The sequence below is a fragment of the Quercus lobata genome, chromosome 9 (genome assembly GCF_001633185.2).
Source record: "Quercus lobata isolate SW786 chromosome 9, ValleyOak3.0 Primary Assembly, whole genome shotgun sequence".
Classification (NCBI taxonomy): Eukaryota; Viridiplantae; Streptophyta; class Magnoliopsida; order Fagales; family Fagaceae; genus Quercus; species Quercus lobata.
Genome location: NC_044912.1, coordinates 2,101,376 through 2,209,057, shown reverse-complemented (window position 1 = coordinate 2,209,057; position 107,682 = coordinate 2,101,376). Strand labels below are relative to the sequence as shown.

Sequence of the window (107,682 nt, the reverse complement as noted above, 5' to 3'; positions counted from 1 at the left end):
CCCCCCCCCCCCCCCCCCCCCCACCCCCCCCCCCCCCCCCCCCCCCCCCCCCCCCCCCCCCCCCCCCCGCCCCCCCCCCCCCCCCCCCCCCCCCCCCCCCCCCCCCCCCCCCCCCCCCCCCCCCCCCCCCCCCCCCCCCCCCCCCCCCCCCCCCCCCCCCCCCCCCCCCCCCCCCCCCCCCCCCCCCCCCCCCCCCCCCCCCCCCCCCCCCCCCCCCCCCCCGCCCCCCCCCCCCCCCCCCCCCCCCCCCCCCCGCCCCCCCCACCCCCCCCCCCCCCCCCCCCCCCCCCCCCCCCCCCCCCCCCCCCCCCCCCCCCCCCCCCCCCCCCCCCCCCCCCCCCCCCCCCCCCCCCCCCCCCCCCCCCCCCCCCCCCCCCCCCCCCCCCCCCCCCCCCCCCCCCCCCCCCCCCCCCCCCCCCCCCCCCCCCCCCCCCTCCCCCCCCCCCCCTCCCCCCCCCCCCCCCTCCCCCCCCCCCCCCCCCCCCCCCACCGCCCCACCACCACCCCCCCCACTCCCCACCAACCATCCCCCACCCCCCCCCCCTTCCCCCCCGCCCCCCCCCTCCCACCCCCCCCCAACCCTCCCCCCCCCCCCCCCCGGCCCCCCCTCCCCCCCTTCCCCCCCTAGTTCGTTAATTATTTTTCCTGTTAGCTAGTGACATACTACTTTAAATAAGTCCACAATGCTTTTTACTTTTTAAATTCCTTCCCCTTTTACTTTGAAGTCTTCTGGCATGGCACAGCAACACTGCAACTAGTCACTGATTCCTAAAAAATAGGACATGCTAGTAAATTTGTGTGAAGATAAGATCACACCAAGAGGGTGGTCGCAATAAGCAGCAAAAGGCAGAGGAGACAAACTCGATGAGAGAGAAATTCTCTAAGCAATGTATTCAAAAAGACAAATCAAAATCATGGAAATAAAACTATAAAATTAGATGATAATGTAATCTTTTGAGATTAAATGCAACATTAAAATACAGGACCACAAGTTGAATTTTTTTAGCATATAATAGGATTATATGAAAATTTTAAACAAAAAGAAAAGAAAATTTATATATATATATATAATATATATTTTTTTGGTGAAACCTAAATTTTCATTAGTTTGACAAAGAAAGCAATATACATCATTTAATTTAGTAAAAAATTGGTGCCCTTGGTAGTTTTGTAAACTATTAAACTAAGATTTATACACCTAAAATTAAATCATTTTTATGAAAAAAATACATTGACTAATTTTAATAAATAATCTTAAAAATATTTTAGAAAATAAATATATGTATTATTAACATTATAAAATAACTACATATCTTGTGCTAGTGGTGGTCCCAACTAGTTAACGTGGAATGCTCATTTGAATCTGGAAGCCTCTCAATGGTATAACAAGATTCAGCTACAATTAAAAACTGCTTTTGCATATCCAAATTACCAATTGTTTCGGCTCAGATCCGACCCATAGAATCAAAGGCCCTCCCTCCACATCGATCTATGCATCATCTACTACACATCAATGCTATAGCTTTTTCAATATCTCTCCATAATCAAGAGGCTTTCACTTCAACCACTTGTAGCCACTCTTTGTTATAACAATAACAAGTGATTGGATTTGTAATAACCGAGAATCTCTGCTGCCAAATTAGTGGTTGTACATTTTTGTTCGCAATCCAAATCATTGATTCAATAATTAACTTCTTTTTTTTTTTTTTTTTTTTTTTCTTTTTTTTTTTTTTCTTTTTTTTTTCTGATAGGTAATCAAAGATTTATTTCATAAAGAGGACATCATGTTCATGATGGTGAACACTTAGACCTAAAAACAAATACAAGTACCTTAGGAAGAGATACGAATAGAACATAGGCGCATTGATAACTGCTTAATTGATATGGCTATAGTTTGTAAGGTACTTAAACCGCTACGGTTCACAATCATTTTGGACATCTAGTGAATAGTGTACAAGTAACACCACCTATATATGTGCTTCATTACAAGTAACTGGGAAAGGTACCAATGCTTGCAAGATCTTTTATTAATCATCATTTACATTGCACCATAATTATATTATTTACATTGTCACATAATGTTGATGAAAAGAAAGGCCAAGAAATTATTATTATTATTTATTTAGTTATAATTTATTTTTTCAAAACAAACATAAATTTCTCTCTATATTATGTTATCTGCTACAAGAATCTCTCTCAGATATCCTTTCCTTAGCTTTTGACACCTGAAACATCTATAAAAATCCAATTAATAAGCGTTCAAAACCAGTTTAGTCTACAAGTCTAGCACGTTTCAATTGCCACCAATTCTAATGAAATATAGATTTGACACCAATTATTCTAATCTGAAACAGTTAAACAGTTAAAAGCTTTGGAATATTCATGTTTATGATTAATTTAAATATAAATAAATTGTTGTAAAGAGAAAGAGGGGGGGGGGGGGACAACTACGTAGAAAGGAAGTTTTTTTGGTACTAATAATCCTCTTTCGCCAATTTGTGAAACTGGTTCCACAAGCAACTAGAAATGCTTTTACAATAGACCCTCTCTCTAAATCCAATCCAAAGGACTTTGAGCATACAATAAAGACCAAAACGGCACGTACAGGACTCTCAACCAGATAATATGCTCCGAGATTGACATATTCTCCCTGTATGTTTCCAGCTGATTCCTCTAGCAATACAAAAGAAGAATCATGACTTCTACAATGGCCTGATTTGCTGATTTATTTTGAAGATGACCATAACATAACTATCAACTAGACAAGTCCAAGAAAGAGATTACTTCAAGAGAGAACTTGTTTGACGCTTTCAACAGTGTTTGTTGACCTTTTAATTGCAAGGAAATATTCTAGAATGGAGACTGAATTAATGCTTAATTAGCTGATTATATGGCATGATTGATAAAACGAAATAGCTTCTAAACTTGTCCAAAATTCAAAACTAATGCTCTCATACACATCAACATAAATACGCTACACACTCTTCGTTCCTTAACTCTCTTTTTCTTTGTAATTAGTTTTTCCTTTATGTTTCTGCTTTTCTTTCCTTTTTTGTAATCTTTGATTTGCTTTGTGCTTTTTTACATAAAACAGTTTTTTTGAATATACACCTTTCTTACTTATCAAAAAAAAAAAAAACTTAAATATGCTACAGTGTATGGGGAAAAAAATGTATAGTTTGTGGGAAAGTAACCTAAAAGTATAGCTTGTGCCTTGTAGGCTATCCAATAACAGTTATGAACATCATCGGTTCATCCTATGAAAATCATCATAACTGAAACCATCTAAAAATAAAAAATAAAAAGAAGAAGATGAAAGAAAAGATCCTGGCTCTACTGTCTTTATGAAACAAGATACAAGGATATGTCACTTGAATACATTTCCAAATCATTATAACCAAAACCATATATAAATTCGATACAACATACCAGCCAGACTGACAGAAATGCTTATGCACATCCAGTAGCCACAGTCTCAACTGAAATCCTCCTGTGAAAATCCTCCCCATTTAGCAGCTAGACAAAGTATAAATGGAACACGAGTGTCATCTTCTGCTGACATGTTAATCGTTATCATCTGCATATATCTGAAAACTTGAGTTAGTATGGTACTATAATCAAAACAAAAAATAACAGCAATTTACTCATTAATAATCAGTATAATTGGAGTCCCTCCTTGCATTTTCTAGAAGGCATGCCACCAATGATTATGAAGTATAGACATAGTAGAGACTACACAATCTCTAGTTTTCACGTTAAATAAATTTATGAGGATAATTTCTCTTGCTTCTGCTAGCACTACACAAGGTGAATATGAAAATTAGCATAATACTTGGACACTTACAAATGGGATGCCATAATAGGTTTGAGCCACCTACTTTACCTAAGCAATTTTGCAGCTTTACTATGGATACATATATTTCATTAGCAATTGGTAAATCTAAAGGTGTGCCTTCTAATCTACACTGATAAAAGCAGGGCATTAGCACAAATGCAGAAGCGATTGGAATGTAAAGAAAATTGAAGCCTCCAATACGACAACACGTATGGTTGGTCTGAACAATCGAGTAAAATAAGTGGCAAGCCACAATCAAGAAGTGGTTGGTCTAATTGTAAAGAATCTAATGGTGGAGTAACTTTGGTGAGAGTCCTTTCTAGTCTCTTGTTTTGCAGTTTTTATTTATTTATTTATTTATATTTTTAATTTTTCTTCTTTTAAGAATAAGAAATTTCATTAACAATAAACTTAAGAAAGTAGAAACATAAATTGCTCTCTATTATTATCTTATCTACTAAAATAGTCTCACTGATATATCCTCACTCTAGCTTTGAAAACCTGAAACATCAATAAAAATCCAACTAAGCATTCAAAACTAGTTAAGTCTAAAGGCCTAGCACGTTTCAATTACCACCAATTTTAATAAAATATATATTTGACACCAATTACTCTAGTCTGAAATATTTAGAAGGCTTCGAAAATTCATGCTATATGATAAAGTTGACATAAATTGCAGTATAAAGAAGAAGACGAATTAGAAGAAGGGAAGGAGGGTGGGGGGACAATTTTGTAGAAAGGAAGAATTTTTGTACTAGTAACCTGCTTTTGCCAATTTGTGAAACTTGTTCCATGAGCAAACAAAAATGCTTGTACATTTTAGCGATATAAATAAATAAGCTTATATAATAGACCCTGTCTCTAAATCCAATCTGAAGGACTTTTAAGGATTTAACAAAGGCCACAACAGCACATACTGGTGTCCCAACCAGATAATATGCTCCAAGATAGACATAGGCTCCTCTATGTTGCTAGCCGATTCCTCCAGTGATATAAAGGAAAAATCACTACTTCTACATTATGTTGATATGCTAGTTTTTTTGAAGAAAGATATTAACAATATAATGGTTAGGCTGTAAGGCCGTAACTATCAAATAGGCAAGTCCCAAGAAGAAGATTACATCAAGGGTGAAATTGTTTGAAGCTTTCAAAAGTATTTGTAGACTTTTTAATTGTAAGTACATATTCTAGAATAAAGATTGAGTTAATGCTTATCTGATCATATTGTGTGATTGAGGAAAAAAAAAAAAGTAATAGCTTTTAAAACTTTGCCAAAATTCACAACTCATGCTCTCATGTAGATTAACTCAAATACACTACATGAGATAAATGTGAGAAAGGTACCTAAAAGTATAGCTTGTAGGCAATCCGATAGCAGTAGGCTCAATTTAACTTTACTTCATCCTATGAAAAACTAATAATTGAAACCATATATATCATATCTGATATTGACTAGAACCTGTCAAAAAAGGGGGAAAAAAGGAAAGGAAAAGAAAAGATCCTGACTATATTCTCACTATGAAAGAAGGATATGTCACACGAATACATTTCCAAATCATCATAATGTATAAATTCATTACAACGTATCAGGATTTTTATACTAACAAAAAAAAAAAAAAAAAAAAAACACAGTTAGATTGACAGAAATGCTTGTGCACATTCAATATCAGTAGCATCAATTGAAATTCATCCTATGAAAATCCTCCTACCTATTTTACAGTCAATCAAGGTATGAAAAGAACATTGGCATCATCATCTGCAGACATGTAAATTATAATCTGTATATATGTAAAAACCTTGAGTCAGTATGGTACCATAATTATTGACTCATTCGTAATGAGTGTAATTAAAGTTGCTTCTTGACTGTTTTTGAAGGCATGGCTCCAATGATTCTAAAGTATAATCACGTTAGACGTGCCAAAAGAAGTATGCAGTCTATAGTTTTCAAATGTCAAAAATTTATTTAGCAGAATTCTCTAGAATTTGCAGCACAAGGTGAAAATGAAAATTAGCATAATGCTTGGACAATTACTAATAGGATTCCGAAATAGGACTGAACAATCTACCTTAGCAAAATCCATAGAGCAGTATAAGAGTAAAGCTTGAGAATATATTTCCTAAAAAAAAAACTACTTGTAAGATACAATATCTATTAATTTGGACAGAATCGTAACAGACTCATTTTAGGGATTTAAATTTAATAATTGAAATTTTATGGATTAAAAATTGTAGAATGGTCAAATTGCAAAACTCAAATACTAATTTACTCAAAAATATACATAATGAAGATAAATGTTATGTTCTTTTTGTTAAATGCACCACCGACACTTTTAATAACAAAAGGGCAGGGGTCACAAACTATTTGTAACAGTATAAGCACTGATTGCAACAAAAATTGAACTAGTGTTTCAATCCATGCATATTATGCATAGCAATTTATATACTTCCATCGTATATGACAGAAAGACTTGTCATTTAAATATCGACAGAAATAAATTAGCAATGAAAATTGGCTATCTTTGTAAATACTAACCAGAGAGATTGGCCACTTCTCTCAAAGCAGCTCTCCACATGGGTTCATCAAAAGCTTTTTCTGAAACTTAGAAACACCTTGTATTTCCAGTGAGACTGAGGTGTTGAAGAAGAAGAAGAAGAAGAAGATGATGGTGATGACTTAGAGCCTCCTTGAGTTCTCATGGAAGCCATTGGAAATATAGAGATAAAATTTGAAGCACAATATGAATAGAACTGAAGAAAAAAGTGAATTGGGAAATGAAAAATAGGAGTAGTGATTGTGATTGGGAGAGAGCAAAAGGCAGAGGAAATCAACGCTGGGCTGAAACCGGCAACCGGTCAATAAAGTTAAGAATAAGCTGACTTCCGCTAACTGCCGCTGTGTGGGAGAATTTATAGAAGGGCCCGGTTAACGTGCCTTTAAGCTACCTATTATTCTATTAATAATTAATTTTAAATTACATAAAGATTAAAGTTTAATTACAAAATTAGTTGTAATCTAAGATAAAAACTTATATTTAAAAAAATTAACATTATTACGTATTTTGAAACTCTAATTATTGGATTGTATATTTTTTATGATTTTATTAATACACATGTCAAATTTTGTGTCAATCGGATATTATTTACTATATGATTTGTAAACTTATATTTTATGTATAATTTTTAAGTTCAAAAACTTATAATTTAAATAATTTATTGATGACATAACTATTGATCTTTAATTTTCTAAAAATTTGCAAGTATGGAAGATATGAGAAAAAAAAATGTAATCCAATGGTAAATTTGTAGCTGAACTTTGTCCTTAAGTAAAATGGTTTTATTAATAGATGCCCATAGGACTTTTTTTAATGAACCTGTAAGTACCAAATTTGGATCTGGACCCAAGATGTGGTTGGGTTCAAGCCCAATAAGCCTAAAACAATAAATTCGTAGGGAGTGGATTGAAGAATTGGGCTTTTAGACAAGAGAATGGTAGGATATGTAAGTATACAAGACAATTATGACCAGGAAAATGTGTTCTCAGCAATGCTTGAGAAGCTTTATATTAATGTTTGTTTGATAACTTGATTAAAAGGTGGATTCAGATGGGTCTATAGAATTATTTTCTTTCAATAAACTTTCGATCCCCTTATCTTATTGCCTCCTTCCTCTTTTATATTGTCTCTTCTCTTCATCTACACCTTCCACGTGCATCTTGGATGGTTCATCCTCCTGTCGATCCTGTCAATATCCTCTATAAATTTCCATGTATTAGTTGTAAGGCTGTAGCTTACTGTTCAGGCATCTTTTCCTTAGCTGTAGTGCCTTTAATGCGGTGACAGCAGCTTTCTCTTAAGATAGTTCAGGACTTCCCTTCTTCTAATGTCTCTACAATGTTTATCCATCCCAATAGATCTTTCTTGAATTATTGTCTTGGATGATAATTCACCTCCTCACCCTTCAAACTCGACTAGCCGTGATGGCACTCTTCTTGGCACATCCCAAGGAGCCATTATGACTAAAGCTATATTTTCTTTGTATTAATAGTCTCTCTTGACACAAATTAGTTCTCCTCGGATGCTCCTTCTGTCCTCAGCTTGGGCCACGGGCTCAATGTATAAGTAAGTAATGGACTTTTGAGCCCAACGTTCCCACAGAACTATTTTAAAAAGTTTTAATACCACTTTTATAAAAAAAATATAAAAAAATAGTAAAAAAGTTAGTGATTTTTTTCTTTTTCCATAATAAAATGGCTTCCTAAGATAATTTATTAATAGATGCCCTGACCTGAGGGCATCCATCAGTAAAATCCTTTCTCAAAAAAAAATTTCCTCTCACCTTTTTCTCAAAAAAAAAAAAAAAAAATCATCTCAATTTTTTTAGAAGAGTTTCATCTCTCCTTGTTCGGAAAATTGAGGGTTTTTTTTTTCAAGAGTATAGTACATTTAAAACGTTGTATTTTTCTAGAAAAAAAAACATTTTATTTTAAGTGTAATTTCAAATTAAATTATAGGATTTTTTTTTTTTCTTTTCCCTTTTAGAAGAAAACCATAGGAGGTATAGAATAAGACTACATTACAAATTAAACTTGATAATTATGCTAATTTCAAATTAAGCCCTAAACTTTTTAAATTGTGTCAATATAAACCCTAAACTTTTTTTTTAGTTGGATTGTGGATTTTAATTTCTTTTTTGTTTTCCTCACAAAATGAAGCTTTATGAAAAGTTAACAACACTCAGAGGAATCATGCATTCAAGTATACAACAGGGCTTAAATCGTATCTCCATGAAAGCTGCTAGGGAACAAAGGCCCTTCAAAATCATGCTCTGAAGTCGATTTACAACAACTATGCCCAACTGGGATTTTCATGGAATAGCTTGAACTACCTGTAGAGCATTTCTTTCTCTACAATAACATCATTGAAATTTTCATTTTTAACAAGGTCAATGAGGATAGCTTGTCTAAATGCTAAAGCATCTATCACTGTTTGATTGACTTTAGGAATCAATGATACCCAAACTTTTAAAACTCTTTCATCTGAGCGTCTTAGCACCACACTAGTGGTACTTTCCACAAAAATTCTGGAGCTGGTTTCCAGGTTTCCTTATCTGTAGGTATTTCTTGCCACATGATCTGATAGCATTCAATAGAGGACTCAACTTGGTCCTTAGCACACTGCTTCATTGTGTTCTTTCATCTATTTAGAATGAAGCATTGTTACATATCAAAAGAGGACTCAACTTGTTTTATTGCTTCTGTGCAAGGACCGTGCTCTTTTCTAAGCATTGATGAATTTCTAACTTAAGATATTGTAACAATCTAGAATTTGATTTGAAACTTACGAAATTATAGGGTTTGATTTGAAACTCCCCTAAGGTATTTGGTTTAAAAAATAATACTTACCCAATACTTTATTTACCCAACAGTAAAAAACAAACATCCGCCCACCAAATGGACAAGAAAAGCAAGAAAGATTTGAAACTATTCAATAATTCCCAAGATAAATTATTCTGGACTAAAATGTTTCCAATGTTTTTTTAGTGTCAATCATATTCATTGTAGATTTGCCTAGAATCAACTGAAATTTAAGCAAAATAAAGGGAAAGTAATTTACAAATAATTTGCAAAGGAAAGCTTGACAATTTTTTTTTTTTTTTTTTTAATTTTTGTTCGTGTAGGCGGGTATCATAGCCTAGATAACTCTTATTTGATGATAAGAAACTTAACCAACTCAGTTAACTAGAACCTACCAACAAATTGTATTATCATCTTACTAAAGAAGCTCCTGTCCTAATTCCCCAAAAGCTCAAAATCTTCACAAAAAGAACTTTTGAAGACAAAAAAAATAAAATAAAAATAAAAATGATTTCCGCCTTCAAACTGTGCCAGATGGTAGAATAATGATATTATTATTATTATTATTATTTTAATTCCTTCATAAAGCAAAAATGTGCTTTTCTATACAATTGGTTGAAAATAAGGATTAGCAATTTTTTTTTGAAAGCTGGATTAGCCAAATTATAGTCTCTGGAATCACAAATAATATATTGTGTCCATTAGACTTGATCCACTCTTGAGTCCAGACTAAAAATTACCATCAAATATCCTCTCTTGCTTTTGATGCTTGAAATATCAGCATAAATCCAACTACGATTTCAAAATTGGTTTAGTCTGATTAGCTTAAAATGTTTCACTAACCACCAAATTTAAAACATATAGATCAGACACGAGTTATTCCAAAAAAAAAAAAAAAAATTATAAGATTCCAAATTTTCATATTATATGATCAAGTTGAACATGAATTGTAGTTTTTGGTGTGAGAAAGACCAATTATAAAAGGGAGATTTTTTTTTTCTTGGCAATAATAAATTGCTTTTGCCAATTTGTGAAACTTGTTTTAAGAGCAAGTAGAAATAAAAATGCTTGTACAGTACACAATGTCAATGGTCCAATCTACAGGCCTTTCCCTCTTCAGTGTACAACAAAGGCCCAAACGACGACTAATGGAACCCCAACCAGATAACATGCCCCAAAATTGACATAGGCTCCTATATGCTACCTGCACTTCCTCTAGCAACCCCTGATGCAAAGCAGAAAATAGATTTGTAGGGATAATGGCATCGCATCAAGGAAGATTACAACTTCTACATTGTCTTGATAGCTGGTCTGTTTTGAAGAAAGATACTGAATGATTAGGCCACAACTATTATAACCCAAAAATAGAAAATTATTCAAGAGCAAACTTGTTCGATACCTTTATTTATTTATTTATTTTTGTATTTTATTTACTATTAGTTAACTTCTAAATTCTAAAGAAAATATTCTAAACTGAATAATGAATGAATGCTCAGTTGATGGTATACCTTGAAAGTACAAATAAGTTACCCTGAAAGTACCGCTAGTAAGCCATCCATGATTATTGAGAGACTAATCATGATCCAAAACTTACTTCTCTCTGCTGAAGGCATAGCCCAAAACATAGCGGCAAAAGAAGAGAATAATGCCTATGATAACCATCTTTGCAACTACAAGAACCATTCCAATCTTGAAAGTCATTTTAGCTGCTTGTGGATTCCCACCTCCCAACTCATTTGAAGCCCAAGTGCTACAAAGTGTTTGATGCATTCTTTTTCAAAACAATTGTATACCATGCTTAAATAAGTTCAGGCGTAAGGAAACACGTTTAGAGCAAACTTTGCTGTGGCTCCAAATGCATGTGGTATGTAGTAGGCTAGTAGCACAAATAAGTAATTTCCAAGCTGCATACAGTGAGAAATTAGAAGCCTAGTATAATGATTGGCATGAAACAAAATGTTAAGAGACTTAATATATGTAGCCAAAAAATGAAAACTACCATTTTCTTGACAGAAAAAACAAAAAAAAATTACCAAACCATTCCAGCAGAAGGAACGGCTAAGCGAAAGAACTCCCATACGCAGAAGGAATAGCTCCGCCCCATTGGCTTGTCTGTATAAAGCCCTTCATGCGCCAGCCATCCCACACACTGCTTAGCAGCCACAAAAATTCACTTATCATGATGACTGAATTATATCTCTTAGTCTGACATTTCAGATTCTCAAACCAGAAGACATCTATGGTAAAATTATAATTATGATGTGATGATGGTAATAACAGCAACAATGAATTAAACAAACATCAGTATCAAAGAACTATGCCTTTGGATTGCCAATTTGTATAGCGAGTTAATAAAGTTCACTTAGGCTTGTGAACTAGCATGAGCTCAAACCAACATAAAACATAGACTAAGCAGGCTAGCTGAGGTTCAGTCAAGGACAAATGCAGAAGCAATTGGAATGTAAAGAAAGCAGAAGGCACCCATTTGACAGCACATATGGTTGGTCTGAACAATCAACTCCAATAAGGAGCAAGCCACAATCAAGAAGTGGTTGGTCTAATTTTTAAGAAACTAAAAGTGGAGTAACTCTGGTGAGACTTGAGAGTCCCTTCCACTCTTGTTTTGCATTTTTTTTTTCTTGTTTTAATTCTTTTATGGATAAGAAATTTCATTAACAATAAACTTAAGAAAGTAGAAGCAGCAAAACTAGAAACAAGAAAATAAAAATAAAAATTAACTGGGGAAAATCATCTGATTCTCTCAAGCTATTACAAGACTTGCATTCTATTGTTGGCTAGTAATGGGAAATAGATTAGGCACTCCGGACAGAATACTGCATTGGGGTTACACAGGTGATCTAAATAATGTATTCAACAAGAAAAGTATGGAATGTAGAGCACACTTGCATTTTGAATGCCCATTAAGTAAATTGAACATAAATTGCATAATAAGAGGGAAATGATGGGTTAGGGAAGCAACTGTAAAGAAAGGAATAACTTCAAAGATTGCCCATTAATCTGTTTTTGCCTATTAATTAAATTTGTTCCAAAAGCAAACAGAAATGCTTGTTTGATAGACCCTGTCAAGAATCTGATCCGAAGGCCTTTCCCTCCCAAGTGTACAACAAATGCCAAAAAGGTACATACTAGACTGCAAACTAGGCTCATAAATGTTGCCAAACACACCCTCTAACAAACCTTGATGCATGGTAGAAAATAACACAGTTTAAAGGCAAGTATAACTACTAACAGGACATTTCCTCTTGAATATATAGGGCTCCATTATAATCTAAAAAGAATATTACTTTACAAGTGAGCTTGTTTGAAACTTGCGACTTTTGAACTGCAAGGAAAATATTCAAGACTGAATACTAAAATTAATGCTTATTTCATACCATAGCTAGATTGATAAAAAAATATAATCTTAAAGTTCTGCTTCAAAATTCACAAATCACTATCTCATAGACATTAACTCAAATCTGCATAGAAGAGAAAAATGTGACAAGGTTACCTGAAGTAATTCCAATAGTACTAAACTCACTTGAAATTCATCAAACAAGAAATATTATTAGTAAAACCGTATAACTCATTATCTGTCTATACCTAGATCCCCTGTAAAAGTAGATCTTCAACTCCATTTTCATTTTGAAACAAGATGCGCAGATATGTCACTTGAACAAGTTTCCAAATCATTGTAACTGAACCAAATACAAATTCATTAAAACATGGTTAGGCTGATTGAAATGCATGTGCACATCTAATTGCCTAAGCCTTGATTGAAATTCATCCAATGAAAAGAAGATAGTCAAAGTATAAACAGCACCTAGGTGTCATCTTTCGCAGTCATATTAATCATTATCATCACTAACTGTATATGCGTCATAATAATCATCTTCATCGTCATCAGCACTTACTGTATATGCATCAAAATAATTATCCTAATCATCATCATCATCATCATCACCAACTGTATATACAACATCATCATCACCAACTGTATTTACATCATCATCATCATCACCACCAACTGTATCATCATCATCATCACCACCTACTGTATCATCATCATCATCATCTTCTTCATCATAATTATCTTCATCATCATCATCATCATCAACAACTGTATATACAACATCATCATCACCAACTGTATTTACATCATCATCATCATCATCACCACTAACTGCATCATCATCATCATCATCATCATCTTCATCAACTGTATCATCATCATCATCATCATCTTCATCATCATCATCAACTGCATATATGTGAAAACCTGAGTTAGTATAATAATAATAATAATAATCATATTTCACTCATTACTAATAAGTGTAATTTGAGTTTGCCTCCTACTTTTTTTTGGAAAGCATGTCTTCATCATCATCATCAACTGCATATATGTGAAAACCTGAGTTAGTATAATAATAATAATAATCATATTTCACTCATTACTAATAAGTGTAATTTGAGTTTGCCTCCTACCTATTTTGGAAAGCATGACACCAATGATTATGAAGAATATACATGGTAAGGAAGGAAATACTATATAGTCTCTAGCTTTTACATTTCAAAAATTTATCAGGAAAGTTGCATTGCATTTACCATCACATAATGAATATGCAAAATAGCATAATATCTGATAGTTACAAATAGGATGTAAAATTAGGATTGAAAGATCTACATTAGCAAAATCCTTAGAGAAATGTAATGGGTGAAGCTTGAGAATGTATTTCCTATGTAGATCATATTCTCAACTACTTGACTTAAGTTTTACTAATCATTAAGCTTCTTGTAAGTGATGATAATATAGAGGCTGAGACAACTGGCAATAAACCCATGGCAAAATTTTAGTTTAATTTTAAGGAACTCAGAAAGTATAGGGTGATTGGGATTGCTTGCACATGGTGAGCCAAGAGAAGAAAAAGAAAAATGACTTGACTTACTTGCCAGTGACAAAACCAGATGTATAGTTAGAAAGAAAATAAGATAGAATAGGAATGGCCATTACCAGTTAATTTAAAGATGTATGCTTTTTCCCCAAAGCTCTCAATCAAACATTGTGCATTTGTTTGGTTGAACTCATCCACATCTTGCACATATGCCAAACTGGCCCCACATGTCCCCACAAATTTTGTGTCATAGGAACATCCCACCTGCTTCTCAAATATAAACTTAATCTGATTGCATTCACCATTCCCAACTTTAGCAAACCAATCATCACGGGACAAATACAATAGACAAAATTGTTGCCCAAATCGACAGTAGTGTTCACATTCTATCAAGGTAGTAAAAAGTTCAGAGGCACAGTGATTTTGAGGCATATCACCAAGGGCTATAACACGAGCTCTAATATCATCTTCCAATTCTCTATCTGATAGGGATACTGATGCCCAGAGCGCGAAGCCTCTCCATTTACTATCATACCAATTTGAAGGCAGTTTTATGCTTACTGAATTCTGCAATGTTTCTGTAGTAAATCCGTCCTCTTTCCCTTCAGAAGAAATTACATAAACTGTTTTACGACAATGGAGTCCTTCTTCCTGTACCCAAAACACCACTATTGTCAACCATTATTATTTAACAATTCGAGAGATAGAGAGAGAGAGAGAGAGAGAAGAGATTACCAGTAGGTAATGGAACAATATTCTAAATTTCAATTGACAGTTATTATTCAGACACCACTGGGAGAGAGGTTGCGACCAGATACTCAGTTTGACCCGTGCTGCTGACAATTCATAAGATAATTTTATATATCTTGCACCTGATGGAAGACATTCGAGATCTTTGCATTCACTTAGATCTAAGCAAGTAAGGGCAGTCAAAAACTCGATTGATGAGGTTTCTACTTTCTTAATAGAAGTATCTCTCAAATAGAGTGAAGATAAGCTTTTCATAATTCCAGTAAATTTCGGAAACGAACTGATTTTGTGGCAACCACTAAGATTGAGAAACCGAAGGGACTGCATTTCAGCAGACATGGTAAGACATTCGAGATATTTGCATCCTCTAAGACTTAAGGTAGTAAGGGCAGTCAAAAACTTGATTGATGAGGTTTCTACTTTCTCAATAGCAGTATAGCTCAAATCGATTTTAGATAAGCTTTTCATAATTCCACTAAATTTCGGAAACGAATTTAATTTTGAGCAACCATGAAGATTGAGATACGAAAGGGACTGCATTTCAGCAGACATGCTGGGAAGATCGGTAAGAGATTCACAGTAACTTAGATCTAAACACCTAAGCTTGCTGAGTTGTCCAATAGATGGGTGTATCTCAACCAATTGAGACAAATTATTCATGTTGCTTGGAAGACATTCGAGATATTTGCATCCAATTAGATCTAAGGAAGTAAGGGCAGTCAAAAATTTGATTGATGAGGTTTCTACTTTCTCAATAGCAGTATAGCTCAAATCGAGTTTAGATAAGCTTTTCATAATTCCAGTAAATTTCGGAAACGATCTGATTTTGAAGCAACAAGAAAGAATAAGAACCGTAAGGGACTGCATTACAGCAGACATGCAGGGAAGATCGGTAAGATTAGTGCAGTATTCCAGATCTAAATACCTAAGCCTGCTGAGTTGTCCAATAGATGGGTGGATCTCAACCAATTCTGTGCTCCCCATAAGGTTTAGTTCCTCAAGCATCGGAACACCTGAAAAGTCAGGTGTCTTGATAAGGTAGGAACCAAAGATACCACCAAGATCAATGAACTTTAAGTTGACTAAACGCTGTTACAAAAAAAAAAAATAAAGAAGAGTTTTCGTTAAACGTATAAATTAATTTAATAAGTAAAGAATTCTTTTAAATTAAAACAGCCTTATAAATGGAAGGAGGAAGCTCAAATACACCACCCCAGACCGGGAGTGTATTAGTATTTGTAGCTACACTTCAAAAAAGAGAGATAATAAAAAGCAATAGAAAGGCAGTTAAAAAGAACAAAATTACCATTACTCCTTCCCAAAGATATTCCATTCTAGTTTCATACAAGTTAAGTCGAACAAGCTCTTGTGGTTGGGAACTGGATGACAAACATTTTAAAGGACAACAGTTCCATGAAAGATGCCTTAGTTGATTAGGAACAAAAAGTTGTCTTTGGTCATTAGGAACAGCAAGATCTTCTGGGTCATAGCCTGTCCAAATGTTCTCAATTATCATCAATCTAAGATTAGACATCTTGGATGACAACACTTCAGGAACTTCTTCAAAGTTACATGTATTTTCCTCGTCTCCGTATCTAACGACTATGGCTTGAATTGCTTCTGTTGCCTAAGATTTCAAAAGCAAAGGCTTGGTGATTTGCAGTTTTGCACAATCAAACGGCAAGAATACTAAAATTATTCAAGTTTTATACCGTTTTTAAAGCTGTAAAGGAGATTTTTTTTTTTAAAAAAAAATCTACTCCCTAAGTTTTCCATTTATAAAACTCTCTATAATATATATTTGTTTTAAAGGCCCTCTAGCATGCAGAGCCCAACCCAATGGCGGCAAAAAAATAAAATAAAATAAAAAGAGAACTTAAATATATCAAGTTATAGACCCAAAAAAAAAAATTTACAATTTCTTTCTACAAGTTTTCAAATTTTGAATTGTTACACAATAGTTCATTACAAAAATTTATTGCCAATATAGGTAGCCATGACCATTTTATTTTGTCAAGTTTGTCAAAATTTTTATTTTTATGTAGTTAATATTATATATTTATCATTGTTTTTATAAAAATATTTTAAACTAAATGACTAAACTCAATTCATTGGCTCTATATTAATTATTGACGCACATAACCACACTTGTTCATATATAAAATAATTCACTACGTGTTTATTTAATTATTCAAATGTTTGAATAATCACTAATTTTGCAATTTTTTTCTTCAATTTTTCTAACTTTATGACAAAAAGTTATTAGAACATGATAACTATACACATTCATGTAACAAATTCTCTCAATCCCTACCTACACCAAAAATTAATTGGTATCTTAGTCTGATAATGAAGAGCTATCATCAGGAGTGAACGTCATAGGTTGAAACTCTCTTAAAAAAATTCCTCTTTATTTCCTAATTATTAAATTATATAAAGTTATATTATATTTATATTGTACACAAACATCCACGTACACATCATTATTCACATAAATGACATTATAAAAAAAAAAAAAAAAAAAAGTAATGCACACAATCAATATTAGACACACTCATATGCATATAATAAAAAGTAATACTTACAATTCACAAATACTTACTCTTACTTTCAAGTTAAAAAAACTTGTAATAAGAGTGTATAAAATTTAAGTTAGGGTGTGCAAAAAATTTTTTAAGAAAAAATTAATGTATTATACTAAAAAAAAATATTAAATATATATAATTCTTCTTCTTTTTTTACCAAAGAGTACCGCTGCCCTTGGCCCAACCTCAAATTTAATATTTAAAAATAGGAAAATGTACATCAAATTATATACCATTTGGTATCACGATTTTGTAGAGAAAAAGAGAAATTTAAATGAAAGTGCAATAAGATTGGTGTTTGGTTTTGCATTTTGAAATTTACAGTTTTATAATAGAAGAAAAGTTGCATTTTCAAATAGCAGCTCATGGAAATCACTAGAAAATTGAATTTTCATGTTGCAATTTTTCATACCAATAATAATTTATATATATATATATATATATATATTTTGGTAAACAAAAATAAGGGTTCGTTAGGTTACACTAGCCCTCGAGCAGGGCACGAAAGTTAAAGCCCTTGGACCAACTCGTGTAGATGCCCACCAACGGACTCCTGCTAGCAACGAGACTCAAACTTAGGTGGGTTAGACGAAATGCCTGAGCCTTACCAACTGAGTCAAGCCCCCGTTGGCATAATTTATATATATTTTACGGAACACTTAATTTCATTTTGAAAAACAAATTTTCTAAACACAACTTCTAAAGTTTTCAAAACATGAAATTTCATAAAACTGACCCAAACAGATTCTAAAGAGTTCCATTACTAACTAATAGATCATAGTACAACATCATATGTTGATAGTAAAATGTACTACATATAAAGGCCAATTAATAGATTCTATTACAAACCACCACATACCATTGGTGTAATAGTCACTCGACAAGTATAAGTGCTTGTAGAGTGTGGGGGGGCAAGGCCGGGGTTTAAGTCTCCAAAGAAAGCTTTACATACATATACATTTAGATTAAGCTAGAGTAAAATTTCTACCTTGTATAAAAAATAAAAATAATAAAAAATTGTATTACATATTTTTTTTAAGTCTTCTTTTCTTATTAATTTGTTTAAAATTCATACATTAAAACTTCAAAGGTGCACTTCTATCTTTTAGAAATTCAAGATTACTTTTAAAGTGATGGAAAAAGAAAATAAAGCCTACAGAATGAGTTTTTTGGGTTAAAAAAAATGTTAAGATAGCCTTTTGTTCTAGGTAGTAACCAAGAGATGAATAATTAGTTCATTACATCAAGAAAAATAAATTCAATTTCATAAACAATTATAAAGAGATAATATATGTTTTCTAAATACTTACTGAACAAAATTATTTTACTATACCAACTCAATATTATTCATTCAAATAAAATTATAGCTCTGTCATTTTTCTTACCATATCATTCTCCAATACACGAAGCAAGTCCTCAACAAGCCACAACCGACTTTGCTTTCCAAGATTTCCACCTGATTCAAAACGAATAATTTTTTGACCCATTTCTACTTGTAGATCATGCATCCTCAAACATTTATTGTCATCTATGGTTAGGAGAGATTTTTCCACGAGAACACTTATACCAATTTCTGCATCAAAACCACAATTCTTTAATATCTCTATTACTTCATCTTTCCCACTCCCTCTAAAAAAACATGCAATATCCAAAAATATCTCCTTCCATATTTCCTCTAGTCCATCATAACTTTTTTTAAGTATATCATATATATTTATTTTAATATCTTTAAAACTGTCCAATGCACTTTGCCACTGTTCTACTGTTCTTCCCTCCAAAAAGGAACCCAAAGAAACAAGAGCTAATGGAAGGCCACTAGCATATTTTACAACTTTCGAGGAGAGCTGCTTATAACCTACTTTGGGTTGCTCATTTTTGAAGGCTTTCAAACAAAAAAGTTTTGAAGCCTTGAAATAGTCTAATCCATTAGGCTTATATATTTTAAGCACTCCATGATTGATCAACACATGTTCATCTCTGGTTGTTATGATGATCCAACTACCCAATCCAAACCAGTCATGCTCTCCAGCCAATTTTTCTAATTGGTCCTTGTGATCAACATCATCTAGGACAAGTAGAACTTTTTTATGACGTAACCCACTCTTCTTGATTTTGTTATCTCCTTCTTGGACATTGTGGATCTTTTTATTACTTCCCCCCAAAATTTCATCAAGCAATTGTTGTTGTAATTTATACAATTTACCTTTTTTTGATATTTCCCTAACATCGGCAATAAAACTAGAACATTCAAAATAATTAGAATACTTGTCATATATAGCTCTAGCAAGAGTTGTTTTGCCCAAACCCCCCATACCACAAATCCCCATCATGTAAATATTGTTCCCAAAATCTAAATATGAAGGGATCAATTCCGCCACCATAGATTCTATTCCTATCAAATTTTTGTTATTGCTTGAGCATTTAGGACTCAATTTCTCCATAATTTCTTTCACAATGTGTTGGATAATTTCGGACTCATGCCTGCAAAGAAAATAGAAAATAATTACATAATGGTCCAAACCAATTAGAAAACTTCAGGGGAGAAAGAATATATTAGGCAAAGATACTCCTTGGGAGATATCTTTCATGAATTAGTCCACTAGTTTTCTTAGGTTAGCAATGATATTGGATCCACTAAATCCAAAATCTATTTCATCAAGAGATACATTGATTGAGCAAAAAATTAAGCATCTCATTTCATGCTTGATTATGAGATTTCACTTATTGGAATATTTTAAGTTGAACATGCTAAATATAAATGTTTAAGGCTCTTTGAGGTGAGTACAAAATATTAATAACAAGGGCAATACTCAAAATTTTCAAAGTAAACAATTGAAAAGCTTTGTATACCAGGTAAATGAGAGAAGATGAGGTATTGGTTTCTATTAATTAAAAATAAAATCTAATGATTTATACCTTTGTGCCAACACAAACCCAAGCTTTTACTTCTTTAGTCAAGGCCCAAAGGTATGTTATGTTTCTCTTCGAATAAAATCATTCAAAAGCACCCTAATATCAATGATAAACTCCTCAACATGGTTTTGAAATCCGGATCGTTCAATAAACCGTAAAAGAGAGAGGTTCAAGGTTTTAAAAGTCACACCGAGGTTAGACCTTGATGACATCATAAATAATTTAATGATTAAATAAAATAAAAAAATGTAACAAATATATAAAAATAAATAATATTGATCTGAAAATATAGAATATTTGTTCAAAAAAATATAGAATAGTAAATCTCTTTCAAATATATTTTCACAAATTTTATATTTTAATACTTTAAGCCAAAAATAATGTAACAACCCAAAAAAAAAAAAAAAAAAACCTACTGCCACTCTGGGTCAACAGATGTCTTGTCTCATTTTATTTATTTTTTAAATAAAGAAAAAACACTTTACCCCCAAATCAGGAACTTACCGTCAATTTTTATAACCCCTTCAAATTCAAATTTTAAATTTCAAACAAAACAAGAAACAACCCAAAAAAAAAAAGTCTACAGCCACTTATCAGTTATCGTACCTCATCTTATTTAATTAAAAAATGTTATTTCCAAAGCGAACAAAATTTCTCTCCAAACTAGTTTGGAAAGAAACTCTACAAACTCATCATATATATTTATATTGAGTGTGAATTTTGAAAATCTAACCATTACATTGTATATTCTTATTATATCCTTAATGTTTACAAAATTTCAAGAAAATCAAAGATCAATTACTATATCATCAAATAAATGTTATAATTTCAAGTTTTTGTAATCTAAAGTTGTATAAAAAAATAAGTTAATTGATAAAATAGTAAATAATATCCGATTTGAATGAAATTTGATATGCATATTAAGAATATAAGGAATATGAAATTTAACGGTTAAATTTTCAAAATTCACACCCAAAAAAGAAATATATGAGAAGTTTGAAAAGTTTCTCACCAAACTAATTTAGAAAGAAACTTTGTTCTTCCAAAGCAACCCACTCATATGTAATATCACTCTCTCTTCAATAAAACATCAGACCCAACCTACCGCCACTTACCACTCTTCCCTCTTCGTCTTCTTTTCTCTTTCACTCCCCAGGATTCTCTCTATCCCCATAATCTCTCTTTACAAACACAGATTTATCCTCCCTCTGACAGAAACTAAACGGCAAGATCTAGTGACAGTGAAGCATTTTGGCTAAACATGATATTAGGCTCTGGCTTACGGTGAAGAAAAACAAGATGGACCACCGTAGATTTTTTTTCAAAGTATTTGTTATCCAACTAGTAAAATCGTGTCCGATCTTGCAAACGGGGAGGTTTGACCGCGGTCCAAGCAGTTCGCTGCAAATCAAAATTATACAGTTTTATACTTTTAAAGAACCGAACTGATGACCCGTTATCGAGGTCCAACCAAGCGGTCCAGTCTGGATTTCAAAACCATGCTCCTCAAAGCTATACTTCTTCAAATTAAATTATGTAAACGATTGGTTTGGGAATGGAAATAAAATGGATAAATTGGTTTGATAATTTTTTTTTTATAACCGAAATAGTGAATTAGCCAAAATGAAATCTTTATGAAATTGGCATGCCCACCTTGAATCAAAAATGTAACTTGCCAAAAGTTAATTTTGGATGGTTGCATCATGTTGAGTTATAAAAGTGTTATAATTCTCCAAAATTTCAATGACTTTAATTCTTAAGGGGCCAAAGAAGAATTTATAAAAGTTTTCCTATGAAATAAATGTTCCATTTGTTTTGACTAAAAATATTTGTCAGAAAATTGATTCATTGTTTGCATTCAAAAAAAAATTGATTCATTGTAATGTATTTGGTTGCAATATTAAAAATGAGCTAATAAAACATTTTGTATTTTTTGGGTCATCTAGGAGCCTCAAATGTTAATATTGACCCTAAAGTCTGAATTTATTCGATTTTTTTTTTTTTTTTTAAAGCATTGGGGAAAAAATCCACAGATAGTCAATACCGGTCAACTGCCCATTAATGGCCGGCGGTCAATAGTCGAACCGTGATGAGAGAGGAATTGCCTTTGGAGTTTGAAGAGTTTTTGACGTTGCAAAGTTTATTTGTAATGATTTGTAAAGTAAAATGTTTTGGAAACCTTTTTATGTTTTGTTGGACAACTTTTCAAACAATAAGAAAACTTTATCCACTTAAATAAGAGGAAGCAAAAGATCTAACTATATAGGCCATCTCCATATCAAGGATTATATTATATTCAAAAAGAATATAATATAAAAAATTAATGTCAGCAGATTTGATTCTCAAAAAATAAAAATGCCAGCAAAAGTGATCTATATATATATATATATATATATATATTCATGAATCAAGTAATTCCATTTTGATCTTTTCATAGAGCTTCCCAAAGCCCAGATTCACAACCACTTTTACTGTTCCTAAAAATTTAACAGAATTCTAACTAGTATACCATGATGTAGTTCAATCCATGTATATTATGATATATTCTCTTAGCTAATTATATGCTTTATGGTAATTAAAAGAAGCTTATCATATGAAATTCATGGAAATTACCTATTTTGTAGATGCAGATCCCAACCTTTGATATCAGCCACTTTTTTTAAATTACCTCTCCATGTTTCCACCTTTTCTATGTCATCCTCAAAGCGTTTCTGGTGATCAATAAAGGCTTGTTCAAAAGATTCTGTTTGCTTTCGTACAACAGATGGGCTCACATCATAAAAAACTGGCAAAACTTTTAGTCCCTTTTCATCCTGGCATTTGATAATCTTGGCAAGCTCATCCAAGCACCACGTAGATGATGCATAGTTTCTTGAGAGAATGATGATAGCAAACTGTGATTCTTCAATTGCTTTGAAGAGCTCAGAAATACGTTCTCCTTTCTTGAGTTCTTCTTCATCCCTAAAAGTAATAATCCCCTTTCGTTGCAAAGCAACATATAGATGGTCAGTAAAATTAGTACGGGTGTCCTCACCCCTAAAACTAAGAAATACATCGTATTTTGGCTGACGTGTTGAAGAAGAAGATGGTGATGGCGATGACTCTCTTTTACGCTTCACTGATGCTGTTGGAAAATTAGATAAAAGGAGTACAACCAATTAAAAATAAAGAAAATAAAATAATTAAATTAAGGAAGAAGAAAACGATGTGAAGTGGGATTTTAATTTCAGGCAGGGAGTGAAAGAATAATAATAAAAAGAGAGGATTGTGTGTTAAAACTTAAAAGTGAGAACTTACCCATTTGTGAGAAGGAATTACAGCAGCGATGGCCTCCAAAACCTCCTGAAAACACTCCTGTTTTTGCTTCTTCTTCTTCTTTTTTTTTTTTTTGGGCAGAGAAAGGACGACTGAAAATTATTTAACTATAGGAAATGAGACAAAGATAATTTAATAGATTTTTGAAAACAATACTACGGAATTTAAGCACTCTTGGTAATGAGAAAACCAACTCGAGGACCCTGAAAGTTGAAATTCTTGCTTCACGGCAATTAGGAAGAAGAAAACAATTTGGTATGGATTTTTTTCTTTTTTCAAGAAAAAAAAAAATGAAAGGAAAGAATTATAAGGGATGAATAAGTGTGAAAAATGACAACTTACAGAATTCGAAATTGAAATAGCAGTAGACTAGTAGTGATTGTTTGTAATGATCGAAACCCAGTTGAAACAAAGCCGGATCCAATTGGTATTACACATCTATTGGCTGTTAAATAAAGGTATGGACTCTGTTCTTTATTTCTTCGTGTGTTTGTCTCCACTACTCTTCCTTTTTATATGGCTTTTTCTTTTTCTTTTTTATTATTATTTTTTAAATCTATAGAGGAAGGAGACAGAGTAGTTTCGTGGTGAGCATATGGCGTACCTACCACGTATGAGAGATTTCCATCTACAAGGAAATTTCCTCCCTAGTCTCCTCATTCATATCTTCTTCTTTTTTAATTCATCCTCGTTCATATCTTTGAAGAAGAAAAAGGTAATACTTTTTTATTTAGCCAAAATTTATGGTAAAATATAAAAATTATCATTATAAAAATTTATTGCTCTTGCTTTCATCCCCATCTCCATCTCTTTTTTTTCTATTATGGATTATTCAAACACTTTTTTATGTATATAATATGTTGAGTAAATACGAATGAATAAAATTTCACATTAAATGATCATGAAAATAGTGAATTATTATTATAATATAATTTGATTCAAATTCATAAACTTAATTTTTTAAATTAAACCGTGTACTTTATATTATATTTTATGCTCCATTGGAATTTGTTATTTCTTCTATTCGTGTGTGTTCACAATTTCATGCCATTCTTTCAGTCAAGCCAACCACACTTATACCCTTTAAAAAAAAGTGTAAAATGTTTTATGTGCTTGAGCAAATTGAATATTTTAAAAAAATCTTGATAGCTTATGATATTAACTCCAATCTCAGAGGCAGATTGGATTCATTTTCATTTTAGTTTTTAATTAAAAAATTTATCATTTAGGTTTAAAAATTTTAATTTTGTCCAATTACTCCTTTACATTTGCAATAGTTGTGCATGCCATCATTCCATCCAATGCCTTTACAGAGTTTTTTTTTTTTTTTTAATTTTTTTTCCAGAATTTAAAATTAAAATAAAATGAAAGTTTTTTAATGAAAAAAAAAATTCTAATGCTTAACTAAAAGATAACACTAATTCCCTCAATCTAATATCACAGATTCACAGCCACCACACAGTATCAGCACAATTGCCACCATACAATAATATTATTAGATAATTGCCTGTTTAATAAAGGAATGGACTCTGTTCTTTCTTTCTTGTGTGTTTGTTTTCACAACTTCAATATCATCTGTTTCAACTCAAATCAACAACTCTTTTGCTTAGTCTTAACTCTTAAATGCCTATTTTCCTTCATTTCTTTTTTGGCGTGGCAGAAGGGTCGAGATTACCAGCTACTGCTACATGAAAGTCAATTCATTGATAATGATTCCCCCACTTTATATTTTTTTTCTTTCTTTAGAATTATAAATAAATAAATAACTAAAAGGGGAAAAGTAATTTCATGGTAACCAGCAATGGAGGTTATGATGGAAATTTCATTATAAAGATGTGAATACTTGACAATTATTTGACATGTGTCCAAATTCCAATGGATCCAATGCACTAGATTTAAGTTGATTCCTTTACTTTGAAGTTTCATTCTAAGTCTCCTCAAACTTGGAAAAGTTGGTCTTTTTTTTTTTCTTTTTTCTTTTTTTTCAAACCCATTATCCCCAAACTGAAGTAAGATGAAGCACATCTATTTCTTATGCCGTCTCTTGTGCTATATGATCCCTAAGCTTAAGTTATGGTAAGAGTAACACCACAAGTACGATTGGAGCCTTGATGAAGCTATAGTAGAGAGCACATCACATTCATTAAAATGTCATTGCTAGAACCGGGAGTTGAGTTAATTATGAGATGTTATAAAAAAAAAAAAATTTAAATATTCAATTTGCTCCATAAGCATAAACAAACATCATTTAATACAATTTTTTGAAAATTCTATTGCTCTTCCTTCTTCGTCTTAAAACTTTTATTTATCTATCACTAGCCACTAGTTACTCTTTCGCACATAAAATTGGCATAACCTAATTTGTTTCCTTCTCCATCTCTAACAATTATTTATCTACATTGGTTACAATTTTTTTTTTTTAATGGTGTAAATTGTCCTATGAGGATAGGGAGCAAATTGAATATTTAAAAAAAAAAAAAAAAAAAAAAATCATGATAGCTTATGATAACCCCAATCTCAGAGGCAGATTGGATTAATTTTCATTTTTAATTTTTTTACTAAAAAAATTATCTTTTAGCCTTAAAATTTTTAATTATATTTAACCAAAATTTTTTTAATTAAATACTAATATACTTTTTTCTAAACTCTGCCCATTTAATCATTGATTGTACTCTGTTCTTTCTTTTTCTGTGTGTGTTCACAATTTCAAATCCCCTGTTCTCAGTCAAGTCAACAACTTTTCCTGGGACACCCTCAAGGAAATTTATTCCTTTTCCCATTACTTTTTTCACAGCTTTTGCGTGGCACCAGTTATTGATTACCAGTCCCCCACTTTTACTCCTTTCCTTTATTGCACTTTATTACATGGTAACCAGCAATGGAGGTTATGATGGAAATTTCATTATAAATATGTGAATACTTGACAATTATTTGATATGTGTCCAAATTTCAATGGATCCAATGCACTAGATTTAAGTTGATTCCTTTACTTTGAAGTTTCATTCTAAATCTCCTCAAACTTGGAAAAGTTGGTCTTTTTTTTTTCTTTTTTCTTTTTTTTCAAACCCATTATCCCCAAATTGAAGTGAGATGAAGCACATCTATTTCTTATGCTGTCTCTTGTGCTATATGATCCCTAAGCTTAAGTTATGGTAAGAGTAACACCACAAGTACGATTGGAGCCTTGATGAAGCTATAGTAGAGAGCACATCACATTCATTAAAATTCATTGCTAGAACCGGGAGTTGAGTTAATTATGAGATGTTATAAAAAAAATTTTAAAATATTCAATTTGCTCCATAAGCATAAACAAACATCATTTAATAAAATTTTTTGAAAATTCTATTGCTCTTCCTTCTTTGTCTTAAAACTTTTATTTATCTATCACTAGCCATTAGTTACTCTTTCGCACATAAAATTGGCATAACCTAATTTGTTTCCTTCTCCATCTCTAACAATTATTTATCTACATTGGTTACTATTTTTTTTTTTAACGGTGTAAATTGTCCTATGAGGATAGGGAGCAAATTGAATATTTAAAAAAAAAAAAAATCATGATAGCTTATGATAACCCCAATCTCAGAGGCTGATTGGATTAATTTTCATTTTTAATTTTTTTACTTAAAAAATTATCATTTAGCCTTAAAATTTTTAATTATATTTAACCAAAATTTTTTTAATTAAATACTAATATACTTTTTCTAAACTCTGCCCATTTAATCATTGATTGTACTCTGTTCTTCCTTTTTCTGTGTGTGTTCACAGTTTCAAATCCCCTGTTCTCAGTCAAGTCAACAACTTTTCCTGGGACACCCTCAAGGAAATTTATTCCTTTTCCCATTACTTTTTTCACAGCTTTTGCGTGGCACCAGTTATTGATTACCAGTCCCCCAATTTTACTCCTTTCCTTTATTGCACTTTATTATTTTCCACTTTCGGAGTGTGAGAAATGGAATTGTGATATTATTATTTTTTCCTCTCATGCGTTAGATAAAAATTAGTATTAGCTAAATTGGTAGCTGTTTGGTATGTATGTTTAAATAATTTTTTTAATTTTTTTGAAAATACGTGTGAATGAAAAAATGTATCAAAATACATATAATATTGTTCAAAAACTGAAAACATATGTTCAAACACATGTACTAAACACTCCCTACACTTCTTTGGAATATATTACAAATAAAAAATCTTGTCCATTTTACTCAATAAACTCTGAAGTTTGGGCTAAGTGTGCCTTTGGGAAGTGTGTTTTGCACTTCCCAGACTCAACATTTGCGTTTCTGGCTTTTTTTTTTTTTAGTTGAAAAGTTTGACTTTGCAACTAATTTTTAGCCACATATGGGTCTTGTGCATTGTTTATAGATCTACAAATTTCACTTTTCAGTAATTTTTTATTAAAAATGAGTCTCACGGTACTATTTACACATTTAAAAATTATTTTACTACAGTATTTTTCAGTTTTCAGCTATATCCAAACGGACCCTAAATATCTTCATCAAATATCCTCTCACTTGCTAAATACAACTAAGCATTCAAAATTGTTTAGTCTAATATTTTGTCCATTCAACTCAATTGGACACCAATTATTTCAGTCACAAATAGTTTTAAGGTTCTCAATTTTCATACCATATGATCAAGTTGAACATGAACTTTAGTTGTAGAAAGGTGTAATAATAAAAACAAATATATAGAAAGGAATAAATTTTTTTTTTTTTGGGTACTAATAACCTGTTTTTCCCAATTTGTGAAACTTGTTTTAAGAGCAAGTAGAAATGCTTGTACAGTAGTCCAAAGACCTCTTCCTTTCAAGTATACAACGAAGGCCAAAACAACACCTACTGGAACCCCAACCAGATAATATGCCCCAAGATTTACATAGGCTCCTATGTCCTGCCACCCACTTCCTCTAGCAACCCCTGATGCATACATAGCACGAAATAACTTTGTGAGTTAATGGCAAGCAATATCAAGAAAGAATCACAACTTCTACATTTGCATCTTATGCTGATCTATTTTGATGAAATTAATATGCATAGTATGATTATGATCGTTATGACTATGGCATAACTACTAACTAGACATTTCCTGTTAAGGATGTAAGGCTATTTTTTAATCCAGAAAGAAATTTACTTCCAAGAGTGAACTTGTTTAAATTTTTCCACACCATTAGTTAACTTTTTAAATGCAAAGAAAATATTCTAAATGAAGACAATTTTTTTTTTTTAAATGATTGTATTGTCCTATTAAATTCTTAATAGAGTAATGCAAAAGACACAACAAAAATTACTTTTAATGAATTATAAAGACCAATAAGTTATCAAAGTTGAGTTAAATTGTTAAATATAAGAATTAAAAAGAGTAATGACAAAAACTAGTAAATAATAAATTAAAGTATTCTAAGTAGTAATAATTAAAATTCACTTAACAATAATAATTAATAATTTTGTTATAGTAAGAGACAATATATGATTTCTAAGGTTTTTTTTTGAAAACCCAATCAAAACTCATGCATTCATAATAACAAAGAGTCAGAATACAAGGCCTCTAAAGCCGGGGCCGGTGAATCTTCCAGCCATACAGTTTCATTCTCTATCTCCCTAGCGAACTGAGCTAGCGAATGAGCAGCTCCATTAGCACTCCGTCGAACCCAGCTTGTGGACCATGCATGTAAACCAGCTGTGAGGCATCGAATATCATCATATATATGGCCCAACCGTGAACAGTTAAACCGAGTTGATGATATGGCTTTCATAACTTCAGCATTGTCTCCCGCAATGATCAGATCGGAAAAACCGGCATCCACTGCAAACTCCATGGCTTTACGACAAGCCAACGCTTCCGCTTCCTCGCTATCTGAGACTGGTGGACCTCGGGCAGCACAGGCAGCCATCACTTCCCCCTTCTCGTTCCGTATGACCGCACCAAACCTAGAGGTCCGCAAGCATGGAGACGTTGCCGCATCAAAATTCAGCTTGTAGACCAAGCCCGATGGTGGTTTCCACCTATCTCTGTCCCCACCCACGGACGTCTCGATGGCCAACGAGTCCTGAGCATCCTGGAAATCCACCAACATGTCCTTAGCTCTTTGAGTAAGCTTAGCTGGATCTTGAACATGTCCTCCATAAATAATAGAGTTCCGTTGGTTCCATATTATCCATCCTTGCACCAAAAACAACTCGAACTCTTCTGTAGGCAGCCTATCCATCATGCCTTCAACCAATTGCATAAAATCCCATTGTCCCAGGACACTTTTCTGAATTTTGCTAGAGCAGCCCGCCCACACATCTTGAGCCACTCGACATTCCCACAGAACGTGAAGCACAGATTCCAATCCTCCTTTGCAAATTTCGCACCCACCATCCTCTGTTATCTTGCGTCGAAACAGAGCATCCTTGGTTGGAGGATATCCTGACATGCCCTCCATCCAAAAATCTTTATTTTGTTGGGCACACGAAGCTTCCACAACTTGGCCCACACATGACTTCCTCGAATTGGCATAGATGACTCGCCCACTCCTTGCTCCTCTCTTGAAAGTGTGCGTGCAATATGATATCCCGACTTCACCGTGTATTCCCCAGATTTATTATGGAGCCAATACACCTTGTCCATCACATATCTCCTACTCAATGGAATCCGTAAAATCGCCTCCGCATCATCCCTGTGGAATCTACTCCTTATAAGCTCACCATCCCAAGTATGCCTTTCCCAATCAATTAACTCGGCAACTCTCCATTCCCATTCCTCTTCAACAAGCGGGTGAATCACCTTATTACAAGGATAGTTAGGGATCCATTTATCCTGTGTGACTCGAATAGAAGATCCGTTACCCACTCTCCAACAGCAACCAGTCTTCAGAATTGGTTTGGCAGCAATAAGGCTCTTCCACGTATATGAGCTATTTGGGGTATCAGAGGCCTCCAAAAAGCTTGTTCTTGGGAAGTACCTTGCTTTGAGGCAACCATAAAGAAGCGAGTTTTGATCTTGTATAAGTCTCCACCCTTGGTTTGCCAGCATAGCAAGGTTGAAATCCCTCAGATCTCTAAAGCCCATCCCTCCCTCCTTTTTGGGTTGTGATAGTGCACTCCAACTCCTCCAGTGAATTTTCCTCTCATCCCCCACCTGTCCCCACCAAAACCTAGCACACATAGAGTTTAGCTCATTACAAAGTTTGACTGGGAGTAGAAAAACCCCCATCGTGTACGTCGGAATGGACTGGGCCACCGCTTTTATTAGCACCTCCTTTCCCGCCCTAGACAACATCTTCCCCTTCCACCCTTGAATCTTTTTCCAAACTCTATCCTTTAGAAAGGAGAAGGTTTGGTATTTAGCACAACCAACAAGAGTGGGCAAGCCTAAATAAGACTCAAATCTGTCCACAGCCTTAACCCCTAGTTCATGCTTAATCCAATCTCTCTGTGCTCCCTCAGTGTTACTACTGAAAAAAACCGAGGACTTCTCAAAGTTGATGCATTGGCCGGAAGCATCTTCATATAATTTGAGAGTTTGGTTAATGACATGAACTTCTTCCTTCTTGGCCTGGCAAAAAAGCAGGGAATCATCTGCAAACAATAGGTGGGAAATACTTGGGGCTCTCCGGCAAACAGATATGCCATGTATCCTTCCTTCCAGCTCTGCTTTTGCAAGTAATGCAGTAAAGCCTTCTGCACATAACAGAAACAAATAAGGGGACAAAGGATCTCCTTGACGGAGTCCCCTAGAAGGGATAATATGGCCATAAGATTTACCATTAATGCAAATAGAAAAAGAAGGTGAAGTAACACAACCCATCACATGCTTAATCCATACTTCTGGAAAGCCCAGTTTCACCATGATTCCATTAAGAAAAGACCATTCAACTCGATCATAAGCTTTGCTAATATCCAACTTCAATGCTAAGGATCCATTCCTTCCCTTTTTTCTACAATGCATACTATGTAAGGTTTCATAAGCAACCAGTACATTATCAGTAATGAGTCGGCCAGGTACAAAGGCACTTTGTGTTGGAGAGATCAAATGAGGGAGGATCAGTTTAAGTCTGTTTGCAATCACTTTGGAAATAATCTTGTAGATAACATTGCAGAGACTAATGGGCCTAAAGTCTGTCATTTTTTCTGGGGATTTTATTTTTGGAATAAGGACAATATGGGTATAATTAATATCAGGCAACATATTCTCATTATTTAAATAATCCAGAACAGCAGTAGTCACATCATTGCCAACAATATGCCAAAATTTCTAATAAAAAAGAGCATTCATACCGTCTGGACCGGGAGCTTTTGTAGGACCCATCTGAAACAGTGCTACTCGGACTTCCTCAGCAGTGTATTCACAAGTTAGGACTTCCTTCATATTGGTGGTTACTTTATTAGGAACAGCACTGAGACAATCCGCCATACGGTCACAGCTACCTGCTCGAAACAAATTCTCAAAATATTCAGTGGCCACCCTAGCAATATCCTCAACTTCCTCGCACCACCTATCATGCCCATCTTTAATCCCCTGTATGTAGTTTCTCCGCTGTCTTTGAGTGGTTTTAGTGTGGAAAAACTTTGTGTTCTTGTCCCCATGTTTCAACCAGGCCACTTGGGATCGTTGAGCCCAATAAATCTCCTGTTTGAGAAGAAGATCATCTAACTGCCTACTTGCTGCCAACAGTTCAGCTTTGCACTCTACAGTATAGTCACTAGCATTAAGCCTCTCCACGTGTCTCTGTAACTTTTTAATGGCTTCAATATCCGAGTGGGTCCTAGAAGAACCCCATACATGTAATTCCTCCCCACAACTTGTTATCTTTCCATGTGCAGCAGCTAAAGGAGATAACACTCCACTTGTTTTGTTCCAAGCATCACGTACAGTTGCCTCACAATCTTCCAAAAGCAGCCAAGCTTCCTCAAAGCGGAATCTCTTTGGCCCACGAGTTCTAAAGTCCCTAGCTCTTCTAGTCTCCAGCAAAATTGGGAAGTGGTCAGAGGCATGTGAAGAGAGATGATATACTGTGCTATCCAGGAACTTTTCTCTCCACTCCACATTCGCCACAGCCCGGTCCAGCCGTTCCTTTGTATTTGCAACCCCTGGCCGTTTGTTGTTCCATGTGAGAGGGAACCCAACAAAGCCTAGATCAGCCAAACGGCAGGAATCCAACGCCATGCGAAACTCATCCATCTGTGATTGACTCGGTGGACATCGACTTTGTTTTTCGGATGTGTGCAGGATAGCGTTAAAGTCCCCTATACACATCCATGGCCCATTAACAAAAGACAAGAGATGGTTTAACAGAGCCCAAGACTTATGTTTCTGACTTGCTTCCGGCCACCCATAAAATCCAGTTAAAAACCATTCGAAACCATCCTCCTCCACCACCTTCGCAAGCACATGGTTATCTGTAAAATTAATGACATCCAATCTGACCTCTTTTTTCCAAAGCAGCGCTAGCCCACCTCCAGAATTTGGCTTTTTGATAATCAACTTGTTCTTGTACGGTAACTCTCTACAATACCAGTCAAAACCTTCTCTGTCCAAGCGTGTCTCCATTAAAAAACACACTGTGGGAGCTTTGTCCTTCACTAATTTGTGAAGGTTTCGAACTGTCCAAGGGTTCCCAAGCCCTTGGCAGTTCCAACTTAATAACTTCATTGTGCTAGGCAAGGGCGTTCCGACGCCCCCGCCGCTTTGCTATCTTGAGAGTCATTCTGCACCTTCCCACGCTTTACTTGTTTTATCTCCAAACCTTCTGCATGGTCCTGTTCACATTCATGCACCAAGCTTCTTTTTCCCAAGGACGTGCTAGTCCCACTCTTCTTATTTTCATTAAGCCCACAGTCCATACGTGAAAGTCTAGTCCAAGTGGGCCGAGACTTATTTAAATTTGGCCCATTATGCTTTAAGTCTTCCCCATGTTCATGCACGTTACCAGCATGGTTTGTCCCTTCCTCACGTGCAAGTTCAAGATTCAAATTTTGAACTTCCAAAGATACTTCCGTAAATCTCGCATTCATCCGTTCACTATTAATCCCAGATTTCACGCCTTCCCCCATGATCTCCTCCTGGAATTTTGGGACAATCCCGGAACATCCGTTACCTACATTCTCAGGCTTGTCAACCGCCGTAGACCGTAACTCATTGGAAGCCATCGCCGCCACTCCACCATGCCCATCTTCATGCACCTTTCCAGATACCTCAACATTTTCATCCCGTTGGTAATTCGGCCAGCTTGAATCTCGCCGTGGAGGCGACCGGGTTCGCCCACCCGAAGCTCTCATCCACTCCCCATATTGGCAGATCACATCGCCTCTGCTTTTTGTCTGTGCAAAATAGTGCGCACAGTGCTTGATGTCGTGCCCCAAAATTCCACACCAATGGCAAAACAATGGTAGGCGTTCATATTTAAAGGTGACCCAAGTTTTCTGACCATCGGACCCAGCAAGAAAGCCTCCTCGGCGAATTGGTTTCGAGATCGGGATGGCCACTTTAACCCTCATAAACAGACTTTGAGTGTCCTGTCGCCGACGCTTCTCCACTTCCTCCACTTCACCCAGTCGGCTACCAACTTCCGTCGCAACCTTAGGGGACACCATATCAAATGGGGCGCCCCATATTTGAATCCACAAAGCCACAGACTCGAACCTAACGTTCTCCGCTGTCATCCCTTTTTTCCACCTTTGGAGCATAAGTGCCTGATTGTCAAAGGTCCATGGACCACCCCTGAAAACCCTCTCCAGATCATATTCCGTGTTAAACTTGAACTGGAATAGGCTTGTTCCCACTTCAACAATCTGGAACCCCAACCAGATAATATGCCCCAAGATTTACATAGGCTCCTATATCCTGCCAGCCACTTCCTCTAGCAACCCCTGATGCATATATAGCACAAAATAACTTTGTGATTTAATGGCAAGCAATATAACAAGAAAGAATCAATTCTACATTGGCATCTTATGCTGATCTATTTTGATGAAATATACACAATATGATTATGATGGTTATGACTATGGCATAACTACTAACTAGACATTTCCTGTTAAGGATGTAAGGCTATTTTTTAATCCAGAAAGAAATTTACTTCCAAGAGTGAACTTGTTTAAATTTTTCCACACCATTAGTTAACTTTTTAATTGCAAAGAAAATATTCTAAATGAATAATGAACTAATGTGTATTTGATAGTATAGCTATAGTATTCACTTGAATTGATAAGAATTAAAAGTTATAACTTTCAAAAATTTAGCTCCAAATCAAAGCCCATTACATGAGAGAAATGTGAGAAAGTTACCTGAAAGTACTGCTTGTAACTGTAAGCCATCCATAATTATTGAGAGACAAAGCAAAGGAGCCATATCTGCAATACGATCTACAATTTCCTTCTTACTGCTGAAGGCATAGCCCAAAACACGATGGCAGAAGAAGAGAATCATAGCTACAATAACCATCTCTGCCACTACAAGAACCATTATGGCCTTAAACAGTCGTTTTAGCTGCTTGTGCATTCCCAGCTCCCAACTCATTTGAAACCCGAGTGCTACAAAGAGTTTATGTATTCTTTTCAAAACAATTGTGTAACATGCTTAGACAAGTTTAGGCGTAAGGAAACAAATTTAAGAGCAAACCTTGCTGTTGCCGCAAATCCATATGGTATGTAGTACTGCAAATTGGTAATTGTAAGGCTGCATGCAGTGAAAAATTAGAAGCATTCTATTGTAAATCTCATACAGTAAATATGGAAAAGAAGCATACCATAGCGAAAGCACTGAAGTCTCCAATTCTGGATTTGGTAAAAGCCCGGAAAGCAAAATAAGTCCCTCCAACGACCACCATTCAAGACTATTATGATTGACAAGCAACAAAATGCTAAGAGACTTGATACATGTAGCCAAAAAATGAAGACTACAAATTTCTTGAAAGAAAGAACAAAACAGAAAATTACCAAACCATTCCAGCTGAAGGAACAACAAAACGAAAGAACTCCCCCATGCTGAAGAAGACATCCTTTGAGAATACGGCAAGAGTTTTCTCACAAGCAGAAGAGTACTTCATGTATACCCCAAGCAGGAGCACATCCAACAAATATGATGAAGCAGAGGCTAATGCAGCCACACTACTTCCTAACTTTAATTTAAAAACTAGAGTCCAACAAAAAGGTATATGGAAACATAGAGCTGCAAATGAACTAAAGAGCAATGGAAGGATCAGGCTCTAAGTCTGGTAATAGCGAACTAGTGGTTGAAGTATAGCGTATGCAAACAGGTTAGGGATGAGGCATACGCAGTATTTGTGAGCTATATGTGAGATTGTTGGATCTTGACCTATGAGTATTAGTAATTTGTCTGTGAACATCCATAGGATAGATATTGGGATACAAACCAGAATAAGAGAGATGATGGCGGCGTAAGTATAAATTCCTAGTTTTTTATATTGTTCTGCCCCATAATCTTGTCCGCATAAGTCTCTAATGCACCAGCCATCCCACACTGCTTAGCAGTCAAAAATTCACTTATCATGATGATTGAATTATATTCCTTAATTAGACATATCAGATTCTCAAACTAGTAGACATCTATGCTGACATAGTAACTACTCCGTCTGATGTTATGACAAAAACAACAACAACAATAAATATGGTTTGGATATACATTTGACAAAGAATTATGCTTTTGATTTACTAATTTATATAAGTAAATAAACAGATATTAGGATGTTAGTTTTAGACAAGTCAATCAAGTTCATTTAGGCTTGTGAAGAATCTTGAGTTCTACCAACACACAAAGAAAAAAAAAAAAAAAAGAGAGACTAGTGCATTAGGATAAGCTTTGCTGATTGCTTATTTGCTGAAAGTAATACAGGAATAAAAATGGGGGATTATTTGATTTTTTTTTTTGTTGTTGTTGTTGTTGTTGTTGTTGTGTGTATAACCTCTCAAAATAATCCCAAAAAACTGGATTTTTTTGGGCTTGCCAAACGCACTTCAAGCACGAAGATGGTCCACTTTAAACCAGACCAAATTTATTCGGAAAGCCAAATAATCAATTAAGCTGAAATTGTTTTTGCAGCTTTACTATGGATACATATTTCATTAATTAGTGATTGGTAAATCTATAGGTGTGTCTTCTATTCTACGCTGATTAAAAACCAGGGTTTTCACTTTTTTCAGCTATAATGCATGCATGAAATTTATCTAGAGGAGGACAAAGGAGACAAAAGGACTTTACAATGAGACTCTAGCCAATTACAATGGTGAAAGAAAGGTGACAGAGACCCCGGAAAGAGAGAGTTCATCAAGGTGTCCCACCATCATCAGAGTAACAAACGGCAGGCTATAATGCAAGACTGAGACAGCTACCATTGGTGCTGATAAAAAGCTCACCATCTTTAGCTCTTTCACAAACACCTCTCACTTCCCTTCCATTTCCTGCCTTAATTCCTTCAGAAACAAACAGTGCCTATTCAGATTTCCTAGTCTGATTCAAACAGTTTCAACCACTACTATTGCTATTAGCTCTTAACTCTTTTTGACCTGTTGTGTTCAACATGATATGGCTTAGATTTGTATGCCCAAACTTTAGGCTATCTCGTAGTTTGGTCCAACTGTGACCATTAATTTGGCCTCAGCAGCATATTCCCACTCACATTCTCCATAAGTTCCTATCCAAGGTTTTGAAACCCGGACCGGACCGTACGGTCCGACCGGGAAAACCTCGAACCGTTCATCTTTACGGTTCTTTTAGTTTCAAGAACCTCTCTATGTGAAAAAAAACAGGGACCCGTGTGAACCGCGGTCGGACCTCACGGTTCTGAGAACCGTGATCAGACCGCTTCTCACGGTTCCCTCCTTCCCTTTCAATCTGAACCTCAAAAAAAAAAAAAAAAAAAAAAAACACAGAAAAACAAGCTTTAAATTCTACTCCCTTCAGAGTAAGAGTTGATGGTGGAGAGGGCCGATTGTTGGAGCGAACGGTCTTTGTAGAGGAGATCGAAGGAACGAGGGATTCTGACAGAGGAGGAAGGACGGCTGCTGCTGAAGCTTGTGTCTGAGTCTCGTGATTGGTTGAATTGACGGAACTACCATTTTTTCCCCCTAAAAAATGGTGGTCCAAAAGAACCAGATCTGAGGTCACAACTCACTATGGACTTTGTTCTTCACAGCGTAGCTCCACAATGGACTAGATGACATCTTTACTTTGTGATTTTGGTCTAAGAGGAAAGAGGAACAAGAGATTTCATGGAGAGAGAGAGAGAGAATGGGTTCTGCAAAATGATGTTTGGGCGAGAGAGAAGCATTTTTTGTCTTGCAAAGGTAGTGTTGAATCTGTTGATACTTCATTTTTCAAAGCCACGGTCAGATCAAATGCCCAAATGCCTAACAGCTAGCCACCTTGAAACTTTAAACATTGAGATTTGGAATTATAATTTATAACCAGAGGACATGATTTAGGGTCCGTTTGGATACAGCTGAAAACTGAAAACTGAAACTGAAAACTGAAAAACACTGTAGCGAAATAATTTTTAAATGTGTGAATAGTATCGTGGGACCCATTTTTAATGAAAAAGTTGCTGAAAAGTGAAATTTGTGGGTCCGTGAACAGTACACGATGTGCTGTGATTGGTCCAAAAAAATTTGAAAAGTCAAAGTTTGCGGCTACTGTTCATTGAACAGTGCATGAACAGTAGCCGCAACACCAAAACGCCAAAAACGCGTGAAAAAAAAAAAAAAAAAAAAAAAAAAAAAAAAAAAAACGCAAACGCAGACGCAGAAGTTTCATCCCAATCCAAACGCAACCTTAGTCTAATGTAGCTTTTTTCAATTTTTTATTCTTTGCTTTAGTCATTTTTCTGGTCTGCTGCAGCATCTTTTAATTTTTTATTCGTTTCTTTAGTCATGTCTTCTGTACGTGGTAGTGTTTAGTCTGTTTCTTTTTTTGTAGCCTAGGCAGATAGGCTGTTGTGGATGATAAATAGTTAAATATTTTAATGGTATAAATCATGACTTTTAAAGATATTGTTAGGTTGATTAATGTGCAAATTTATTAAAATATTATAAATGATAAGAAAATATCTATTTAAAACTTATATTAAACTGTAAAAAATACATTTTATTTTTAGTAGTCTCTGAATACTTGATTTTCTTTAAATGTTTAGTTAAGATTATTAATTTTTATGCATTAATTTTTATTTATTTCATATTAATTAATTATTAAATTAATTATTATGTCATCACAGTTCGACCTCAAAAACTTTGAACTTCTTCATTTTACGGTTCAATGAACTGTCCGGATTTGAAAAATCTTAAGCATGCAACTGTCATGTTTGCACCTGAAACACATCCCCCCAGATGTCATGATTCACAGAACAAATATGGGACGTTCCACAACATTTGGCAACTACAAGAAGTCAAGAATAACCATACTTGCCCCTCCCGAAATAAAATATAAACAAAAAAAAAAGAATATTAAATTTTGTTTTGGAGAAATAGAAACATATTGAATTCAAATCAACCCGTTGGAAAATCAGCCAATACAATGTTTTCAATGTCTGGTAGAATAGACTCCATCCATGCTAATAAATAAAAAGATACTGAAGCTCTCATTGCCAAAGCATGAGTTACAACCCTACCTTGTCTATAAGTATGAGAAAATAAAAAACTCTAAAGCGAGTTTATTGAAGACAGAATATCTTTGATGAAATTACCAAAAGCCAAGTGATACATATTACCTTTACAGATAGCATTGATGACAATTTCCGAGTCGCCTTCTAATGTGGACTCGTTGAAACCAAGCTCTTTTGTAAACAGAACTGCACGCCAAGCTGCCAAGGCTTCAGGGTAATTATTGATGAGGGCTTAGGGATTTTTTCAGAGAGAGAAGCCATTACTTCGCCAAGGGAGTTTCGGATTACAACTCCTTTCCCAGCTTCACCCGAATCTTCAAAGAAAGCCCCATCAAAATTAGCTTTTACCAAACCAGTTGTAGGCAGTCTCCAGGCAGGTTTAGCAAGCGGAGCTAATTTGGCTGGTGTCCCATTAAAACGTTTGAAGTCTCAGAGATATTTGTCATTTTCGGTCACAAAATTCAGAGGAATAGTTGGCTCATTGAAACAGCATTTGTTCCTTCGGTTCCAAAGTGACCAAGCAGTAGTGGCAGGGATTCTAAGGGGACTGCTGTGTAGGCTTAGAATTGATTAAAGGAAATTCGAGTTGCTTAGAAAAAGGAACAAGGTGTGACAAAACCTTCTTAAGAGAAATCCATCTCTTGAAAATAGTACTAGGCCAATCTATGTAATTGCATTCAAAACTAATCACAAAGTAACTACAATCTGGCACTTGTTTGGCATTGGCAGCCTTCTAGATACTTGACAAGTGTTTAAATCCTATTGGCTAATGCTTAACCAATCATCTAACTAACTAACTAGTTACAAGATGATTAGCATGCAACCACTTGAAATTCCCTACATCAGGACTCTCCCTCTTAAGAAGCATTTGACCTCAAGTGCTCTTGGTTGCTACAAGTTTTGTATGAATTTCTAGCATTCTAGGATGATGCAGTTGCATTGTATAATGATTTTGCTGTTGTTGGCAGCACACCAAAGATTGCTGCTTCAGTACAGCGAAGTCCCACACAACCAACCTTCATCTTCATAAGAGTTCTACCCGGAAATGCATATTAACTTAAAATTGCCTTTCAAGTATAAGTCATTATACTTTTCTTTTTTCTTTTTTAAGAAAAAGAAAATTGTGAATGGTTTACCAATTAATTAATTGAGGATAAAACGTAATAATGCACCAATAATTATTTTTGAAAACACACACAAACATAGAAATACGATTAACTTCACTTTAAAGAAATGGTAAGCTTTAAAAGAAAGGGCCAAATTGTTCTACACATAACACACACTTTTTTAAGCAATATAAGATTAAGTTTTTTTTTTTTCTTTTTTTAAAAACAAATATACATAGAAGGGAGATAGGATGAGGTTCTAACACAAAAGCACACCACAAACATTACTAAAAAATTATGTTAACTTTTAAAGGCTTATATAATTACTGTTTTTTTTTTTTTTTAGAATCTCATTTCATGTATTGTGAGCCCATATATGTGTGTGTGTTTCTCAAATAAATAAATAAAAATGTATTGTGAGCATATATATTATTAGAGATTTATAATAATAATAATAATAATAATAACATTTAACTTTTGATTAAGCGGACACCATAAATTGAAACTCTCTAAAAAAAATCATAATATTTTGCCCTAAAAAGTTAGTAAGAATAATTTTACATGTCATTATTCTATTACATATTTTTCAAATAATTATAAATTTTATTCTATATTTAAATCTTACATTGAAATCTTACCAAATCATATTTTCTTTTTCTTTTCTTTTTTTTGATAGAAAATATTATTTTCTTTATATAGTATAATATATAGTTTCATACTTCCATATATGAACAAAATCATAATAAATGTTTATTAATAATTACCATAATTATTAAATTTTTTGCTTTGATAAAAAAATATTTTGTGAAAATTTCTTATTAATTGCACAAGTTCCATGAGAGTATGAGACCACCCCTGCGTAGGACTCACACACATGAGATCCGAACATGTTACATGAGAGAACTCTAGTAAAACTGACTTATAAGATACTTTTCTTTTCTTTTCTTTTTTGTGCACAAAGCCCATCTTCAACAAAGCTCACTCAATTACCTTGATCCCACCAACAACCCAAAGGAGATACTATCTCTACTAAACCCAAAAGCCCATATCTCAACTGACCCAAAAGAACCTATAGTGACTTTCTTACAACATATATGGGTTGGCCCAAATAGCATACGTATACATGGGCTGTTATTGTTTGTTAAACAGACAACGGAAACCTCTCACTCTCATCATCCCAATTCAAAACCTTAAGCATGGCTAGAAGCTTTGTATAGAGGAGCAACGTTTGTCAATGTCAGGAGGGTTAGGGCAAAGGAGTTTTGAGATCGTTTTCTGTGGGTATCCGAAGCACTCAACAAAATTAGAGTGGTATTATATACCATTAATGTCACGTCCCAAACCCGGTACCCGGATTTGTGACCATGACCGGCATGCTAATATCAAGCCTAAACCTGATATTAACAAGAACCAACTTAACTTTTACAAAAATTTTCCAAAAGCTTCTCTTTTTCATTTCAGAATAATTTTCTTGTTTCTTTTCTTAAATGATATAACCTTTCACTTAACATTCAGAGCCTCTACATTTTACTCCAAAGAATAACATAATTCACCAATTGTTCAAATTCGGAATTTCACATAATACATCTCTTAATACTTTAAGGTATACACTTTCATTAGATCCCAAAATAAACAATGCTACAAATCTAAACATCATATTGCTAACTTAGGATCTATACATAAAAAAAACTAAACCAGCTCCTTCCGAAACTCGACTAAGGCTCCCTCTGCTCCAAAATAAAACCTGCTAACTGAAAGAGTGGAAGGGGTGAGCTACACAGCTCAGTAAAGGTAAGATATAGGAGAATTCAATAAGGATGCATGTAACCAAATCATTTCATTTTATGAATATTCGAACAGGAAAACATCTTTTCATGCATAGTACTTTATACTATTCATAATAATAGCTTATACGCTCATCATAAGAAATAATTGTTCTCCTTTTTCTTATCGGTTTAATATTACTAAAACCTTTCGGATTAAACTTCTTTCACTTCCTACAAAGTCGCCATACATATATTCTCATTACAATATAATTATTTTAACTTAAATAAGATAATTGGCAACTCTGTATTAAGCTGGAAACATCTTGACTAATAAGAAAACTTTTCTTTATAAACTTCTTCTCATAGAATACTATAACTTTCATGATCATAAAACTTAACGTTTCAAAAAAAACATTTATCTGATAACTTTTAAACATAACTTGTACTTTCATCAGAAACTTTACCTTTATAGCATATCAGAATTTTCAGAAACTTTTATCTTTAATGAACAGCTTTTCTTTTCATTAGAACTTCTTCTTGCCATGAGAGTTTTCACTTTTCACAATACATTTAAACAAAATAATTCTCTCATGATTAATAACATAACATAGCTGTTCATAAAAAACTTATTGGTTAGCCCATATCTGACAAGTCTGTACTTATTTGGGAGGCTTCTAGCACCACAGTGCTAGGCATCCAGCATTCCCCACAATGCCAGGTATTCCCGGGATCACATCATCATAATACATATCTTCCAACCATGGGGGTAGGTTGGCTTCCCCCACAAGTTGGCCGTAACCAACAAGGGGCGGGTACAGCAGAGCCAGTCCCACTTAATGGCCAAATCATATAACATTTTCCATGGAAAGCTAGTAATTAACCCCTACTAGCAGAGTTCAGATCACCAGAGGACATAACCCGAAAAAATTTTATACTTTACATCATACTGCAATTTCTTATTTTGCATAATATTTGATAATAATAGCATTTTCATTCTTTTCATTAAACATCATGTTCATAGAATCAATAATAGCATCAATATGCTTAAATCATATACATAAGTTTTTCGAAAACTCACGAACATAACTTTGTCAGAATAATGATTACATGCCATATCTCTAATAAAAAACATTTTAATGCATAATATACTTTAAAATAACCTCATGACTTACCAAATACTCATATAACTTATCCCTTACCTGAAAGCAGAGGAACCGAGAGCTTAAAGTCGAAGGAGCTTAGACTTGGATACTGGTAACACCTAAACCATAAATCGAAGCTTATTACTATCTATAATTTCCTTGTCATAGACTTACACAATCAACTCAAAGCCTATTTCTTAGAATTAAGGAAATCCTAATCCCACCTCAACGAGGTTCCCACAAACAAAAATACATTCATCAACAACAAGTACAAAATCCTAGGGAAAACAACATTCTTATATTAATCCCATATTTCTAAAAGAGCTAACTTTATTTCAAAAGGTGCTTTAAGGTTAGGGTAATGATGCATGCATAAATATAAAATCTTTTAAGCATGATCATGTAACTATATAGATTCATATGATAACATACAACACGTCAGGCAAAACAGCTTCATACATACAACCATCTCATGGTTTGGAACCCCTTCCTTTGGGTACTAAACCTCAAAACAAGTTACACAAAATTAATCTATGATCGAAACATACCAAAAGATAAGCATATTAAATTATAGCTCAAAACATTCACCCTAACTTTATAATTAAATCCACAAAGTTAGGCATGTCTCTTACTATTCACTGTTCTATTCCAGCAGCATAGGCTCCATTTGTAAAATACAAACGGGCTGCTCAAACCCATCCAATTGTCATGAAATTTTACAGAATCACTCCCCTGTATGTCCAGTATATACCATAAAAATTTCGGGTTCAAACCATAAACCCATGATTTACTAAAAATCACGTAAAACAGCATATTCAAATCTGTCCTGTCTGAAATTCATGCCACTTATAAATTAAACCATTATTTTTATGTTCATCCAAATTCTGTGAGACCACTTCTATAACAGCCACAAGTGTCTTAGGTTTCATAGGAATTATCCCTAGCATCCAAATTCACTATATGCAATTTAATACATAATTTATCATGCATAAACGCAGAATCTGTCACAGTGACAGCTTTGCAACGTTTTATCATAAATTCATAAACAATTACCAAACAATGGTATTTTCATATGGGGATTTTTATACACTCATAAGACATATTATAAAACACTTACATACAGTCATTTAACCATTTAGGTCAAAATAAACACAACCAAAAATCCCAGCAGCAGCATCAAAAATACTCATCCTAAATTTTTCTTACTTTTTTAATCATGTAAAATCATTAATTAGTAAAAACCCTAATCTACCTTCCACAAACCATCAACACAACTCAAAGCTTCTTAAAATAGCATATATATATATATATATGGACTTACATGAAAGGATTTTCCTTTCCTAGTGGCTGGACCAGAAGGTATGAGAGGTAGAGAGCTTGAGAGAATTGAAAAGAGCTTCCTTCTTGCTGCTGGACTTTCTGTCTGGTGCAGCCAAGAAAATGGGATAAGGGGAAGACTTTTGGGTGGGTTTTTGTATTTCTTTTGGTGTGTGAACCGGTGGACTTGAGAGGAAGACTCAAGGGAGCTTCCTAGCACTTTCCTTAAGAGAAAAAGAGAGTAAAGTAAGCTGAAATTTCAGACTTGGTGTTTACCCGTAGGAAATAGAGAAGTAAGGAGCTTCTTGGATGTTCTATTTGTTTGAGAAAGTCAAAGAAGTGATTAGGTGGAGCTTGCTCATTGCATGTCCAAGTCTTGGTCTATGGGGTTTGTCATCATTCATGGTTCTAGGCTTTACATGTGTTGATTTTCAATTGATTGCATGTTGTGGAATTTCCACTATAATATCTCATGCATCATACATAGTTAAAACAACAACTATATATATATATATATATATATCTCATGCATCATGCATCATGCTTAATTAAAATACCAACTATGTATGTAATAACTTAACCCACTTAAATTATAGTTTGTACATGCTAAATATATATTTATAATACAAATAATCATTTCAATTATTTATAATCTTTACAATCTCTTATTCAATGACATTATAAAATAATATGTTTATTAAATACTTTTATATTAATTTTTGTAAGTAAGTGACTTAAAATATTAATAATACTTAACCACTTAAACACATAGTTTAATTATAAAAATTGAGTCGGGGTGTTACAATTAACATCCCAGCCCAGTCTAAGAGGCCCTTAAAATTCACTGATTTGCATATAAGTGGTAGTATGTCCAAAAATTAGGCTATCAATTTCAGCCCAACCCAACCAAGCTCTAGGTGTAGGCCCAAATACCGCGACATTATGGTTTTTTATAGTATTTCTTGGTCACCGACGTTGGTATGTTTTATTCTGACTCCAAACTTGCATAGGCTTAGGAACCTTGTATTATAAATAGTAATTTTTTTTTTTAAAAGTATTTTTGTTGTGTCATAACTCATGGCTAGTGTGAAAACTAACCACAATTTGCTGTTAATTTTCATTGTTTTTGTGCTACTCACAATTTGGATGTCATTGAATAAACGATTCACAATTTAAATGAGTTGATTATTTGTAACTTTGTTGTGGTGTAGTCTTTTTTTCTTTTTTTTCTTGGTTGTGTTATTGTAAGGGTTCTTAAGAACCAAAGTTGTTAATCTTACCATATATGCTTGCTGGTTTGTGGTAGCTAACAAAACTAATTTAAAGGTAGATTGGGCTTCAATTTCAAAGTTGGGTATTGATAAAGAGTTTGAGTAACTTGGCGTAAGTTTAGATAGAGCTGAAACTCACTTTCAGCTGCATTTGTGTCAAAATAAGTGGGTCCCGTGCACTGTTTAGAGGACTCACAAGTATTTTTTTAAGCAAAATTTTCATTAAAATTGAGTCCCACAGCACTATTCACACATTTAAAAATTATTTTACTATAATGTTTTCAGTTTTCAGTTTTTAGTAATAAACGGTATCCAAATAGATCCTAAGGATTTTGTTGATGGGGTTTTGAGTTGGATGTATTTGTTGGTAATTCTTTAATCACATTATATGTAGGGGGAGAGTGGTTGCAATTTGCAACAATAATGCATGATATGTTTTTTGATAAGATGCCTATAAAAGATTATTATAATGTGGCATTTATAAGGTAAATTGTGAGAATTATTGAGATAGGAACAGGTATATTTAGCCTTTCTGAGTTCTAAGAATTAATTCCTGCTCCACCAGACACCTTATTTACTTAGTGAGCAATTAAAATTCGATCACAAGAATTAGCTGCAATAGACAGCTAAAAATTTCAATGATAAGCATTGTGTTTGTAGATTGAATTATGGTTGTTGCTATCTAATGCCTATGCTAGGCTTCACACCATTTAATAAAACCATTAGAGCAACTTCATTTGCGCAGAATGACCAGGAACCATTTAATGTATATGGATAATCTGAAAACAAATACATAAAAATATAACATCCAGGGCAATTTAATAAAATATATGAAGGTTTTAGTCAAAGTGTTTTTGCTTATATGTAATTCCTTTTGTTTGTCGAGTTTTCTTTGATGAGTTTTTGACTAATTTGAGCTGCATTATAATAATAACTTTGTACTAGCATCGTATAGCTGCTATGACAACATGGTCCTTAGAAATTAGCTATCTTTAAATATGTGTTGTCCCTTGCCACTGCTTGCATTCTATTTGCACTGCCTTGCTCTATTTGTTGAAAGTTCTTGAGCCCCATGCTAAGTCCAAGATTGGCCTAAAGTTGAGGTTTTGTATAAGTTGTTTTGAACTTCAATTAAGTTTGTGGCTTAATATATGTGGCATGCATTAACGAGGCAATCTCTGAGAGGGCTCTGGTCAAATTATTTTTTCTTACATGTAATTCCTTTTGTTTATGAGTTTCCTTTGATAAGTCGTCAACATAATTATTGTACTTTTTACATTAGTTCCAAAAGCCATAGATTTGAGGAGGGTTGAGTCAATTCATATAAGCAACAAATTCATACTTTTATTTTCCACTCGGAAACCCACCTGTTTAAAAATCATATGATTGTGATTCTAAAAAAAATAATAAAAATACATAATGTTATTAATTTAACACTTGTGAAGCATAAGTGAACTAATATTATAACACTTGTTATATGTGTTATGATATTTTTGTTGTCTTTATAGATTTTCTCATATTAGAAATATATGTAGATAATTAATATGACTTTTGTTTGATTTCTATATTATAGATTTTAGTTGATTGACTTCCATGGAGATACTCAGGTAGTGGGCTCATTGGTCTAGAATATAACGTAACTTGAAGGTTTAAGGTTCAATCCACCACATTATCAATCCACGAGGTTTTCAAGATATCTCATGGATAGAAAGTGAAATAATCTAGCCAATGACGATGATATATATATATATATATATATATATATTGAAAATTCATCTAATTCATTTTAAGATAGATGGATAGAATTTTAAAAACATTATAACAGTATTAGGTGAAATGATACCTCTCCACTTACCAGGTGCATGGGTTCAAGCTGTAAGTTCAACTGCATATTAGATCCAAAGTAGGGAACATAAAAAATAGAGGCCCATTGGGAAAAGTTATGGGTTGTAGCCCTGTTCAGGAAATACATATTAAAGTTTGCAATAGGCCTAAAGACACCGGAAATGGGGTTGTCGGTTTGGTGGGATATACCAACCCAAGGTCCCAAACACGCTTGATATTATTTTAGTATAATAATCTTGAAACTTTATATTTTTAGCTTTATAATATTATTCCAATATTCCTTCTGTTCTATACTATTAAAAAAAAAATACAATATCTTTCATAAAATTATCGAAAATCAAGTAACATTGTAACAGATTCAAATCTTGCCTACTTTAAAGCGCAAATATTCATTGAAAAATATTTGCAAAGACTGTTTTATTTTTCATAAAAATTTCATTTATCATGGGATTTGATATGTCTCAAATTGACTAGATTGTATAGAGCCTAATTTTATGTTTGATAGGGTTTAGACCAGATCTGACTTGGAATTGTATGCGTTACCGTTTTAAATAGGGTTTTAACTCGTTTTTTGTCACTACAAAATTAGAGTTTTATGACTACAAGCAGCTTTTTGTACTATTCTCTCTGATATAGTGAAAATTGCTACAACTTTACAAACATAATCCAAATGGTGAACCATGTAAATATTTTTCATGTTGCATAAATGTTTTTTGCGTTCTTCGATCTATTTTTTTTTTCCTCCTTCATAGATCATAGTCCATGCGAGAAATTCTTTTTATTAATCTTTATAGTTATCATAAAAGTTAAATTTACGACATTTTGTCTATTTAGAGAAAATTTATGGCATATGTTTCATGATTATTGCTTTTTTAATCCAATCAAGACACACTTTACATGAAACTTGATGAATAATAATGAACATAAAGCTCTCCATCAGCTGCGTCAAAGAACATACTTAAAGCATACTTTTACTTAAAGTATACTTTAATCTACCCCCCAAAAAAAAAAAAAAGTATACTTTGATTAAATTGATCGAAACTAATTTATATATATACCCAGGAAAGTAGGAAACCCCACACAGAAGATGGGCTAAACTGCTAAAGCTCAGCATGTTTTTGACCATTGACTAGTGAACTGTGAAAGTACATGGATCGAAAAAAAATAACATAGATGGGAAAAAAGCAAAATGTTGACAAAGAATATGGAAGACCGTACATGGTACGATATTTTTCTTTTGCTACGGTCTCCAGAAACGCGCAAAGCGTACTGGTGTACGGTGAGAGGGGGAGGCGGTGCCAGCTAGTGCTGCAGTCGAACCTGAAAGTTGCTTCTATCAAGGTTGTTGGTGATAAATGACTTGACCTTGATGGAACACCGAAGCTCAATTATTAGTCTTAGCTTGATCCAGCTGTTTAGCTTCCACGGGGGCTTGACCTATCTGCAATGTGCAGTTTAGAGCTAAGTGTGTGTGTGTCGATTGTCGACACGGTCTAAGATTTCTTCACGGTGCATGTACAAAAAATAATAATAATAATAAGATGACAAGAGTGTTCCTATCAGCACGTTTAAAAATTTATAATAACATATCCTTTTTTTTTTTTTTTAATATAAAATTTGGGTCAGTTTGTTATTAACATTATTAGAAATTTCTTATCAAACTATTTATTTTACATTATATTTTATTATTATTATTATTATTTTTTTACATACAATAACTTTCATTAACTCTTTTGTTTTATTCTCAAAATACATAAAAATAAATAAATAAAGGTAAAATAAATAGTGTCTAAGTATAGTAATCATATGTTTTCGGCAAATTTTGCACATAACTTGATGTAGGTGAATTTTAAACTTATTTTGCTAAAATGTGTTACGTTTTCTATTATACAAGCATTAAAACGAATACTCTAACCAATTTCACTCACTTTCATAACTATTTGATATGATTTGAGTTGTGGAAAAAAGAAATTCCGAGTTCATATAAAAGTGACATGAAAGTAAAAGACAGCTAGATAAATATCGGTAAAAATAAGCGTCAAATTGGTTGCCGTCCTAAACAACCCTGTATATAGGTGTATGCACGTGTTTTTTGGATGTGAGAGGATGTCCTTGGAGATTGAGAATGTGTACTTCGTGGAGATAGATCAACCTTAGGAAAATAAGAATGTGTCAAAGAGTGTCAAAGACTATAAACTGCGCTAGAATATGGCAAATAGAAATGCTTGCATCACTATATGAGTTAGATCTAATTTAAAAAATATGTATTAAGATCTAATTAATCTTATAGCAGCCTTTCTACTAAGATTATTATTTATCATCAAATTAAAATATTAATTATTTTTTCTTTTGTGTAACTAAAATTAGAACTTAGATGAGTTAGATCCCTTATTCAATAATTAAAAAAAAAAAATATTGAACTATATTATTTTGAATTGTAATGGACTAAAGAAAAAATTGAGAAATTGTTGATAAGATTTTGTAATACTGTTTAGAATAACGGAAATAAATAATGGTGATGGAAAAATACCTTAAATTGAAAGGATTTCGCAAATTTAAGATTTTAATCAACAAAATAAAAAACCTAAATTCTAATTAAAAAAATATGATATAAAATTTGAAACTTTTTATAAAATCTCCCCCCCCCCCCCCCTCTTCGGGAACATATAAATTAGAAAGCTACATATACAAATTAAGAGATAAAATTTTAGTGGCTTATAATACCCCACATCCCATATCCCCCCATTCGGTTTGCGAAAGTGACATTTTTTGGGGTCATTTTCCTTTTGACCATATGTCCCCTCTTTAAGCAATTTGGGCGGTGATTTTCCTGAAATATTTGAATGAATTTGATCAATATGGGTCACAAGCATCAACCTTTAAACTATTTCTTGTCTATTCTCCTGAGATCAGACGTGAGGACTCTACATTCTTCATAGAAAAAAAAATGAGGCCAAACTATGATGTTGGACATAAAAAAGAGAGTACAAGCTTTACATTTTTCAATTTGTGCATGGTATAACACGTTTTTATGACCATGAATTTAACTGATTAAACTTTTCTAAAAGCAAGTACCATAGCTATTAAATAGTCTATACCTTTTAATTTTACAATTAAAAAACTTTTATATGGATCAATTATAAATTCTACATAAACATATGTCCAAATATTTTATAAAAGAAGTACATTTTTTGAGACAGAGAAAACCATGGTTTAGAAACTTTCTCTATGTTCAACTGTTGCATGGTGCACGTTTTATACTTAAATTAATTAAACTTTGTTAAAAGCAATTAAGTACGATGATTTTATAAATCTGTATCTTAAAGTTTTCAATACATCGATATATATTATGCTGTCAAAGCCATGTAGAAAACATGCATAGATTGAGAGAATGGGCAAAAAAAAAAAAAAAACAAAAACAATTTGAAGAAGAAAACCATCTAATCAATGGACTAGATCACGTCGTACGTTATTTATGACCACTTTAAAGTTTAAAGACACCTGTAACGCGTCTTGTAATAGAAAACCATCTAATCAAAGGACTTTTTTTTTTTTTTTTTGAGAAAATCTAATCAAAGGACTTGGTTATATTGTTTAGTGAAAGTTTTCCCTAAAAGTCATCATAAAAATAAATAAATAAAGTGGTTAGATGGAATCAATATGTATAATTTGTATAAGTTTATTTATTTTTAGTTTGTTGATTACTCTTTGGTTTGTTTTAAGGTAATTTGGGATCAATTCTCGTAGACAATATGAGGTTCTAGCATTAAGAAAGCATTACCATTTATTAATTAAAATAGTTTGTGTATAATACACTTTAATATGCTTTTTATTAAATAAACACTTTAGCATGAATTGAATACTCTAAAAACTATGAATTTTTCACACCAATATTAGTTTATTTCATATTCTTTTTATATTATATATAAGATTCATCATGTGAGAGAATGGATGTAAGACCCATATATATAATAAGTAAGGTGAAAGAAAGAATATATTCAAAGTGTAGATATAATAATATATTTCTCTAAATAAAGTTATCAATTGTGAGAAAACTTAGTTCTTTTTTTCTTCTTCTAAACTTCCTATATGTGCTTAAAAAAATTAAACAAAACCGAATAAATACAAAATAGGAATAGACATGTGCCATGGTATGACTCCATAATGCAAAACCAAAGGAAACGTGCGCATGCGCCATTGACAGCATCTTCCCACTTACGTAGCTACTCGGAAACTCCCTTTCAATCTCCAAAAAAAAAAAAGAGTTTCTTAAATTTCATTCACACTAATAATACTTCACATCCATCTCCTATATTTATATCATGATTGCTTCACACTCTTCCCTACCAAAATCAGTATCTCTCTAGCTAGCTCATTGAAAAACACTCAACAATAGTGTTCTCTCACAAAAGCTCAAACACATACACATGGAAGAACCAACCAATCCTAACGTTGTTGCACCAACATATAGGGGTGTGAGAAGGCGCAAATGGGGCAAATGGGTGTCTGAAATTCGTGAGCCAGGGAAGAAAACAAGGATATGGTTGGGGAGCTATGAGGCGCCAGAAATGGCCGCCGCGGCCTATGATGTGGCGGCATTGCACCTTAGAGGACGTGGGGCACGCCTGAATTTTCCTGAATTGGTTGATAGCTTGCCGAGGCCAAAGAGCTCGAGAGCTGAGGACGTGCAAATGGCGGCTCAAGAGGCGGCATTGCGGTTTAGAAGGCCTGAGATGGGAAGCTCTGGAGCTAATGTGATGCCGGTCAGGGTGGGACTTTCTCCTAGCCAAATTCAAGCCATTAATGAGTCACCTTTGGACTCACCAAAGATGTGGATGGAGTTGACAGGAGCTCTTTTGTTTGAGGAGAATATGGTATTGTATGACAACAATGTTGAGTTCAGTGACTGGGAAGAATTGCAATATGAGTCCATTTGGGACTCGTAAGCATCATATTCATCACCATTTCTCTCTTACAACAAATGAGAGAGGGAGATTTAAACACAAGTTCTTTTTTATCAGAGAACTGAACAATATATGTCACATAATTTATCGGTAATTACCTAAGACAAAAAGAAGCCTCTAACTATAGTAACTCTTTTAACTTTTTTCCCTTCCTTTTAGAAAGGTTTTACTTCAATACATTTGAGGTCACTCCTCTATAGTTTAGTTTGGTCATTTGAGGCATTCAGTGGAGAATGGTTCAAGTTCAAGTATGTGCAAGTTTTTTCTGGTACAAAGTATCATTGTGGTTGAGTCATGAAGAGACACGTGGGTCGAGTTTTGCATTAAATGAGCAGCTTTTAAGAATTTGGATGGAGGCTAGCTTTATTGAAGCATCAAATTGGGGTTTTGTTTTTTTACTAGCTCTGGCCCTCTCACATAGTAGTCTATTTTTGTTGGGTTTTATTGTACTATTACATTATTACTATATATCTTTTCTGGGGGCTTTTTTCTCTCTCTTCATTTCAGTCCTATGCTACTTGTATGTAGCAACTGTTAAAAACAGTTATGTATTTTGTTTTACTTATGTAAAATAAGTGGTTTATTCATACCAATTAATAAAGCCTATTACATATTGTTCACTTCAATTTTTAGCTTCTTGTAGCAAGTTTTAATATTAATCAGCTCTGACGGAAGAGTTCTAGTACTTTATTTGCATAATTGGCTCTCATCTGCGTATCCAAGTTCAAACAGTAACAACAATCTACACAACTGCCTTAATTTTAAAATAAACAATTAAATAAACCTAAAACAATTTTTGGGTGTACCAAAAAGTTAGAATTAACAAGTTATATAATGATCTTGAAGTCAATTTATTTAACCACAGTGGTTGAACGATTGTGGTCAAAGACAATGAAAAACACTACTAAATTTTGAAATGGGGTTTATTTAGCACGTGTGTTTTTTCGAATTTCATTTATGCATACTTTATTAGATTACTATGGTTGTAACTTGTAAAGTGGAACTCCAATGAAAAAAGAGGAAGAGTGGAATTATTTCTACATTGAATGTGAAAATTCCAACTGCCAAAACCAATACTCAACACTAATGAATGATCAAATCAAGTTTCATATTCTTCTCAAAAAAATAGAAAAAGTCAGGTTTCATATTGTCTGGCTTTCCTGCCTGTCAACCATTTGGGTGTCTAATTACAACATATATAAAGTATTAATTTAAGGCTGCATGTTTTCGAACTGAAGGAGAATTGGTGTGGTTCTCAAAGCAAGCAGCTTCCTAGAATGTATAGAATTGCCAAGCAGCTAAAAAGGTGAATAGTTAATTGTTTCCAACTTAAATTAGGGAGTGGAACAAGTCCAACATTATTCCAACAAGAGAATCTCTGCCAAATAAATAAAAAGATATTTGAAGGGATTTTTATTATTATTTAACTTTCATTTCACCACCAACTAATCACGAATCACGAATCATGATATTTTTTTTAATTTGATAGTTACAATAAGTATTTAGATCTTAAATATTTTGAAAATATAAAAAAATATCAATCAGTTGAACAAAGCTACAAAGCTCTTGACATCATATTCCAAAAATTAATCACATCCTCTATGTATTATGAACAAACGATTAATGAGATTTCATTGTAAAAGTCATTTTAGATTAGGTCTAGATAGCGTCTCATGGCACGTCTGTGTTTTTTTGTGTGAATCCCGTGAAGATTTCGTTGTAAAAGTCATTTTAGGCTGGGTTTGGATAGCATCCCACGGCACGTCTGTGTTTTTTGTGTGGGTCTCATGCACTGTTCACGAGACTCGTAAGTACAGATTTCAGCAAAATCAATTTTAAAACTGGGTCTCACAGTACTATTCACACATTTAAAAATTATTTTGTTACAATGTTTTTAATTTTCAATTTTCAGTAATAAGCGGTATCCAAACAGACTCTTAGTGTCGTGATTGAACCTGGCATTGTTCTCAACTTTGCATATTAAAAAGTTCAAAATGATAAAAAAAATAAATGATATTATTCATTTGTTGGGCATGCTTTTGCGCATGCGAGTAATTAAAAATCTCACATAGTGAAAAAACAAGGAACTTGAGGAATTAGTATAACATAATTGGGTCAATACTTAAGACTTTAAACCTTTGAGTTAAGAGATTTTCAATGGTAATTTTTCTAGATTGAAGCAAATTCTTCAGTAGAAAGTTTCGATATAATTATTTAAATTTTGAAAATAATAAAAGTAGGGTTGACCTTTATGAAATTTACTCTTTTTCTCTTTTTTTTTTAAGAGTAAAAAATTCGTTAGTCCAACTTCATTTGGACTTAGACTCGCCGCCCAAATTTTACTTGGGCCTACCGAACATGGGTTTGAGATGAAAATGTAAAGTCATTGGTCTTGTCACCACCTCCCTTACGCAAAAAGAGTATTAATTAAACAAAGCTTCTCAAAAAGGGTAAACATGGACCTTTCCTCCACCGATATTCACCAATGTGAATTGAAATATTTTATTTATAAGACTACGAACATTTTGACTGGAGTAGCAAGAGCTGTCATCCAAAGACCCTAACAAACCTCTAATGAGGGAAACCAGGTTCTAATCTTGATGAAAATTACTACTTAAATTTTGTGGTTAGTTTAGAGTCCACATAAATGGAAGCAAATTATTACAAGTTATAGAACTTCTTGGTCAACTCATGTACCAAATATTAATACATTCATATAATAATTACAACAGCAATTCAGGGATCGAAAACCTATGGCCTCTGAGGCTACTTTTACTTTTTACTTTTCAAACAGTAGAAAGTAGAAATTGAAGAAAGTATTTGCTACTTTAATGTCTAAAAAGTATGTCTAAATTCAATTGGAACTCTGCGAGAGCTTAATCCCTCTTTTAATAATCTATCCACGAACAATACTTCATGGGTGTCATGTGATTGAAATGTGTAGCTCAATTATACTATCCACGAACAATATATACTCCATGGGTGTCATGTGACTGCAGTTAAATCTAAATAAACACTACAATTAATAGACCAAGTCATATTTTATTTTCCGCATACCCGTTTGATCACTAAATATATGTAATATTTTAACTATTTTAGAAATTCTTCTTTTTGCTTTTACTATGTTAAAATGAATGGAAATATATAAAAATAAAAATAAAGAATTTAAGGCTTGTGCTATTAAGGAATCGTCATGTCAAATATAAATCTCAGTCACTAAACACAGTTAAACAAATTGTGTATTAATCAAGTTCATTTTTTTTTTAAATGTATAACACTTGTACATTAAATAAAAAAATGCATCGTGTCTTTTTTGTAAAATACAAAGAAAAAATATATCGAAACCCATAACTCCGAAAAGAATTAATCACATTTTAAATGGAAGAAAATTAAGAAAAAAATTAAAAGAAAAGAAAAAGAAGAGATGGTTGGAAGTTTGTGTAGCCATGATCTATCAGAAAAGCTTGTCAAAGAGACTAATCTTTGCATGTGCTTAGGACCTAATAATGTACCAACCTTTGATTAAGTTATTCTGCTCTTTCACTAGGAGATACTTCGAAAACTCCATGAACTAATAGTATGATGAATTGAGCTTGGGATCTTCGAGTCTTTGCTATCCCCCAATCATTTTCTTGTTGAACAAGCTTAAACTTGTCCACTGATTATTTGATTAACTTATTTCTTTTTCATATATTGTAAAACTATGACTAAATTTTTTACCCCTTCATAAATCTATGAATTTTTATTATGAATAGATTGTTTATATTATCAATAAACTATAAATAATAATTTGATATCTTGTATAATTCTATTTACAAAACATATACAAGACAATTTCAAATATATATAACTATTTTTTTAGAAAATTTAGAAAATTGTACATATAAAAAATATAATTGCATATGGTTAAATTGAACCTTATACTTATATTCGCAAGCTTGTTCACAAACACATTACTATGTTTGAGCTTGTGTCATTTAATAGTCAAGTATAAACTTAGGCTTGAGTAGAGCTTGTTTACAAAACAAACAAACAAAAACAAATATTTTTTTTTCCAAACTAAGCTCAAATTATTCATAAACAAATTGGTTCATTTACAATCTTTTAATTTTAAAAAAACACACACTAACACGTCCAATGTTATAATTTGTTGATGTATACAATTATGAGTAGTGACATTTTTTTCCAATTCTTATTTACATGGATCTACATTTTTTTAATTGATCACTTCCAATCACACAAATCAAGATTATAGAATTAATTAGAAAAAATGAATGTGCTCGTGATATTGTTGTTAAGTGGCTACCATAATGATTCCATCACATGTAGCCTTATGCAAGACCCATCTTGTTAACATAGTCCATCCACGTGGGTACGCACCCACCATTGGACACAAAAACCATAAATAAATAAACAAATAAAGATTCTCATCTAAAGAGAAAAAAAAGCAACCAAATAAACAAAACTTTCTTATTCGGCAGAACCACACCCATATACACATATTGCAGCCGGGACCCACCAACCGATAGTAACCACACACGTGTCACCACATTCATTAAAACCCCAGATATTACAAACAACCACTGGACCCGACCCTTCATCGTGGACCCATATCTTTCACACAAAATCAACTGTGCAACGTGGCGGCAGTAGGACCCAGATGCAAAAAAAAGCGGTTGTGAGTAACCGCACCATAGCCACGTCACTTCACTCCCTTAAGAACAAGTTTGGTTGCTCACTCTTTCTTTGTCTCTCCATTTTGCTCACTTTTCATTTCTCACAAACCAAAACACCACAATCTGGTAACTGTAACCTTCAAAACAACAACCCCAAAATAAACAGCCAAACACATCCTTAATACACTATGAGTTTGAAGTAACTAACTTTTCAACTGTTAAAAGACCTTGGAATCTCTATCTGTCACTGTGAGTACTCCTTGCATTTTTTTTTTCCTTTGTAAAATTCATGAAACAGTTGAAGTTTATTGTAGTAAGGTACAATCTAGAAAATATTTTGGTCCCATGTTTTTTTTTTTAGTCTAAATTTTCTTTTGGTGGTTATTATTGGACAGGGGTTTTGTTAGAGTAGTCTGGGTGTAGAGAGTAATTGGGAAATGGCAACTGATATGGATCATCATTATCATCATAGCTATTGTGGCAATGAATGGTCACAAACTGAGGTACCATTAGAGGGCCAACAATCTCAGGTACACACTAAATTACTCTTTCAATAGCTGTCTTTTTTTTCTCTCTTTTTTTGGTTGTTGGGGAATTATTGATTGAATAAAAGGTAAAGTGATTAAGGTCAAAGATAGAGTTGCTTTTTGTGATGGTGATATAAATATATGAATGATTGTTGAAGTATTCAATTAAGCTGTCTGTACTATTTGAAGTAGTTTTGGAAAGGCTTAAAATTTGGTCAAATTTGGATTTCATACTATAAAGTTAAACAGCTGCAATTTAATTTGACTGAGAAGCAATGAACATTAGTGTCCTGCACCTTCCTCTCACAAAATGGCGGATCCCACATGTGAGAAGGAGGTGTAATACACACGGTGTACCAAATAATTTCTCATGAGTGTGATTTCGTCCATTATTTGGGGGAGTGTCATTTTGTGAAACCTTGAGAAAGGTTCGTGTAATATACCCATATGACTACCTATAAAGAAATTCTTTATGTGATAGACAAAGTGTTGACATTGTACATTAAAAGGCTATAACATGATCTCTTCTCTGTTTCTAGAAATGGAGACCATTTCAAGGTTCTGATTTTAAATGAAGTTGTACACCTTTAGATTTGTGATGTATAATTGAAACATGAACTAGATTTTTTTCAAATGGAAAGGATCCTTTTCCTAAAAAGTAGATGTGACTTGGAGTAGCTTTAACAAAAAATAGAAGGATGAAATTATTACCTTTTTAATATTTGAAGAACAAAAACTAAAACTTTCACAAATTTTTTTTGAAGCATTGGTTGGCTTGGTTAAGTTATCTAATATTTCGGAATGTTATTAGCAAGTATATTGTTCTGATGGAAGGCTATTCTGTTTTTGGAGAAATTTTAAAGCTTGAGAAATGAGTTTTAATAAATGTTTTGTGAAAATAGATTGATTGTATTTTACATGGACATCTAAATATTCTTTAGAGTAATGGTAAGGGTGAAACAAAGTTTATTACAATTTTGTTGCAAACTGCAATGGCTTTTATGTGGTGGTACAAATTAATTTGTGGAATGTAGGATCGTGTGATGCACGTGGCAAGTCAATGTAGCAGCCATGTCTGTTAGTAACTTAATAATCTGTAAGTATATAAAGATGCTACAAGCATAACAAATTTCACTTTCTTGTTGAGGTGGCAGATTATGATTTCTAATATATCATTTTCACACGGGACTCCGCTAACATCACTTTTACTGCATACCAATCATGAACTGCCACCTTAGCAGTTGAGAAATTGGTTGTGGGCTTAGACTTATTGGTAAGGAAAATTTGTAAGAACTATAGCAAATTTCTACTCTTCAAAAGTCTACTTGGTTTCCAAATTATCTGAGAAAAATGAAAAAAAATATAATTGGAGCATTATATTTGTTGTAATCTAGATATAGTTCAATTGACTTTTGTATTTGACATTTAAACATACACTGATTCTTCTTCTTTTTCCCACTTTTCTTGTTCTCTAGCCTTTTTGAGTCCAAAGGCTCAAGTTGGGAATTTTGGATGGCCCTAAATCTTGAAATTAAATGTGATAAGATGTTTTTACTGGGTTCTATGTTAACATTTCTGCTGTATGGTTTTGTTATTTTATCTAAATTTTACTTTGGCGTGCAGGTTGTTTCCATCTCTGACATTCTGGATCATGGTTCAATATCTTTTGGAAGATTTGCTGTCGAATCACTTGCATGGGAAAAGCGGTCAGTGTTCTCTCACAACAGACGTCAGGAGGAGCTGGAGAAGTTTAAGGCCCCTGGATTTGTTGCTCAAAAGAAGGCATACTTTGAAGAATATTACAAAAAATTTAGAGCTATGAAGGCATTACAAGCAGAACAGCAACAGGCAACACAGCCTGATTCTTGCCTGGTGGCAATGAGCACCATCACACAAGTGGAAAATGCTGTCAATGCTGACTTCATGAAAGAGGAAAAGAAGCCTATCAATGTCAGTGAAAGACAGGTCTTAGAGAATGATGCAACTAGAGGCATTCTGGATAGTTCAAAAGATGCTACCAAAGAGGAATTAGGTTGCTGTGGTAATGACAATGACAAAGCTAGCCTGACAAATGAAACCAGTGTGTCCTTATCTGCCATTGAACTCCAACATTTTGTAAAAGAGGCTTCCTCCACTTCATCAGTCAGTAAGAGCTCAGAAACTGCCCAGCATGACTGCTCTGTCTCTGACAGAGCCAAGCATGATGCCATCAAGCAAAAGAAACAATCATCGAGTCTAAATGCTAAGGTAAAATGTTGGATTTCTAATTTGTGTCTCATTTCCCCTTAACCGATGATATCAAAATCTGTGAAAAGATTCTCACTTTGCTTGAGGACTATTTACTTATTAACAGACTTTAGAGGCCAACAAATTTTTTTTTATGTATTGCAAGGTGGTTCTCATGTTTGCTGATCCATAAAATGAGGGTCTCCTTTTTTTCGGTTCCATTAATTATATAGGAGATTGAAAAGTAAGAAAAAATATTAAAATACTGTAAGAAGAAGATTTTGACAGCCTCATAGTCATGGTGAAACTCTGCCAAAAACAAAATTCTTAATGTGTTTAGACCTGATTACTAAATAGCTGTTATACTGCTGTATGCATTGTCTTGTTAATTGGAACTCTCTTGCTGTATCAAGTTGTGGTCCCGTTTATATTTTGATTGAACTTGTGGTTAGTTGCTAAAGTTTGCTAATGTGCAATAGATAGGTGATTTTCTGTTACTCAGTTTTAAGTTGTTCTACCAGGTGACAGTTGTGTCTGCTGAAAACAGAACACATTTGGACTACAGAATTACCAAAGGTGCCGTTAAGCTATCTGAGAAGCCGAAAGTGTCTATCAATGATAAAATTGCTGGCAAGAAAGATAACGGTCTTGTTTCAAGCAAAAGAAGTACACCTAAGATTGCAAAAGACATTAGTTCCAACAATGTTTACTCAAATAGACAAAATACGGAAATACGCCCCAATGCCGCTGTTCTGCGCACTTCATTAGTGAGGGCTAGCTCAGTGACATCTTCACCCATTAGTATAGTTGGTCAGGTGAAGGAAATTTCAACTTCCAAAGGGTCAGTAGACAAGTTCCCAACAAAGTTGCCACTCCATGAACGATCCACCCAGGTAGACTATCATGGTTGTATTCATATTGAATTTTAGTTCCTCTGCTGATGGCTTTTCTTGCTGGTTGCGTTCAACTATATATGCAGAGCACTACAAAGAAGGCTTCTGTTACTGGTGGTTTGAGAAAGAAAGCTCTGGATAACAGGAGGTCTGGTTTCACCAATTAGAATGCTTCTCTCTCTCTCTCTCTCTCTCTCTCTCTCTCTCTCTCTCTCAACAACCCCCTTTCCCCCCAAACCCCTCTCCCTCCCCTCACTCCCTCACTAATCTGAATTGTTTGTTCATTTTCAGGAGCTGTGATGGAGTTGGTAGAAAGCCTTTAGAGCCCAGTGGCTGCCAAATTAGAGCCAATGGCAGAGTATCCGAGAACCAAAGACCGAAAATAATGTAATGTGCTATATCCATTTACATTTGTTTTCCTCAGATACTGTCACCACCATTTTTTTTTCTTTTTTCTGATTTTTCTTTGCTTGTGTGATATTCTAATGGTTTGGAAATACAAAAGGTCTATGAACCTTCGTGCTCAGAATAATGTAAATCAAAATTATGGAATTGAAGCTGAGCAAAAGAGTAATGTCAAAGGACTGCAGAAAAAGGTAATTCCTACTGGATATGATTTAGTTAAGCATGCATACATTTGCGTACGACGTTTCTGCATTTTAAAGATGTGATCGTTTTAACTAGGTTCCTCTAGGAAGCTTGGACCATTGGACTTAGAATTATCCTAATCTCAGCGTCCATTAGCTTGAACACATTGAAATGGTCAAAAGATCTTGCATACACTAGGAATCTCAGGATCATAGAGAACTTTGGTTGTAAGGATTGCATTTACAAAATTAATTCATGAAGCATCATTTTAAAGTATTTAGTATAGGTTCATGACATCTCTAATGGTTTCTAGGCTACTACCTATTATAGGATCTCCAATTTGGAGAAGATGGGCAAGTTAATTTCTTATCCATCTTTAGTGATTTAGTTAGAGATTTGGTATTACTGACAGTATGTTACACCTCCATCACCTGGATCACAAATGTGGCCTACCAAGACATCAATACAATGACAATGAAAAGCTGTGCTGGTTCTTGCTAGAATTTTTGGCTTGTTACTTGAAGAGATTTATGGCGCGGACGATGAAATGTAGTTTTATGATTGACGAGGTTCGATCATATTGTTCAATAATACTTGAGTTTAATCGTAAATCTATACCTTAATGCCTAAGACATGACTGATTTATGAAACTATGTTTTTGTTATGTTTAGTTTGAAGAGGCATGCATTCTGGTAATGAACATTCTTCTGTTTGCTATGTATAGAGGAATTTTCAGTGTTGGATGCACAGATCATGCTTGCATTTTGTTTGTGTGCAGGGAGACGAGAAAAGTAATGTTGGGCTTGGAAAAGATTCAAAATATGCATCATCTACCTTGTTCACCATTCACAAGGCTCCAAATCCAAAACCAGTTCCTAAGGTCATATTTCTATTCTTTCTTCAAAGGGTTTGGAAATTACTGCAGAAAATTAGGACATGATTTTATTCCTTATCCATTCTATCTTATGTTATTCTCTTTTATTAATTGGAATAAAAAATCATGAAATTGTGCCATCATATAACAATTTGATCAACATTTCCAGATTGCATTACCAGAATCTGCAGATCTGACCCATGCAAGAAGAGAACCAAGGTACCATATGCTCTATGTTACTCTTCAATTACTATCCCCCTACTAATTCTTAAACATGAAGTATACAGTCGTTTAAATTTGAGCATTTTATGAACAATTGATCATGAGTAAGATTTACCTCGGATTAACATGCCCAAATTCATCTAGGCTTTTATGTTACCCTATTGTGATAGTGACTTGATTGCAATGCAGACTGAAGATGCCAAGTTGGCGGTGAAATTGAAACTCAAGGGGATTCGTGAATTATCATAGCCCAGGAATCTGAGGCTGTCACTTGTCATACTCATCACATTTGCAATCGAAGGTATCTGCACCGGATTTTATGAATTCAGGGAAAGGTTTCAAGCTGGCACGAATTATGGTCTCAAGAAATTGCAAGAAACCAAAAGGAGAACCTTAGAAGGGGTAATTCAAGCATATGAGATACATATTTTGTAGAAGCAGCTACAAAAAAAATGTAACATTTAGGGCTTAAAATATGTGACAGAAATTAATGATTGTATATAAAGTTCATGCTTTTATGGATCATAAGGTTGTCATTAACTTCAGAAGATAGACCGAAAGTATTTCAAATCTTCTAACATTTCAAATTGAATAAAAACATGAGATCTTATGATGCTTATTAGTTGATTTTGTATATATACTCAAAATATATTTGAGAAATATATATACACAAAATGTATTAATGCTTATTAGTTGATTTTGTATAATATCTTAAAATAATATTAAGGTAACGTAAGTATGCATGCATGCTACTAAATTGGAATATAGTAAAAGATATAACTTAACCAAGAGTCATGTAATTTAATGGCATTGTTTAGTCATTTTCATGTGGAGAACATGGAATAAAATTAAAGTTATCAATTCCATTCCATTCCGGTGAAAAAATTATGTGCTAATTAATCAATCGGTAAGAATCAACCAAATTCCATCTCAACCTAAATTCCTACCCCATTTTAGTCTAATCCACCCGTTTAGGTCCATTTCACTCAATTTTTGATAAATGTTGATATGGGCCAATATGTGAACAAAATATTGGCATTTTATGGGTACTTTTTATTAAATTTGAAATTTGAAATTTGATTTGATATTGTATATTGCCGTGAAAATTTTGAGAAATTAATTTGATTCTTCTTATTTTTTTCTTGATTTGATCTTTGAAATTTAGTCCTATTAGACTCAACTATTGATTCATCCTAAATTAATGGACTCCTTGTTATCTTGTTATGTAACGAAATATTTTAAATTATATTTTCATGTAATGGTGATGTTAAAAAAACATGTGAATAATTGGTTTTGATTTGATAGTTTGATATGATATAATTATGCGATATATATATATATATATATATATAATAGTATACTCATGATTGTCATATAAACTCTTTTGTGATATTTCACTTTTGGGAAAGAGGTATCAAAATCAAATCTTTTTTTTCCATTGCGAGAGGAAACAATCCTAGAAAATATATAAAAGTATGTTTACTTGAACAATTTGCTTTATAATACAAAATAAAACTTCCATCTCTTAGCAAAAACATTTAATAGAATGAAAAATCCAATTGTACAATCAGCAAGACGAAATGAACAGTTAAAGTCTTTTAATTAGCATGTTTAAGAGAAGTTTGAATGTTTTTTAGCAGTAGAATTTAAAACTTAATCATCGAGTCCCACTGCTAATTAACTCTTCTCTAGATTTTATCTACTAATTACTCAACCTGTATGAGAATGAAAATTACATGAGCTAAGAGTTGGTAGAGTGCTCATAGACCTTGATTTTGTTTTGTCTCGCCAAAGAATATAAGGACCCAAAACCCTACATAATCCTTAATTATATACCTATTTAATTTTTCTCAGACAAAAGAATATATCTATATCTGGATATATATATATATATATATATATATATATATATGATCTTATTACGTTAGAATCCAAATCACAATGATCTTTATAATAGGTAATTTTTATGCCACTTTTCCACGCAATATAGGACTTGACCTTACGTAGATCAAATATTGCAAATATATATAAATATATATATATATATATATCTATATATCTATATATATATATATATATATATATATATTCACCTTGTTAAAACTTAGGAATCTCGATATACATGAAAACAAATGGTGTGTCTTTTTTTGGGCAGTATGGTGAATGACACAACAAAGATACTTTACCGTGCACATTGTACCCCATTTCAATGTTAGAATTAGATTATAAGTATAATTCATGTATCAAAAAGATTATAAGTATAATTCTATTGAATCAATTCTAAATCAAAATTCCAAAGTCAGTGGTCTTCTTCAACAAAGAGAAGTTGACTTTATATATATATATATATTCCGAATATTTTATTGACTTGTATGTATTTGTTACTGTATTGTATACACTGTACAGTATACTCACGATTTTCCTAAACATTTTTTCAATTTTTTTTTTGGAAAGGGGATTAAAATCAAAATTTTTTCTTCATGAGAGGAAACAATCCCAGAAAATAATAAATTAATATTTTCTTGAACATTGTGCTTTATAATTCAAAATAAAACTTAAGCAAACATTTTGCTTGATATGTTAGAATCCAAATTACAATAAACTTGTAAGATCACATGGTGATTTATGCCAATTTTTCACGCAATATAAGAATCGACCTTACTAGGTCAAATATTACAAATATTTTTTCAAAATATTTGCATGATCATATTATTTGTCAAAACGTAGGAATAATGATACGGTGAAGATATTTTACCATGGACATTATCACATTACCGCATTACAAATGTGAGAATAAGATTATAAATATAATTCTCATGAATCCATTCTTAATCCCAATTCCAAAGCCAAAATCCATTTCATTGTTGGTCTTTCCTTCTTATTCTTCTTCTTCAACCAAGAGAGACCAAAAATCTTCTTCATTCCTTTGTTTGAGTGAGTGAGGAGAAATGGGGAAATCAATGCTTCTCCGAGTGTATTACGCAGCCCTTCTATTCCTATTGACAGAAGTGTCAAGGTGGAGAAAATCCTCTAAGTGGTAAATAATTCACTTAATCTTCCTACTTGTTTTTTTATTCATAAAACTTCACTACTATGATTCAAAATCTTAAACATGCATTTTAATATTTTATAACCTTTTTTCCATTAAAAAAAAAAAAATTCAATCTTAAACATGAATGGAATATGCTACTCTTATATATTCTTTCTACTTTTATGAAAACGGTAGGGAAGAGACTAGTTGTAGTAACCCTCGTACCCATTGTATTGAGGATCCAATATAGAAAGTGGAGCCTTAATGAGTTCACAAAGGTTTCCCAAATTTTAATTTTATAAGCCCCATCAATATTTTTTGGCCTACTATTTGTGCCTTTTTTTTATACAGCATTACATTTTTATTTTTTTTATAATCTTTTTGTCCATTCATTTCCTTCTCTTACTTGTCTTAAAAATAACACACTAATTATGCTTTTGTTGTAGCAAGCGTGCCATAGAGGAGGCTCAACTTCGTCTTGCTATTTTGAAGAGAAGGATGAATTCAATTATACGACAGTCTCGTGCTGATATTGCTCAGCTCCTACAGCTTGGCCAGCAAGAAAATGCCTTATCTAGGGTATGATTTCTTCTCATTTATGTATAGTGACATTAATCACCAAGTTTTTGTTATTGGAATTATATGGTTGAAATTCTTTTCAAAATTAATTTCTTTATTAAAATTATGGTCCTTGCACAAACTCAAGATCTATAAGAGATGTTCATTCAACCTAACAAAATTATGAGACCGATCTAATCCAATCCAAAGTAACTTGACACCTTTGTTGGTTTTTATGGGTTAGGTTGGGTTGTGATTTTATTTTGAACATCAGGTTGGGTCAGGTTTAGGCTAATAGTTTTTCTAACCCATTCGTTCCACAATATGTATATTAGTTTATATTATTGTTCTTATTATAATTTTTAGTATGACTTATTTTGATATTTTGAGAATTATTTATTTAAAATTTTAGAATATAATATAGACATGTTAATTTTTTTTTTAAAGCTTAACTATTTTATGAAAATCCAAATTTTTATAAGTCATTAATATATAAATATAATCCACCTACTCAACCTGACCAATGTGGGTTGGGATGGTTTGGTTTCTACTCATATAATGAGTTGGAAAATTTTCAACCCTACAAGGTTAGATTGGGTTGAAAAAATCCTTCAACTTGACTCATGCACACCTCTAAAGTTTCTTCAATTTATAGTTTATTAATAATTATGAATTTCAAAAGCTAATCAGGGACAAAATTACCATTTAAGTATACTCTAAAATATTTGTACGTAGGTCAAGACTATTTTCTTTCGAGGTTCGGGCTCATGAATGCTTTTTTTAACCTTTTAAAATTATATTTAGGTCAAGAAAGTCTTCAAGGATCAGAAAATATTGGCAGCATATGATGAAATAAATTATTGCTGTGAATACGTACTCACCAATTTCTCTCATATTTGCCAACAGAGGTACATTATCTTGGACTCAAACTTTATTAAATTTCAAAAGGTTTGATTACATGTGATCGACATTGATTAGTTTGTTGAGTATTCATAATTTCATAGACAATAATAAAATGTTGCTCTAAGTCCTAGTTGATATTTGCAGTGACATACGATCCTTGCCCATTGATGTTCGCCAAGCTTTGGCAAATCTGATATTTGCTGCGTCCAGACTTGGTGAATTGCCGGAGCTACGTTTATTCAGTCATTATTTCAAAGGGCGCTATGGTCGTAAATTTGAGACTGTCAATGTCCAATTAGGACAAGGACATCTTGTGTCATTCCAAATGAGGCAGAATCTATGCAGATATGTGGTACCTATTGATCAGATTGTCACATTGATGAGTGAAATAGCTGAAGAACACACATTTCATCCAAGCACTACTACTCCTTTAGCTAACAAAAGTGACATTCAATCATGCCCTTTATCTTGGGATAGTGAGAGAAAGAAGACTCCTAGCATGGTCAAAAATCATCACCATTCATTTCATACTTCTAATCATGAAGAGCTAAAGGACAGCCCAGCTCGCTTGAGTCATGTCCATCCAAAGCTTCCCAACTACGAAGATGTGGTGGCCAAAATGAGGGCTATAAAGGAAGAGCATAGGCGATGTGCTATGTCTGCAGCACATGTGGAAGAGGGAACAAGAGATGCAACTGAAGTTAGACTCTAGAAGTGGCCGAAGATAAAGCAGAGCAGCTGAAGACAAATGCCTCAAGTGTCGTATTTGAATTAATTGATAGTTTCGTATTTGAATTAGGATGTTGTCATTAGTTGTTGTTATCAATAAACTTCCTGGAGATAGGACTCATCTTATTATCTTGGATAGACTTAGCTATTAGGTTAGTTGTTATCTTTTTAATTGGGGTTATCCCTTTATTTGAGTTGGTTGTGGTTGATGTATTTAAACTACGAGTTATGGAATAAGAGGCAAGCTGATAATATTTACAAAATTCCTTTCTTTTCTCTTTGTTCTTGGAGGGTTGTCGCCTCGAATACGACTAGTTATTTCTATTCATTCAACCGGGTCACAACACGATGTAATGATAGTTTCTCGAATTGTTGAATATTATGAAAGTACCAATAAATTTTATGTGAATGTCATCTGATTTTTGATAATTTGTAGGATCGGTTTTAACACTTTTTCTTAGTAGGTTATGGTGGATGTCACTCCTTTTTGAAAATTTGTGCTCTTAACTCTTACGTAGTATTGCTCAATAAAGTTTGATTTTCTTCCCTCTCCTTTTTTTTTTTTAATTATTTATTTTTAAGATCATTACTGTGCTAATGATTTTCTTGGTTCAATAAATACAAATGGATAGGAACAATTGATTTTCTATGGATTTTTAACTTGGATTGTTGAGTTGTCCTACCATTTACTAGAAATGTTGTGTCGATTTCATATTTAATCACTCTTGTGACCCAAAAGCATTGGATCGAATTTGACCAATAAGGCATCTATAATTTTATTTTTATTGCATTTTTACTTGGGTAACATCAAGGATTGGATAACTGAATGCTATAAATACCACAGGATTGGTGAATGAGAGACTGTATTTTTTGATGAATGAGACTGCATTTTTCCACACCAAAAGAGCCTGGTTTACAACATTGAGCAACTTGCAATATAAGTGAAAAATTAGTCTTGACGCAAGTTCAAAGAGTACTTTCTATCATACATCATATAAATACATTAAAACCTACAACTACATCATATAAATCCAAAATTATACAGAGTGGAGCCTGATCCTCGAAAACGATTGGAACCCGTTCCTTTCATCTAACATCTGCTTCCACTGCTACTTTCACGCCCACAGCGGCTGCTTCTTCTTCCGCTGCTGATCATACCCATTTAACTTTGCCTTTGGGTCAGGGATCTTAAAGCTATGCCAATCTATGCATTCTTGGTGCGTCAAATGATACCCACAGAAAACGATATCAAAACTCCGTTGCCTTGACCCAGACCCTGAACCTGAACTTGACCCAACTGATGACATCGACGATGCGAAATTGGGAATAAGGGGGCAGGCTTACTTTAGGGTTAGTGTTAGGAATTAAGATGAGAAGAGTAATTTAGGAAATCACCGCTAATTCCTTACAAAATAAGATTACTCTTTCAGTAAAAAGTTCATCTCAAATTTCTTAAAAAATAAGATCACTCTTCCGGTTAATTTTTCAAACTCAACTCTCACATTTCTCCTATATTTCATTCACCCCAAGTTTTTAATTTTTTTTTCCCCTTTATCCTTACCTTAGTCTCATGGTTTTCCCCCCCCCCCCCCCCCCCAAATCTCCTCTTTTTTATTTTGAAAAATCCTGTTTGGCAAGCCATCTCAAACTCACATTTTCACATTTTAAACAACATTACACACTTTTTCACACACTTTTTCATCCACACGTATTTCAAAAAACTACAAACAACATTACTTAAACTACTCTACCAAACAACTCCTAAAAACTCCTACTATAAAAAAAACCGTTACTATTCTATATCCTCAACTCTCTTATCTCTCCCATATTCCACTCACCTCACGTTTTTATTTTTTATTTTTTTTTCCTTTATCAAGACTTATTTGTTTCTACCTTAAAAAAGAGAGATTTATCTGTTTCTTTTGTCCCTTTTTATTTTCAATAAAATTTTCAGTTTTCTTACTCTAATCTTACAGTTATTTTTCTTTTTTCCAAATCTCTTCTTTATTTTGAAAAAAAAAAAAAAACTATAAAATCACTACTATAACTTCTCATCCATATCCTTAAATTTAGGCACCACCATATATATATACATATATATATTTTCCTAAATGGCAAGCCAGTTGCCAAACAGAACAAAACATAAATAAATATTTTCTCGCTCTCAGCCCTGCTTCTGCATGGCATTTTATAATGAGTTCCAAACAAGAATGCTACTATACAAATCTACGGAAAATTATTAGATACTCCCGGAGTACCATAAATGCGTACTCCTTCCTCTCACATAAATGGTGGGTCCCACGTGAGACCCACCATTTATGTGAGAGAAGATAATACGTATTTATGGTATTCCGGGAGTACACAATAATTTCCCTAAATCTATTGGCACTTTACGAATCTTATTGCTTATGGCTAATTGTTGTGACCATATTAACCATACGTACTAATTGGGACTGACTCATTAAGGGATAACATAAATAATTTTAAAGAAAGAATCACATTTACAACAATAATCACACTCAATGAATGAGAATACATAGTTGAGGCATCCATTATCAACAAATTTGCTTATACGAGACCTGAAAATAAGACTAAGCTTCATGCTTACCACTTTCATTCAATGAAATACCAGTATTTGGATCAATGAGGAAAGGAAACCTGCATGGATAATAAGAAGCTCTGTAAATAGGCAAAATTCTGTGAATGTGAAGAAGCGAAAGAAGGAAGAAACCTTATCCTTAAATGTCCAAAAATGACATGATGACCTAATACGCATAACTGATTGTTATAAAACAAGTTGAATTATGAAATCCGGTAGAGAATTACATATTGCTCTTTGCCACCGGATCTTCTAACTATTTCTCTATGTCTTGGAGAGCCTTTTGGACCGCCAATGAGTTCAAATTAGGAAACTAAATGACAAAAGGGCATCAATAAGAAAATAATTTCCAAGTTTTACAAACAGGGCTGAAATATAAAGGACATAAAATAGTTAATCCACTAATATACTAGACATATTGTCTTCTCTAAAAAAAATTTACATCCAGCCATACAAGACAGTTTTAACAAATTATTAATATCTGCTTGAATGAGTTTGAACGAAGACTTCCACTAGGTATGTAGGATAATTATCAACTTGAACATATATATATATATATATATATGAGTTGGGTTCAAGTTATACATGATATAACTCTAAGTAATATTACATTACTCAATATTTTTTAATAGGATGGCAATTTTGACAAATCCACCATTGAATTACATTATCTTCATATATTCTCCATATTTCAAACTTCAAATGATATATCTTGTTTTCAAACTTCAAAAAAACCTAGGATTTGCAATGCAGTTTTGCCTACATTAGGCCGCATTATCTTCAAGGCTCATCGTTGATAGTATATGTTATATATTACATCGATAAGTGGGAGTTGATAATTTGAAGTTTGAAACAATGGTAACTGTTTTTTTAGAATATTGTTACCATATGTGGTACATATGCTTGTTTATTTTAATGAAAATAAATATATAAAGTTATGAGACTTTGTATTTTTTGCTTCGGCTTATAAGAATTTCCTTTGTTATGATTTTTTTTTGGTTATAGATAGCATAGTACTTCAAAATTTATCAAATATATGTTATTTCCTTCACGTTGATTGTTTTTATCATCAGACTAAGACACTAATTAATTTTTGGTGTTGATTAGAATTGAACCCAAATTTCTTATTAGATAACAAAAACTTTATCAATTGAGATAACTAACACCCACTCCTTGTTATGATTTAAATAAAGTAGATTAGGTGTGTCATATGACATGCACAATGAAAATTTTGCAAAAAATTGTATCAAAATCTGAATGAGCAATAGACATGCAATATTTAATTGAGGACATGTTAAAAGAATATAGAAGAGCGCCGCATTAGCTAGTAGTAACATATCTATCCTGATAATTCGATAGTGACAATAGAGGAGAGGGATTTGAATCGGGGATGTCATAGACACATCAGAATATGCCAACTAATTGAATTTGCCAATATTATGGATAATGACAATAAGCTAAAGGTGTTTATTTTGGATAATGTTACTAATGTGAGAAGTGCAAAGAAATATTTGTTTTAATTTAGTTGATTGTATTTTTATTGGTCAATTGTATTTTTGTCACTCCTTTTTGAGAATTTCTGCTCTTAACTCTTACGTAGTAATGCTCAATAAAGTTTGATTTTTCTTCTCTTTCCTTTTATTTATTTATTTATTATTAATATCATTACTGTACTGATGATTTTCTTGGTTCCAATAAATATAAATGGATAGGAGCAATTGATTTTCTTTAGATGTATAACTTGGATTGTTGAGTTGTCCTACCAATTACTAGAAATGTAGTGTGTCCATTTCATATTTGATCACTCTTGTGACCCAAAAGAATTGGATAGAATTTGACCAATAAGGCATCTATAAATTTTAGTTTTATACTTTTATTGCATTTTTTGCTTAGGTAACATCGTGGATTAGATAATTGAATCCTATGTATACCACAAGATCGGTGAATGAGAGGCGGTGTTTTTTGTCTCTTTTTGATGAAAAGAGACTATTTTTCCACACCAAAAGAACATGGTTTACAGCATTGAACAACCTGCAATATGAGTGTAAAATTGGTCACGATGAAAGTTCAAGGAGTCTTCCTATCATTTATCGTATAAATCCATTAAGACCAACAACTAGATAAAATTCTTAGCTAATAGAATAATTTGCAATTTTGTATAGTTTTTATCCACACATTTGAAGCTAACATTCAAATTGTTCAGAGGAAGCATGCTCAATTTAGTCTCAATTATCTTATATTTTTAAATATAATAATGCAAAATCATGTAACTGATTTTAACTTATTTGTCAAGAATTCATAATCAACCTCAAAATTTTGGGACTAAGGTTTTGACGTTTGTTGTTTGTTATTGTACAACAATGCAAAATCATTGATAGCCTCAATTTTTTTTGATCTTCCAAAACAAATTATCATAGGTCTTTATGAATTTAATATCAAGATTAATTGTAGCTGCCCACCTTAAAACTATAAGGGTAACTTTCAATTATTAACCCTAGATTAGTCTCAGTTATTTTAAAACCATATAAATTAAACCCTAGATTTTTCGGGTTTGATTTGGGAGTTTTTAGGATTTAATTCGTGACATTCTTGAAATTTAAAATCTAATATGAAACTTTTTAAAATCTATTGAGTTTAATTGAAAACTTTACTAAAAAAATATATATGATAAAGTTACTAATAATTTTTTATTTAAAAAACCTTATCAATTAAGGTGACAATAAATATGATTGGTGTCACGTCAATAATATAATAATAATTCAAATGGTAATATCCTAACTAGGGGTATTCATCAAACCGCAAAAACCGCACCAAAACCATCCGCAAAATGGCATAACCGCACCGCACTGCAAGTAATAGTGCACCGCACCACACCGCATGGTGCAATGTGGTTTGCGATTTTATAATAAGAAAACTGCACAAATCTCACCGCACTGCACCCTCTTTATATATTAATATATTTATTTATTTTTAATATTAAATATATTATTAAAAGTTTAATAACCCTAGTTTTCAAAAAAAAAAAAAATGTTTAATAACCATAGCAAGTGTTGACTAGAAAAGCCAACCTAAAATAAAGAAAAACTAGCTCAATAATTTAAAACTTTGGCCAAAAAAAGAGAAAAATTAGTTTTGGACTAAGTGAGCGTTTGGTTTCAGCTGAAACCAACGTTCACGTTTTCATTTCACGTTTATGCACTGTAGCGGTACTGTTCACATACTGTAGCAACACTGTTCACGCGTTTAAAATGGGTCCCACGGTACTTTTCACACATTTAAAAATTATTTTGCTACAGTGTTTTCAGTTTTCAATTTTCAGTTTTCAGTTTCAGTAACAATAAGTTCAATCCAAACGGACTCTAAGTAAGAAAAGCCCAAAATTTGAAAAATATATCGATTTCAAACCGCATCTTATACATAGTATTGCACATATGACTACAAAAATGAGATGTGGTGCGGTTATGATTTGACTAAACTCTAAACCGCACCACACCGCACCGCACATGTGACCGCAAAAACAAGGTACAGTGCAATTATGATTTTAACTAAACCACGCCGCAAAGTACGGTGCTAAAAATGGCTCAAAACCACACCGCACTACGAACACCCCTAAATTTCTAACACTACTAAGATTTAAAATATAACTATAAGGTAACTCGTGCAATGCACCATAAAACGATTTCTCACTTTTACTTTTTTAAATCTAAATATAAAATTTAACAATTATTAATAGAAATTTATTATGATTTTATTTATATATGGAATGATGTGTATCAAGCAAACACAATCAAACAATATACATTCAACCATATAAAGAAAGTACATGTACTAAAAATTCTAATTAATCGAAGTTTTAAATTGACTAAAAAATATAAATGGTCAAACGCCTTTAATTTTATAATATTTTTTAGATTTTTTTATAAAAAAGTAATATTATAGATTATAGATTATAGATTTATCCTAATTTTACTCATAAGATGGATTTATTAGGAAGACCTTTTTGCAAAAACAATTAAAAATTAAAAAGAGTTCATCGTGAGTCACGCCACTGATCTTTGGTCTTGTAGATTTTGGTTATATAAGCTTGTGTATATGTTTATCCAAAAAAGCTTGTGTGTATAATCCAACTTCCCATGAAAACCCTAATTTGTCCTGAACGCTAATATTCTCTCCAGCCCTAACCATAACCATGAATCCCTTTGATGAAAACGAGCCTTATTGCCACTTAAATCAGTTAAATGTGCCTACGCTTCATGTGCCGAAAAACGAAGCCGCAAAAAACCCAGACCCTTTAACCCTCCCTGAAGATACAGAAATCTTGGAAGCCACGGAAGCTTTGGAGGTACCTGTGGAACCAGAGTTTGAGTTGTTGGCTGCCATGGATTCAGAGTCTGACAAGTACTTGTATGGGGATTCAATGTCTGACTTGGAAAGTTATTATGCCCCCAAAAACGATGATATCATAGTGCCTCAAAATCCCAACATGAGTGGTGTTTGTGACATGTGCTTGAATAGGCTGCCTGAGAAAGGATACTGTAATTATGGGTAAGGACTCAATCAAAGAGAAAATTGTAGTTTTCTCTCTAATTTAGAATGAGACACTTACATTAGTCAAAATTCAAACTATTTATGTTGACTTTCCTCTTTTGGAGGACTAAAATAGCTTTAAAAATTTTGAATTTTTTATTTTACCCTTCACTTTGTGTCGACATCTCGAAAACATAAAGAAGATTCGTGCGATTTTCCCCTATAAATGAAACATATTGATCATCGAGGTTGAGTTGAAAAAAAAAGAAAAAAAAAGAAAAAAGGAACTTCTTGTCAAGACTGATGGATTCAGAGATATTTTAATATAATGCTATAATTAATTGTTTGATTATTTGATCTTCTCATGTTCAATTCGTCAAATATTTTAGTCAGTCTATCCATTCTTAAATTTCTGTTAGGCATTATATGTATTCAAGTAGTTATTATGACTGATCAAGTAGCTAGAATAACTTTATTGTTATGTTTTCATAAATATTTTCAGCATTTAATTTTTCCTCATTCTTTCTCTATTGAACGCCAGTAATTTGCTATGTTAAAGATGTTATTCCTCATTTTTTTTTTTTTTTTTTCCATTATATTAATAACTATATATCTATATCTGTGTGATGGGATTTGATGTTGTTTCATTAATATTTGACCATAACTATTCACAGTCTACACAATAATTCTTGCCAAAAAATATAGAAGACATCAAAAAAGACTCCCTAAGAAAAAGAAAATTGGAAATATAACTGGTAATTATGTTCTAAAAAAATCCTTGGAACTTTCATTAGCTAGAGCTGATAATATTGACTTTGACACTTGGATTGATTAATTAATCTACAACACAAGATAAACTTATTTACCACGTCTTTAAGGTGAACTTAGGTTAACTTTATTCGGGGTAACTTCGTCTAACTTCGATTTTATCTATAATTTTCTTGTTTTTTTGCTTCAGAATTGTACAGGTCATAATTTTATGTCCAATTAAGATTTATTATATACAATTCTATCAATAATTTTTCATGCATTAGTTGATAAATGAAGTCACGTGTATGGGTATATATACATAATCTTATTCCTCCTTGAGTGAAAGTCAATGATAATCATATAATTCTTTCTGATACTTTTAGATTAGCAAAAATATATCATATATGTGTACTTGACACTGAAACTTGATTATGTAAATGCAGTTTTGATAATCAAACATTTTGTAGCATTGAGTGCTGTGACAAACAGATTGTCGTTGACAGGATGATATCAACAGAGGCCAATTTAGCCAAGCTAGATCTTCGTGACGAGCCAAAACAAGTGAAGTTGTTTGGTGTTTGTTTAAAACACCCATAGATTGGCAGTAACCTAAGATTTGCTATGCAGTTTTGCCTACACTTTACATTATCTTCATGGCTCATTGTTGATAGTATATATTGTTTATAAGTGGAAGACAATGATTTGAACTTAATGGTAGTAGTTTAGTAAAATATAGTTACCATATGAGTACATCTGCAGCCTTTTCTTTTAATGAAAAATAAATATATAAACTCATGACACTTTGTAACTTTTGGTTCATTCTATAAGAATTTTATTTGCTATGATTTATTTATTTTTAGTAAATACTATAGTATTTTAAACCTATGACGTCCACTTTATGATAATTGTTCATTATCATCAAGCCAAAATATCAATAGTTTTGGTATTGGTAAAAGATATTACCAGTTCAGCTAATTGAAACTTACTCTTTATTTTGATTAAATTTAATAAATTGGGTATCTCATATGATATACACAATAAGAGTTGTCAAAAATTGTATTAAATTCGACTATAAGATATGCTATATTTAATTGAGAACATGTTTGGGCAGTTCAAGCATTCCAACCCTGTAAAGCATTCCAAGATGTCTAATATGCTCCCACAATATATACTTTTAGCCATTTACTTCTTCTTCTTTTTTATAAACTTCAATATATATAAATCAAACGGAAATAGGGGCACTACAGTCAACCTCATAAATTGTTCTTAAGACATCTAGAAGACTGAGTTTATTTAAAAGAAAATGACTTAGAAGATAAAAGGGAGAGCCTTGCAGCAGCTCACGCTGCTGAATTACAATCTCTCCTAACCCAACTGAAATTACAATTAGAAAAAACTCTCTTGAGACTAAGGATGCTAATGACCCATTGCTGATACTTGTTCAAACAAAAATCTGATATCTTTGCCTTTTGACCTGTGAGAAAATAGAAGCTCCAGAGGACCATCTTCCACAGCTCTCTCTGACAACTCATTTCTAATTCTAATAGCATTAGTTATCAATTAAAGAAGGTAAAGCATTCCTTGTGCGCAGAACTCTCACAAATATATCAGAGAGTCTTAAGTATAGTATTGTAATTTGATATATAAGACAAGAAGACCATAACTTCAATGTCTTGGTATAATATGAACCATCTCATTGTTGAAAGAACAGATTAAAAATAGCAAGAAAAATCTCATATTGAAATGCAAAACTTGTTTGTGAATCTTCCCAATGCATGGTTCCATGTTCACTAATCATGATTCAAACATAGAAAAGCAAGTCTAAATCATCAATAAGCCGAACACAAGATTCAATTAAATTCCCATGATAAAGAACAACTGAGATTAATGCACACATCAATCACATGTTCAATAGAAAGTTCTACCAAAAATTAGGAGCAGATTCTTACAATTGGTAAAAATCAACAATATTTTCAATGCTTTTCCTATTTTCCTTAATCTTCTTGGTAGCCAAATTTTGCATAAAGATATATACAAATTAATGTGAAGAGAAATTAGGGTGCTAATATTAAGTTTTACGAAACAAAACAAAAGAAAAGTGAGCACATTCTTAGCACCTATATCTAATGTAAAATTCCCATTGAGATCCCAAACTATCAACCTTCCATCATCAGTAGACAATGCCAACAGAGTTTCATGATCAGGATCCCATTCTTCCTGTAAGAAAAAATCCTGATTGAGGCATTTCAAACAATCTGGTTTTAACAAATTTATCTTAAAGAGAAATGATAAAGAGCACAACTTAGTATGGGAGATATCACAGGAAATTGCAATTAAGCATTACAGGTAGCAGGATAGCCAGAATTTAAAAATAAAATTAAAATTAAATAAATGCCTGCCTTTTTGTGCCTGTCAGATATATATGAAACAGAGTATTAGAAGAGAAGATGGGGAAAAAAAGAAAGAAACAACATATGAATCAGAATCCAAAATAGCTCAACTAATTTAAAAAGTGACTTTTTTTTATGACAAGGAGCCTCTTCAAGGCCAGCCCACTTCGTGTACCCAATCCTGTTGAGTAAACCCCAGATACACCACCCCGCCCACACCGCAAGAATTGTGTATCAGGAAATTTAAAAAGTGACTATATTCTATATATGTTAAAAAGTCCTTCAACAACAACAATTTAAACTTATGCAACATACAGACGCATAAACAAATTAACATAGAGCTGAGACTAGCAAGCAACACTAAGTATTCAATAAGAGGGATGGACTTGATTGTATCTACAAATTCACAATGCAATGAGTCAATCATTGCTTTAATAACGATTGTAAAAAATTGATTGACAAAGAGAATTTACTTGTACAAAGTTGTACCTTGGTGTAAAGCATCAGAATTTAGTTATTGAAAATAGACTAACTTGCTAGGCCTAAGCACCAACGGAATTTTACACATTATCTATCCAAAACATACAAAAACCTAAGTCCACTTCTATTATTACCTTTATTGGCAAGGTTTAATGCAACTTTACCATTGCTTATGCTTCAACAATTCCCTTAGCCTCCATCACCATTCTCCCCTTTGCCTAATTGATTAGGCTAAGGACATGAACTGAGCACAAAACAACAACCAAGTACTCTTTAGTAGCAGGGCTTTTACAGTTTTGTTTAATAACAAAATACTTAGTTATAAACCATATAGCAGATTTGTGGAAAGAACTTACCTTCTGCAGCTTCTAGAATACACATGGAAGTAGGATATTTCTGGTATAAGGAAGAACTTTGATTCAAAAACCTTGGAAAATGAGAACTAATACTCAAGAAACACCCATAGCTGTAAAATGAATATTAAAACCTGGAAGTGACTTTTAATTTGAAAGAGGGTTAATTCCCGGGTTTCCATTAGCCATAGGATCTCCAAATTGCTTGTAATGCTACTTTTGAAGCAATATAATGATCTTAAGGGAAAAAAGAGCATTGCATAAGAAACACATGAACCATGTGGTTCAACTTTTGGGCTACACTCATGAGTCAAAGATGGAAACAATTATTTGACAATGATAAGATAATGATAATACAATGTCTGTCCTCTCCCACTCTTAAACTGTTACCCCTGTTATACTCAAATTTAGATTCTCAAAGATGTAATACTAGTTCTGAGAAACAATACCCTTTTCCATACTACATTGGTTACAAAAGGTGTCTAGTATATTTAAGTGGATGATGCTGTCTAGTGTCTACTCCACCATGCAAAAGGCTTGGACAAACATTCAGGCTTATACAAACAAGTCAAGCTGAATTCCATGCAGCCTGGAAACCAATGTACAAGAACAGAAGGTCCCAGTAGGGCCAGTACCAAAAAATGTCGCTGCAGGAGACGTCCCAGCAGACTGGCAAACCCTTCTACCGATTGCTGGGAGCAAAAATCACAAAAACAATAGAGGTGGAATAGCATATATGGCAAAAGATAGAGATGGAAGCCTAATGTTCGAAGGATGCCACACCAAATGGGTGCAAATCCACCAGCATATAAGATAGATAGCTGCAAGAGAAGCCTTCACTAAGCATGGACCAGAGGAATCCAAATAAGACAGTGCTGACTCAATGCAGCCACACATTGGCTGTACCAGAAGAGATGAGAACAGCACCTTGCTTCTGCTCAGTTCTACTGGAAGACATGGACACATGGAGGAATTAGGGTTTTGCTTTTGGCTGTAGGATTATAAATGATGGCATACTGGCAGTGGTTTCCAGCTGGGCTGCCCAAGCCTCAGCTTTTTTTGTAAATCACTTAAGAGCCCAGTGTTTGAATTCTTTTCCTATAGTGGTATTAAAAAAAAAAACTTTGTGTATCCCCAAAAAAAACAAAGAAAAGAAATTCTGAGTTTCATGCTTCAGCCTACTCTCAGAAGCCTACCTTGCTCTCCTCATTAGTTGCTGCCTTGTCATGCAGAAACCTTGACAAGAATCAGAAACAAATACCTGTGAATATTTTTCTTTTTACAGTCAGATGATAGTTTCATCAATTGAACTAGTTTTATAATGCTCTACCCAGGATTTCAGGGATACACCATGAGCAGGAGCCCAGAGTCCAAGTAACTAAGAGAAATCCATTAGACAAACACATACATAAGTGCAAGGACATGAACACTATAAGCAGCTTGTTTATGTCTCTAATTCTGAAAGAAATGCAGCATAATTCATAATCTTATGACATAAGAAGTAAATATCTTCTTAAAATGACAAATTCAGTGAGCAAATTGCATAAATTTAATCATGAAGTTCTGCCCCTTGTTTTTTCTAGTTGATTGTGAAGGTGTGACATAATAATTTCACTAAGAATATCCCACTCAGTTGTGGTATTTCTAAAGATTGGTAGTAGAATCAATGATATTTAAAATTTAACAAAAGGCATCAAATTTGAAATAAATAGCAACAATAAATAAGCAAGCTCCAGGTCTCATAATATCAATCACTTGTAATAGTAATTGAGAAGTCAATTAACAGTATGGTTGAACAACATAATGTTCTGAAGGTAGAACTTGCCACTACAATATATATGCGGAAACAAATTGATAATTTGTCTTTTTTTTCAGTTTGTGTAGGTGTCCTGAAAATAAAATCATTTAACTCAAAAGAACGGTATATAGTTATCACCAAAAATGAAACCTCAAGCTCAATATAACTCAATTAAAAAAATTGAAGCTTACATGAAACAAACTTAGAGGAGAAGAACTTCATTACTTGTTCAATTAAAGTGAGAAATAAAATCCACTGGAAATGCTCTAATGTGTTAGCCTACAGAACTCATCCAGTTTCTAAACTTGGCTGTAAACTCAAACTAGAGAAGCTGCTCTTTAAGTCTCTGGCCAAGTCTTCCCTGCCTGCATTATTTAGATGACGCAAAACCCTCATATACACTGCAAAGTTTGGTCTGAGACCCTTTTTAATCATTTCCAAAAGAATATTTCGTGCAATGACCACATTTCCTTTCTTCTGATGAAGGCTTGCAAGCAGGCTGTAATTTAGATTGCTTGAGAACCTAAGCTTAACACTTGAATCAACCACGTACTTATATGCTTCCTCATATTTCAGTAAACTGAAATAACCCTTGATAAAAGCAGCATGTGTGCTATGACGAGGTTCAACACCATTTGACACCATCCTGTCAAGAAACTGGGAAGCAAGATCGGGCTTTCCAAGTCTAAACGAGTAACAAATAAATATCTCAAAGGTTAATGCATCAGGAAGCCAATCCCTTACTTGTATTTCTTCCAGTACCTGACTAGCTTCAACAGTTTTGTCATTCTTGCATAAACTACTAAGTAAATAATTGTAGCCAATGACAATTCGATCACAACAACCCCTTAGCCTCATCTCATCAAGCACTTCTCTAGCTCCTTCAAAATCGCATCTTCGACACTTCTCCCTAACCAAAACATTGTAATAAACTGCCTTCCTCTCTGTTATTTCCATCACAAATTCTGCCATTTCAAAGGAACCCAAAGAGACAAACATCTCAATCAATGAGTAAATCCCAGAGTTCCGGCATGACCCCCCAACTTCCTTCAACACCTCTACCACTCTTCTTACAGAGTGCATAATGGATTCCTTGTTTGAAACCAAAACAGGTAAGAACCCAAATGCCTTCTTGTTAAGACAAATTTTTCTTTTCCTTAACTCATTCAGAATACAAAGCATGGCCTTGTGGTCATCTAACCAACCACAATTATCAATAACCAAACTACAAATATCAGAATTGCAGTAAAGATCTGGCCGCGAACCTCTAATCCAATTAAAGAAACGCAATGCGGACACTCTTTCAAAATTTAAAACCCAAAAAACCTCAGTAATTGAATCAATAGATAAATTTACATTCATAGAATCCAACTTAGACTCCAAATCATTTTCATCCCTCATAACCAAGCCAATAATTTCCGAAACTTGCTTTCGAGTAGGTTTTGGCCTAATCCCATCAACACCCATTTTCCGAAATTTAACATTTTTAATAGAATTCATCTCACTCAACCCAGCTGAACCCGATGACACATCCTTAGAAGACACTGAAAACCAACGAGTGAATCTATTAACACAAGGTTTAACCAAACCTAGATTCCAAAATTGATGTCTATACTCATTATTGTTACAGCTATAGAAATGTAAATTTTGTGAAGATTGTGGAATTGGGCAGGTTATGGCGGAAAATAAGGATGACCCAGATGAGGAAATGAGTGGATACAGAGAACTGGAAGTGGGTTTTGTGTGAAAATGAAAATGATTGGAAATGAAGAAAATTTCTGGAGAGGAACTGGGTGAGACGAGGGTTTTAGGAGAGAGAAATGGGTGTGGGGAGTGAGAGAAGAGAGAGTAAACAGAGCAAGAGTTTGAGAAGTACCTGAGCTTCTTGTAAAGGCTTGGGATTTCCATGGTGGATTCTATGGTCTCAGAGTCAGAGCACACATTACTGACTGAGCTCACACACAGAACAAAGGCTAGCTGAGCGGCGAGAGTTCAAGCTGATTTTGCTGAGAGAGAAAAGTTTTTGACATTTTTTTTTTTTTTTTTTTTGGGTTGGGCTGGTGGAGATTTCTATATGGGCTGTATGGACAAATGGGGTTGGAATTGTAGTACATATCATGGGCTTCTTCACAATAAAATGGTATGGGCAAGTGAAGTCATGGTGCTATTTGGAAAATTTCAAATTATGGATTATGGTTTGGTGGAGATTCCACGCAAGTTTTTATAAATAATTTTGATAGTTATATTCTGAAATCTGAATTTTTTTTTTTTTTTTTTTGATAGTTATACTAAAGGAGGAGAGATTTGAACTCGTCTTTATTTGTCATTTGTGTTAGAATTGTGTGATTAAATAATTAAATTTACTATACTTTAATAATTTAAATTTTTTAAACAATCGATAATTTAGCGATTTATATTATAAAATTCTTAATAAAATCTTTTCTTTCTTAATATGATAACATAAATATTTGCATTTTATTGATCGTGTTTGTTTTATAATAGAAATGACCATGTGCTTGTTCATCATTATTGTAAAAAACAAAAAAAACAAAAAACAAAGGCTTGAACGTAAAAGGCAAAATTTTGCAAAATTTTAATTGAAAAAAAAAAAAAAAAAAACTCTAACGATTTTTATGGTAGTTTTAAAATATATGAACATTAAAATACGTTTATTTATTTTTATTTTTTAAACTCCTAACAATTCCAAATTTTAACTTTAACTTTGAAGTTATTTTTCCCTTTTTAAAAACTTCCTCAGGGAATTTAGAAAAATTACGAATCTGTCGAAAACTTATGTTAAAATATCTTAAAATTCTTAAAACACCTTTTTGTTATAATGCTCAAAACACACCAAATTTTTCATTCAATCATATAAAACAATTTATTATTCTTTTTTTTCAATGAACATTTAATTGCCATGAGTGCCATGAGTTTAGCAAAGCTCCGAACTGGTGAAGCCATTTTTTGTTATATCAATCACTAAAAAAAGCTAGAACCCAAACAAAGAAACCATTCATTGACTCGAGACTATAAAAAATAACAAAAAAACAGGAATGGCACGTTCAAAAAAGTCATGCGTAACAAAATTGAAAGGAAATTTCGACTAATAATACCACTAAACGCATAGAATTTTTGACTAATAATATTAGTAAACCCACATTTTGTCATAATTGTCCTACAAAATCTACAATAAACAGTTAAATACAATAGTATTAAACCATTAATCACAGTCAATCACGTAGAACAATTACGACAAAGCGGCTCGAGCCGGGGTAATATAAAACTGCCACGTGTATGACAAAAAAAGCTAGGGCTTAGAAATACTTGTTATCAAATTTAATACGTATAAAAGAGGCAATAACCGCGTGGTCTGTGGCACACCACGCTCCTTTTCTAAGCCACCTCTTCTCGAATATTCTTTCTCTTCCTAGAAATTTCAGCAAACTCTCTTTCTCTCTCTCATTTTTTAAGCTTTGCTCTTAAAAACCTCTCCTTTTCACTTCAACTTTCTCAGCCTCTACTAGAAGAACCGAAAAAAGAGAAAGAGAGAAATGGCGTCGTTTTCTGAAGCTCCACCTGGCGATCCAAAGGTCGGAGAGAAGATCTTCAAAACCAAGTGCGCTCAGTGCCACACCGTCGACAAAGGCGCTGGTCACAAGCAAGGTATTCACTTTTTTTTTTCTTCTGATTTTTTATTTTTCTTTTTTTATATATATTCGATTTGGTTGCGGCGTGTTTGGATCTGAGTGATAAATTGAAATTCAAAGTTTGTGACTTTAGCTCATGTATATTGGATATTTGTTGTGTGGTTTTGATCTGTTGAGATCTGTTTGGGTTGAATGAACTGTTTTTTTTTTTGGTTAATTATGAGGATGTAGTTGAAATGAAATTTGAATAGATCTGACTGGTTTTGATTCGAGTGATCTGTTTGGCTACTTAGAAAGTTGAAGAAAAAAATAAAAAAGAAGAATTTTTTTTTTTAATTTCTGTAATGTTATTCTCTGAATAGAAACAGTTTTTTGAGCTGGAACTCATTTTTGAAGCTGTTTAGTGATATGAGAATTGTCAAGTAGTCTTAAAAATATAATTTTGAAAGAGTTGGAGAAATAAAAATATAATTTGGAAAAAAAAAAAAAAGTGAGATTGCTTTTTTGTAACATGAGAAAGGTTTATTGTGTAAATTATGAAGACCCAACAAAAATAGGTAGCTTAAGGGTGGCCACTTTCGCTTGTTGATGAAGAATGTTATTTGGATTTTTAAATTGTTCTCTGATTTGTTGTTTAATGAGAAATTTCTTGTCTGAGCTAAGATTGTTGGACACTGCATTATTGGACGTTGTGATGGGTGTTGCGGAGAACATGTTTCAAGGTTGCTAAAATTCACAATATTTTGCTATTTCATGGATTTCATTACTAGGTTGGGCAATGATTTAAATTGTACAAAAAACAAACTATCTTTGGCTTTTTCTTTCTTTAGATGAATGCTCTGAGAAAAGTAACGTGTCTTATGGATATAACTTCATGCAGATGCACTTGTTAGTTTATTAATAAGTTTTGTAAATATGCTTTAGAATTTTTTGTGCTTACTTCTTTTTGAAAGCTGTTGTGATCGCTACTCTCTTGAAAGTTTTGGAGTTGTGTATAAAACTGTTCTAAATTTTCAGGTCCCAATCTGAATGGCTTGTTCGGAAGGCAGTCTGGTACAACTCCTGGGTACTCCTATTCAACTGCTAACAAGAACATGGCTGTGAATTGGGAGGAAAAGACATTGTATGATTACTTGCTGAACCCCAAAAAGGTATGAATCAACTCAATATAAAAGACACTTGCCATAATGTTAGAAAATGCAATGATCACCTTGCACATGTGTGTATGCAATAGAGAGAGTAAACTGAAGATAGTTTATCTTACTTTGGGAATATCGCCTTGCAATGTTTTAGAGAGCGGTTTTTCATTGGTGCGAGTATGCATTTGTGTGTGCAATAAATTCTTTTGGTGTGAGTGTTTTGTTGTAGCTTTCATTACTAAATCTTCTGATTTTTGTTTTTGTTTGTGCAGTACATTCCTGGGACTAAGATGGTATTCCCCGGGCTGAAGAAGCCACAGGATCGGGCTGACCTCATTTCATATTTGAAGCAATCTACTGCATCTTAATTACTCCCAGTCTTTTATTTTAGTTCCCCAATTCCATTTTGCAGTTGTTGGAGATTCACACAGTGCGGATAAAAGCACTATTTTTTACCAATAAATTAGACCATTTAGGTCTGCAATGCTCTTTTGTTTGTTGAGCTTTGCTTGGTCATTGCGTCCCAAGGAAGAGGTTGCTGTAATTGGCAAGCGGAACATTCATTTCAGTTAGTTTTTTACGGATATTTCCCGAATATACTGGGCTAATGATAAACTTATTTTGATTCTTGATAATGTTCGTCTGTGCTTGAGGATTAGTTTCTGATGTCATTTCCCTTGAACTGAAAATGTTGGAACTGAAAGTGATGAAAAGAATGAACATGTGGTTGGGTGCTTCTTCGTATCATGCCCTTTTTCAAAGAGGCCCTACGATCTAGATGATGAAACTTTGCCTTGCACATATATTCGGCAAAGTGGGTGATATGGTTGGAGCGAGCAAAACTCGTTCTTGAGGAATATTTTTTTATCTCTATTTGGATAGGTTTAGACAAAATTTTCTCTCTTTGTGCTCTCTGTTCAATGGTTGTCAAATTACTTTATGGATAACCTTAGACAAAATTTTATCAATAGTTTTTCTATGCTTTCTTACTGTCCATGATAACAAAGATTGTAGGAGGAAACAAAAACTTGAAATTGAAATGATTTCATAAGTTTAGAACTTTAGATGATCTAATTAAAAAATTGCAAACTAATCTGGATTTTTATATATAATTTATCGTTTTTTAAATAAAAAGAGTATACACAACCACGCAAAACACACATGGTAATCGAATAATCAACATGTATAATATTTTTTTTTATGTATCCTTAATTCACTAGTTATAAATACCCTTTTAAAAGAGTGTCTAATCTTGCTAAAAGGTTATTGCAAATTACAAATTTACACAAATGAGGTACTACTGGGTCGTTACTTGAGAGTTGAGTAGGATCTAAATGCTTTGATTAAGGCAATATCATACTATTTGTAACTTTGATCCTCTCAGTTTTTAAGGAGATTATGATGTTAGCAGACCTTTGTGAAATGATTTGCTGTAGGCTCTGATTGCAAATTAAGCTAGAACCTCTAGTAAAGAAAGCAGCTGGAAATATTTACTAAAGCTTTGGCAAATCTCAGAAAATAAACAACCAAACATTGTCTGCTTATCATTATTTCTGACTCTCCATTAACTACCTCCACCCCAAGAAAACACCCCCTCCCCCTCAAACACCCAGAAAGAAAAAGAAGCAATAACCGAGAAAAGGCCGAAGTCATGGAAAAGGTTGCTCATCGTGGAGGAGGTTGTCATCATTTGATTTTCCAACATCAGATTCAAGGTTGAGGCTGGAATGGTCGGCGGAGTCCTGGTATCTGCAGAACATTTAAAAAGAAGATTGAGTGCTAAACTGAAGAATAACTTATAACTTAAAAGTTAAAACTGACAGATCATTGTTCATTGTCCTAATTTCCCGTGCCAGGTTAGACATCTAATTCGAAAGACAACCTAGATGAAAAAATAGAATTGTAGAATACTATCTTCAAATCATGCACAATGCTGCACCAGCACACTATGTAATTTCTTGCCAAGTTTGTGCAAAAAAAGGGATTTGCATGGAAAAAATACAAAGCACATGATGAGATGTTGAAAACATTTCCTAGCAAGGCACGGAATAGATTATAGATGACAATCAGGAGTGTAACAATAGGCCTAAATTAAGCCCCTCAACAAATAAGGCAAGTGTCTCACAATGATGAGGAAACCCCTCAAGGTATGGGCCAGTGGGACACCCCTAAGAGTAAAACCCCGAATGCCTACACACCTCTACTGAGCAGGCATCGGGTAAATCGCGAAATGCCTTGGCCAAGAGTCAAACTAGAGACTTTTGGGATTAAAATTAGTCTAGGCACTCTCCGCTGAGGCATTCCAGGTGGGGGCTCACAAGAACCAAAAACTTTGGAGTTGGAAGCCTTAAATAGATATGCCAAGCCCCGTGGCATTTCACCAAGCATTGCTTCTACATGTTAAACCCTTTTTTATTGGTAAGTTGCACACACACCCAATCCATCTTGAATCCACAACCTCACCCTCCACCTAGAACTTTTAGGTGGAGGAGGTTGGCTCATTGGCGCTTCTACACATGAAACCTTGAAGTCAATGATCTCTAAGGTGGAATGCACAACTCAGGTTTTGAAGAAATTAAACAAAAAACTAATTCCTACAGAATACCAGAGGTCCAGAATCCCTTTCCTAGATATCATGTTAAGGAAGAGAATATGGATACCAACCTCAACTCCATGAGGTCCTATACGGTTGCGAGAGATAAAATTCAGTACCAGAGTAGCAAATTCTTCAGGTACATCTTCCTGCAACAGTGTGCAAAATAAAAGTCAAACAACTTTTAAGAAAAAAGACAGAAAAACAAAAAGAAATTCACCATGAAAAAATAACTAATATGGACCTGTATTGCATGCCCAGTATGTCTAACAACCACCATTTGAAACTTGCCTTGCATTTGACCAATTGTGAGAGCTCTGTCACAAAACAATACAAAGAATTCCTTAGAAAATCAACCAGATCAATTTCAATTTTATAAGACCAGCCAGCCAGTTGTTAAAAAGGTCCAATAACTGGGATAAAATACTGATGATCTTGTTAAACTTCAATGGATTATATAAGGCAAGTTTAGTGGAAAGAACCTGTCCAGTCTGTCTGTTCCGGCTAACAGCAATAACTTTGGGGCAGTACATGACAGATATTTTTCTGAAAGGCCTTCATACCTGTGCGTAAATAATTTCAGTAGTTGAATTGATGTGAAAATTCCTTACATAACAAAAGCTACCATTGTTACATGCATGGATGTAGCATTAGGACAGTTAAACCACAGTATCCAAGAATACAAAATGAGACAATCCATCTCATATATACACTGAAGAGTTAGGTATCAAATCTAATACCCACAAGCACCAAATTAAGCATCATCGCTAGGTATGTTATAAATGTAAATACTAATAATAATCATACCAGCCCCTCCAATATTGTTCTGTCTCTACAAGACGAGCTCGGTGAGTATAACTGCAGCAAAGAATTAGAACAATGCCTGTTAGGTGCTGTACCAAGGTCTACACTGACTAAACCATAATAGGCCCCAACTGGTCATGTAAATGGATAAAATTGGGGAATCCAGGACACTTGGAAATATTCACAACATAAAATGTATAGTTACATTACAGAAGCATTTACCATTTCTTTGAATCATCATACTTCAATGTAGCAGGGATGGACACACGGGCTGAATCCACGTTTCTTAAAGAGCCTCCTTTTATGCTCCATTCAATCTACAAACAAATATTTCAATCCATTATGACTGACAAACTTCAGCAGTGAAAATAGGCTTACACAAAAAAAATATCACTTAAACTTAGAACTGCTACTCCAACATCGTGTGAAAAATTATGTTGGCCCATGAGGCAGCAGATTAGTGCATCACCAATCTGAGATTTCTACGTACAATTTATAGAAAAAAGTAGCTCAAGGCTTAATTTTTTCATCCTCCAGATAAAATTTTTTTATTAGTTTTTTAAAAAAAAAATTAATAAGTAAAATTTACAAAGCTAAGATGTCCTCTCCCCTGTTTTGCTCCACATGTCATTTGTCAAAGACAAGCAAAGCAACAATGAACAAGCAAAGATATGATTTCTGTTGCACCATGCTCGTACAGTCTGAGATATAAGTGCATAACAGACTATGAATTTTGGTGCAAAATTTTCTAATGTTTAGACCGCAGCTTAAAAAGATGTCAAAAATTATTGTTTGACTTTCAAGGGATAAACCCATAAAGAAAAAATTATGGCTTGTGGATAAAACTTCTACAGCTACACACAGTCTCCATCATAAACCAAGTAACATAAAATACTAACCCCAAGGGGTACCACAATTGACTAGGGACCAGGCATCATGAAGCGGAGATTGCTAGTTTGAATTTCCCTTTCCCCTCCCCTTGGGATCAAAACTCACTTACCCAAAAAGAAAAAGAAAAGAAAAGTAAAATAAAAAACTAGACAAGAAGTACCGCTTTTTCAATGCTTGAAAAATGCTGCATCCGGGTTGATAAGATTTTCTGCATATGAATCAATGAAGCCATAGCTGTTCCCTGAAAATTTTGTGATTGTCAACATAGCTTCAATGTGCCACTGATAAGAAAATAATCACAGGCAGCGGCGACAAGGTCATATTGTAGAAAGCAACCTCCACAACATCCACAACAATAAGTCCAGCCAAGCTAGGCAATGATTTCTTTGCAGCAACATGCACGGCAACTGAGCCTCCCATGCTGTATGATGGTTAAGTTAGTCAGATCAATGATAATAATTAGTTAATGTAGTAAAGGAAGTAAAGTCTAATCAAAAACAGAAGAATTAAGTAAGATTTTGAGTTTGTTAATGAGAACAAAGCAAAATAAGAGTACAAATGCGTCACAAGTACTCTCCACTCTGCGAAGGGAAATCTTAAGAGAAATGTAAAAGTCTACATTCAATATTAAAATGACAGCACATAAAAGCTAAGCAAATTGTGCAAATTCATATTCTGCAAGCAACCAATAAAAATTGTAATCCTACTGATCCAAAAATAAAAATTGTAACCCATCAATTGAATTGTTCCATAAATCTCCTATCTCCAACAAAACCTCACAAACCCTCACTGATGCTTTATTCAATAAAACTTGTTGGAAAACCTTCTATCAACACCAAAACATCCATCCTGTAATAATATCTCTTTACCAGTTTACATAGTTCAATTACTCTTCATTCCACCAAATTTTAGTATTTGATAAACATTTATTTAACACCTCCTTACACAACCCCTGAAAATTTTAAAATTTCCCTCTCTTCCCCCTCTCTAAAAGGACTAATTACCCCCTTCCCTGAACTAACCCTCTACACAAAACTATCACTAAAACATGACTCCACTTTATTCTTAAGGACATGAAATGACGTCAGCAAACTATCACTAAAACATGAAATTGTACATAACACCATCTCCCTATCTCTTCTTGTATGTGTCCATATACTTTATATGGATTAATTGCTTATACAAAACTACAATTTTAACTTTGTAAGAAAATACTAAAACATCTTACTGAAGAAACAGCAATCAGACCTAAGGCATTAAACACTTTTGACTTGTAACTAAATTGTCCCTTCATCAATGTAACCATGTATGTAAACATCACCCCCACCCCAACCTCCATTCTTAAAGGATTTCCACTAACCAAGAGAACTATAAAATACAAGAACATTAGATGGAAGGAGCTCAACCTGTGGCCAACAAGTACAATTGCAGGGGGTGAATCTCCATACATTTCTTTCACCACAGCGACAACATCATCGCACATAGTCTGCAAATATGAAAGTACCAATTTTCATGAGACTATGACAAAAAAAAAATTAAAAATTAAAAGGGGGCAAAAAAGGCCTAAATTACATGACCAGCGGAATAAATTTTATGCTGTTTATATTTACACCTCAATAGAAAGGTCGAGTTCATTTTCTGCTGATGACTTCCCATGTCCTCTCATATCCATTGCCACTACCCGAGCTTTCTCCTTGATTATACTTGCTGCCAACGCAAATGAAAGCCTGGCGAAGGTACAACATGAAATGTAATCAAATCACATTGCCATAGTTTAGCCAACATTACATATAGCCAATGAGCTCCAACACAAATGACACCTCCTTCCCTTATAACAGTAAGGTAGACGACAAGATCATGGATTCAAAACCCACTGTATATACACAAGCACACATGCGCGCGCGTGTGTATTAAACAAATGCATTTTAAGCACCCAGAAAAAAAAAAAAAAACAAATTCATAAAATCCTCAAGATCAAATTTTTTTTCATAAAAAATCAAAACCCAAATTTTTTTATTACACAAAAACACATATTCAAACTTTTTTTTTCCTATGAATGGCAAAACAAACAATCATTCCAAAGCACACACATTACACAACTCAGAAATGAATTAAATCAATCAAAGCTCCAATTTTAACATTAAAAATGAAAGCAATGACATACCCAGAATAGCCACCTCCATGTAAACAAAAAACCACAGGGCCTTCTGTTCCCGCCATATATACATGAAATACCTAAAATTACAAACACACACAAAAAAATAAGCTTTTTGTATTAGAATAAACAGTGCACCAATTGCTGAGACTGAGACTAACGTTTTCTGTATCTTTGATACGAATGTCATCCTCACGATCAAAATAAGCGGACCAATCCAACGGTGCGTATTTCTGCAACGAACTCCTACAACAACAAAAAAAACCCATTGAAATTTAGAGAAAAAAGAAACGAAAACAGTGAATGGGGAGAGAGCGAGTTAGGGGAACTCACTGAGTTGGAGGGCGAATTGGAACGGATGCAGAGGCAAAGGCAGAGACAGGTTGTTGTTGTTGTTGATCTTCTGAGCCTGAGGTTTCTTCTTCGGAAAGCGTGGTGAGGTTTGAGGAATCCATTTTCCTTAGAACTGACGAATTGGAATTGGAATTGGAATTGGAATTTCAAAATCCGAAGGAATTTGCTTTTCCTAGCGATCGATCAAAGTGCTTTTCAGCTATCAGTTCTCTTTATTTAATACATTCGGTTCTTTAAAATTAATATATATATTTATATATATATCTAATTTTTTTTTTATAACATATATATCTAATTTCTGATATAAAATAATTTAAATATTCAATAGAAACGGCCCATCTTTGTTTTTGTCATTGATTAATGGGCCGTAAGCCCAAAATAGAGGCCTTGTCTTTCGTGCTCGGCCCATAGCACTAAAAGTTAAACACTCCTACTAAAAACTTATAATCCTTCTTCTCAAAAAAAAAAAAAAAAAAAAATACTAATAATCCTACTCAGTTTTTTTTTTTTTTTTTTTTTACTTATAAATATTAATAATCCTACTAATAGTAGTAGTTGGCAATCCAATCTATCGAATTATAAAATAAAAAAAAATTGTGCTAGTATTTTTTTTTTTTAGATTCATAATATATTCTTTTTTTTAATAGATGATTCATAATTATACTTTGTATTATAATTCATACTTCGTAGTTGGCAACCCTATCTATTCTACGAAATTTAACAATTAGATTTTTATTTTTTTGTTGGGAAAAAAAATTATATTTTTACATACTAAATTATCAAAAATTTCATATAATATTATACAATGTCGGTTAAAAAAAAATAAGGTAAACTATGTTTTTTTTTTTAAAGAGATTTTTAACTTATGGTGTCCGCTCCTGATGATAACCCTTCATCATCAGACCATGACACCAATCAACTTTTGGTGTAGATAAGCTATGTATTTGGTTCTTATCATTTACACCATATTTTAATTTAGTCCTTAATTGTGTCAATTTGATCCCTAACATTTTAGTATTGTGTCAATTTAGTTTTTGTCATTATCTCTTAGATGAAAATTGCTAACGTGACAAACAGTTAAAATAAAAAATTTGTTTCCGTTGATATAGCAATAAACTCTTTCTTTTTTTTTTTTTTTTTTTTTTTTTTTGGTGGAGGTTTGTCATGTTTGCAATTTGTACAGTCTTAAGATCCTACTAGGTCAATACAACTCAAATCACAATAGGATCGTGCAATTTTCAAGATCCCCATGTAGGATCGTGGGATCAGTAGGATTGTACCGATCCTAACCCAAATCTGCTTTGAGTTGGTATAAAAAAAATTTAAAAAAAAATATATATATATATATATATATATATATATCTCCAATTAGCCTAACTGATAGAAGCAACGCAATATGCACTATACTTAAATTAAAAAAAAAAATAAAAAAAAACTCACTTTAAATTAAAACTTATTCACTAAACCCCTAAAATCAACTTGACAACACTCTCACTCTCTCCATCCTCTCCAATTGGATTTTGCTTTTGGATTTTGTACTATAGTTAGCTACTTAGCTAGTTGTCATTTGCAAACTTATTTTGGATTTTGAACTTGGAATTTAGAGTTGGAAAATATTTTCCAATTGTGTTGATAATAGTTATTTTGGCACTTGATGGCTAATTAAAACTCTTGGTGAAATTTTTGGATACATTGGGTTAAAATTCAAAAATATTTGTTTCATTAGTATAAAGTATAGGTATATAGCAGTAGCCATGAAAATCACGCAGCAATTCATGGTATAAATATGGCATAATGTTGATGCAAATCTTTGTTCTGTTTTGTTTTGTATTGTTTTTCTTAATGAATGAATGTGTACATTATGAGATTATTCAACATAAAGGCACTATCAATGTGTTTTTTGCTTTTTTTAAAAAAAATATATATATATATATATATATTTTCATCCAACAATGCACAATCCCACCAATCTTTTATAATCCTATGTAGGATTCTGACTTTGACAACCTTGATAATATGGACTAAATTGACACAACACTAAAATGTTAGGGACCAAGTTGACATAATTGAATGGTTATGAACCAAATTGAATGGACCATAGTGGATCGAATAGGACTAGAGTGGACAGAATGGACCAAAGATGACCATTATGGACTGAATAGGAACAAGATAGACCAAATGGACCAAAATGGACAGAATGGACCGAATATGACCAAAGTGGAACGAATATGACTAAAGTAGACCGAATAGGACTAAAGTGGACAAAATAGGACCGAATAGAACTAAAGTAGATTGAATAGGACCGACGTAGACCGAATAGGACCAAATAGAGGTGGGTGCTTTAAATCATATATCATATATCATCATGATTCATTATTAAATTTTGAAGGGAAAGTAAAGCAATGTACAAACAGGAGGAAAAAAATCTAGGTTAATACTATTGTAAGGAAGAGAGGTTTGAAGGTAAAATGAGAGTGGTGATGGAAGAAGTCTTGCTACATTAGAGTTTGTGGATATCTTTTAAGAGACCATCATTTGCTTAGGGCCGGGTTTTTTTTTTTTTTTTTTTTAAAGAAAAAGAAAAAATGTTGTTGCATAAATTTGTGTTTAAACCAAATTTGTATCCCTGGCAAAAAAAATTAATTATATAAGATTCAATAATATAAAATCTTGGTATCGAAAACATACAATTTTTTTTTTTTTTTCCATCAGGGAGTTTGATCATGTCCTTTTGAAAACTATATAATACCAACCGTAAAAGTTATCTGATTTAATAGTAGGAAAAAAGTGAAAACAATTTTAATGGTTAAAACGAAGCTTGTAGCATATAATTCTTTACATTGGAGAGATAAATCAATAATTTTTTTCTTAATAAATATTTTGCAGGATGAGCATGAGAAAATTAATCCTAATGACTCATAGCAATAAATAATTCTAGAAAATAGATATAAATCATACAAGGACGTAGCATAAATCAATAAATAATCGCTATTAATACTCCAAATTAATAAATAATGTAAGGACATATATAATTGCTATCTTTATTGGGACTACAATATATGTCCTAAATGTGTAGCTTGATGAGAAGGTCTTTGGTGGTGACTATGAATACTCCAAATTCAAAACCAATAGAGATATATGCACAGGCTAGAATCTCTTTTTAGTGAATCGCAAGCGAAAAAACAAAGCATAAATCAACTCCATGAGGAAAAAAAAAAGCTTCCAACCCATGTTTTATAATTCTTCCTAAGCATGTGTCAACATATTATAAGTTCAACAAATGGTAAAACACTTTGGTTTAATATTATATATATTGTAAGGACTCGATTTGTAACGACCCCAAAATGATATTGAGTTCGCACGTAAAAAGGCCCAAACAATATAATTTGTAGAGCGTGGATTTGAAAGGCTAGGGCTTGGTCACCGAACGGTGGTTGGTTATGGTGTTCATACAAAATTAAACCATGTTCGTTCGAGGAGTCTTTCTCCTCGATACGGTTAGGGAGGCTCTGGTTCTTGGCCTTTTTTCAAGGAGCTTCATGTCCTTGTTCTTCTCCCTTTTCTAGGACTCCATCGTCTGGAAGCCTCCCTTTTTTCGGCGCATAAATCTTCACGTTATATAGCCCCTCTCAGTTGATCTTGACCTTTCACTTGTTGATCCGACAGGTCCTTATTCAACTACCTGTCCCATCAGCCGCCTCCCCTTACTTTTTGTTAGTTGCGCTAACCGAAACTACACTGTTCAGGTGTCTTTTCTCATTAATATGGTTAAGATGTTTGTGGGCGCATTCAATGCAGAGGAGACGTATTTACCTTGAACCACCTCCATTCCGTACCCCCATGTGGGTCCCATTCTTCTCATTTCTTCTTTTGAGGGCCTTTTGGAGGCTGCCTTTGACGACATGTCGCTCCTCCCTTTGAAGTCTTGGGATGCCGAGGACAGGGTCATCCTCGGCTGTGTCTCTAGGCCATTTGGTCTTTCCCTACTTGTTCTTGGCAATTACCCTCCTCAGCACGGGCCCTGGACCCTAATGGAAAGTAGACCGGGTCGTAAGTTCTCTGGCCCCACAATAGCCCCTCAAAATCCGGCTATCCGGCTCCTCTGACGGATAGGAGGGTTTTGATGACATCAGGCATCTGTCAATGCTTGTCAATCCTTGTCACCTATCGGTTCCCGAGACTTTTCGTCTGCCCGAGACAAGTTCTTAGAGCCTTTGGAAGGTGAAACGTGTCCTCATTAAATGCGGGCGGCTCTGTACTTCCCACATTCAATGGCGTGGTGGAGATCTAACGGTGGAGATTTCCTTGCCTTTATGGGCGGGAAAATTCGTACAGTTACTTTCGATGGGAGGCACAAATAATTTTTGGAACTGATTGGTCTCTTCACTTTTGCGCTTAAGAGTTCTAGCACACATATTCTGGGTTCATCTAAAATTTCATCCACATTCAAGTCTATCTCCAGCACAAAAAGCCCGTCCGAGGCACCTTTCCTCTTTCCTGTAAGTTTTCTGCCTTCACTAACTCGTGCTTTTTCTTTTCCGGGTTTATTTTTCTCTTGTTCCTCTCCTTCTCTCGTCATTGGTTGAGTCTGTTTAGTAACTCTTAGAGATGGTTAAATTGAGACTGAAAAAATTGGTTGATACTAAAGAGGCGATGAAAAAGTTCATCGCCGATAATAGGATTCCCCCCAACGTGAGTCTGAGGCACTGTAAGATGGAGAGTGGCACCTTCTGAGAAGGACGGGCGAGGTGGTAATTCCTGTTCTCGCCTTCGTAGAGGGGGGTATGAGAATCCCCATGGGGCAGGTAATGAAGGGTTACCTTAGGCATTTTCGATTAGCCCCCACCCAGTGCACTGGCAACATGTTTAGGATTCTAGATTACGTGGATGCCTTAAACGAAAAGATGGGGCTAAGATTGACCCACCATGACGTGAATTGGTGCTATAATCTCCAAAATTTGAAGGGAAAATCCTATTACATGAAGACGAGAGATGAGAGAGTTCGACTAATCCAATGCCTCCTTGATTCCAACAAGGGATTAAACAAGGACTTCCTTATCGTATCCGGTGATTGGCATGATGGTGTTCCATGCCCAATGGTTGAGGGAGAGCCAGGTGGGGTATAGAGAATGGGAAGGTGCCGATACTTTGCACCATTTTAATTTGATGTGGTTCGGTTACTAACCATGTGCATGTCTTTTTATTGCAGATCCAAATGCCTTTCACCGTCACTTTCACCTAGTTAATCGGGTGGACTTGGAAACTATTCTTCAAGTGGCAGTTTTTGTAAATGACAATGATGGTCAAGTCAGAGCTGCTCACAAAATCCTAGGGTACGCTCCCATTCAGAAGTCATTTGTCGACCCAAGGCATGTGATCAACGCTAGACATCCTCGGCTTCCAAAAATTACCATAGTCGAATCAGGATTTTCAATCTCCGAAGGATCTTCTGTCTCAGAGGGCATCCCATTGGTGGACCTCTCCCCATCTCACTAAGCAGCGAAGGACGAAGGCGAGTTGGGTCAGTCCGAGGAGGGATTTGGGGTATTTGACCAAGCCGACCCATCCGAGGATCCTTCTGGTGATTTAGGTGACCCAGCCTTGTCCGAAGCGGAGCTGTTGTCAGTGGGAATATCCTCCCTAGCCGATATGGGTCTTAAGAGAAAGCCCCCAACCAGCCTATTCGACCTCATTGAGGGCCAGCCGAGGAAGGGTGCACAGGGAAAACTGCACTCCAACGATCCATCTCTACCACCTCAACCCCAAACCATTCAGACTAAGTCATCCTCCACTAAGTTGCAGTCACAATCTCCCCGCCCCAAACTTCCTGCTCCTCCTCAATCAGCTCTGCCTTCTCGGCCGGAACCCACTGACTCAAAGAGAAAGAGGAGTCCTAAGGGGAAGGAACCCATGGACGGGGGAAAATCCCAATCCTCTCAGGAGAGGGATGAATCCTCGAGAGTTTAGAAGCAGTTAAAGATTGGGCACCAGAGCAAAAGGAAAGGGACCGAAGCCCAATCCACCCAAGGCAAGGGGAAAGAGATCGAAACCCAATCCATGCCGAGTGCTTGGCTTCCCGCCTCCATGCTCTACGGGGGGCCATTGCTGGAAACCGCATCCATAAGGGACCTTAGAGATGGCGAGGGTGGTTATGTGGTCGACGCGCTAGGAAGAACCATGCTACTTCCCACCGATATGGATGAGTTGAAGAACATGAGGATGCAGAAGGTTTTCCTCAGCACGAAGAGGTACTTAGGTGTGGTAAGACTTTTGAAACCTAAAACTTTATTAACTCTTGCTCCCGGTCTTTCACTCACGATGTATTTATCTCACTTGACAGGCTCTCCAGACCATCTATAGGATGGAGGAAGAAGTAAATAAGCAGAGCAAGGCCGCTGAGAATGAACGCGCCAAACGCATAGATGCTACGCGGACCCTCAAAGCTTTCGAGACTGACCTCGCAAAGGCTAAGGAGGACTTAAAGGAGGCTATCCGAGAGAGGGATAGTGCCTTGGCGGGTTTAACTGCGCCCAAAAACAGGCCGAGGAACAGACAAAACGCCTACTCAAAGCCGAGGATCAATTGCAGATAGCCAAAGAGTAGATCAGTGATTTGAAGAAAAAACTGATCATGGCAGAGAATGCTAAGGGAGTGGCGGAGTTTGCCCGAGACGAAGTCGTGAAGGCCAAGCAGGAGGTTGAGTTTGCCAGAAACGTGGCCGAAACTGCTAGGGATAAGGCGGAGGATGAGGGCTACGATACGGGGGTAGCTGAAACCCAAGCCTCCCTTAAAGCCCAAATTCCTAGAGTGTGCAGGCTATACTGCTCGCAGGTTTGGGAAGAGGCCTTAAAACGAGCTGGGGTGGATGCTTTGTCTGATTTGTGGAGGATGGAGAGCATATTTTATCCTCCAGCCATCTGTGAGACCACCTCCGCTAGCTCCGAGACTGTGAGCGATCAACACGAGGCAGGGGTTACTCAGTCAGAAGCTGCACAGATCAGCGTCCCTCCTGGCGAGTTGCTTGAAGGGGAAGAGCCTCATGATGCGATAGTAGCACCTGGAGGTATGAATCCCGAGATGCCCAAGGAGGTTACTGAGCCTACGGTCGGAGCTTAAATTCCTGTTGCCGAGGAGACAGCCATTCTTGTTCAACCCCTACGAGCAATTCCCCTTACTGAGGTCCCCAAGAGCATCGAAACTGACCCCGCCCAGCCTTCCCAAGAAGGGGATGTCTCCCTGGGCCCTGAGACTAGTCCTGCTCTGCCTTCCGAGGACGTGGACAAGACGATATTGAAGAAGTAGCAGCCCTGGCCGACCTTCGTATTTGTTTCCCGTTTAATTACTTAACTTATTTCCCTTTTATTTTGAAAACTTTGTAGTTTGATGGTAGTTGAACTTATTAACCATATATATGAAATTCTTTTCTTTCTTTAAATTACATGTTAGTTGCCTTTGCTGATGCTTACTATTGTTGCGGATCTCCCGATTTTTGAACTAGTTATCTCAACATATATGAATGGTTGCGCATATGATATATTTGGGATCATATCCCGGAACTCTAACTTACTCACACCCATAGGATGTCGAATTCGTGCCTGAACCTACTTCAGTATAGATATAGGCATCATCCGAGATGTCTTGTGTGTTGTTAGAACCAACTTGGTATCCAGATTTCCTTTAGTAGTTGGTTTCCCCATAGGTTTGAGTCCGAAGACCATGCAATACCTTGGTTCTGTCTAAAACTTAGTTTTTAAGTAGTTGGTTTCCCCACAGGTTTGAGTTCGAGGACCATGCAATACCTTGGTTCTGTCCAAAACTTAGTTTTTAAGTAGTTGGTTTCCCCATAGGTTTGAGTTCGAGGACCATGCAATACCTTGGTTCTGTCCAAAACTTAGTTTTTAAGTAGTTGGTTTCCCCATAGGTTTAAGTTTAAGGACCATGCAATACCTTAGTTCTGTCCAAAACTTAGTTTCTTTTTTTTCTTTAAGTGGGGGGGGATTAGCCCCTCGGCCAAGCCGTGGGACATTGGTTTGTGGGGATTAGCCCTTCGGCCAAGCCCCTAGATCCATTCGCGCCATTGACGCTTCGAAGCGTAGCCCCTAATGGAACTTTGTGTTAAAACACTACCACGGGCTACTGGAAGTAACAGGGGGACTTTCTCGACCCATTGCCTGTGCCAATACACAAGCCTTCCCCACAGACGGCGCCAATTGTAAGGACTCGATTTGTAACGACCCCAAAATGATATTGGGTTCGCACGTAAAAAAGCCCAAATAATATAATTTGTAGAGCGTGGGTTTGAAAGGTTAGGGCTTGGTCACCGAACGGTGGTTGGTCATGGTGTTCATACAGAATTAAACCATGTTCGTTCGAGGAGTCTTTCTCCTCGATAAGGTCTGGGAGGCTCTGGTTCTTGGCCTTTTTTCAAGGAGCTTCATGTCCTTGTTCTTCTCCCTTTTCTAGGACTCCATCGTCTGGAAGCCCCCCTTTTTTGGCGCATAAGTCTTCATATTATATAGTCCATCTCGGTTGATTTTGACCTTCCACCTGTTGATCCGGTAGGTCCCTATTCAACTACCTGTCCCATCAGCCGCCTCCCCCTACTTTTTGTTAGTTGCGCTAACCGAAACCATACTGTTCAGGTGTCTTTTCTCATTAATATGGCTAAGACGTTTGTGGGCGCATTCAATGCAAAGGAGACGTATTTACCTTGAACCACCTCCATTCCGTACCCCTATGTGGATCCCATTCTTCTCGTTTCTTCTTTTGGGGGCCTTTTGAAGGCTGCCTTTGACAACATGTCACTCCTCCCTTTGAAGTCTTGGGATGCCGAGGACAGGGTCATCCTCGGCTGTGTCTCTAGGCCATTTGGTCTTTCCCTACTCGTTCTCGGCAACTACCCTCCTCGGTACGAACCCTGAGCCCTAATGGAAAGTGGGCCTGGTCGTAAGTTCTTTGGCCCCACATATATAAATATAGACTATATGCAGATACGTATGTATGGAAAAAAAAAAAAATCTCATTTACCAAATAAAACAAAAATAGTTTGCAAATACACATTATTTTTTATAATTAAACGTGTAAAAAACGTATTAAACTCTCTCTCTCTCTCCATATGTGTGTGTATATATATATATATATATATATATATATATATTGTTCCGTATATTACAAACTATGACAAGTCATGATTAGTTGATTACATATTTGTTGTAGTGTTTTGTCCCTTTCGTTGCAAGTGTGATGACAAAGGCATGGAGGAATCATAGTAATGATATTTTGACATACAAATTTTAATTCCTCTCGTTATATATTGGTCATGAATAAATATGAGATCATAATTAATAGGCCTTCGAAGGCCATTCTATAGAAAATTAGGCATTCTTTCTTTACACTAGTTTGATCGATTGACCTAAAGCTAAATGTAGAATACACGGTGGTTATCATATCACAAGTTCACAACCTTTTGGGCCATTGAAGCCGTTTATCAAGCAAGCTTTGCTCTTTGCCTGTGTACTAAGAGCTTATGCAAATTGGAAAACAACCCAGATAGCAATTCAATTAGATCATTTGAAATTATTCAGCAAAAAAGCCAAAAAAAAAAAAAAAAATTCACTTGCAATTTAGATAACAAAGAAACGAATTCATTAAGACGCAGATAAACCTTAATAATAGGCTAAAGAAAGATAACCAAGACACAACCAACTTGAACAAAAAGACTAAAGGCACTGCAAATTAAAACATTCCAACAGAAACTATCTACCTAAAGACACAAATTTGTGTCAAGCAAACTTATTCCATAAACATTCAAATTACCAACTAAATTTAGAGCAAACTAATTAGTGTCTAAACTGGGATTGCCAAGGATTGAACGTAGGTGCCGGAGTCTCGAGCGTCTGGTCTGGAATCCCAAGTTTTTTCTTGTACAAGCTCATGCAATTCAGAAACTTATTCACAATCAAAGTTCCAGCATCCAAAGAGTTATTTTCATTCTCCGTCATAGAATAGTCATTGTCATAGTTTTCAATTTCGATTCTTTTCTTTTTAATATCCTCTAATACCACGCTCTTTTCAGTGACTATGTCCTCCAACTCCTTTTGTTTCTTTATACGTGAACGCTTTGCCGCTTCTCTATTTGCTAGCGCTTTCCTCTCCTTTTTCTCATCCATGAATCGATCAACATTAGGCCCCGACGACATGTTTTTTCTCCCAAATTTGAAAGAAGATGAACTCAAAAAGGTGTTAATATAAGTAGTAAAAGAAAATTCAAGAGTAGATGTAGTAAAAATATAATAAAAAGACGGATATAGAATGCAATAAGAGAAGGTTATGAATATGACTGTAGTTCATTAAACAACTCGAGAGAACTGAGGTAGTTATAGCGAGATATCACTTAGAACAATGGAAATATGAAGGCTTCGCTCAAGGAAGAACACTAAAACCCAAATAACATATGAATGCAAAGAGAGAGAGAGTAACTGGAGCAAAAGAAAAATATGATGGTAGGTTTGAAGGTTGAGGACAAAGAATATTTATACTAATTCCTATGTATAATGTCGGTTAAAGAAAAGCTTTGTAATGTACCATGGCCTGTCTTTGTATTTTTTGTCAATAATTATCATAAATATTTATTTTTTAAGAATAATAATCCTATTCCTATTTCTACTTGTATTTGTATTTGTAGTTGGAAAAGCTATATACAATGTCGGTTTATTAAAAAAAAGTTTTCTTTTACCGCATGGTGATAGAATTTTGATTTACACGTAGCTCGTTAGGTATATTTTGATCCCTATCTCTCGAATTATAAAAATAAATAAATAAATATACTAGTTTTCTTTTAGATTCATAATATATTATATTAGTAGTTGGCAATTTTATCTATTCTACGAAATTTAAAAATTAGATTATTTTTTGTAGGCAAAAGTTAGTTTTTTTACGTACAGAATTGTCATAGATAATAAATTTCTTATAGAATTAACAAACTATATTCAATGTCGGTTAAAAAAAATTATATAATGAACCATCACTTGTCTTTGTTTTTTTATCAAGAATTTCCGTAATATTTATCTAGATTACTAATCCTACTAGTGGAACTAGTAAGAGTAAGTTGGCCTTCCTATTTATTCGAGGTCGGTTAAAAAAAACCTATATAATTGACCACTGACCTTTTTTGTTTTCTGTCAATAAAAGGTATTCTTGAAAACTCATGCAAGAACATTGTGTCCCTGATTACAAACAAGAAAGAAGGTTCTTATTCTCTGTGTTTCTGTGTGGTTTTCTTGGATACTTATCACGATTTTGTTTGTGATGTTCTTAAGCCTATTCAGCAGGTAAGCTAGCTAGAATCTCATGGTTGCTTGACTAGTCTCTCTCTCTCTCTCTCTCTCTCTCTCTCTCTTGAAAATATTGCTCTTCCTTTTTTTGGTTTATATTTTACTCTCTCTCTCTATGGTGATTGATATTGAAAATATTGCTCTAATATTGCTCTTCCTTTTTTTGGGTTATATTTTACAGCTAGTTGAACAATGGACAATCGGGATTCAATAAAAAAAAGAATCTGTCATTCTCGGATCATATCTCTTCGACTAAAGGTAAATTCACAGATTAAAAATCAAAATTTTTTTTTCTTTTCAATACAATTGAGGTTGTCATCGATTAACTTCCTTGTCATCAATTTCTTTTTAGTTATTGTTAATTATTTATGGATAAAGTAATACTTTTAGTTCGTTATGCAAATTTTACTTATATTTGTGATGCATTTACTTCATGTTTCATGAACATTGTTGCTATATATGTATAGTGTCGGCCGTGTGGCCATCATTGTAATTTTCATGTTGTACTATATAAATAAACAAATTTAGGTAAAACTGTATATATTGGTTTGGTCTATGTGCAATACATGCAAAAATAACCTTTAGGTACCTAGGGTTATTTAAGTTGATCTAATTAGCTTTTTTTTTTTTTTTTCCCTTCTTTTTCATACCTTCAATCAGAGAGATTATCATACAAGCCTGTCTCAAACCTCTTAAAATACATGAGTTCCACATATATTTTGAAAGAGATTTTGTCTTATAATAAAATACATTTTTCCTAGATAGAATTGCTACTTTATATGGTACAATATTCATTCTTCTATATATTATCATATTGACTCATATCTTGTAAGAACTTAATTACTTTAAAGCATGTGGTGGCTATTGATATGATGGTAGTTTAAATTTTAAATGAAGCATAGATTATCATGATATTAGTATAGGTGGTTATAAATTTGAAGACATGTTAGTTTTTCATGTGTTTTGAATTCTTTGTTTCCATGCTAACTACGAGGACTAATTACAGGATCGAATAAGCCAATTACCGGACGAGATTCTTACAAATATCTTATATCTCTTGCCAGTCAAAGAAGCAGCAAGGACTAGTGTTCTTTCACGTAGATGGAAAAATCTATGGACATATGTCCCTAGTCTAATAATCAAGGATTATATGTCATCACCTGAAATGGAATTGCGTCCTGTGAGAAGGTGTAGGTTCATCCTTGATGTTTTTTGTACATATAACCCTTCACAAGAACTGACCATTTTACTTGATTACGATGGAACAACATCTCGTGATGTTAATGAGTGGATAAACTTTGCAATGGAAAATTGGGTCAAGATGCTTGATTTGAACTTGGAACAATATTACACTATTGAGAAAAAATTCCCTGTCATGAAAGATTTTCCTCTAACAAAACTTTTTTTGACTGAAGTAAATGTAATTGGAGAGGTTCTTGAGCATTATGTATCAAATTGTCCATTTCTTGAGGAACTATATGTGAGTAGCTCCAATAGTTTGGTAAATCTCAGGCTTGTTGATCAGCCGCCCAAATTGAGTAGCTTTCAAGTAGCTCACTGCTCAAATTTAGAAAATCTTGAAATTTCAGCACCAAATCTTGTCTCTTTTGGGTACGTTGGACCGAAGATTAAAAATATGACTTTAAGGCATGTACCCCTTCTTTCAAAGGTAGCATTTGGAGGGAAATATTGTGAATCAATTGAGTTTGATTCTGACCAACATGCAAGCTATCTCTCTCAACTTAAGAAGCTTGTATTATATTTTACCAAAGAGGTTAGTGCAAAGTTTTCTTATAACGCTTCCCATTTTGTTTTTTCCTAACTTCTCCTTTAATTTGGAATATCATTTACATATATTGAATGTATTTTTTCTTTCCTCTTAATTAGGTAGTTGACAGAACTTCGTTGTCCCCATACAAGCTTCCAGTATTTTGTAACCTCAAAAAAGTGGAATTGAAGGTTTACACTTATCTAGGTCAAAGCCTCCATCCGTTAATTGCTCTTGTAATTGCCTCTCCTTTGTTGAAGATGTTTTCATTGGAGGTTAGTTTCTTATTTTGCAGCCCACAATTGAGAAGTGTATATTGTTAGAATAATTATACAGTTATGAGTGCCATATAAATTACGGTAGTATATATTTGTGCATGTATATATACAACTTAATTTGTGCTTTAATATTAATTTTCTCGTTTAAATCAAATTGCATGCTGATTTTAATACATAATCACATGACTACTATAACAGTGATATATGTATACTTTGAGTTTTGAGTAGGATCAAGATATTTATTGTATGTTTTTTTTTCCATAATATATTAACTTAGTTTGTGCTTTAATATTAATTATGGTTAAAATCAGGTTGGCATGCTGATTTTTCAATATATTCACATGATTGCATGCTATTACAATGATATGTGTACTTATCATGTTAATATGAGTTGCAACTAGGATCAAGATATTTGTATGCTTTATTCCATGATTGTTTGATTTGTGCTGTGTTTTGTTAAATGAGACAACTTATTTCCTTATGCTGTTGATACAATATTAAATTGACAGAATACCTTGACATAAAGAATGTAATCTACTTATATAATAAAAAATAAAAAATCAGAAATATAATATGATTGATCCATATTAATATCTCTTTTTTTTTTTGCATGTGGCAGTTGGAAATGGATTTTAGTCATAAACCATTTGAAAATGAGGTACGATGGCCATTCAGTCCTTACTATGTTCACTATTTATATATGTTCTCGATCCTCATCTCTTTTTTTTTTTTGGTGAATGATCATGCTTAACTCAAACAATTAATTACTTACTTTACTTCAATATATTTTGGTTATTAGAAGCTAGTGGAAAATTACAACATATGGAAGGCTTCAAAGCATCCCCATCAATGTCTCAAGAAGATTAAATGGGTTGGGTTTGATGGAAGTGGAAGTCATGTTGATTTTGCTAAGGATTTACTTGACATCGCAGTCTCACTTAAGACGTTTATCATTGATACTGTTTATCCAAATATTGCACAATCGGAGGACTACGCAGAATTTGTCAAAAGATGGCAAATAGCTGTTGTTGCTGCCTGTAAAATAGCAGAATCACATCCAGGGATTAATTATTTGATAGATTGTTAAGTTCAATTTGTGCTGAAATGTGAATTTAGAAGTTGATTTTAGTTTTATTTCATTGTAACAAGTGGGATTTGGACCCTAAGGGGGAGAGAAATTTAGTTTGATTTCTTGATTTTCTCTAAAAAACTGCAAAAACATATATGCCATGCATTGAGATTTGCAAATTTTGTAACATCTCGTGACTCTGCCATGCCATTCATAATTAATTTTTAATTTTAAGTGCATGATGATCTTGTGAAATTTCTATTTAGACCCTAATATAACTTATCCCATTAAAATTTAATCAAGTTGTGATATTTGATATCACAGATATGTAAAAATCAAATTAAATATACCCAATCTATCAAAGTAATGAAGATAATATTTCAGAGATTTGGTAACAAATTGGAAAACTAAAAAAGAGCTTCATAGGAAATTACTATAAGGTAGGGGCAGCGCCACCTTAAGGCCAGGTGGTCCCAGGACCATCCTAACTTGAAATTTTTTTTTATATAATAATTAAAAAAAAATTATTTGTTTACCCATCAAAAAAAAATTTGGGAACACCCTTAGTTTTTTTATGCCAATAAAATTCAATTTTATTCCATAATTTGTTCTATATTTAGTGAATGAATGATTTCTTGGTTGTGTACATTGAAAGAGATATATAGCTTGTAGCATTGATAATGAGATTATCATGCAACAATTTAAAGTATGAAAACTCGTAGAAGGTAATTATAAACTTTATGTATTTGTATGTTTTTTTATTGTTATTATTATCAATATATGAATTTATTTTTTTATTAGATTGTATAATTTATGTTTTTTAAGGAACACCTTGAGAGAAATTCCTGAAGCCACCATTGCTATAAGTTCATCCCATA

At 34.0% G+C, this 107,682-nt stretch overlaps 9 protein-coding genes, 1 long non-coding RNA gene and 1 pseudogene across 11 annotated transcripts in view; 6 read left to right on the top strand and 5 right to left on the bottom strand.

The window, feature by feature from the left end:
- Positions 1-23,719, bottom strand: part of LOC115959854 (TMV resistance protein N-like) — a 98,013-nt gene extending 74,294 nt beyond the window's left edge. Inside the window, exons 1-2 of the mRNA XM_031078484.1 lie at positions 23,626-23,719; positions 22,942-23,452 (exon numbers count right to left, since the gene is read on the bottom strand). Coding sequence (XP_030934344.1) covers positions 22,942-23,452; positions 23,626-23,629 — 515 coding nt within the window. The 5' untranslated portion in view covers positions 23,630-23,719. The remainder of the gene's footprint in view (positions 1-22,941; positions 23,453-23,625) is intronic.
- Positions 23,720-28,344: 4,625 nt separating this feature from the next.
- On the bottom strand, positions 28,345-37,016 carry LOC115959858 (annotated as a pseudogene).
- Positions 37,017-52,035: 15,019 nt separating this feature from the next.
- LOC115959859 (ethylene-responsive transcription factor ERF022-like) lies at positions 52,036-53,267 on the top strand. The gene has a single exon (XM_031078491.1). It carries the CDS (start codon positions 52,113-52,115, stop codon positions 52,629-52,631), a length of 519 nt encoding a protein of 172 aa, XP_030934351.1. The 5' UTR covers positions 52,036-52,112; the 3' UTR covers positions 52,632-53,267.
- Positions 53,268-57,411: 4,144 nt separating this feature from the next.
- Positions 57,412-59,567, top strand: LOC115960868. Its single transcript, XR_004085248.1, has 3 exons — positions 57,412-57,574; positions 57,721-57,855; positions 59,476-59,567. It is a non-coding gene; the product is annotated as an uncharacterized LOC115960868 (long non-coding RNA).
- Positions 59,568-59,570: 3 nt separating this feature from the next.
- LOC115960867 lies at positions 59,571-63,277 on the top strand. Its single transcript, XM_031079866.1, has 8 exons — positions 59,571-60,099; positions 60,600-60,971; positions 61,058-61,119; positions 61,263-61,358; positions 61,477-61,567; positions 62,338-62,439; positions 62,603-62,652; positions 62,845-63,277. Exons 1-8 carry the CDS (start codon positions 59,671-59,673, stop codon positions 62,867-62,869), a joined length of 1,227 nt encoding a protein of 408 aa, XP_030935726.1. The 5' UTR covers positions 59,571-59,670; the 3' UTR covers positions 62,870-63,277.
- Positions 63,278-74,605: 11,328 nt separating this feature from the next.
- On the top strand, positions 74,606-76,543 carry LOC115959126. Its single transcript, XM_031077432.1, has 2 exons — positions 74,606-75,020; positions 76,196-76,543. The coding sequence occupies exons 1-2, from the start codon at positions 74,665-74,667 to the stop codon at positions 76,347-76,349; spliced, it is 510 nt and encodes a 169-aa protein (XP_030933292.1). The 5' UTR covers positions 74,606-74,664; the 3' UTR covers positions 76,350-76,543.
- A 481-nt stretch (positions 76,544-77,024) lies between these two features.
- LOC115960388 (pentatricopeptide repeat-containing protein At1g09900-like) lies at positions 77,025-82,802 on the bottom strand. Of its 2 annotated transcripts, none has more exons than XM_031079270.1 (2): positions 80,999-82,802; positions 77,025-77,969 (listed from the first exon to the last, which is right to left on the bottom strand). In XM_031079270.1, the coding sequence occupies exon 1, from the start codon at positions 82,679-82,681 to the stop codon at positions 81,062-81,064; it is 1,620 nt and encodes a 539-aa protein (XP_030935130.1). In that variant the 5' UTR covers positions 82,682-82,802; the 3' UTR covers positions 77,025-77,969; positions 80,999-81,061. The 2 variants fall into 2 exon arrangements, with proteins under 2 accessions (XP_030935130.1, XP_030935131.1); XM_031079271.1 differs by lacking the exon at positions 77,025-77,969 and having other exon boundaries at positions 80,902-82,317; positions 82,650-82,802.
- Positions 82,803-84,140: 1,338 nt separating this feature from the next.
- Positions 84,141-86,194, top strand: LOC115961031 (cytochrome c-like). The gene is made up of 3 exons (XM_031080080.1): positions 84,141-84,436; positions 85,438-85,571; positions 85,832-86,194. The coding sequence occupies exons 1-3, from the start codon at positions 84,325-84,327 to the stop codon at positions 85,925-85,927; spliced, it is 342 nt and encodes a 113-aa protein (XP_030935940.1). The 5' UTR covers positions 84,141-84,324; the 3' UTR covers positions 85,928-86,194.
- An 830-nt stretch (positions 86,195-87,024) lies between these two features.
- On the bottom strand, positions 87,025-92,582 carry LOC115958951 (protein phosphatase methylesterase 1). The gene is made up of 13 exons (XM_031077233.1): positions 92,336-92,582; positions 92,164-92,248; positions 92,012-92,082; positions 91,460-91,574; positions 91,254-91,333; positions 90,184-90,268; positions 90,008-90,088; positions 89,179-89,273; positions 88,960-89,010; positions 88,635-88,715; positions 88,397-88,469; positions 88,224-88,301; positions 87,025-87,308 (listed from the first exon to the last, which is right to left on the bottom strand). The coding sequence occupies exons 1-13, from the start codon at positions 92,455-92,457 to the stop codon at positions 87,270-87,272; spliced, it is 1,056 nt and encodes a 351-aa protein (XP_030933093.1). The 5' UTR covers positions 92,458-92,582; the 3' UTR covers positions 87,025-87,269.
- A 9,613-nt stretch (positions 92,583-102,195) lies between these two features.
- Positions 102,196-102,555, bottom strand: LOC115960025 (bZIP transcription factor 53-like). The gene has a single exon (XM_031078724.1). The coding sequence runs from the start codon at positions 102,553-102,555 to the stop codon at positions 102,196-102,198; it is 360 nt and encodes a 119-aa protein (XP_030934584.1).
- A 1,311-nt stretch (positions 102,556-103,866) lies between these two features.
- Positions 103,867-106,822, top strand: LOC115960024 (F-box protein At5g03100-like). Its single transcript, XM_031078723.1, has 5 exons — positions 103,867-103,947; positions 104,696-105,463; positions 105,577-105,732; positions 106,355-106,393; positions 106,535-106,822. Exons 1-5 carry the CDS (start codon positions 103,882-103,884, stop codon positions 106,820-106,822), a joined length of 1,317 nt encoding a protein of 438 aa, XP_030934583.1. The 5' UTR covers positions 103,867-103,881.
- Positions 106,823-107,682: the final 860 nt, after the last annotated feature.

What these genes read in the sequence shown, in the direction of transcription:
- LOC115960388 (XM_031079270.1), bottom strand. Translation starts at nt 82,681, where the DNA reads ATGGAAATCCCAAGCCTTTACAAGAAGCTCAGGTACTTCTCAAACTCT.
- LOC115959126 (XM_031077432.1), top strand. Translation starts at nt 74,665, where the DNA reads ATGAATCCCTTTGATGAAAACGAGCCTTATTGCCACTTAAATCAGTTA. An exon ending in AAAGGATACTGTAATTATGG is followed by an intron (nt 75,021 to 76,195) that starts GTAAGGACTCAA and finishes ATGTAAATGCAG; the next exon opens with TTTTGATAATCAAACATTTT.
- LOC115960024 (XM_031078723.1), top strand. Translation starts at nt 103,882, where the DNA reads ATGGACAATCGGGATTCAATAAAAAAAAGAATCTGTCATTCTCGGATC. An exon ending in TCATATCTCTTCGACTAAAG is followed by an intron (nt 103,948 to 104,695) that starts GTAAATTCACAG and finishes GACTAATTACAG; the next exon opens with GATCGAATAAGCCAATTACC. An exon ending in TATTATATTTTACCAAAGAG is followed by an intron (nt 105,464 to 105,576) that starts GTTAGTGCAAAG and finishes CCTCTTAATTAG; the next exon opens with GTAGTTGACAGAACTTCGTT.
- LOC115959859 (XM_031078491.1), top strand. Translation starts at nt 52,113, where the DNA reads ATGGAAGAACCAACCAATCCTAACGTTGTTGCACCAACATATAGGGGT.
- LOC115960025 (XM_031078724.1), bottom strand. Translation starts at nt 102,555, where the DNA reads ATGTCGTCGGGGCCTAATGTTGATCGATTCATGGATGAGAAAAAGGAG.
- LOC115958951 (XM_031077233.1), bottom strand. Translation starts at nt 92,457, where the DNA reads ATGGATTCCTCAAACCTCACCACGCTTTCCGAAGAAGAAACCTCAGGC. An exon ending in CATGGAGGTGGCTATTCTGG is followed by an intron (nt 91,575 to 92,011) that starts GTATGTCATTGC and finishes TACCTTCGCCAG; the next exon opens with GCTTTCATTTGCGTTGGCAG. An exon ending in ATTGTACTTGTTGGCCACAG is followed by an intron (nt 90,269 to 91,253) that starts GTTGAGCTCCTT and finishes ACCATCATACAG; the next exon opens with CATGGGAGGCTCAGTTGCCG.
- LOC115961031 (XM_031080080.1), top strand. Translation starts at nt 84,325, where the DNA reads ATGGCGTCGTTTTCTGAAGCTCCACCTGGCGATCCAAAGGTCGGAGAG. An exon ending in AGGCGCTGGTCACAAGCAAG is followed by an intron (nt 84,437 to 85,437) that starts GTATTCACTTTT and finishes CTAAATTTTCAG; the next exon opens with GTCCCAATCTGAATGGCTTG. An exon ending in ACTTGCTGAACCCCAAAAAG is followed by an intron (nt 85,572 to 85,831) that starts GTATGAATCAAC and finishes TTGTTTGTGCAG; the next exon opens with TACATTCCTGGGACTAAGAT.
- LOC115960867 (XM_031079866.1), top strand. Translation starts at nt 59,671, where the DNA reads ATGAAGGCATTACAAGCAGAACAGCAACAGGCAACACAGCCTGATTCT. An exon ending in AAAGCTCTGGATAACAGGAG is followed by an intron (nt 61,120 to 61,262) that starts GTCTGGTTTCAC and finishes GTTCATTTTCAG; the next exon opens with GAGCTGTGATGGAGTTGGTA. An exon ending in CATGCAAGAAGAGAACCAAG is followed by an intron (nt 62,653 to 62,844) that starts GTACCATATGCT and finishes ATTGCAATGCAG; the next exon opens with ACTGAAGATGCCAAGTTGGC.